General features: G+C 41.7%; 3 protein-coding genes and 1 pseudogene across 7 annotated transcripts; 3 read left to right on the top strand and 1 right to left on the bottom strand.

Moving 5' to 3' along the window:
• On the top strand, positions 1,000 to 49,526 carry SMAP2 (small ArfGAP2). Of its 2 annotated transcripts, none has more exons than XM_018042331.1 (10): positions 1,000 to 1,552; positions 33,709 to 33,842; positions 35,066 to 35,151; positions 36,149 to 36,227; positions 39,663 to 39,749; positions 40,928 to 41,009; positions 42,012 to 42,121; positions 42,894 to 43,059; positions 43,452 to 43,765; positions 47,875 to 48,243. In XM_018042331.1, the coding sequence occupies exons 1-10, from the start codon at positions 1,450 to 1,452 to the stop codon at positions 47,998 to 48,000; spliced, it is 1,287 nt and encodes a 428-aa protein (XP_017897820.1). In that variant the 5' UTR covers positions 1,000 to 1,449; the 3' UTR covers positions 48,001 to 48,243. The 2 variants fall into 2 exon arrangements, with proteins under 2 accessions (XP_017897820.1, XP_017897814.1); XM_018042325.1 differs by having other exon boundaries at positions 1,051 to 1,552; positions 43,449 to 43,765; positions 47,875 to 49,526.
• On the bottom strand, positions 66,597 to 66,873 carry LOC102186549 (annotated as a pseudogene).
• On the top strand, positions 67,650 to 91,827 carry ZFP69B (ZFP69 zinc finger protein B). The gene is given in 8 exon segments (XM_018046483.1): positions 67,650 to 67,773; positions 72,942 to 73,027; positions 83,498 to 83,545; positions 83,547 to 83,625; positions 83,888 to 84,001; positions 90,745 to 91,173; positions 91,176 to 91,265; positions 91,268 to 91,827. Coding segments are annotated over 8 exon segments (1,530 nt in total).
• ZFP69 (ZFP69 zinc finger protein) lies at positions 96,345 to 112,733 on the top strand. 4 transcript variants are annotated; one of them, XM_018042352.1, is made up of 7 exons: positions 96,345 to 96,938; positions 97,901 to 97,977; positions 98,129 to 98,609; positions 99,940 to 100,025; positions 106,958 to 107,084; positions 107,432 to 107,530; positions 111,374 to 112,733. In XM_018042352.1, exons 3-7 carry the CDS (start codon positions 98,483 to 98,485, stop codon positions 112,507 to 112,509), a joined length of 1,575 nt encoding a protein of 524 aa, XP_017897841.1. In that variant the 5' UTR covers positions 96,345 to 96,938; positions 97,901 to 97,977; positions 98,129 to 98,482; the 3' UTR covers positions 112,510 to 112,733. The 4 variants fall into 4 exon arrangements, with proteins under 4 accessions (XP_017897841.1, XP_017897831.1, XP_005678695.2 ...); XM_018042342.1 differs by lacking the exon at positions 97,901 to 97,977 and having other exon boundaries at positions 96,345 to 96,541; positions 96,859 to 96,938; XM_005678638.3 differs by lacking the exon at positions 97,901 to 97,977 and having other exon boundaries at positions 107,435 to 107,530; positions 111,374 to 112,723.

Genomic DNA, 125,631 nt, shown 5'->3' on the forward strand with positions numbered 1-125,631 from the left:
GTGTTTAGGCAAAAAATGTCCAAAGATGTCAATAATCATAAGAGGAGACCTCATGAACAGAGAAACCCAGAATTCAGCAGAAGCAGGCATACCAAGTGAGAGGTGACCAGGGGGAGGTTGTGATTGATGTTCCCTTATTTTGTGTTAGGAGGTTGTTGTTATTCAGTCACGACATTGTGTCTGACTCTTTATGACCCCATGGGCTGCAGCACGCAAGCTTCCCTTTCACCATCTCCAGGAGTTTGCTGAACTCATGTCCATTGAGTTGGTGATGTCATTCAACCATCACATCCTCTGTCACCCACTTCTCCTCCTGCCCTCAATCTTACCCAGCATCAGGATCTTTTCCAATAAGTCGGATCTTCGCATCATGTGACCGAAGTATTGGAGTTTCAGCTTCAACATCAGTCCTTTCAATGAATATTCAGCGTTGATTTCCTTCAGGATTGACTGGTTTGATTTTCTCGCTGTCCAAGGGACACTTAAGTCTTATCCAGCACCACAGTTGGAAAGCATCAATTCTTCGGCTCACAGCCTTTTTTATGGTCCAACTCTCATATACATAATGACTATTGGAAAACCACAGCTTTGGACCTCTGTTAAGAGGTTTAGAAGGTAGGACTCTTCTATTTGGCTGTTGAAGGAAAGAATAAGCTTTGGAGAATTCACAACCCAAAGGTTACATAAGGATGGTAAAATTTTAACTCATAGAGAGGTTTGGGGGATAATGTTGGGATCACTCATAGAGCGCTCAGCACAGTGCCTGGCACGTAGTAAGAGCTCAGTTATTTGTTGTTTCCCTTCACTTTCCTCCACTCCCTCCACCCGCTCTCCGCCTGCTCCATTCATTCTTTTCCAAGGACATGCAGGGGGCGTGCCCAATCCTCCCTCCGCCCCATCCAAGCCCCACCCCTCGCTTCTGCCCGGATTGGTTCTTGAGAAGCGGAGCGGAGGGAAGAGCCCAGTCCGGAGCGGTGGGGGCGGGGCGCATGCGCGGGCTGGGCTGGGTGGAGGAGGAGAGGAAGAGCTGCCGGAAGTAGGCGGCCGAGCTGGTGGCAGAGCAGGCGGCAGCTGCCAGGGAAACCGAGGCGCGGGAGCCGTAGCCCGCTGACAGGCAGGCCCGGGGGTCGTCTCTGCGCCCGGCAAAAGCAGGAGGCCCGAGCGTCCCTGTTGCCTGGGCCGAGGGTCCCTGCCTGGTCCGACAGCCTCGTTGGGACGTGGGCCTTTCCCTAAGCCCGCCAGGGGGCGCCGCCCTGAGGGGGCTGCAGAGTTGGGGGGCAGGCGCGGCTGACTGGAGAAGGGGCGCTGGACTGGGCAAGGGGAGAGGGCTCCCGCGTTCTCAGGAGGTGCCCTGGGCCGGGGACCGGGAGTCCTCACCTCCGGACTGAGGCAGGGGTTTCTGGGGGCTAGGAGGGCGCGTCGCCCTCTGCCCCCGCCGGCACCCTGGCCATGACGGGCAAATCGGTGAAGGACGTGGATCGGTACCAGGCGGTCCTGGCCAACCTGCTGCTGGAGGAGGATAACAAGTTTTGTGCGGACTGCCAGTCTAAAGGTAGCGCATCCTTCCTTGCGGGCGAGGGGTCCAGCCTCCGGGCGACACGGGGGAGGCGACCTGTGTGGGGAGGGGGGAGGTCTCTAGAGCTTAGGGGGCCCCGACCGTCTAAATGGTAACGCGTGCTCCCCTCATTGAGGAGGCTGCTAGGTGTTCTGGGGCGCCGGGATTGGTGTGCGGAGAGGTTGCGAGGGCGAGTGTGTGTGGTTGAGGCTGGGGTGGGGGCGGGGGCGGGGATGGTCGGGGTTGGGGGAAGTGGCATGGTGTGTGCAGGTGAGAATGTCTACATTTCAGGGCTCTGAATGAGTTCTGCGCCGACTGTCAGTGCAGCTCGCAGCCTTCCGCTTGCAAAGCTGGGGGTGAACTGCAGCGGGGCGGGGAGGGGGTGGGGAGGAGAGGGAAGTGAGATGACGGGGAGGAAAACTGCTTAAATGGTTTTTAAAGGTGGTGAGCGTGGCTGCCTGCTATTTGGTTAGCAGTTCCTTCTGTCATTTTACAGCCTTGCTGAGATCTGACAGAGTGCTTAGCTGGCTTTCCTCTTCCAGGATGTGTGGAGGGGGGACCTGGCTTATGCAGTGACACAGTGCGGATTTCTAGACAGCCTAGCCCTGGCTTGTGGAGTGTGCTGGAGGCCTGATGTGTGTGTGGTGGCAGGAACTAGCAGATTGTGGCTGTAGTGCAGGATCGGCTTAATCAGTGCAGAGAAGGAAACAAGGGCTGCATCGAATTTGTTACTTCCATGGCGATCATCCTTCTAAAGATGAAATATGATCATGGCAGAGTCTTTGTTTTCTGTGCCCTCAAAGATTCATGATTTGGTACAGTTGCAAATTGGTGTGCTATCAAAGCTTGCTTATTAGTGAAATATTTGCACTTGAGATTGATAGATTACAAATATTTTGTTTCCTTATTTTCTTTCTGAATTCTTTGGAATATAAATTGGAGTTGGGAAAATTCCTTTTTTGGTTTGGGAGCTATTGCTAATTTACTTTTGTTCATAATGCAGTGAATTCACCTGGATTGTTTGTCCTATAGCATGTTGGGCATATAGTACACAACAAAGATTCAAGTATATTTGTCTTTATCAGTATTGAGAAAGGAATTACGTGCTTAATTGATACTTTTACTTAATTACCTTTTATTTTGCAGAAGTAAGGTTATGTAAGGAGATGGGGGAGAGAGACATTGATTTGGACCCCTGGTAGTATATTTTAGTGCCCTTTACCAATGGGTAAATGGCATGTGCCATTAGGAAAGTAGATTCCCCCGACTTCTTTCCTGAATTTTTGCAGTGGCAAGAATTCATTTTAAAAATACTGTAGAATCAGTTTATGTTGAGTAGGTTAATTTCTTATAGTTGACTCTCATGAGATCTGCTGCTAGCTCTATGGGAAGATTTGGCTTAAAATTTGGGAGTATATCTCTTTGGGTTGACTCAAATTCCCTTGTGTCCTCAGTTGACAGATCTTGAGTTACAGTGAAGCAACCCACTGAGTGAGCACTGCTCCGTTTGGGGAGTCAGATACCATTTTTATAATCGGTACCACCCCTACCCCCCACTTCCCATACCACTCTTGTATTTACTCATATTCCAACAAAACATAGCACATAGAATAGAGGTTGATTCGTCACCTCCAAATTTTCTGTTGCTCTTTATCAACAGAATTACTGGGGATCAGGTAATAAAACATTAGTCGGTTCATTCTTAATGAGAGATGGTAACTGCTGGCCTGTAAACTTTATTAACTGCTTTTGATAGTAGAATCCTGGGTCCTGAAATGATTTATTTTCACAAATTAGCTTTACATTTTGGCTTGGTGGCTTCAGTGACTTGGCCATTCTATTAAAAATGAGATGACAATGTGTCAGTCAGTCATCGTTCAGTTCAGGTCAGCAAGATATTTGTGGCCTCAGTTTTCGCAGTTTATGAGTTAGCTAGCCCCTTCTACTGTTTGAACTCCTCCCATTCATTTTCCCGCTTCTTTTTCCTGACTGTGGTTGTCGTAATGGTCATGTGGACAAATGTCAGATCGTGGAAGGAAGAGACACTTGAATCCGTAGATTAAGTTATCTCTTAGCTCTGGTAAAAAACACATTTAGTGGGAGGAGGAATTTTAAAGCCACAGGCTAAAATGAGGTTTGTACTTGGGTTTTTATCTGTAAGTCTCATATCCTTTCTTACTTGGAAAATTGAGAGCCTGATTGTGTAGGACCTGGTGAGTGATTGCTTACTGATCCGTTAACATAAAATCAGATGATGTAACCCTGAACTGCAGACCTATGAACAGGTATTTTTGTAATGTTTCAAAATAACTCTGGCAGTAATTCTTAAAAAAAAATTCTTATCCTGATTTAAGAATGATATTATAAGATACGTAATTTGAATATCAGAATAGAGAATAAACATGTGTTCTCTTTGTGTAGTATAAGTTTTGTTGGTTCTGGGTTTTTTGTTTTTGTTTTTAACTCTCTTGAGCATAAGACTCACAAGTTACCTCTAAGGCATTGAAATAATTTATGTGGGAATGGAGGCCACTTTGGTACTACCTTTAAAACAAATGCTTCAACTTGCTTTAGGCTGAAAGATGTTTCGTCACCCAAAGCCTTTAACTTACTGTGACCTTTAGGGTAAAATTTTGGGCTGACTGAAGTTGTGGTAGAAAAGAGAACAAACATACTGAAAATTTCAGATATGTTTAACTCCACCTTGTTGAGGCCAGGTCCCATTTTTGGAGGTTTAGTCTGTAGCTCTGCAGTTCCATATTTTGTCTGTATGCCTGGAATAACTCCTAATCAGCCTCTTCAGGGAGTGGTTTAGACTGGACACTATCCTGCTGCTGCTACTGCTGCTAAGTCGCGTTAGTCATGTCCGACTCTGTGTGACCCCATAGATGGTAGCCCACCTGGCTCCGCTGTCCCTGGGATTCTCCAGGCAAGAACAGCTGGAGTGGGTTGCCATTTCCTTCTCCAGTGCATGAAAGTGAAAAGCGAAAGTGAAGTTGCTCAGTCGTGTCTGACTCTTAGTGACCCCATGGACTGCAGCCCACCAGGCTCCTCCGTCCATGGGATTTTCCGGGCAGGAGTACTAGAGTGGGGTGCCATTGCCTTCTTCGGACACTATCCTATTTACCATGAAAGGATCTACCTTTCTGATGTCCTGAATACTTATGTCCATTGTTGGGATGTTCCTTTCTCAGTATCAAGGTTCGTGAGAAAAATGAGAGTTGTTTAATGAGCAAAGAATTAGAACGGAAGAAATTTGATGGTCTTGAGGAATATTTACTTTCAACTGTGAAATACCACATAGAATTCTGGAGTCTGACAAAAAGTTTGTAATATCTTTTTACTGCTCTGTTCTTCTCCTACACTCCATCTCGGAAATGTTTCACTTCAAATCACCTGGCCACTGCCTTTGTTCCAACTCCTAGTACGTGTTCTTAAATTCAGATTTCCTTTTTGAAAAACCACTTTTATGTGGTTCAAAATTCAAAAAGTTCAAAAGGGAATATATTCAGTGAAAAGTTGTTTTCCTGTCCCTGATCCCTTAACCAGCTTTTCCCAGTGCTTCTGGAGGTAATTTATTATGTGACTTTTAAGAGATGATACATACATAGACAATTACATTTAAATATATTCCTTTTCAGTGCTTTTATGCAAATAATAGCATGTTACCCAAAGTCCATGGCACCCTGCGTTCTTTTTCTTCTTTAATATTTACTTATTTGTTTTTTTTTGGCTGTGTCAGGTCTTAGTTGCAGCTCACGGGATCTTTCATTGTGGTGCTTGGGCTGAGTAGTTGCAGTGGGTCCAGTAGTTGGAGCATGCAGGTTTCGTTGCCCTGCAGCATACGGCATCTTTGTTCCCTGACCAGGGATTGAACCTGCATCCCTGCAGTAGCGGCAGATTTTTAATCTCTGGACCATCAGGGAAGTCCCAACCTTTCACTTTTTCAATCAAGTGTACAACATGAAGGGCATGGAGATTCCCTCTCCATGCACAGTAAGGAGTGTCCCCATTCTCTCAGGGTATAAAGTTGAAAGATATGCATGATTTGGAAACATTTGCTCTCATTGAAGTCATCTTAGACAGTGTCCTAGCCCCCGTCCATAGCACCTGTAAGCTCACCTTTCAGGTTCAAAGAATCAGAGCTGTAAACTTTTAAAAATATGTATTTATTTATTTTTGACCTCTTCAGATCTTAGTTGCCCCCAAGGCATGTGGGATCTTAGTTCTCCAACCAGGGATCAAACCCACATCCCCTGCACTGGAAGACAGATTCTTCCAATGGAAGGACTTCCGATGGAAGGACCAGCAAGGAAGTCCCAGGGCTGTAGGCTTCTGTTGGAAAGTAAAAGTCACGTCTGACTCTCTGTGACCCCGTAGACTGTGCCGTCCATGGAATTCTCCAGGCCAGAATACTGGAGTGGGTAGCCTTTCCCTTCTCCAGGGGAATCTTCCCAACCCAGGGATTGAACCTAGGTCTCCCGCGCATTCCGGGTGGATTCTTTACCAGCTGAGCCACAAGGGAAACCCAAGAATACTGGAGTGGGTAGCCTATCCTTTCTCCAGGAGATCTTCCTAACTCAGGAATCGAACTGAGGTCTCCTGCAGTGCAGGCAGATTCTTTATCAACTGACCTATCAGGGAAGCCCTTTGATGTTGGAACATCCAATTAAACTCTATTATTCTGCTTATTTTAGCTTTGGGACCTTTAGCACACCACCTAACTTTCTCAGTTTCACTTTCCTCATTTGAAAAATAAAAATGCCTTGTAAACTAAAGTGTTACACACATGTAAGCACTATTTATCATTACTATTGCTGAACTCATTTATTTCATCTTAATTTTATTCATTCATTCCACTTTCAGACTTTATTCCCTTAAATACCCTAGTTACTGGAAGCCACAGTTAGAATGACTCACTGAATAACTCACTGAATAGAAAACTCACCTAGTTTTTAAGCCAAAACCATTTCCTATATTTGATTCTAACTCTGGTAGATTCATCTCTAGTTTTGCTTTACCTTTTTTTTTTCTGTCAATAGCTAAATCATTGCTTGCTGAATATCATTCCTTAGAACATGAACATTGCTATCATTTTTAAATTATTTTAGTTGTATCTGTGGCACCTTTTAAGAGATTTTTTTCTTAACTGCCGCAGACCTGGACAGTAGAAGGTATTTTCCTTCCATCTCTAGTTAGACACCCTTCTCCAGCCAAGATCAAATAACTCTCAGTCCTTTTACAGCTCATGCACCTTAACTCTGACCATTGTAGTTAGGCTGACAGAGTTTTACTGACAGTAATTAAAGTCCCTGTTAGGTTGTCATTTATTTTATTTTATTTATTTATTTGGTTGCATAGGGTCTTGGTTGAGGCACACCAGATCTTGGCTGTAGTTCACAGGCTTAGGTGCTATGCGGCATGTGGGATCTTAGTTCCCTGACAAGGGATTGAACCTGCATCCCCTGCACTGCAAGGCAGATTCTTAACCGCTGGACCACCAGGGAAGTCCCTAGGTTGTCTTTTAATATCAACTTATTCAACCTGTTCCCTGGGAGACATTTTCCTATTAGTTCTCTCCGTCCTTTAAATTTCATCTGGCAGCAGTGGGATAGAAAGTACAAAATGCCTTGTCTTCTGAGGGTGCAATCCCACACTGCATGTATTCATTCAGGAAATGCTCTTAAGCACCTGCTTTGTGTCAGACACTACCAAGACATGTAGATTAAAAGATAGGGCCTTTGGTCTCAGGGATTTTATAGTCTAATGGGCAAGCAGATGTGTAAACAGATAAATGATGCAATGTAGTAATTATCACTGTAGCATTGTGTACAGGGAGAAATGAAAGCGTTGAAGAAAGCAAGCAAGTCTGCTTAGGAAGTCATGGCTCAGAGAGACAAGAAGGCTATGTCTTAAATGAGAAGCACGATTCTGTCAGGTGAATTTAGGGGACTTTGCATTCCAAGCCGAGGAAGAAGAACGTGCAAAGCCTCCCAAGACGTGCTGTGATGTGTGTGTGAGATTCTTTAGTATATTCTCATTACATGTTGGGGATTGACAAGGGCTAAGGTAGGCAGAGACACGTCAGATTAGCTCTGCAGTTGACTTGCTGTGTGGCACTGAAATTATGAATATGCATTAGACTCTCTGTTATGTAAGAAACCCACAGTACTGGAAGTCCACCTGCTACTCAAATGGAGTTGTAAATATAGCAAACCTGAAATGTTTTCTGATTGCTGAGTAGTAAGGAAGGTCAGAGTATTGTGCCCACTAGATCTCCCGTCATGAGTACATTCATTTATCTTAAAGAAGCCTAGTGGGATGCCAGCCGCAGATGTCATGCTGTTTCTGGAGTTGATGACTTTGGATTTTTGAAGCTGAGCATGCTTTCACACTCAAGCAGTCTAAGAGTATTTTATGCAAGTCCTTGGTTGTTCAGTGCTTGTGTGTGTGTTCAGCTGTGTCTGACTCTTTGAGACCCCATGGACTGTAGCCCTCCAGGCTCCTCTGCCCATGGAATTTTCCAGGCAAGAATACTGGAGTGGGTTACCTTTTGCTTCTCCAGGGGATCTTCGCAACCCAGGGATCGAACCTTTATCTCTTGTGTCTCCTGTATTTGGCAGGCGGATTCTTTACCATGAGCGCCACTTGGGAAGCTGGATGTGTAAACAACAGGCAGCTGCAGCCACATCTCTCAGTATACCTTTCAGCAAATCTATTGCTTTTAAATAAATCAGAAAACAACCTTTCTGCATTTTTCCTCTGATATCGTGGTATGTAGGTGGCAGCTTTCTTGGGCAGAGTTGTCTGTATAACTCTTCACCACATGAGTCATTGTCTGTTTCTGTTCAGGCTAAAAATTCCGTCTTGGAAATAATGTCATGCAGTTGGAGACCACAACACTTGACTCGTTATGTGCATTGTGGCTGGCTTTGTATGTGATACTGGAAGCTACCTGCGCCATAGGGAGGAGATAAAGTGACATTAAATGGACTCAAGCTCAATTCCTCCAAGTGATAGCTCCTGTGAAAAAGATACCCGGCAAGAATCTGCATCAAACACTCATGTGTTTTTCATTTAAGCATACAGTGCTTAACTTTTATTATTGTGTCTGCCTAAATCCTTATCACAGTTATATTTTTGTTTGAGCAATTTGCCAGTTTAAGTAGATCCTAACTTTGAAGGAGTTTTATACTGGCCCCTGGAATGTGACAGTTCAGCATACCACACTGAAAAGGTAGGAACCAAGTCTATGCAGAGTAGAACCCCTTAAAGTTAATTCACTTTTACCAAATTCCTCTATTTTTAAAGAAATATTCCTCTCATAGTTAACTTCTTAAAATTGTAATTTGCCGCAGTTCACTAGAAAGTAAGCTGCATGAGGGCAGGAGTTTTGTGCCTGTTTTGTTCAATATACTATTCCCAGCACCTAGTATGGTCGGGCACAGGTCAGGCTCTCAGTAAATATTTGCTTGAATGATACAAATCCTTTGTTTCTTATTAAAAGAAATCCTTTATAACTTTTCTGAATATTTGTGTAATTCTTAGGAAATCTAAGTTTTTAAAATATATTTAAAAGTCAGGGACCCTTCAGAGAAACAGAAAGCACTATAGGAGATATAAGCAGAGGGAATTTAATATGGACTAGGTTCCATAGGTGATAAAAGGGCCGAGAAGGTCAGTGGGCTGGTGAGACAACCCAGAGATTGGCAACACCTGGGACCTCCTATGCCCTAAGGAAATTAGAAGGTGCTGATGCCAGCAAAGGCCAGAAGCCTGAACCATCTGCAGTGACCAAGACGAGTGGAAAGAAGAGCTGTCTGGTGGCAGGTGGAGTTCGGACCAAGTAAGACAGAGAGTGTTACCCCAGCTTCCCCCCTTCTCCCGCCTCTTTTCCTTATCAGTTCCTCCCATTGATGGAACTTACCAAGAAATTAGTTGGCAGGGAAGCCTGGGAGATGTAGTTCCCCGTGATAGTGTGGAGGAAGGGGAGGATCCAAATTGAGACAGGCAAAGGCACTTGAATCCCCAAGATGCGGTTCTTTCTGCTTGTAAGAGAACAGTTGAGTTATTTTGGACAAAGGATAAGAAGGGTGTTCAGGCCAGTGCTTCTAAAGGAGCTTAACTGTTGCCAAAACAATAATTAGTCCTGGGAAGTAATGTAACAACTCAGTCATTGCCTGTTTAATTAGGATGCATGACTTCTGTGGAATCTGTATTTGACTTTCCCTCTCTGCCAGGAGCAGTTTATCGTTTGGTTGCTTGGAAAATAAGTTCCCACCCTGACTCTGGGAAGCTTTAGGCATAATGTGTATACACTGAGCTTGTCCCATCCACAACTAAAAACTCGGTCGGTAGCACTTAAGATACGCAAAGAGTTTTGAGGATTGCAGCCTTAAAACATGGTACGGATTAGACTTTTCTGATTGTTAAGCTGGAGCCAATTTTCCTTGCGTTGGGTATCTCTCTAAATAGTTTGATTGGTTTGTCTCTTCCCCTGCCTCAACAAGCTTAGATCAGTTAGCACTGGGGGAGAGTGGCGAGATCACCTCTGTGTTGCTGTTGCTCAGCCACCTAGCCGTGTCCGACTCTGCCGCCTCACGGACTGAAGTCTGCCAGGCCTCTGTGTTCCTCAGCGTCTCCCGAAGTTTGCCGAAGTTCGCTGCTGTCTTCTATACTGGACCTGAAAAATATTCTGTCTTGTTCAGAAGGGTGCTGCTGTTCCTTGTAAAGACAAGGCTTCTCAGGTTATTGCTGCCAGTTTCCTTCTTGATGATGAGCTGTTTAATGAGTTATGTGATACAAGTTGAGCACTTTGTAGAAGTGCTTTTTTTGTCAATCGGGTCGCCTGCCTTTGGGCGCCTGCCACATTATTGGAATTGGTGGAACTAGGCCAGCAAGGTTTTTTCAGTGGAGTGTGAGTATGTTTGCTTTTAGGTGGTTATTTTCCTGCAGAAGCTATGGATAAGGACCTCTCATTGAGTAAAGTTACCAGTGGTAAAAACTGCATAGGTTTCATTGTTTTTCTCTTCTTTTCCAAAACTTAGTTTCCTCATAGCAGGTATTACTATAATTCACACATGTGATTGAAGTGTAATTTGGTATTATAAAAAGCATATCTCTTCCCAGAGTACCAGTTCTTCCCAGCCAGTCCCTTTCACCTTAAGAGGTACACCTATGTGTTTTTGAAGCCTCATGTTTAATAATTACAATATTTCACTACTGTATTTGACTCTTCCATTTTCCAAACTTTCTCCTTTCCTACCCCACTCTTCTGGATCCTGTATTTCCCCCACAGGCTTTGTGGATGCTGGTCCATTGATGGCTGAACTGCAGGTTTCTTCCCCGTGGAAAACCCCAGAGATGAGCCAAATCTGCCTTCAGCTGTGGCCACCCATCAGCGTAAGGTCACCCTGGTGGTCGTCTTCAGTTTGTGCATCACTGCCCTGAGCCTCCATGTGCCCTCTTGTGTGGCTGGAACCTGCCCTGGGGTCCCACCTCTGCAGCCTGTTGCTGGGATTTAATTGTTGCTGCTCATTTTCAAATAATGTTAAGTAGCTTTCTGACCATTTTTGTTGACCATAGCCCTCTTTTTCCCATTTGTATATTTCCTATGGGTGTTCTGGTTTGCTTTTTAAATAGCTGTTGGATATGGTTTATTTAGAAAGTACTGGATTTCATAAGTCTACTTGGAAAATGCTTTGTTTATCCTTACTTAATTTCAAGTCAAAACTTTCAAAAAGAACTGTCTTAATCAGAAGCAATGAGAACCGGATCCCTCAGGCTTCAGGTCATTTCTCCTCACCCAAGGAACAAACGTGTAACCTTTTCCATTTTATGATGTACTGAAAATAATAGAGCAAATACAGGAGGAGGAGAGACCTACCAGCTGATAAGCCTGTCCCCGCATAGAGATGTGTGGAAATAGAGTACTTTTTCTTTCCCTCTATTGCAAACAGCCACACTGTCTTTCATGGCAGTTGCTGGTGATGGGAAGTCCATAAATATCCCCATGCCTCTGTCACAGAGCTTACATCTTGAGATGTGGGTTTACATGCTAATCCTGCAGTGTTATTTCCTGAATGCACACACAGTGAATTTTAAATTCTTCCTCTTTTCTTATCTTAGTGGAAGTCCCCTCTGTGTGTGTGTGTGTGTGTGTGTGTGTGTGTAAATTTAGAAATGAGTTCTCTACTGTTTCAAGTCTTGAGTATAAATCCTCTTTTCTTATCTTAGTGGAAGTCCCCTCTGTGTGTGTGTGTGTGTGTGTGTGTAAATTTAGAAATGAGTTCTCTACTGTTTCAAGTCTTGAGTTTAAAATTGTCTTAATATTATTTAGATGGTTTTTGTTCTAGTGCCTTCAAAAAGTAATTACCTACAGAGTTTTCCATCCTGTGCTGTTGATGAAGGGGGCATTGGTGTCTCTTCATGTTGACACTTTACCACTTGGGTTATAACTGACCCAAGGCCTCTGATGAGAAAGAGGAAGGAAACTCCCTATTCTAATCATGATGCTTGTGTTCAAAATAGCTGGAAACAATGGACTTAATGGAGACCATTTGAAATGTGACAGCCGATTTGAAAAAGAAAGAATGAAAAGACTCAGCCTCTTCTGCTGTGTCTAAACCGTTTTTATTGCGAGAATAGCTTTAAGGGACTGGGAACTTTGTCTCGCCCAAGGTAGGTGTCAGGAGATGAGTTAGAGGAACCGTTTCAGACTGAGGGGAATTTTGAGGTCTTTCTGGTGGTGTGAGTGTTGTGTTAACATTCCTAGCTCTCCTGTGAGAGAAAGGAAGCATCATTAAATACAGCATTGGAATCAGGAAGATTCCAGCTCAGCTCCCCTGAGCCTTCTGACTTGGTTTTGAGCCTTGTCTATGAACAGGCATCTGACACAAGTGACTCAAATTAAGGATTGATAGGAACAGATTCCCAGGCCAGTTGTGCTTATTAGGTGAACATCATTAAATGCTATTTCTCTAAAAAAGAAAAACTGTATCTTCTTCTCATTATGAAAGTTATTCATATTTGTGATGGAAATCATTGGAAAGTATGAAAAAGTATAGTAATGTAGAAGATATTTCATATAATCCTTATCACCTATTTATACTTAAGCTTATTCTACTGTAATATAATTTGATATCATTATTGTTTTGCTTAATATTATCATAAGCATTTTTCCTGACATTAAAAACGTTTAAATGCCTTTATTGTACTCCACTGTTTGAATATATCATTACTTAATTCTTGCCCAGTTGTTGGACATTTGGGTCTTAAATTTTCAGGATTATAAAATTTTTTATAATGAGACAGTGTGAATTTTGGTGTTGCTGTTGGACTGATGGGTTATCTATGCGTTCAGAGTTGAGTAGTGATGTGTGCCTTCTAATTTTAAGGAGTTGTCAGAGGGTTTTCCGGTTGAGCCCCTGTGGAGACGGCCTTGCTGTGGGGGCTGTTGTTTTGAACTGCCTCATTGTAGTGGACATATGAGACGGGAGCAGAGAGCTGGGGAGAATCCAGGCTTAACCATAAGGAACAGATTTACAGGACATGATCATAGCAAGATGGGCCAAGTTATATTTTTATATCTGACGTGCACTTTGCACATTTATATACTTGATATGTGGAACTGTTCTGTCGAGCCATTGATCAGCATCTTATGTTGTTCATACAGGCCTCCTTCACTTAAACTCAGTCCAATGGGAAGAAGGATTAGAAGCCCTACTGTGGTGGAAAGGGGATAACAGCCACTGGTTTTTGCTTTTGTTTTACAAGGCTTTCTTTTGACTGTGGGTTCCATAAGGACAGGGACCATGTTCCATGTTTCCCTGTTACCTGATGCTCAGCATCTGCTGCTAGTGTCTGTGCTTCTGGAAACATTGTTTTTGGAGTATAATCTGCAACATTGTGTTAGTTTCAGATGTACCGCAAAATGATTGAGGTACACACGCAGACACTCACACATACGTGTGTGTGTATACACATTCTTTTTCATTATAGGTTATTAAAAGATATTAAATATAGTTCCCTGTGCTAGACAGTAGGTCCTTGTTGTATATCTATCTTATCTATAGTAGTGTGTATATCTTAATTCCAGACTCCTAATTTATCTTCCTACCCACAAAAATTTTGGTTTTGGGTTGAATTACTTTACATTTGTCCCCAGGATCATCTTTTTCTCATCTCTTTCCAATCCGCACTCTCGACTGGGTTGGGTGCAGGATGATGTCGTTTGGTGAATGGGGTAGAGCGTGTTCTGTGGGCATCGTGAACACTATCCTAGTCATGCATGTTCAGGTCATACTCTTTTTCCTGTTTTATTTTTTGAAAGTCACCTTTATCCTCTCAACTCAGATATTTGAAGCTCTGTGACATTGCAGGAAGCCCAGCAGGTGAATTTCCTGGTTGCTTTGTGATCATTGCTTTTGTGTGCCATTTCTTCTGTGTGCTCCTGGCATCTGTGCCACGTTGAAAGCTGGAGCCAGTCACAAAGCTAGCACTCTGTCCTTTCCATAGGAGGTTTTAGTGTGACACGTCACTGGGCGGGGGAGTGTAGCGGGGCGTATGAAACAGGAGGCTGAAACAGTAGCCCTTCAGCCTTTCTTGTGGGATGGGAGTAAATATTTAGACGCTGTTCTCAGGTGCTGTAGAAATTAATCATAACCTTGCCGCACTTTTAGAAGCTCTCTTTGTCCCTGCTGGAACAGGTTTGTCTAATTCGAAGAACCTTGCTTTGGCTCTTTTGAAGCTGTGTTTTTCCTTGAGACCTGCCCTGGGTTCCCCTGTGTAAAGTTCCCTTTGCAGGAACTTTCTATCCACACAGCTGGCATCTTGCCCCATCCCCTTCTGACCTGTACCTCATTATACCCAATTGTGAAACACCTGGCTTGTGAAACCTTGTAGTGAATGTCTTCTTCTGAAAGGGTAGATCTCCACCTTTGCTCTGCTCCCTTAAGGCAGGGCTGTTTCAATGACTAATATTCTGTGTGTCACTGAACTAACTGGCTGTACTTTGATCCCAGGATTCATTTCTGTTCTGCTGTTTGTTTAGGAATGAAAGTCCTCTAGCTTTTGCATGCGGTTGTGATGCGTTTAAACTGGCACTGATTTTCCATCTGCTGGGAAAGCGGCACACCGGTGTGAAAGGGAGAAGTTCACGTCTGTGGTCTTGTGCACGAGTCCATCTGCTGACTCGGAAGGTTTTGTGTAAAGCCTCTCTCTGCCTGTGTGAAAAGCATGAGCTTCCCTTTAAACAACTGAAAAATGAGTTTTGCCTGGCTGCTTGTTCTTCACTCTCCTCCACTTCTGGGCTTCCTCTGAGGAGGAAGACTGTGGGTGAGAAGGGGTGGGAGATGAACCTTCACACACAAGCTCAGGCATTGGGCTTTCCGGGAGCAGAGAGTAAAAAGTATGTGGTAAGAGATGTGAGAGTTGGACTGTGAAGAAAGCTGAGCACTGAAGAATTGATGCTTTTGAACTGTGGTGTTGGAGAAGACTCTCGAGAGTCCCTTGGACTGCAAGGAGATCCAACCAGTGCATTCTGAAGGAGATCAGCCCTGGGATTTCTTTGGAAGGAATGATGCTAAAGCTGAAACTCCAGTACTTTGGCCGCCTCATGAGAAGAGTTGACTCATTGGAAAAGACTCTGATGCTGGGAGGGATTGGGGCAGGAGGAGAAGGGGACGACCGAGGATGAGATGGCTGGATGGCATCACTGACTCGATGGACTTGAGTTTGAGTGAACTCCGGGAGATGGTGATGGACAGGGAGGCCTGGCGTGCTGCGATTCATGGGGTCGCAAAGAGTCGGACACGACTGAGTGACTGAACTGAAGAGAAAAGAGCACTTGAAGAACAGGACATCAATACAGTGACTGTTACTGAGCACTGTCTGTGCATGGCGCATTTCAGGTGGAGAAGGATGATTCTGACTCTGCCCAGCTGGTGGTCTCTTCTGTGAACTTGGGTGAATGACTTGACCTCTCTGGGTCTTAGATTCTCCAGCTGTGCTTGGACTAGATAATCCTTAAAAGTTCTTTCCAGCTTTGAAATTCTGTATCCCAGTGTTTATCTCCTTGTTATGGAGCAAGAGAGGCAGCTTTTCCACAGGATTGGTATATTCTTATATCTCGCATGCTCCATCCTAAATGGCGTAAAATAAAGATGGCTTCTCTAGGGCAGGACTTTTCAACCTGAGCACTATTCATGTTTGGATACTTTGTTAAGAGGTTGTCCTGTGTAGGAGTTTAGGCAGAACCCCTGGCCTCACCTGTTAGATTCCAGTCCCACTTTCTGCCAGTTGTGACAACTAAAAATGTCCCCAGACCCTGACATTGCCACTTGGGGGGAAGTTACTTCATTTGAGAAGTGCTGCTGTGGAGGAAGAGGAGTGGAATGGAGGATGAAGAGCTATCTCATTGGTCAAGAGCTCTATCACCCCTCTTTAGTCGCTTATTCTAAAGCTATGCCTCCCCCAAATGGGCAGGCTCACTTTGCATCTTCAGGATTTTTTTCAGGATATGAATAGATACTGGTTGCTGCAAAGAGGAAGTTAAAGCTTTAACCGGAAGTAACCTAAAGAACGAAATGTCCCCAGAGGGTGAAGACAATAACTTTTGGTGAATCAAGTTAATGTCCATTTCCTGAAGTGAGGTCATGAGCAATAGGAAATTAGCTTAATTATAATGTCAAGTTTTGAAATATCAGGTCCACCTGGCCTTGAAATAATTGCCCAGCTGTCAGCTCAGTGATCCATCTCTATGTGTGTCCTCCCCCCAGCCTGATGAAAGCCATTGAGATAGTGGCTGAAATGTGCTAGCTTTCTTACAAGATCTGGGTTTTATCCTTATTACTTTTCCTACAAAATGTTGGTTTTATTTTATTCTTTTAAAATATTTTAAATTTCTTAACCATTTTTTGAGGTACAATTTACAACATTGTGTAGTTTTAGATCCACAGCAAAGTGATTGTTATACTTGTATATATATGTGTGTGTGTGATTCTTTTCCATTATAGATCATTAAAGATACTGAATATAGTTCCTTGTGCTATACAGTAGGTTCTTGTTTATCTTATTTAGAGTAGTGTGTATTTGTTAATCCTGGGGCTTTCCAGGTGGCTCAGTGATAAAGAATCTGCCTGTTAAGCAGGAGATGCAGGTTCAATCCTTGTGTCAGGAAGATCCCCTAAAGCAGGAAATGGCAATCCACTACAATATTCTTGCCTAGGAAATCCCCTGGACAGAGGAGCCTGGCGGGCTACAGTCCATGGGGTCACAGAAGAGTCAGACACAACTGAGCGGCTGAGCATACACTTTATATTTGTCCCCAGGGCCGTCTTTTTCTCATCCCTTTTCAGTCCACAGTCTTGACTAGGCTGGGTGCAGAATGATGCTGTTTGCTGGTCGGGGTGGAGCGCGCTCTGTGAGCATCCTTGCTGGGATGTTCTGGGATCCCAGAGCCGTGACACTTGAGCCTGTGTCAGGCTCTGTCCCTCAGTCCTGGCAGGCTCTGAGTTCCATTCCAGCTGAGCCTCTGTGGGAGTAATTGGCCACATGGAGCCTTCAAGCCAAACAATTGTTTGTACTGAGATAGTCTCACTGTTTAGCTCCTAATGAAATAATCTCCTTCCTGCCCCCAATGAAAGCAGCTCTTTTTTATTTCCTCCCTCCCCTTTTCAGAGAAGCCTTGCCTCAGCTACCACTCTTCTAGCTTATTCATAAATGCTTTAAGCAGGGTCTTTGTGTAGAGGAAATTAGCTAGAGCCAAAATATCCCGGCTAACCAGGGTACAAGGAACATTAAGGATACCCTTCTTCCTAATTTTCTGTGTAGGATATTTAAATCACCTTTGTGTGGTTCAGTAATAAGGGATTCAAACCTCAGGTCCACATAGGAGAAATACTCATACTAGGTTTTTTAAAAATATGCCAACTTAGGCAGTTGTTACCTAAAGGAGCTGACAAAATAAAAACATATAAAACCCAGCAACAGAAAAACTGTAGATGAGGGCCATAGGAGTTCTGAGAGAGCCAGAATAGGAAGGAAAAAAGCCTTGCTGGAGAAAGTGGATGGAGCAAGATTTTCACAAAATGATGTTTTGCAAGTAATAGCTCACATAGAGTTGTTGGGAGGTATATTAAGTTCATCCAGAAAGTGTAAGTAATCCAGTTTTCCTTACTTGTCAAAACTGAGAACCTCCAAAACGTAAATCCAGGAAAGAGAATCCGCAGGTAGAGATGAAAAGGTGTCCAAGCGACCCCAGCGTGTCCTGCTTCTCTTTCCGTTGTTGTATGCTTCTCCTGGATTATTAATGCTCTCAGCACACTGCTGCCTCTGCTCTAAAGCTCTGGCTGGTACATACACACAGATTATTTCCTTTGATTCTTTGCTCTTAGCCCTGTTAGCACCATTCAGAACTCTGAGTACAAAGAGGGAGCAAAACTGAGAACTTACCACAAAATATATGAAACTGAAAAACAGTCACTGTTTGAAAGTTTAATTGCTGATCCTGCCTCGACTTGTTCCCAGTCCATGTTCAGCTTCATAATCCTGAAGTTGCTCACCTTAGTTTATAAACAGTGTAGATTCTTAAATATCTTGCTTGATTTTTTTTTCCCTCAACATCAGGCCCTCCTCCATGGGAAAGGTGCTATTTAAGGACCCACCACCAGGAATTTTCTCTCTAGAGAACTCAACCCAGAGGATAAAGCCAAACTAGCCTTTTTGTGTTGCTGCTGCTCACTTAAGGCTCTTTTACTCATTTCTTAGAGGATAGAGAAATCCAGGCCTCTTCCTAAGGTTACCGGCATAGTCAGAGACCTGATCCTGCAGGCGGATCTCAAGATTCTCCAGAAAGAGAGGGTCTTCCCACTTGGAGGCCCAGCACTGTGTACCCACAACTTTCCTACTGGCTTCTTGTGGGAGCATTTATTTAAAAAGAACTATGAACATACTGTTTTTGTTTTTTTAAGAAGGTAAAAGTTTTATTTTGTTGGCATAAAATTTGAAAAAAATTTAAACAGCAAAGCATATGCTAAACAAAATAACAGGTTAAAGAGAAATTTAAAAATCAAGAAACAAAAAAAAGTTGCAAAATGAGTTCTCCTAATCTATGCATTTATGGCTAACCCAATAAAAATAGTATTGCTTTTAAGGTTAAAGCATCTGCCTCCAATGCGGGAGACCTGGGTTCGATCCCTGCGTCGGGAAGATCCCCTGGAGAAGGAAATGGCAACCCACTCCAGTATTCTTGCCTGGAGAATCCCATGGACGGAGGAGCCTCGTAGGCTACAGTCCACGGGGTCGCAAAGAGTCGGACACGACTGAGCGACTTCACCTTCACCTTAGCTGGGGATGTTGTTTTGTTTTTACATTCTTTTAAAAACCAATCAAAATTTTTTTGTGACAAATTTTGTTACTTTTATAGGTTTTTAATAACAGCTTATTGCACTACTTGTATTGTTTCAAATGCCTCCACCCAGTCATATCAAGCTTCAATTAATGAACTAAGTGAGGGTCTTTTATTGCAGCCAAAGTACAACAGTTATACTATCTAATTCTAGAGAGTGCAATAAAGTAGGACTACTATGTTCTTAAGCATTACACTGGGCTTCCCAAGTGGCTTAGTCGTTAAGAATCTGCTTGCCAGTGCAGGGGATGCTGATTTGACCCCTGGGTGGAGATGATCCTTTGGAGAAGGAAATACCAACCCATTCCAGTATTCTTGCCTGGGAAATCCTATGGACAGAGGAGCCTGGCAGACTATAGTCCATAGGGTCACAAAGAGTCACACATGACTTAGCAACTAACAACAACAAGCATTATATTAAATCCTATCTTAGAAATTATCATAAGAGCAAATGTAGCATCAATTGAATAACAGCCATTAAGTAAAAAGAGAGAAAACAAGGTGACTTTTGAAGAGAGGAAGCATAGACAGATGTCCTGCTGTGGTTGTGGATATTGAGGACGTGGCTGCTGTGGGATTAAAGCCAGACCTGACCCTGGGTCCCTCAGCCCTTGAGCTTTAACTCCTCCTTGCCTGGGAACCTGATGAAAGAGAGGGCTGCCCTGACCTCTCTGGCCTCTGCTTGCTGATTAGCAAGGCAGAGGAGTCCTGGGTCGGGGGTGGGGTGGGGTGCAAGGTTGGGGGGAAGCTAGAGTTTAACTTCTGCTTTGGCCCGTTTGTGTCTCCACTTCTTTTCTTAGCTCATTGAGCTTTCTCTCAGTCAACGGAGATGCCAGCCAACTTTGTTGAGGATTTTTTTTCTCATGGGACATGATCCATCTTTGATAGAAGGAAGTGTTTCTTTCCAATTCTCTCTCGAGGTCTTTGGCCAGCTTTCTGTAGGAGTTACGCTTCTGGTGTACACTGCTGCTGTTTTCGTACACTTTAGGAAGTTTCTTCTTTTTAAGTTTTTGTGGTTTAAAAAAATTTTTTTGAAAATTTGTTTACTTTTGGCTGTGCTGGGTCTTCACTGCTGCGTGTGGGCTCGTCGCAGCAAGCAGGGGCTACTCTCCAGCTGCGCATGGGCTTCTCACTGAGGCGGCTTCTCTTATTTTGGAGCGCGGGCTCTAGGGTACTGGCCTTAGAAGTTGTGGTACACAGGGTTAGTTGGCTCCCTGGCATGTGGGATCTTCGCAGACCAGGGATCGAACCCGTGTCCCCGGCTGGCATTGGCAGGCTGATTCTTAACCGCTGGACTGCCAGGGCAGTCCAGTTTCTTCTTGATTTCTAAGCAGTAAATTCCCTGCTTGATTACCTTTGAGCGAAGTTTCATTATATATTCTTGCTGTGGTTCAGTCAGTATTTCAAGTTTCAGCAGAAGCTTTTGAATTTCACTTTCAAGTTATGAATATTCAAATTGCAGAGAGGCTCGTTCAGTTTGGAAATTTCTCATTTGACTTATAAGCTCTTTTTCATTTGATTGTCTTCACACAATTTAAAAAATGTTCCTTGCTTTTCTCCTTCAAACCTTTTTAAGGAAATATTTAAGTAACAGCATAATGAGTCTCTTTGAATTGACTTCTGACTCATAGTCTAGGTGGTCTCCATTTTCTGATCCATTTCTTTTCTTTTTCAACTTTTTATTTTATACTGGGGTATAGCCAATTAACAATGTTGTGATAGTTTCAGGTGAGCAGTGAAGGGACTCAGTCATACGTATACACATCTCCATTCTCTCCCAAACTCCCCTCCCATTCAGGTTGCCACATGACACTGAGCAGAGTTCCATGTGCTCTAAGTAGGTCCTTGTTGGTTATCCATTTTAAATATAGGATCCATTCTTATTGTGTAATTCCAAATTACTGTCATCCATAAAATCTCTAAAGAGAGCAGGGAAATTTATCCTATTTGTCACAGATTTTTAGCTGGCTCTTTTTATCATTTACAACCTATTTCATCCATGTATTTGAGTTTTCAAGCCTTTTTTCCCTTCTGTTCCCACACTCTTTGCCTCCATCATGCAGCTTGTTGGGAAAACAATCCTAGGTTTTTCTAGAATGAGTGTTTTCAACCATGCCATCCATTCTTTCCCTCTGAAGTTATGCATTCTTCTGAGATGCTTTTAGGATGTTTTTGCACCAGTCACTAGGGTTTGGAGAGATTTTGATGTATCTTTGAGTGGCCATGTGTCCTTGAAAGCAAGCCACCATTACTCTGTGTAATGAAAGTTTAGGGGGCTCACGTTTAGTTCTTTTTAGAGAAAATCTGTGTCCTCAAGTAAAGAGGTGGACCTGTTTAGATTTTTATTACATTTCGCCATACTCAGTGTTTGTAGTAGCAGAGGACTGGGCTCCAGGGAGGGAAGCATCAACTTGTGTGAGGGTCTTCATCCCGGCAGAAGATGTTTTGGCCAGCTTTTTCCCTCTCCTTAGAATATATCAGCTCTCTACTATGAAAACAACCATAGCATCACATACCGGAACCTCCCAGGGGAACCCCAGGAGACTCGGGCTTTGTCTCAAGTTTTCAGAGAGCACCACTAGCAGTACTGCACAGCTGCTGCTCCAGGACTGGCTGGAAAGAGACCTCTGTGGCGGTTGAAGACCTTCTGGGCAGAATCAGGGACTTACCTTGTCCAGGAAGGAGTCCCACAGTCTGCCTCAAATCAGAAAAAGGTGTCTGTGGGTAGGAGTTACCCTCTCAAATTTTTCTGTGTGCTGGAACTTAGCAACTGGCAGCTTTACACAGTTTTAGGGGAAGTGATGTCTTTGTTGGTGTATAGAAGAGAGAAAAGGAGTAAAAGGCCCAAATCATGGAAGAATTTAAGCCACATTTAGAAGTTTGGAGTTCAGTTAACAGTGGGGGTATAAGTTACATGTCTTTGAATGGGGCAGTGACATCATTAGAACGTACCTTGGCAGAATGTCCTTTTCAAAGCCAAACAAACAACAAAGTTCCAACTTGGACCTGGTGCTTTCCCTTCTGAAGTATTCTGGGAAGTAGAGTTGAGTAATAATGGTACAGGCTGGTTGATTTGGGAGTTTGGAAGTTCTTTAGTACTAGAAATATCACCTGAATGTACGTTACCATCCACTGAGTGTATGTTACCATCCACTAAGCCACAGTAAATCCCTGCCGTCTAATAATAAAATAAGGCAAATAAGCTAAATTTGCTGAAAGTTAACTGCCCTTCCTTCGGTCTTTTCACAGTAGTTTAATGAGTTTCAGAGATGCAGTTACTACCTTTTAGGCCATAGCTTTGTGGCTAACATGAGATGTGTGCAAGTATGTTACTGGACTAGTTCTCAGCAAGGACTGGTTTTCCTAGGCTTTAAGGAAGATAGATAGCCAGTGTGTGAAGAAGCTGAGAAAGTTGCCGCACCCCGCTGTAGACAGGTGCCTTGCTTTAGCTCTGGCCCTTTGACTGCTGTATTGTTTTAGACTTATTCCTCTCTGTAGGCTCTTTTTCGGTTATATTTAACTTTCTGTATCGCCACCCCGCCTCCAGAGCAAAGTCAAGGCCGTTGTTTTGTCTCTAAGCAAGCTCTGCTTAACAACAAGAGAAAGATGAAGAATGTCTTCTCCTTTTTTCTCCCCGCTAGTCCCCAGTCTGCTTCCCTGCTGACTTCCTAGTGTTGCAAGCTTTAATGTCTTTAGAGAAGGACCATTTTAAGTCAGCTACTGAAACGGGTTGAGATGTAGATTGGCTGCTTTTTTCATCAGTGATTGCTCAGCAGTGTTCTGCTTCACTCACCTCCTTTTCCTGGTTACCTGGTAGGAGGATAGTGTTGCTTTGCTTCATTTCCACGGATGGCATAGCAGTTTGTTTGCGTCGTCTGTCCTGTCGTTGACCTCCTGGATTAAGTTGGTTCAACTGGCTTGTATTTTGGTTGAGTGTAGAATAGCTCCTCTCTCTAGAATCTCCAAACCTCTGTCTTTATCTTATATTTATTGTTATTTTACATAAATATGGGAGGAGTATAAAAGCAGCACCAGGAGGTTAAAAATGGTAAGAAGGCAGATTAATGGAACTCAGTATAAAGAAGACCTCACTAATATTCAGTGCCATCCAGCAGTAAAATGGCCTTCCATTCTGGGAGGAACCAGATGGAAGGATCTCAGTAACTAATGAGAAGTTTAGACTCAGTGACTTTTTGTTCCCTTTTTCAAAAAATTATTTATTTATTTATTTGGCTGTTCTGGGCATACTTGTTGCATGTGAGATCTAGTTCCCTAACCAGAAATCAAACCCCGCACCCACCCCCACCCCCACCCCGGTTGGGAGCACAGTCTTAGCCAGTGGACCACCAGGGAAGTCCCTAGACCAAATGACTTCTAATGTTCTTTCCACCTCTGATTTTCTCATTTTTCAATTCCTTGGTATAGTATTTTCCTTTATTCTCTAATCAGTCTCAGAAATCTTTCAATTTGTTTTGTTTCAAACATTTAAAAAGCGTAACTTCTTTTTTCAAAAACATGAATGTGGACAGTGTCTCTTTTTGACAGAAGGAAACGACATTTTTGCAAGATGGACCAGGTGGAAAGGGACTGACTTCTCTTGCAGAACAATCTGAGAGCAGAGGTTGATTGAGTAAGCTCTTGTTTTGGCCTCATGGTTCCTTAAAATGTTTTTGCTTACAGAAGTTCAAAGTAACTGTTTATTGTTATTTTGGCATAGGGAACTAGGTAAATTCTCTTTTGGGTAGATGGAAATAGGCTGGTAAACATACCTCCTAGTAGCCCTATGTAATTTCTCCAAGATGCCACTGGTGTTTATGTGTATTCTTCTTTGTAGTAAATCAGGGGTTGAAGGGATATAATGAATGGAACTGAGATAACTAGCATTCAGTTCAGTTCAGTTGCTCAATTGTGTCTGACTCTTTCTGACCCCATGAACCGCAGCACGCCAGGCCTCCCTGTCCATCACCAACTCCCGGACTCCACCCAAACCCATGTCCATCGAGTCGGTGATGCCATCCAACCATCTCATCCTCTGTCGTCCCCTTCTCCTCCTGCCCTCAATCTTTCCCAGCATCAGGGTCTTTTCAAATGAGTCAGCTCTTCACATCAGGGGGCCAAAGTACTGCAGTTTCAGCTTCAACATCAGCCCTTCCAATGAACACCCAGGACTGATCTCCTTTAGGATGGACTGGTTGGATCTCCTTGCAGTCCAAGGGACTCTGAAGAGTCTTCTCCAACACCACAGTTCAAAAGCATCAATTCTTCAGTGCTCAGCTTTCTTTATAGTCCAATTCTCACATCCATACATGACCACTGGAAAAACCATAGCCTTGATTAGACAGACCTTTGTTGACAAAGTAATGTCTCTGCTTTTCAATATGCTGTCTAGGTTGGTCATAACTTTCCTTCCAAGGAGTAAGCATCTTTTAATTTCATGGCTGCAGTCACCATCTGCAGTGATTTTGGAGCCCAGAAAAATAAAGTCAGCCACTGTTTTCACTGTTTACCCATGTATTTGCTGTGGAGTGATGGGATCGGATGCCATGATCTTCGTTTTCTGAATGTTGAGCTTTAAGCCAACTTTTTCACTCTCCTCTTTCACTTTCATCAAGAGGCTCTTTAGTTCTTCACTTTCTACCATAAGGGTGGTGTCATCTGCATATCTGAAGTTATTGATAATTCTCCTGGCAATCTTGATTACAGCTTGTGCTTCATCCAGCCCAGCGTTTCTTATGATGTCCTCTGCATATAAGTTAAATAAGCAGGGTGACAATATACAGCCTTGACGTACTCTTTTTCCTGTTTGGAACCAGTCTGTTGTTCCATGTCCAGTTCTAACTGTTGCTTCCTGACCTGCATACAGATTTCTCAAGAGGTAGGTCAGGTGGTCTGGTACTCCCATCTTTTACAGAATTTTCCACAGTTAATGGTGATCCACACAGTCAAAGGCTTTGGCATAGTCAATAAAGCAGAAATAGATGTTTTTCTGGAACTCTCTTGCTTTTTCGATGATCCAGCGGATGTTGGCAATTTGATCTCTGGTTCCTCTGCCTTTTCTAAAACCAGCTTGAACATCAGGAAGTTCACGGTTCACGTATTGCTGAAGCCTGGCTTGGAGAATTTTGAGCATTACTTTACTAGCATGTGAGATGAGTGCAATTGTGGGGTATTTTGAGCATTCTTTGGCATTGCCTTTCTTTGGGATTGGAATTGTTCTTAAGACAAATATGGCCTCTTCTTTGCTTTGACTCCAGTTTCACGTTGCAGTTAATGACAGGCCAAGTCCAAGAGAAATTGAGCTCTATTTTTCAGACCAGAACATGTTGATGGAGCTTCTTTCTTATGTGTCTATCACATTTCAATGTCAGTCATAGGTTTCATGAATTGAATTTGATCTCATATTTTTAGATTCATCAAGACATCTTTGTATGTTAGCTCACATTACACTTTCAGAACCACTGAATTTCCAACAGGAAAGGATCAGCCAGTAGAACTGTAGTAGCTGGAGGACCTTTATAGTTCATGGTTTACCCTATGCACTGCACAGGAATCATTTCTCTGCCTCCCTGAGAGTTGATCATCCAGCCTCTTCTTGAACACTTACTCTTATTGGTATCCCACTATTTCCGGATATGCTCCATTTGCTTTCACACAACCTTAATTATGCGTTAGGAAATTCTTCCCCAGAGTGTGCCAGAATCAACTTCTACTCATTGGTACTGGTGCTGCCTTTGGAGCCCCATCGAAGTAACCTAATCCCTTTCCTGTGTAATATCTTGGCCTTGCAGGTGTTTGAAAACTTCTCCCTTCATTTTGCAAAACAGGAAAAAATGGTATGCTTTTTATCTTGCTAATTGGTGACTTCATTTACCAAAGGAAGTACATTTTGCATGTACTGCTTGCAAGCACTGTGCTCGATGTTTGGGATAAACAATGATGAGATGAGGTCGTTGCCTTCCAGAGCTGATAGTCTATTTAGGGCAAGAGAGTCTTATAAGCAACTAACTGTAATAAGATATTCAGTTTGGGAAGAGCAAAGCAGGCAGCCATAACGAAGGTCAAGGTTTATTCCCTTGATGGCCTCGCAGAAAGAGGGGCCATTGGACTCGACTTTGGAGTTTGTCCGGCAGGGAATAAGGGAGACAGCCATTCCAGGCAGGAACTAGGTGTAGTCAGAGAGAAGCATGCGTGAGTCATGACATATTTCAGAATGATGACTTGCGCATCCTGCATGAAGCGCAGGCTCTGAAAGGGCTTTACTGTCATGCTAAGGTGTTTCAGCGTATCCTGCAGACACTAAGGAGTCATGCATGGCTGCGTTATTTTGCTTTTAAAATACCTCTACTGTTTTTTCTCATTGCAAAAGTAATACAAGTTCCTTGCAAATAAGTCAGAGAATATATAAAAAAATAGGAAAACAAATATTTCACAACTCCTCTACCCAGAAATATTAAATAGCTTCTAGTATTTTACATATATTCTTGTAGAGATTTTCTTCTGTACATACATATACATTTATTCACATCCTTAAAAATGGTTTGATTTGTTCTGTGTATACTGTTTAAAATCAGATTTTATCACTCCAGTGTTCTGTTCTTGCCTGGGAAATCGCATGGACAGAGTAGCCTGGCAGGCTATAGTCCATGGCATCACAAAGACTCAGACACAACTTAGCAGCTGAACAACAACACACAATCAGGCAGATTGTGATTTGGGGAAATAGTTCTTAATGGAAATGTGGCATAAAATGGAAAGTGAAGTGACCTAGCAATATGGAATATAGAATTTGGTAAGAAATTATAATTTGTGTATAGAATAATAGCTGCAAATATTCAAACAATAAAGTCCATGGCTAAGGGAAAAAGAAAATCGAATTTTATATAATTAATATAACTTGTATATGTTTCTGTATTAAATAAAGAACTACAAATTTTGCCCCTAATTTTATAGTGATATCATAGTTCTTTTATGTAATCTGTTGATATTTTTTGTTAGAACATGACTATTTTGAAAACATTCTTAATGTATTTCTTTCTGTGTTTGACTTGTTGTTTCCCTGATGAATTCTTACAAGGGGGAAAAGGAGGGAAGGAGGGTTCAAAGGATTTTCTTACTTCTGATTAATTTTTAAACAAATTTTGCCTCCCTGCTCTGTGCTAGCAACTGCTATGTGCTGGGAATGTGACAGTGAACGGCACAGATCTGTCTGCTTTTGTGGCGCTTATAATTCAGTGGAGAAGACATGTTTAGCAATCACACCGATAAATATGTGATAAAGTATGGTACAACTGAGAAAAAAACAAGGGGAAGTGAAAGTCTCTAACCTTTAAAAAGTCCTTATTTCTATAGATATACACCAAAGTATATATAGATATATATAGATGGTATGATATATCTATATATCATATCATATCTATATATCATAGATGGTATGATATTTGGGGTTTGCTTCAAAATATTCCAGGGTTGGGACTTGAGTATGTGGAAGTATAGCTAAAATTAAATTGGCCAGGGGTTGATAATTGCTGAAGCTGCTGGTTATTTACACTCAGCTTGTTTGAAATTTTCCATAATGAAATGTAAAAGCCAGAAGAGAAGATGGAAATGAGAATATCATCTGGTTTAACTTGAGGGACTGAGGAAAAGCTCTTTTGAGGAGGAAACTTTTCAGCTGAGACCTTAATGATATATGGGCGTTGACCAGGCTATGAGGAATGGATGGTGCTTTGGGAAAGAGCTTTTTAGGTAGTGGGAGTGACTTGCACAAAGGCCAGAAGCCCTAAGTAAGGAACATGTTGGTGTTTTGAGGAAATGAAAGAAGGCTGGTGTGACTGGAGCTGAAAAGCTGGGCCAGATCATGTAAGTCCTTGGAGACATGTTACGGATTTTTTACTTTGATCCAAACACCCTAGAAAGCTTTTAAGCAACTGAGTAACAGGGTCACATTTGCTTCTTTAAGAGCTCAATCTGGCATATGGGAAAAGAATCTAAAAAATAGTAGGTATATGTGTATATATATAACAGATTCATTTTACTCTATACCTGAACTGTGGTGTTGGAGAAGACTCTTGAGAGTCCCTTGGACTGCAAGGATATCCAGCCAGTCCATCCTAAAGGAGATCAGTCCTGGGTGTTCATTGGAAGGGCTGATGTTGAAGCTGAAACTCCAGTACTTTGGCCCCCTGATGTGAAGAGCTGACTCATTTGAAAAGACCCTGATGCTGGGAAAGATTGAGGGCAGGAGGAGAAGGGGACAACAGAGGATGAGATGGTTGGATGGCATCACCGACTTGATGGACATGGATTTGGGTAGACTCCGGGAGTTGGTGATGGACAGGGAGGCCTGACGTGCTGCGGTTCATGAGGTCGAAAAGAGTCAGACACGACTGAGTGACTGAACTGAACTGAACTGAAACTAACACAACATTGTAAATAACCACATTAAAAATAAAAAGAGTTCAAGCTGGCTGTTTCACAGAGAATGGTTTTTGGTTTGGTTTGGAGGAGAGAGGAATGTGAAAGTAGAGAGACATTCATTAGGAGGTTATTGCGCTAGTCCAAGCGATCCGGTGGGTTTGAATTAGAGAAACAGTGTTGCACGTGGAGAGGAGACACGCCGATTTGAGAGAGGTTTGGTCTTGGTGATGCTGCAGAGATGGTGGTGGAAGGAGAGAGGTATAAATGAGGTATGAATTTTTGGCTGCTGCATTTGATTGAATGGAGGTGAGATGGGGGTGAATGGATCAAGATGGAGAAGAATGGAGACAGAAGGTTTTGTGGCAAGAGACTGAGAGTTCAGTTTGGAATAGACTATTCAGAAAACTTGCACCAATTTACATTTTCACCTCTATGTTTACGACTATGTGAAAAGTTTATATTTGGGGCCTGATTTGTGTAGCTTTGTGTTTAGACAGATTATTCTTGTGGGAGACTGGAGACCAATTGGTTGTTAGTCCATGAGCTCTTTGAATTAGGGAATCTCATCTTCACTGTCTCTGCCTTTGTATTCCTGGTACCTAGCAGGCAGAGTACTTGGCACATAAAAGGTACTCAGTGAAAAAGGAAAGTCACTTAGTCATGTCCAACTCTTTGCAACCCCATGGACTGTAGCCTGCCAGGCTCTTCTGCACATGGAATTCTCCAGGTAAGAATACTGGAGTGAGTAGCAGTACCCTTCTCCAGGGGATCTGCTCAACCCAGGGATCAAAGCCAGGTTTCCCACATTGCAGGCGGATTCTTTACCATCTACTCAATAAATAATATTAAAAGAATAAATGCTTAACACAACATTGTAAATCAATGATTTTTCAATAGAAACATTTTAAAAGCTCCAACAAGAAAAAAAATCTTATGCCCATTAAAAAAGAGAGAATGAATGCTTATGGGTGAGATAGGAGAAGGTCTAGGTAGAAATGGATAGTTTCTGGGAAAGTTTCCAAGGTAGATTCAACAGGGCTTGAATGGAAGAGGGAAGAGTTTCTCTCCCTTCCTGGACGCTTCCTGTTGAAGAGCTATTCAACAGCTCCAAGGTGCTGGCAGGTCTAATTATGGGTAACCATCGATTTAGCAATTTTTTTTTTTTCACCTCAACATTGATTTTTTGGAACTCTACAAGTTAGAGATTCATGAGCTATAATTATTATAATAGTGACTTCAAGCTATCTGTAAGTCTAGTTCTCTTCTCTCTGCTGATTTCTCAAGCCCAGACAGAACACTTCTGGGCCCAGCAGCTCTTGTGATGAGGGAAATTTTAGCAGCAAGAAAAATTTGCAGCCAAGTATCAGTATTTAACTCAGTTATGCAGAAGGCATCCAGTAGTTGAATGTAAATTGGATTTACTTATATGCTTTCCATTTTACAAATGGAGAAATAAACACTCGAGATACTTGTTAGAAGGTGTGAAAATAGTTAGGGTAAGCCCAGATTTCCCTGATACTGGGCTGGGACTTATTAGAGCCAATTTCTTGACAGATTAGCCAAATCCAAATACTTTCTTTATTTTTACTGATCTCTTATTGCAGAGTGGTTATTTGTTAATTTTAATATTGCTTAATGCTTCCTGAGCCCGCTCATAGGCCCCTGTTGAATATGTTCACTTAACCATGACTTTGTGCTAATCACTACCCAGTTTATGTCACTATCTATCCTCTTTGCTTTCAAAACAGTTCAGAATATTGCCTCTCAGAGTCTCTTTTCAACTTCAAAATGGCATCTTTTGTATATTTTCTCCTTGGTGGCCATGACCAGTGTGTATGGAACAATTGGATTATCTTTGCCTATAATGCCATGTTCCAGTAGGTTGGCCTTGTAGCAGCAATACAGGGTACTGTGTAATCCAGACACGTCAAATAGCTGTCAGGTTCTCGTCTTCCTTCGTGTGTGTAGTGGAGGCATGTGTGGACACAAAGGCAGAGTGGAAGTGTATAACAGAGAAGGGGAACAGGTGGGGGTTTAGGAAATACATTTCAAGGAATATTTGGGGGGAGACTTAGAAAACTGCCTAAAATTTCTTGTTTTCTAGAAGACTTTGAAATTGTATCGAGGGTAAATTTCTTCTTTCTGCTGTTCAGTCAGTTGATTCTGGTTCTGACGTTTTAGGACTGGAACTCACATTCCTGTCTAACAGGAGCATTCTGTGGTCTTGCATAGTGTTGGTATAGACATATGAATGCGTTAACATGCTGTTATCAATGAAAGTAGATGAATGGGAAGTGGGTTCCAGAAATCTCACTCTATACCATGTTCTTATATGTAGCTCTCTTTTGTTAGTATCCCTCCATAGTCTCAGCATGTAAGGTGAATATTACTGTACACATTTTGAAGATGAGGAAACTGAGGCCTAGGAGGTTTCAGTATCTCTCCGAAGGTCGCGCAGCTAATTGTTATTGAAGCTGACCTTCAAACTTCAGTTTTTTCCTGGCTGCAAAGATTATACTTGAAATAACAACACCGTTTCCCCATATTTTCAGCCATATAAGTAACTGTCTCTCTTGTCTTTTCCTTTTCTCTAATTTCGGAATCCTGTATGGAGGATGAAGTTACAGCTTAATAAATCCAGCACCATAAAACTAAAGGAAGCTGAGTGTCTGAGATGGAACCGCCCATATTTCACTGGGAAAAGGTCGTAGGAGGGATGTGGGAGTGGGGCAAAGGAGGCTTTCCTTTGACTTGTCGTGAAAATATTATTGCCTGTGTTTCTATATGGAGGCCTTGTTAGCAGCTTCAGAATATCAGGATTTAGTCCTGTATTGCTCAGAGACCTTATACTCTGGAATGGGATCTGGAGAAATTCCCCAGTTGTGACAGTGGCTTTGATGTTTGGGAATCACCTTCTCTAGACTTAGGGTCAGAAAGCAAATAGTGTAACACTCCACAGCTAACTTTTAATTCGTGTTTTTGGCTTCTGATTTTGTTAGCAAACAGGTGCAATTTAACTATCTTATCATGAGTTCTAGAATCTAGAGCAAAGGGAAAATGGTAAAGAGACATGAACTATTGACTTTTGGTCCCACTTTTAATCATGTATAATTTCGATTTATCTTGAGTTCCTTATAAAAACTATAACCCCAAATAGACCCACAGCACCTTAAGGAATCTCATTTCCATCTATTTAGGTTTTCCATTTTGTGTTTATGTAACTCACCACCATTGAAAGAAGTGTGTGGATCATTTGTGTGCTTGTTAGTTACGTGGCAGATCTACTGTGCAAATCTGGGGATTTGAAGGGACTGAAGGTCTTTTTAGAAGATAAACCTGAGTGTATCAAGATTATTATAGCAGGAAGAGGGTATTGCAATAAAATTTCAGGCAGAGAACGCCACCTGGTGGTTATAAGGAGAACTTGAGCCTTCTGTATTTTCATTTTTTAACCGTAATATCTGATATCTTTATCTAGAAATTACCTTATTTATAATAGCTGCCGATTCAAATTTCTAAAAATAATTTCTTCCATATAACTCTAGCATTCCTCCATTGAAACTTCTGTCAAGGAATCTAGAAAAATGGTACTGAAGAATTTATTTACAGGGCAGCAGTGGAGAAACAGAATTAGAGAATAGACTTATGGACATAGGGAGAGGGGAGGAGAGGCTGAAATGTATGGAGAGAGTAACATGGAAACTTACATCACCATATGTGAAATAGATAGCCAACGAGAATTTGCTCTATGGCTCAGGACACTCAAACAGGGGCTCTGTATCAACCTAGAGGGATGGGATGGGGCGGGAGATTGTAGGGAGGTTCAAAAGAGAGGGAATATATGTAGACCTATGGCTGATTCATGTTGAGGTTTGACAGAAAACAACAAAATTCTGTAAAGCAATTATCCTTCAGTAAAAAGATAAAAAAAAAAAAAACTTCTGTCAAAACCCTCAGACTAACCACACCATTGTCTGTGTCCAGCAGAACCAAAACCTCGTGTCCTTTTTTGTTCCAAATGCGGGTCCTGTTTATCTCTGTAGAAACCCAGTTAGTGTCTTTTCACTTCTTTTTCACAACCTCTAGCTCTTGACATCATGCTTCTTTTATGTGGTGAATTTCTGCCTACTGGAGTAGTGGCAAAAGAAATATTAGTGATTTTTCAGTAAATCTTTGGCAGATGTCATATAAAAGTAAGTTGCTTTTACCCTGTATAAAAATTATGAACAGGAGTTTGAAATTTTTCCAGAGTGGTTATTAGGGTGAGCAAAGTTGGCAGGGGATGGGAGATTATGTAACATCTTATATTAAAATACATGTCTGAGATTTTTTTTTTTTTTTTTGCTATAAGCATCCTTATTATACGGCAATTTTAAATCTAGATAATGCTGTAGGTGGGTAAAGTAGGGACATTAGCCCTAGGGGAAAGGATCCTATTAAGTGAATCTGGATGCATATTTTATAGTCCTGGTGGGGAGGGGAGGATAAACAGAGTTTTAAATTTCAGGCTTACTGCAAGCTGGCATGGTATGTCTGTATCTTTTTCCCTAGTAGGAAAACTGAATCCAGGTCTCACCACCATTAAAAAGTTTCTTGAGAGAGGGCTGTTCATGAAATATATTAAATAGAATGTGACATGACCTGCCACTGTTCTCCTGGGATTTTTAAAAACATAAGTAACAATATTATAATATTTGCAGTTCAACCTTTATGAGACTCTAAAAAAGCTATTGTTCCATACACAGATGCCCACATTATATATTTCTATGAAATGTCCAGAATTGGCAAATCTATAGAAAGAAAATGTAGATTTGTGGTTGCCAGGGGCTGGGATCAGGGGAATTTTAGAGGAAATGGGAAGTGCCTGCTACTAGGCTTGAGAATTCTTCTTGGGGAGGATGAAGACATTCTGGAATTAGATAGTGACGATGATACATAACTGTGTGAATATACTAAAGACCACCATATTGTACACTTAAGAACTTTAAAATTTTTTTTAAAAAAAGCTCATTTTTGGAAAAATTAACAAAACAATGACCCAAAAAAGGTGATTGTGGAATTCCCTGGCAGTCCAGTGGTTAGGACTCAGAGCTTTCCCTGCTAGGCCTGGGGTTCAGTCCCTGTTCAAGGAACTAAAATCCTGCAAGCCTCACAGCGCAGCCAAAAAGATAAAAACAAAATTTTTAAAAATTTAAAAGGTGATCGTGGTAACAATTCTCTCACTGATGTTCTAGCTGAAATGTTAACTGATAACCTAAATAATTCTGGTTTGGGTTGTGAATGTTGTTTTAATTTTTACTTTATTGCCCCCTGATCCTGCCCTCCACAGGGCCACGATGGGCCTCCTGGAACATTGGCGTGTTCATCTGCATTCGATGTGCTGGAATCCACAGGAATCTCGGGGTGCACATATCCAGGGTAAAATCAGTTAACCTTGACCAGTGGACTCAAGAACAGATCCAGGTACTTGCACAACCCAGGAGTGAGTCAGCTGCTCCCATACTTCATGTGAAAGTAGTTCCAGATGAATTTCAGTCAAACTGGGCACAAAGGTGAAGGTAGAGGGAAGTTTAAGTATTCAACACTAACGCCACAATAAAAAATTTTTATCTTTGTATTTAAGATACAAGTTATTCCACTTATATTTTACCTCCTTCAAAACACAAATACTCTATGGACTAGGACCCCATGGATCCATGAAGACATGAAGGAGGATCTTTGTATTATTTTCTAAGGCCCTTATCATTTTCAGATCTAATGTTTGTAATTTTAGATACTCACTTAAAAAAGAAGTCCAACACGTACACTTTTAATGTTTTTTATTGCAGAAATGCATATATGAATCCTGCTTGCTGTTAGGTTGGTGGGCTGACTGTGAGACACTTAAGTTAGTGAGTCCAGCCTGGCTGGAGAGCTTCAGGTTGATATGGCTTCCCTGTTTTCTGTTCTCTTCCTGCATTGAAACTTCTTAAAGTAATTTACAAATATATATATATATATATATATATATATATATATATATAAAATTTGTTTTCGGGAAATCTCCTGGCTCCGAAGAAAACCAGTTGCTAAAGTTGATATTGTAAGTAAGAGGTTATTCTTGACAGAAAATGGCTTTAGAAGTTACTTTAGGTTATCTTTATAGATTCACTGAAGGACTAAAAGATTAGTTATATTTTTCAGTTATATTTGAAGATGTTTAAAAATCTTGGAATTTATCTCTCACAAATGTTAAGGAGTCTTTCAAAAGCCTAATGAGAAACATATTTGTTGGTAATACAGTGGATAGGTTAATTGCTACTATAAACTCAGAATTGTAGTTGTTCGTAATTACTGCCTGCCTGATTAGGCACTGATTATTGCCTGCCAAGTAGACATTTGGATTGGCAGCTCTATGTCTTGGACTTTCAAATGGGATCTTAAATTACTATTGAATCAAATATATCTTGTTAGACAAATCTTTCAATAAAAGGAGACAGAGTGGCAGGAAAGACAGCTGTGGAAGGAAATGGTTGGGAGCAGAGCCGAGAGAATCATGGATTATAAATCAGAATACACAGGTTTAAATCTCGGTTCTGCCACTCCCTAGGTTGGCTCTTCAATTGCAAAATGATGCAGTTGGATAAGAAGTTTTTCCGTTCTTTCCTAATGTGACATTCCTTGTTTCCACATCTTTTTGATTGCAGTGCATGCAAGAGATGGGGAATGGAAAGGCAAACCGACTTTATGAAGCCTACCTGCCTGAGACCTTTCGGCGACCTCAAATAGACCAGTATCCTTTTTGGAGCAGCTTCAAAGGCTGAATGGTTTTATTGGTGGTGGTGGTGTTGGTAGTGTCTTGGGAGAGTTACAGAAGACTCAGGACCCATGATCTGACTGGGCCATCTTTATATGTGGATGAGTTGAAGTCTGTCTGGCTTTTCCTCTTTCCTGCAACCAAGACATATAGAAAGCCCACGTATATACTCTCTAATGTCAGAATGGTGGTGTCACACAGGGGCGACTCATCCAGAAATTAAGACTGCTGTGGTTCACTGTGAATTCTTCCATAGAGTGACATCTCCAATAGTCTTTGAATCTCTGAAACTATTGTTTGATAAAAAGAATAGTTTATTGTGCTATGTTGATTCAGCAAAACTGCCACTGATTTTTAATGCCTTTTTATGCCCTACCTGAAAGAATTAACTTGTTGACCAGTTAATCCACAACTTTCTTCCCCCAGCCCCTCGAATGGAGATGGCACTCAGCTCATAAAACCAAACTCCCTGAAGGCAGTGCTTCTCAAAACATGGCTTGTAGACCATCTTGTTAGAGTTTGATTTTGGTGGGTACAAGGAGAACCTACTAAATGTAGATTTGGAGCCCTGCAGAGGACCCCAGATCAGAATCTGGCAGTGGGGCACGGGAGTCCCGTATATTTTTTTTTAAGGGGCACTCAGATGTCTGTTTCAGTCCTGTTGACTTAAGGACTTTAAAGTAGATAACTGACTGCTTTACCTGTATTCTATCAGTAGAACAGCCACAGGCTTCACTGCTGTCGAAATGAAGAGGGACCCCATTTCTGCTGTAGGAAATGGTGATTCCCTGCAGCAGCCACGAAGGAGGCATTTTAAGGTTTGGGTTAGGGATAGGCCAGAAGAGACAGGAGCCACGTGGGGAAACCAGGCAGAAGGAAGAGGGGGAACAATGCTCACGGGATACAAATGGACTTTTTATGGTCATTCTGTGAGAAAGACTTGCTTGCTTTATCCTTAATAAGCTTCTTGCAGTGCGGTCGAGGGATTTATTCGAGATAAATATGAGAAGAAGAAATACATGGACCGAAGTCTGGACATCAACGCCTTTAGGGTTGGTTGTAAATCTTTCAAGTTTTGTTCATAATAAACAATTTGCTTATTAATCAGGCCTGGGGAGAATCTGAAGAACAGCTACCAAAATACTCTAAGAACATAAAAACAAAAAAGTAGAATAAAGCAAGCTATTGAATCAAGACCCTGAGATATCATGGAGCAAACTTTTGCCTCAGGGATGGACCCTGAGTCCAATCAGTTAATTCTTTACCGTGATCCGAATTTAGATGTCAGTGATTCCCATTTCCAAATTATTTCTTTATATGGATATGTTGGGCATACTAGATCAAATAGAATAGTGTGTGTGTGCATACGTACGTGTGTGTGCATTTTTTTTTCTGTAAATGAAGTCACCAAAATTGATGTAATTATATCAGCAGAGTTTCCTTAAATTTGACCAGCATATATTTCCATTGTGTCAGTTGACTGACTGCCAATGGAACGCTTGTTCTTGAGAGGAGTTTTAGGAGACTCCCAGTTGCCAAATACACTTTGCATCCTAGGCATGTGGTTAGAATCTGAAATACAGTGTACAAGAGGAATACAACATGGTTTCTGGAAGAAGGAAATATGCCTGACTAATGACAGCTAGAGGGGAACCTATAAATATGACTAACTTAAACCTTCAAAAAGCCTTTGACAAGACTAATAAATTTTCTTTGAAATAATCGACTGTTTCTCTAGCTAAGGAAATATGGAGAATATGGGATTCTCCAGTTCTAGCAAAAGACCTATCTACCTAGCATCTGTCCTCTCTCTGTTGTTTATTTTGATGGAAGATGTGCTAGCCAGTGAGATCATTACATTTACACAGGGCTCTAAGCCCTTCCAGATAAAGTCAAACTAATTGGAATTAGCTCGAGACCGATCTTTTGATCTTGTATGAAAAGGGGCACTAACCGGTCGTTGATTTCAACGTGGGCAAGTAAGTGCAGGGTAATACATGTAGTTAGGTAACGATAATTCCTTCTCAGCTTTGTATGAAGGACTCTTACGTCACAGTCATCCAGAAAAGGGATGTGTCGTAACTCTTCCAAGAAAGACTTAACCCAGCGTACATTTATGGCTTGGATGGCATCATCTAGAAGAGTTTGAAACCAAAAGAAACAGACCTTTCCTTTCCTTTGTAGAAAACTGTAGTCTGTCTGCTTAGCTCTGTTCATTGCACAAGAACATATGAAATCAGATGAGGTCAAACAAAAGGTACCTGAGGTAATTCAGAAGGTAGGAGAAGAGGAAAGAGTTGCTGTATGGAAATAGATGGTATTCATTCATAATTATGTTTCTGCTGTACCATACCCATGAAAGCAGCCTGTTTTACTCACTAAATGTTTTCAGTTAGAAAGGAAATGTTTCCTGTGTGCCAAAGAGCTATTTCAAAACCTTTTATTTGATGTATGTAGACTTTTAAAAAATATCTTTGTGAAGATTTATATGCCAAGAATTAATATTTGCTGAGTGAAGGCATTTAATATCAAATCTAAAAGAAACTGGCTTTGTTGAAGAGTATTCTTCTTGAATAGACAGATAAGATGTTTTGAATTTCGAGAAATAAAGTGTTCTGTATTCAAGTATTACACTATGTATGCAACAAGCATCGCTGGGTGTGTTCTTCGTGATTATGATATCACTGTACAGATAATATGGAAGTTAAAGTGGAAAATCCATGCCTGCTCTTCCCTTCGTAATGACTGTCACCCGTGTGTTTCCCCCATTCTTCCCTGTGTAGTTACTTTTTGAAGGCATAATTGTGCCATGGTTGGATAGAATGCCTCCTGCTTTCCTTTAACTCAGCACATCGTGTTTTTACCTGTCACCTGTTTACTTGTTACTTTTCACAACTTGTAATCGTTGCCTCTTGTTCAGTGAGCAGCTAGATCACAGTTTATTTCACTCTTCCCCTCTGTGGCATAAAGGTTCCGTTTCTCTTCAGATACGTTACTCTGGAATGAACTTCCTGGCATATGTCACTTTCTCCATGCTTTGGATTATTTTTCTTAAGGTATATTACAAGATACAATGTTCTCTTGGTCAAAGGGTTTCAGTATTTGTCTCTTCATACGTTTGCCAATATATTTTTTAGAAGTTGTACTGTTCTATACTGTCTTCTCAGCATTGGATGAGTAGAGTAGTTTTACTCCATTCCTACCAATATTAGATAGTACTATTAAGATTTTTTTCTCCTCCCCAAAATGTTTTTTTTTTTTTTGGCCATGCCTCGTGGCTTGAAATCTCATTTCTCCAACCAGAGGTCAAACCTGGACTCTCAGCACTGAATGTTCAGAGTCCTAACCACTGGACTGCCAGGGAATTCCGCCCAAAAGTGCATTTTAAATTTCACTTTTTGATCATGATCAGGGCCGACCGTTTTTCATGTGTATTTGTTGTTCAGTTGCTAAGTGGTGTCCAACTCTTTGTGACCCCATGGACTGCAGCATGCCAGGCCTCCCTGTCCTTCACCCTCTCCCGGAGTTCACCCAGGTTCATGTCCATTGAATTGGTGATGCCATCCAACCATCTCATCCTCTGCCACCCACTTCTCCTTTTGCCTTCAGTCTTTCCCAGCATCAGGGTCTTTTCCAATGAGTTGGCTGTTCGTGTCAGGCGGCCAAAGTATTGGAGCTTGAGCTCCAGCTGTCCTGCATTTTACAAATAAGATTCGTGAGGGCAGGAGAAGGGGGTGACAGAGGATGAGATGGTTGGATGGCATCATTGACTCAATTGGCATGAGTTTGAGCAAACTGTGGGAGATAATGAAGGACAGGATAGCCTGACATGCTGCAGTCCTTGGGGTCACAGAGTCAGACACAACTGAGTAACTAAACAACAGAACCCTCTGGCTAGAAGAGGCAGATGGGGGACTTCAAACTTTATCCATTGTATTTATACAATATCCTTTAATATATAGCAAATTACATTTATGTTCTGTTATTCTTTTGATCCAGGTGATATTCTTTTGATCGCAGCTCTTCTCACTCACATTTTATATATAAGGAAACACTTCATCTTTGGCTCATATTTGTAAGGGAGAGAACCTTTGATTGAAGGCTGTATGTCAAGTAAGATGAACATTTTTCACTGCCGTACCAAGATGAGCAAGTTAAACTTGGGTCCAAAAGGGACAGCAAACTGGTGAAATGTTTTAACCTCTATGGATAACCCGGTCTGCACACTTAACAGTCATACATGGATTAGACAGAACAAGGAGGGAGATACTTAAGAAATTTGAAAGATGCCTCTTTACAGCCTTGAGGCCAGGGTGGAAGAGGCTAGCGCTCATGCCCCACACAGGACCCTCCCACAGTCTGTCAGGCTCCTGCATCAGATTCAGTAGGGATTTGTGTGTCCTTTTGAGACATTTAGGATTCTAATTTGTTGAACTGTTAGTCACCATGGGGTCTGTTCTTTGTCTTGTTTTTTTTAATCATCATAGAAAGAAAAAGATAACAAGTGGAAAAGAGGGAGTGAACCAGCTCCAGAGAAAAAAATGGAACCTGTTGTTTTTGAGAAAGTGAAAATGGTAAGTGGGGGCAGTGTGTGTGCTGTGTGGATGGCTCAGGGTTTGCTGACGTGTGTGGAGGGGAGGGCAGTGGAGGAGAGGAGAGGAGAGGGGAGGGGTGGGGAGGGGGAGGGCTCATTGAGAGCACGTTGCACCATTGCACCTGGGACTAAAGGGCGCCACATTCGGATTAGATCACCCGCTGCTATTTCTGCTGCTTTCCCATTGCCTTGTTGCTGCCCAATCTGCTCTGTCACACTGCCTTTGAGGTCCAGATGGGAGCTTGGGAACGGCACCTGTCCCATCTGAGCAAGAGGCACGTTTCATGGCAGAATGCCAAGGCTCCGTGACACCTTCTGAGCAGATGCTACGTTAGTTCTCTCCTTAGGCCTTCTGTACCTGGTTTTCCTGTTGCTGTTAAGAACAGTCCTGAAGCCAGGCCGTAGTAATTCATTTTAAACCATCCCTTCTTGTGTTCTCGCTCTGTCATAATGAAGTAGGCACCCTTCTTCCCACTGGACACCTGATGGCCGTGGTAGTAGATACTCTAAGATGGGACTTCCCAGGTGGCGCTAGTGGTAAAGAACCTGCCTGCCATTGCAGGAGGTGTAAGAGACACGGGTTCGATCCCTGGGTCACGACTCTTAACATGTTTGGAATCTTGGGAAAGAAGACTTTTTACTGTTTTCCTTCGAGGGTCTTTTAGCATCATTCTGAATCGTATTGTCTGCAGAACACAGTCCGTAGTGATATTGGCAGAGCGAATTAGGTAACCTATAAAATGAGTTCCCTTTTGGTATTAAAGGTTTTCTAATCACTGGGAGAAGTGTTGGCCATTACCTTTTGTACCATCAGACACCTGCCTTTATTCTTTGCTTCTCCTGGGACCAAAAACCGCTGCTTCTGTTGGATACCCTGGTCTGTGGTTGTCTTGGTTTCGGAAAGATCTCTCTCTTTAGAAAGCCAGATAAGTGCAGATGACAGCTTTGTTTTTCACTTTAGGTTTGATTTCTGCACTTTGTCTTCTGATTTGTTTTTTTTTTTTTCACGTAACACTTCCTGAGTTCTGTTCCTTTGGTAACTCTCTTTGAATAACAACATCCATGCCACAAGAATTCCTGTGGCTTTACAGTTGGAGAGGGGAATAGAGGCTTCAAAAACACCTGCTTATTTCTTTCTGTAACATATTTTAACCCTAGCCACAGAAAAAAGAAGATCCACAGCTGCCTCGGAAAACCTCCCCGAAATCCAAAGCTCCTGCGGTGGATCTCTTGGGCCTTGGTAAGAGCTAGACTTTTCCACTCCTGTAATCTCAGCAATGTTGATGAATTCTCTGTGATCCTGGGGAGATAGGTAGAGATGGGGTTGTTCGGTTGGTGGCTTCATCACTAAGGTTGTTCCCTCCTGTTCTTCCTGCTCTTTTACATCTGAGCAGTTGTTCTAAAAGGTGCTGACAGTCTTTAGGGAGACAGTGCTGCACTAGAGGAGTGGTCAGACCCAGTACTGGTTGCGCATGGCCTTGGAAGCCAGAGTCCCAGCTCTGCCACTCTCTATCTTTGTATTTTGGGGAGCTTGCTCAACCTCTCAACATAACTTTCCTCCTATAGTGAGGATGATAAGTCTACATCAGAGATGTTGTTGGAAGGACTAAATGAGATAATGCCTGTAAAGCTCTTAGCTCCTTGCCCACACACACGGAGCATTCAGTAAGTGTTTGGAAGTTTCACTAGACCAGCACCTGTGAGCCTTGCCCCCAGCCCTCTAGTTTTCCAGGTGCATCCTGCTTCTGAGACGGCCCCTTACCTTGTGGTCATTTTCCTCCAAACTTTTGAAACCCTGAGCTAGTGGTTCTGCCCCTTTCAGAAATAGAGCCTTTTCTTACTTTTCATAGTACTGATGGCTGTACTTTGTTTCAGTCCATTCCTGCTGAGTATTGGCTACTTCAGCTTCTCATGTCTGTACTTTTCATTTCTCTCTGAGAATAAATCCTGCACAGCTTTGCCCCTCAAATAGCCAGAAGGGAGCCAGGCATCTCCCTTGCAATGGTGCTAATGTAGCCTTCAAGCCCAAGTTCCTCCTGTCCTCTGCTGAGCTACAGGCTTTTCCAGTGTGTTCTCGGGAATCTTGTGAGATGCCTCCTCATCCAAGCTGTATGGTTCCAGAGCCTAGATTTCAGGGTCTGTGATTGGAGCATGTGGGGCTTCTCTACTTTGTGTCTGGAAGAGAAGAAAGGAATGGGCTTAATAAGCAGGGCTACATTTTAACTTTGGCCTCTCTTTCCAGATGCTCCTGTATCCTGCTCCATTACAAATGGTAAGGCCAGTAATACCCTGGAGAAGGATTTAGATCTTCTGGCCTCTGTTTCATCTCCCTCTTCTTCGGTTTCCAGAAAGGTGAGTCTTATGGGTGACTCAGGAGGAAAGAGCATTCTGTAAAGGGTGCTTTTGATAACTTAATCCTGGAGTCAAGTCATGCATTCTTGGTGAAATTGACTTTGGTTTTCTTGATTCTTCCCTTAACCCTGTCATCTCTGTTACAGCCTATTCATTCCATTTTGTCTCTTGCCCCAAAAGATTGGGCCCTTTATGTGAACTTCTGTTGAAGATGTGTCAGTTTGTAAAGGCTAATCCTATAAGTCAGCTCCTCAGCCTGAGTTATTGCCAGAGAGTTTGTAAATAGGAAAGGCTTAAGACCGTCAGTGACTCCCATTTGTGGAATGCCTGCTGTGTACACCAGGCAGTGCTGGGTGATTTTGTGTATCATTTTGTATATTTCCCTTATGATTTGAAATATTCACCACAATCCTGCAAGATGGGTCTTCCAAATGAGGAAAGAGTTCAGAAAAGTTACATGACTAGCCTCTCGTTACACAACCAGTAAACAGTGGTACTGGGATCTTAGTTCTCTCTGGCTGCATCGTTTGTAGGTCATTTTAATTTGTTAGTTTTTCACCAAATCACATCATTTTGCTAAAGAGCAAAGAATTGTACCAGAGCTTAACTATCAGGTGTTTCCAGATGTTTTTATGGTAAAAGTTTCAGGAAGCTACTAACTCGAGCCACGTTTTCTCATGGCAAATATTAGAAGCACCTGAGAGATGAGGGAGGTCCTTTACAGAGAACCCCAAGAGGACCATTCCAATTCCTCCCTGCCCTTTGTCCTAAGGTTGTAGGTTCCATGCCAACCCCAGGGAGTGCTGGCTCAGTTCCGGAAAACCTGAACCTGTTTCCAGAGCCAGGGAGCAAATCAGAAGAAACAAGCAAGAAGCAGCTGTCTAAAGACTCCATCCTGTCACTGTATGGATCCCAGACGCCTCAGATGCCCACCCAAGGTAGAGTTCACAGGGGTCATGGCAGTGTGCCAGGTAGAAACGGGAGGCCTTCCATGCAGGAATTATTTGTTGTGCCAGGGGCAGTTTCTCTGGAGGCCCTGACATCATACTCCAAACAAGCCTGAGCATGACATTTCTTGTGAAGCCACTGAGTATCAGGAGATCGATATTAATGTAACTCAGAGCCATGCTCTGTGGGGTCTGGCCTCTGTGAAGCCTGACTCGGGGTCTGGATCTGGACCCTAAAGGGGAAGTGCCTGGGTCTGCAGCCCGCTAGAAGCCAGAGGATCTGTCTGAGGAGTCTTAGCTGGAAGGGGCAGCCAGCGAGCGTTGGATTGGCCTTGTGTGCATTCCTCTTTCACGAATCTGTGTGTCTGTTCTCTCGGCAGCAGTGTTCATGGCTCCTGCTCAGATGGCGTATCCCGCTGCCTACCCCAGCTTCCCTGGGGTTGCACCTGCTAATAGCCTAATGGGGAGCATGATGCCCCCACCAGTAGGCATGGTAGCTCAGCCAGGAGCTTCTGGAATGGTTGCCCCAATGGCCATGCCTGCAGGCTATATGGGGGGCATGCAGGCCTCCATGATGGGTGTGCCAAACGGAATGATGACCACCCAGCAGGCTGGCTACATGGCAGGCATGGCAGCTATGCCCCAGACTATGTATGGGGTTCAGCCAGCTCAGCAGCTGCAGTGGAACCTAACTCAGGTAAGCTGCTCCATTTCACTCAGGACAAGAGTTCTGAGCCTTCCTCAAGGCCGTCTCACTTAGTGTCTGTCCCTTATCCTTTGAATCCTTATAGTGTAAATGAGATATCGCCAGAGACATTCTTGAATTTGCTTCATTTATTTATTTGTTTTAACAGAAGGTCTATCTAACCTTAGACTTTCTGAGGTATTTTGGGTTCCTGTAGAATAAGGGTAATTGCCTGATTCTAAAACTCTCTACATATTCATCAAAACAAAACAGCTTGTCCAGATAAACAAGAGGTGCCAATAAAAGCACCCATAAGTAGTGACTTTTGCACCTAATAGAATACCACAAACCTCAAATTACACGGTTATAACACTGAAATCCAGGGCTTCCCTGGTGGCTCAGTGGTAAAGAATTCGCCTGCCAAGGCAAGAGACACAGATGGAATCCCTGGTCCAGGAAGATCCCACATCCCGAGGAGCAGCTGAGCCCACATGCCACAACTGTTGAGCCTGAGCTCTGAAGCCCAGGAACTGCAGCTACTGAGCCTGAGTGCCACAAGTACTGAGGCCTGTGCACTCTGGAGTCTGTGTTCCGCAACAAGAGAAGCCTCAGCAGTGGGAAGCCTGCACGCTGCAACTGGAGTAGTGCCTGCTCACGACTAGAGAAGAGCCCTCACAGCACCAGAGACCCAGCATAGCCGACAATAAACAGCTTTTTAAAAACACCGAAATCAAGCAGAGCCAGCACCACAGAGAGGCCATGTGAAAAGAGGAGAAGGAGCAGGGGGCTAGAGGTGACGGGGCATAGATAAAACACCCCCAAGAAAGAGAAAGCCCTGCCCTGATGAGAGACGTGCTGAGAAGTGTTCTGAGACCTGGTGCAGTATAACTCTGGTTACTTGGAGAATCGAAAGCAAAGGACTTGAAATAGATAGGACTATAGGGGGTAGCTTTGGCAGAGCATTGTTTCTAGGAGAGATGAGGATGACTTAGAATGAGAGGGTGCCCTTAGGAGACCTTTGGTGAAGAAGTAAAAATTGAGAATGACAAAATCAGATCTACTATCCTCCTCTCCACCAAGTAGTCATTTCACTTTACTAACAGAAGAGGGTGCTCTTGAACTAAGAAATTTAATAAGTCTCCCCAGATCCTTTCATCTGTGTGTGTTATTGCTGATTCAGAAAAATAAGGCGCTACAAAGAATCCGCCTGCCAGTGCAGGAGATGCAAGAGATGAGGGGATTATCCCTGGGTGGAGAAGATCCCCTGGAGGAGGAAATGGCAACCTACTCCAGTATTCTTGCTGGGAAAATTCCATGGACAGGGGAGCCTGAGGGGCTGCAGTTCATGGGATCACAAAGAGCCAGACTCGATTGAACAGGCATACACACAAAAAATTAACAGAAAGTAGCAAGTGACATTTATGCAAAACCATTATGAGAAGAAACTAAAAAAATGAAGTCTAAACATTTTGAGGAATGAAAATTCTTTCTCCAAAACCAGTCACGAAATAGAAGAAAACTGTTACGCAATCCTGAACTAAATGTCCTCTAACAAACACTTGCAGGTAAGACAAAACAGCTTGAATCAAAAAGTGAGAAACTTAGAACCCAAATGGACAAATACCTGGAAGTTGTGAAATGAAAGTTTCCTGAACTCAGGAAACAAATTGAGAAACAACACAATTATCTTAAAAATAGACTGAATTACAAGTTAGTCAGAGGAGAATAGATTCAACTGAAAATATATTTGGCATAGAGGAAAGGCGTGAAATAGCTCAGAGAAAGGAAACTAAATATAGAGAGCACTAAAAAGAAACAGAAAGAAAGACCTTAGGCAAAGAAGGTCTAACATAAATATGTGTGTTTGGCGACCCCCAGAGGTGGCACTAGTGCTAAGGAGCCTGTGCCAATGCAGGGCCTCTCATGCCCGGGAAGGTCCCCGGGGGATGGCGTGGCAGCCCACTCCAGTGTTCTCGCCTGAAGACCCCCATGGACAGAGGAGCCTGGCGGACTACCATCCACAGGGCCACTAAGAGTCGGACACGACTGAAGACACTTAGCACACACACAAAGAAGAAAGATAAAATAGTGGAACAGGATTAATATATTTAAAACTTAACATGAGAATGTTTCCTAGAAACAAAGGACTTGAATATAACTTGAAAGAAACTACTGTGTGTGTATCTGGAAGAACTGACTCAGAATGGTCACCTCGAACATATCCCAGTAAACTTTTAGGCTTTGTATGATAAGAAAAAAATCCATGAGTCCATATTTTTTAAAAAATGGGTGTGGGATAGAGGGAGAGAAAGCCTTCTTTGCAGAAGAATGACAACTAATAATTATAGAAAGAACAGGGTATTCACATGTTTGCAAAGAAATACCCTTCAGATTACTTATTAATTACAATGAAAGAACATATGATGGATACAACCTTAGATAAGTGATCAAACGTAAAATTATCAACAGTGGGGCACATTAGCATTATGCATTTCTTGATATCTTATACTAAGAAGGATATAATATCACTTACATAAAATTTTGGGGGCCTTCCCTGGCGGTCCAGTGGTTAAAATTTCACTTTCCAATGCAAGGCGTGTGGGTTTGATCCCTAGTCGGGGAAGCTAAGATTTCACATGCCTCACAGCCAAAAAACCAAAACATAAAAGCAGTATTGTAACAAATTCAATAGACTTTAAAAGTAGTCCACATCAAAAAATATATATATTAGAATTTTTGCCAAAAATATTTAACTTGGATCCAATCGTAAGAATACATGAGATAAATCTAAATTAAAGGATTTTCTCTAAAATAACTGGCCTAGACTCTTCAAATGGTGTTAGGAAAAAATGGTGGGGAAACTCCTTTAGGTTAAAGGAGGCTAAAGAGATGAAAAATGAAATGTAATATATATTAGAATATAGTATTAATGTGAAACATCTTGAGCATGTTCATTGTATTGTGATTCTAGCAAAGTCTTCATTCATATGAGACCTAAGAGTCCGACTTTGTGCGGCCCCATGGACTGTAGCCCGCCAGGCTCCTCTGTCCATGGGATTTCCTAGGCAAGGATATTGGAGTGGATTGCCATTTCCTTGTCCAGGGGATCTTCGTCTCCTGCATTGACAGGCTGGTTTTTTACCACTCTCACCACCTGGGAAGCTTCTTATGAGATGCCTCCTGACTTATTAAGAGGTGAAACGTCACAATATCTGCAATTTTCAATGTCTATCAAAGATTTTTCAAAGCTGATACATATGTATATATCAAAGATAAAATAAAGCAAAAGTGTTACCAATTGTTGAATTTAAGGAAAGATATATGGGTCTCATTACCCTAATCTTTCAACCTTTCTGTAAATTTGAAATTTGCTTTAAAAGTTGGTGGAAGAAAAAAAAGTTAGCCTTTCTCCTAAAGGAAAAGATCTTATACAGAAAATGTACCAGGCTTGGGAAATTTAAGGCATTTTTCTTTGATAAATAGTTTCGTCTGTTCACTGCCAGGAGCCAGTCTTTTAATCAGATTCCTAAAGGGGCTTCAACCCCACCCAGGCCTGATGCCACCAACCCTTTCCTCCCAGCAACTTCCTTTCTCATACAGTGAAGACATGTTGGTCTTTTTTTTTTTTTTTTTGCCTGCCTTTGCTCTTTCTGAAAGTCCAGTTTCCTTTTCATTGTCTTCTTTCTACTCGAGGAGCATGCACAGCACTTCCCCTGACACTCCTTGCTGGAGGAAAGACAGGAGTTCTGGCTGGCTGGGGGCTTCTCTTTATACTCTCAGGGTTGGCTCCAGCCGGTTCACAATAGGCTCCTTTTCAGAATGAGAGTGGAAGGGAAACAGAATAACCTCCTGTGCCGCTTTTATGTCAGCTCACTCCAGAATTCCCCCTTCCCCTCCCTGAGCATTAGTCTCCGACAGCACCTCCCTTCTGCAGAGGCCTCCATCATTGAGGTCTGGTGTCCCCGGAATGATCTGTGCAGGTTCAGGGCAGTTCTGCTCATGACAGAGCTCCCCTTTGTCTCACTCTCCTCTCCCCACAGGCGGAAGGACTTCTTCCCGCCCTTTGCTCTAATTGGCCCCGTGCCCACAGCCTGTCTGAAAGCCTCCTCTCTCCCTTTCAGATGACCCAGCAGATGGCCGGGATGAACTTCTGTGGCACCAACGGCATGCTGAGCTATGGACAGTCCATGAACGGCGGGACCGGACAGGCAGCAAATCAGACGCTCAGCCCTCAGATGTGGAAATAGGCACAGCACACCTGGATGACTACCACTCTCCCCGTCGCCCCCTCTCCATGTGTTTCCTCTTTCCACATCCCCCTCTCCTACTTCTCTGGTTTAGACGTCGGTCACTTAGGACTTGGCATCCTGCCTAGCCCAACCGCATCCCAAACCTGCAGACCTCTCTGTTGCTTTCTGTCGTACCTGTCCCCCAGCTGTCCTGATTCCCTCCCCAGCCTCAGCCCGGGTTCTCTCCTGGCAGCCGCACCTTAGGAACTGTTGGCAGAAGGCACTTAGACTGCAGGATAGATGTGCACACCTTTGAGCACCTTTCCCACAAGCTGAAACTTCCTGTCAGACTCAGAAAGGTCTGTAGGGGTTGTATTTTAGGCAAAGAGGGGAGAGATTAGAGGTCCTTCTGTATGTGTTGATGAGTTATTGGGTTAACCAAAAGGACGTTTTGGCCAACCCAGTATTTCCATAGGTTTAAATTTTGGGGGTGAGAAAGGGGGCATCATGCTCCCCTGATTTATGGAAATTAAGGAAGTACTAAAATCGAATTAAATGCTCCTGAGTCTTAGAGCAGTTTGGCCCCAGCCCTGGGGCGAGGATGAGCAAAATATGACTCTACTTCATGCTGAATTGTTTGCTGGATCTGAGACTTCAGGACTTGCTGCTTCGGTCAGCCTTTCTTAGCACCAAAGACTCTTCAAAGGTCCCACACAAAGACACACACCCTGTTCCCTGACTTCATTCGGTAGGATCTGCCTTTGTGGCTGGAGGACCAGCCCCTCCGGTGGGAATGCAGAGCTTAATGTGTGTACTGCTTGTGTGTGTGCGTGGATTCCACCTCCCACTCTTTCCCCGACTGTGCTGAGTGTTTCTGTTTTTTAGTTTTAGGTTTACAACAGAGAGGAGTTAATTTATCAACAGCCCAAAACTGTTGCCAGTTTTTCTTTAGTTAAAAAAAAATTTACCATCTCATTGGTAGCTCCCTTCCTCCTTTCCCCTCTCCGACCTGCCAGTTGCTGTTTCATATTGGTATGTCCAGGCTGCCCTGCGCCCCCATCTGTCCAGGTGTATGAGGCAGGGTGCCTGGGCAGCCTTCCTCTCAGTCATCGTTCGCCCCACTTGAAAACTAAAACAAGAAAACGTTGCTTAAAAGATTTCACCTGTGGGAACCACAACTCCTGGTTGCCTTTCTCCTGTGTATGTGCAAATTCCTTAATAAATGTTGCAGGGAAGCACCGCTCACTCGCTCTCACTGTGTGTCACTCGTGGAGGAGGGTGAGTTCTGCCAAGCTCTTCTGCTTTCCAGGGGCAATTCCCTCACTTTCTGCATTTTAAAACATGATTACATTTAGAATGGATAAACAAGGTCCTACTATAGCATAGGAAACTATAGCCAGTCTTCTGGGATAAACCAGAATGGAAAAGAATATTTAGAAAAGAATGTAAATATATATATATGTGTGTGTGTGTGTGTGTGTAACTGAGTCACTTTTCTGTACAGCAGAGATTGGCACAACATTGTAAATCAACTGTATTTTAATTAAAAACAGCGTAGGGAGCATACCCAAGGGCCAGGTCAAGATTCAGGCAGTCAGAAAGGTGGCTTTTTTCCAGTGGCATCTAGAGTTGTGAGGGAGTGGACTCTGGATGTCCACACCAGCTGGAGTCCCGGACCATCGGAACTCATCGGAACTAGAAGTACCCCCCACAATAGAAAAACTGAGACCCCGCCCCTTCTCCTTCCTTCGAGTACACCTTTTGAATACTTCCGGGTGTGAGAGGATAGCACAATGGCTCAGAAAGCTCTGAGCCAGGCTGCCAGTGTTCATATCCCTTCTTGCTCTGTGACCTGGCTATTAAAGCCCTGTGTATCAGTGTAAAGCTGATACTAAACCCCTGTGTATCAGTGTAAAATGGGGCTTGTGTAAAATGAAGCGATTCCTGTGGTATGTTTAGCACACAGGGTACTTTGCCCTCAAATATTAGCAAATGCTACGTGCCAGGCCTATGTCAATTCATTCAACAAGTGTTTAAAGAAAGCTTTCAATATGCCCAGCACTATCTTAGGCTCTGGAATAAAACAGTGAATCAAAACTCCCTGATCTCATAGGATAGTGTGGTAGGAGAGATGGACAATAAACAAGTAAATGAATGATTTGATTTCAGGTGGTAATAATACAAGGTAAGACAAGATTAGGGGAGAGGGTGGGTGTGGGACCATTTGGGTGGAGCAGTCAGAAGGAGGCTACATTTCAACTGAGACCTGAAACAGGAGGCAGTTGTGTGGAGATCTGTAAAAAGAGCAGAGCAAAGGTTGACGTCTGCGTTGAAAATGGTTTGGTGGAGGTATTGGTTTGAGAATCATCAGGGTGTGTAAAGCCACGAGACTGGGTGAAGTCGTCTAAGGAGAAAGCATGAAGAGAAGAGGACTGAGCCTTAAGGTCCATCAGCTTTTAGAATTTGAAGAGAGAAGAAAAAACATTTTGAAGAGGAAAAAATGAATCATAGTCCTTGCTCTTAAGACGCTCACAGAATCATGGGGCAACGGACTTAGAATCTCTTAGACATGCTTTACGGGAGCTAGGAAGGTTGGGGAAAACTTCCTAAGGACAGAGCACTTGAGCTGAGTCCCGGGGGCAAGTTAGGAGTTAACCAGCGAGTGGTGTGGAGGTGGGGAGAATAGTCCAGGCAGACTGTACCATGTGATCAAAGAGACCTGCAAGAGCACAGAACATTCCAAGAAGCACAGGCAGTTCCATGTTCCTAAGGTCTGATATTAGTCCAGGTGTCATGAGAGGTGGGACCTGGCTGGCCTTGGATCAGATCACGGGGGGCTTCCTACAGCCCAGGAATGAGTTTAGCCTAAACTGTGGTAAACAGTGGAGTGACACGGTCAGATCTGAGATTCAGGCAGCTCACTCTTGCCTTGCTGACAACGTGTTTGAGAAACAAGACCAGATCTAGGGGACCAGGGCTGAACAAGGGCCAAGTTATTAGGAGGTGGGAAAAATGAAGCCACTCAGAACAGCATCTCATGAGGCACGTGAGGTGCTAACAGGTGCAGCATAAAAACCTGAAATCAGCTTGGGAAAGATTGCGTGTCATGTCAGCTCTTGCACATCTAGAATATAAATATCCAAGTAGAAAGGGCTCTGAAAATTTCCGTGGTAAAGACTTTTTTTTAAAAAAATTAGTTGATTATATTTTTTAAAGCAGTTTTAGGTTCACAACGAAATTGATCAGAAAGTTTAGAGTTCCCATACACCTCTGTCCCTCACTTAGCCTCCTCCACTTCTGACATTCTGCACCAGAGGAGTACATTTGTTACAATGAATCCATAGCAATAGATCACAACATCCAAAATCCATAATTTACATCAAGTTTCATTTTGGTGTTTTGTAATCTGTGGGTCTTAGCAAAGGTACAATGACATGTAGTCATCATTATAGTATACAGAGTGGTTTCACATCTTGAAAATCCTCCGTGCTCTGCCTCTCCATCCCTTGCTCCCCCGTAACTCCTGGAAGCTACTGATTTTTTTCTTCCCCACTGTCTCCATAGTTTGGGCTTTTCCAGAATGTCATATACCTAGAGTCATACAGTTTGTGGCCTTTTTCAGATTGACTGCTTTCACTTAGTAATATGCACTTTTGTCTTTTCATGGCTTAATATCTCATTTCTTTTTAGTGCTGGATAATATTTCAGTGTCTGAATGTACATAATTTATTTTAATCTATTCACTTACTGAAGGACGTCTTGATTGCTTCCAAGTTTCGGCAATTATAAATAAAGTTGCTGTAAACATCTGTGTGCAGGTTTTTGTGTAGACGTAATTTCTAATTCCTTTGAGTAATTACCAAGGAACATGGTTGTTGAATCATATGAGCATATATAAGTGTATATTTAGTTTTGTAAGAAACTGTCAGGTGTCTTCCAAAGTAGCTGAACCATTTGCACTCCTACCAGAGATGAGTGAGTTCCTATTGCTCTACATCCTTGCCAGCATTTGGTGGTGTCAGTGTTTTGGGATTTAGGCCATTCTAATAGGGAGGGATTGGGGGCAGGAGGAGAAGGGGATGACAGAGGATGAGATGGCTGGATGGCATCGCTGACTTGATGGACATGAGTCTGAGTGAACTCCGGGAGTTGGTGATGGACAGGGAGGCCTGGCGTGCTGCGATTCATGGGGTCGTAAAGAGTCGGACACGACTGAGCGACTGGACTGAACTGAATAGGTGTGTAGTGGTAACTCACTGCTGTTTTAATTTATAATTACCTAATAGGTAATGTTGAATATCTTCATATGTTTGTTTGCTATCTGTATACCTTGATTAGATTAAAATTGAGAACTGTTTGTCAAAAGATTCAATCAAGAGAGAAGAAAAGTTTATCTCAGAGGAAGGGAAAATACCTTTCTTTCTGGCTGTACTGGGTCTTCGTTGCTGCGAACAGGCTTTCTCTAGCTGCAGTGAGCTTGGGCTTCTCACCACGGTGGGTTTTCGTTGCGGAGCACAGGCTCTACAGCACGCTAGCTTTGGCTCAGCAGTTGTGGTGCGTGGGCTTAATTGTCCCAAGGCATGTGGAATCCGCCCAGACCAGGGATAGGACCCATGTTCCCTGCATTGGTAGGTGGATTCTTAACCACTACCTCTAGGGAAGTCTCCTGGGGCATATTATAAATAGATAGAGCTAAACATTATATTAGGGTATTCCCAGGTGGCTCAATTGTAAAGAATCCACCTGCCAATGCAGGAGACACAGGAGACGTGGATTCAATCCCTGGGTCTGTAAGATCCCCTGGAGGAGGAAATGGCAACCCACTCCAGCATTCTTGCCTGGAAAATTCCATGGACAGAGGAGCCTGGGGGGCTATAGTCCATGGGGTCTCAAAGAGTCAGACACGACTTAGCGACTAAACGCATAGGGATGCATACACACCTTACATTGGCCACTCCTAAAAACTAGGATGGCAGAAATTCCTATGTATAATGTAGAGAAAGGATTCCAAAACTCAGGGAATTCTGGGACGAATTACCAAACGTGTCATTCCTTTTCCCAACCTAATAAAACACTGAAGGCATTCCCTTTACCCAATGGCTTGAGACATACTTTGTTATAGAAGTACTAGACTCATTAAAACATGACGTAGTGGGTGTTCCCTATAGGCCAAGAATACTAGTGAAGTGTACTTCCTATTTTCAGTGGATTGGGCATTTCCAATAATAGCCTTTAACAGTGGCCCACCTGCAATTTATGATAATCAGAATGGATACCAAGATCTTTGGAGATGATTAATTAATTGAAGCTAGGGACCCAGACAAATGGCAGCTCACTAAAGCCCCACTTGATCTGTATAGCCAGATTTTCTCAGGGTTTGGAGACAGATGTCAATAAGATAGAAATATAGCCTTATATTCTGTTGCTAGACCTAAGTTCACAGCCTATTGAATAATAGAGAGACAGGTATTCTTGAGGATGGAGCTTGTAAAAGCCCTATTAATGTGTAATATCTTCTGGCTTTCCCCCAAGGGACCCACTACCACTTTACCTGGGTAAATACACTAGGGAAACTACACAAACACTCGGGCAACAGTTAGACATTAACTTAACTATCGCTACGTCCTATGCATAGTATTTTTGGACATGTGTCAGAGTGGAAGCATATGGTGATCAGGTAATGATGGCATTTTGACCTAAGTCAGCCTCACCATAGGCCAAGTGGAACCTTAAACCCCTCCTGTAGCAGTTCCTCCAAGTTTCTGAGTGTCTAGTTGGAAAAAGATGCCCTTAGCAACTGATAGATTTCTTACATTGACTTGCTGACCTGCGAAGTAAGGACTGTTGAAGAAATGGTGAACTCTTCCCTACTGAAATAACAAACCAATAACAGTATTACATCTCTGGGGGAGATTTACGAGACCACAGGTCCATTTAACTCGAAGTCTAGCTGGTGCAAAAGATGGATGGGTTTGGGAGAATGACAGTAAATTATGGTAAATTTCTCTGGATTAATACCTCCAAACTGGGTTATCCTCATTACAGGCGCTATTCTGGAAGGCATCTCCTTTTTGAATTTAATCAGGATAATGCTTGACGTGTGACATAGGTCTCTTAACATTATACTTTGGGAGAAGTAATCTATCCTGATAAATGAAAATATCAGACACAATCTGCTTCCATGTGATAGAACAGCAGTGTGTTTACTACCCAATCTGAGGAATGTGCCAACTCTTAGATCTATGCAGTAGTTCAGTGTGTAGAGGCTTTGGTTCTCTCTCCATAGGAGATTGTATTTTCCAAAGATGGCCTCACCAGCATACACCCCATCCCACATGTTCATCTTATCATGTGACATTGGCCTTCTTCCATGGAAGAGGTCTATTTTCTCTTCCTTTGAACATGAATAGATCTTTATAACTGCCTTAACCAACAGAATATGGCAGATACGGCCTCACTTCCTGGGCTAAGGTTATGCAAGGGCTGTATGGCTTCTTTCTGGTTCTCTCTCTCTCTCTCAGGACTCTTGCCCTTCATACCAAGCCAATATATTTTAAGAAAGCTCAGGCCACATGGAGAAGTCACGTGTGGGTTTCTGGTCAACAGCTCTGGCCAGGCCTACGTGACAGTAAATAACCTTCAGATGATCCCAGTTCTTTGCCTTTGCATCTTCCAGTTAGGCTCCCAACATCATGGTGCTGCTCTGTGCCCTGTCTGAATTTCTGACTTAGAGAAACTGTGAGAGACAATAAAAGATTACTGTTGTTTTAAGCAGGAACTAATAGGCAATCTGTCATATAAACCAATCTGTAAGGAATCCTGCCACATCAGTGAATTATCTGAGGCATGTTGGGCTGATCCTTTTAAAGGAAGGAACAAGTTGTTTTTTGTCTGCTGTATTAAAAAAAGAAGTACCGCATGAGATGAGTCCCTTTGGATTTGTGAAGCACATACACCACAGTCAGATGTGTTGACCCAGCTGATTTAGGGGGTGATGTGAAAAGCTGCCTATTTCAAGTAGAGCTCAGAACAACAGATGTTTCTCTTATTCAGGCTACAGGCACTTCCCTCAGCTCTTGCAATTTGGTAGATTAGTAGTAGACCAGAATACTGTATGGACCCTCTTACAAGCCCTAAGTAAAGAACCAATAATGGGACTTCCATAGTGGTCCAGTGGCTAAGATTCTGCATGCCCAAAGCAGGGGCCTGGATTCGATCCCTGGTCAGGGAACTAGATCCCACATACTGCAACTAAGAGTTCACGTGCTGCAACTAAAGATACTGCATGCTGTAACAAAGACCTGGTGCAGCCACATAAATAAATATTAGAAATAAAAAAGAACCACCAAGGAGGCAATTACGGTTTTCAAAACTGAGCTCTCTTTGTCAAGCAGCTCTTCCTACTTGGCCTTGGTGTGGATTGAATGCCAGATCAGGAGATCCCAGGTGTCATGGGCTTCCCTGGTGGCTCAAACGGTAAAGAATCTGCCTGCAGCGTGGGAGACCTGGGTTTGATTCCTGGGTTGGGAAGATCTCCTGGAGGAGGGCATGGCAACCCACTCCAGTATTCTTGCCTGGAGAATCCCCATGGACAGAGGAGCCTGGCGGGCTACAGTCCATGGGGCCTCAAAGAGTCGGTCACAACTCAGCGATTAAACACACACAGCACATGGGATCAGAGCTGCCATAACTGAACCGAGTAATGGTCTGCCTGCATATCCTTGGGAAACCTTCAACGTCAGCATCTTTAGATCTTTTCCTCTTTGGCTGAGTGAAGCCACTGGAGAAGTTTTTCAAATTTGCTGCCCAGAGAGTATAGCCCTGGGTAGAAGCATTCTGGAAAGAAGAGTGGGAGTCTCAAGTTCAGTGTGTAAATGTCCACATAGCCTTGCCCTGTTCCCAGTATTTCCAGCATAGTGCCCACCCCTCAACTCTGCCTGCTGTTCTTCAGTTCAGAGACCCCTCTGTTTTATCTTTTCCTTAAACGACTCCTCCAGTCTCCTGCAGAGATGGTCAAAGGACAGTCACCTGACTGGAGTAGTGTAGAGACACTGAGAATCTGCTTCTAACAGATTCACAACCAATATTCTATGGTTAGCATTGCCTGAACTCCCCATTTTCAGAGGGACCCCTAGACAAGCAGTTTGTTTGCTTTTGGGGATTCTGGAATGTAATTAGGTTGCTTCTTGGCTTTCCCACTGCTCACTAAGGATTCAGCCTTTCAGGACTCATAAGGCTGAAAACACTCATCCATTCATCGTTCAGTTGCCAGAATTTTGTTTTTCTCCTCTCTATTCAATGTATCCTTGGGCTTATGCCTTTGGTTTTAAGTCCTTTTTTCTGCAGTTATGATGGGATTTTTTTTTTTAATGGTATGATGGGATTTTTGTGAGGGAGTGGAGCTAAATACATGTGTTCCATCTGCTCCCTTTAACTAGGACTTAAGACCATATGACAAGGACTAAGAAGGCAGAAAGGGCAGGGGATGAGATCCTTCTTTTGGAAAGGGGTGTCGTTTTCCCAGGGAAGAGAGTTATGGACTGACAGCTTCAAGGAAAAGGACACTTGTAGGATTAGGGTTGTGACTACAGTCCCTGTGAAGTTCAAAGTGCTAAGTACTTTCTTTTTAAGAGAGGTCAAGTTAATTACGATCGTAATTCTGAATTTCCATGACTCTCCTATAAAAGTTATCATAAAACTGTTCAGTCTGGTTTAGGAATCCTGTGAGGGTTTAAGGAAAGCAGGAAGAAGATGGCTTTATTCTGTCCCACTATCTTCCAGGATGGAGAAAGGGCATTAACTTTGAGTGCCCACCCCCTAGCGAAAACAATAGATCCTGGAAGAGTGTTCCAGAGAGGACAAGAGAAGAAAGAAAATCATCTGTTTACTCTCCTGTGTTAGTGAAGGTTGTTCGTTTGAGGAGAAAGAACTCCAGCAAAATCCTGAATTATTTAAGTGGAGTGACAAGTTGATTTATAAACCAAATGAATTCATTGGAAGCAGAAGCTCAATGCTGGGGTGACTGTGATGCTGAAAGACAATTTTTATTTTCAGTTTTTTATTGTGGTTGGTTTAAAATGTGTTGATTTCTTCTCCGTAGCAAATTAACTCAGTAATACAGATTATACATTCTTTTTGATATTCTTTTCCATGATGGTTTATCCCAGAACATTAAATATTTTTCCCTGTAGTACCTTGCTGTCTGTCCTATGTTATAGTTTGCATCTCCTAACCCCAAACTCCCTGTCTGTCCCTCCCCCTCTCCCATATATGAAGGTACACAAATTGTAAATGTGCTTGTATTTATTTTTAATGTGTATTAGGAGGAATAGAATTGGGTTAAATATAGAATGTAGGATATTATTGCTTTGAATGAGGGTAGTGTGCACTGGTAAGGCACTCACGTTACAGGGACTGCATGGAAACACCCTGGTGGTCCAGGGGTTGAGACTCTGCTCTTCCACTGCAGGGGGTGAAGATTTGGTCCCTGGTCCGGGAACTAAGATCCCACATGCCACACAGTGTGGCCAAAACAAAAACAAAAACTACGAAGACCGTATGCCTTGTAGGATCATTGTTCATGCCTTCAGTGACTGTCTGATTTGGGTTCTCTCAGAAACATACTCTGACAAAGGATTGGGCCCAAGTAGTTTATTTGGGAAATACCAATAGGAAATGGGGGAAGGAGGTAGAAAGGAAAGTAGCCAGTAAAAGGTACATTATTAAGCTAGTTACCTCTGTAGGAGTGTTGTGTGCTTAGTTGCTCAGTCGTGTCTGACTCTTTGAGGCCCCATGGACTGCAGCCTGCCAGGCACCTCTGTCCATGGGGATTCTCCAGGCAGGAACACTGGGTTACCATGCCCTCCTCCAGGGGATCTTCCCAACTGAGGGATCGAACCCAGGTCTCCCGCATTGCAGGTGGATTCTTAACCATCTGAGCTTCCAGGGAAGCCCTCTCTGTAGGAGACTGGAGTTTAATCTCACTGAAACTCTGGGAAACTGCATAATAACCTCAGAATCATGCCATCTAGTGTGAGCAGTCTGGGCACTGTCAAATCAACTGATCAGAATCATTGGCTGAAGGCAGGTGGTGGGGGTGCTTGCATCTCTGCTCAGTCGTGTCCAGCTCTTTTCAACCCCATGGACTATAACCTGCCAGGCTCCTCTGTCCATGGGACTTCTCCAGGCAAGAAGTGGGTTGCTGTACCCTCCTCCAGGGGATCTTACCAACCTGGAGACTGAATCCACATCTCCTGTGTCTCCTGCATTGTGGGCATATTCTTTACCCACTGAACCACCTGGGAAGCCTGGTGGTGGGGGTACTGGGAGGGTAATCACTGTTAATTCCCTGCCCAGCTGCAGGGATGCAAATACAGGCAGCTGGCATCGCTGAAGCACACTGGAGAGTCTAAAAGGTATGCATACGACACAAACAGTATCAGCTCCTGCAACTAAACTTACCATTGTAAGTGCCTGGAAGTGTTGATAGTACGGATAATTATGAGAGCTAGCATAGATTCCTCCTGCATTTTTCCCATCATTTGTCTGCTGGAAGTTGACAATTATTTGTGATGGAAAATACTTAGAAAGTTAAATAATTTTAAGTTGAAATTGGGCCTCACTCTGTCATTACTTATAATGTTAATTTCTTTTTGACCCTATCAGAAATCAGGGGTGAAAATGGTAATTCTAAAGAATAAGGCTTGCTGGTGATGGAATGAAACACCAACACTGCAGAGTGGTTTGAATCTTTTTACTTTAACTCCTTGCTTCTTACAGCTGCTTTACTTTATATCTTTTGCACAACAATCTACAGGGCAAGTTGCCAAACACCATAATTCAGCGACTATACAGTGCGCAGGCGCAGGGCGAGATAACCTTTACCTTAACTTATTTACTGCAGCTAAGACTTTGTTTTGGGGAACTTCCTTATCAACTTAGAATCCGTTTTGTCCCTGGGTCTGTTCCTTTTGAGGAATCAGAGAAACATCCTTGTGTGCAAGAAATGTTCTTTTCCCACGGGAACAAACAGAGGATTCCTAGCTGAACATCTCATTGGCAAGAATGTTCAGCCCTGGTTGAGAGTCTCGTTTGCAAGCACTTCCCAACCTTTACTATACCTTGTTCCGAACATTGTAATAGAAATGTGAACAGCAATGGTGATTTGAATAAAATTTACAGATGAAAAAGATTAGTTTTCATTCTAATTCTAAGGAAGGGCAATACCAAAGAATGTTCAAACTATCGTACAATTGTACTCATTTCACATGCTAGTAAGGTTATGTTCAAAGTCCTTCAAGGCAGGCTTCAGTGGTACATCAACCAAGGACTTCCAGATGTACAAGTTGGGTATAGAAAGACAGAGGAACCAGAGATCAAATTGCCAACATTCCTTGGATCACAGAAAAAGCAAAGAAATTCCAGAAAAACACCTACTTCTGCTTCACTGATTATGCTAAAGACTTTGACTGTGTAGAGCACAACAAAGTGTGGAAAATTCTGAAAGAAATGGGAATACCAGACCACCTTACCTACCTCCTGAGAAATCTGTATGCAGGTTAAGAAGCAGCAGTTAGAACTGAATATGGAATAACAGACTAGTTCAAAATTGGGAAAGGAGTACGTCAAGGCTGTATATTGTCACCCTGCTTATTTAACGTCTATGCACGGTACATCATGCAAAGTGCCAGACTAGATGAATCACAAGCTGATTGCCGGGAGAAATATCAATAACCCCAGATATGCAAATAATACCACCAAAATCAATGCAGATGGTGACTGCAGCTACAAAATTAAAAGATGCTTGCTCCTTGGGAAAATAGCTATGACAAACCTAGACAGTGTATTAAAAAGCAGAGACATCACTTTGCCAACAAGGGTTCACATAGTCAAAGCTATGGTTTTTCCAGTAGTCATGTACCGATGGACTTCCCCAATAGCTCAGTTGGTAAAGAATCCACCTGCAATGCAGGAGACCCCGGTTCGATCCCTGGGTCAGGAAGATCCCCTGGAGAAGGGATAGGCTACCCACTCCAGTATTCTTGGGCTTCCCTTGTGGCTCAGCTGGTAAAGAATCCACTTGCAATGTGGGAGACCTGGGTTCAATCCCTGGGTTGGGAAGATTCCCCTGGAGAAGTCAAAGGCTACCCACTCCAGTATTGCGGCCTGGAGAATTCCATGGACTGTATAATGCATGGGGTTGCAAAGAGTCTGACATGGCTGAGCATCTTTCACTTTCGCTTTCATGTAGGGATGTGAGAGTTGGACCATAAAGAAGGCTGAGAACAGAAGAACTGATGCTTTTGAACTGTGGTGCTGGAGAAGAGTTTTGAGAGTCCCTTGGACAGCAAGGAGATCAAACTAGTGAATCCTAAAGGAAGTCAACCCTGAATATTCAGTGGAAGGACTTTTGCTGAAGCTGAAACTTCAATACTTTGGCCGCCTGATGTGAACAGCCGACCCATTGGAAAAGACCTTGATGCTGGGAAAGATAGAAGGCAAGAGGAGAAGGGGGTGACAGAGGATGAGATGGTTGGATGACATTACTGACTCTGCGGACATGAGTTTGAGCAAACTCCAGGACATGGTGAAGGACAGGGAAGCCTGGACTGCTGCTGTCCATGGGGTTGCAAAGAGTTGGACACAGCTGAGCGACTGAACAACAAGCCATCCAATTTGTGGTATTTAATTGTAGCAGCCCAAGCAGACTACTACAGTTCCCTAAATGGCTAACCAGTTGTCTTCACAACACTTAATGAATAATCATAATCAGTTTGCTAATTTGAAATTCCACTTTTATAATATATTAAATTTAAGTAAACTAACATGTCTGTTTGGAGGGTTTTAATTTAATTTTATTAATTTAAGAGTATATTTTGGTGCTGGTTTTATCTTATCTTGATTATCAAGCCTTGTATTATATTGGTAAAACAATTTATACAAGTTATATTGGTAGGTCAAGTCTGACATCATTATTGTTGGAAAATCTTATTGGCCATTCTGGAATACTTACCATTCCTGGTAAACTTTAGAATCATTTAACTTATTAAAAGGAAAAGTTGAGATTTTTATTGGGGAGCATTAAAGTGGAGGAAGCTGACATATTTAGAAAGTTCTATTCCAATCCATGAACATGATGTACATCACTATTCTTTCCATTTAAATCAGTAATTTTTGTGACTTTATTGATAAGGTCCTGCATAATTCTTGTTTATTCTTAGCAATATTTTATTATGAAAACATTCAAACATACAGAAAGCCGAAAGACTTTTACAGTAAGTATCCATGTACCACTACCTAGACTTTACCATTAACGTTTTATTATGTTTTATGCCGTGGTATTGTTGAGTAGCAGGTAGAAGAGCAGACTGCTTGGATTTATCACCTGCAAGCTGTATGATGCAGGACAAGTTACTTAACTTCTCCAAACCTCAGTTTTCTTATCTGCAAATTAGGAATAATAATAGCATTTACCTCAAGAGGTTGTTATGAGGACCACATTGGTTAAAATATATAATACACCTGGAACAAAGCTTCATACTCTGTAAATACTACATGCTAGTGTGTTAGTCTGCTTGGGCTGTTATAACAAAATATCATAGACTGGGTGCCTTAAACAATGGAAATTTATTTCTTCATACTTCTGAAAGCTAGAAGCCCCAGATCAAGGTCTGGCAGGATCACTTTCTGGTGAGGGCTCTCTTCCTGGCTGTACATAGTGACTTCTTGCTAAATCCTCATATTAGCTTTCCTCAGTGCCTGCCTTCAGAGAAAGATTAAGCCCTCTGCTGTCTCTTCTTAAAAGGACACTAATCCTATGGGATCAGGGTCCCACCCTTGTGATCTCATTTAGTGTTAATTACAGAGAGTCCCTGACTTATGATTTTTCAATTTTACAGTGGTGTGAAAGTGATATGCACTCAGTAGAAACTATAATTTGAATTTTTATTTTTTTCCTGAGCTAGCAATAATTGGTTTAATACTCTCCCATGATGCTGTGCAATAGCAGTGAGCCTCAGCTCCCAGACAGTCATAATCACAAGGATAAACAACCAATACACTTACAACCATTCTGTACCTACACAGCCATTCTGTTTTTCACTTTCAGTATAGTATTCAGTAAATTACATGAAATATTTCAATACTTTATTACAAAATAGGCTCTGCGCTAGATGATTTTGGCCAACTCTGGCTGATGCAAGTGTTTTAAGCACATTTAAGGCAGGCTAAGGACATTAGAAAGCATCACTACGAACAAAGCTAGTGGAGGTGATCGAATTCCAGTTGAGCTGTTTCAAATCCTGAAAGATGATGCTGTGAAAGTGCTGCACTCAATATGCCAGCAAATTGGGAAAACTCAGCAGTGGCCACAGGACTGGAAAAGGTCAGTTTTCATTCCACTTCCAAAGAAAGGCAATGCAAAAGAATGCTCAAACTACTGCACAATTGCACTCATCTCACATGCTAGTAAAGTAATGCTCAAAATTCTCCAAGCCAGGCTTCAGCAATACGTGAACCGTGAACTTCCTGATGTTCAAGCTGGTTTTAGAAAAGGCAGAGGAACCAGAGATCAAATTGCCAACGTCCGCTGGATCATGGAAAAAGCAAGAGAGTTCCAGAAAAACATCTATTTCTGCTTTATTGACTATGCCAAAGCCTTTGACCGTGTGGATCACAATAAACTGTGGAAAATTCTGAAAGAGATGGGAATACCAGACCACCTGACCTGCCTCTTGAGAAATCTGTATGCTGGTCAGGAAGCAACAGTTAGAACTGGACATGGAACAACAGACTGGTTCCAAATAGGAAAAGGAGTACGTCAAGGCCGTATATTGTCACCCTGCTTATTTAACTTACATGCAGAGTACGTCATGAGAAACACTGGGCTGGAAGAAGCACAAGCTGGAATCAAGATTGCCGGGAGAAATATCAATAACCTCAGATATGCAGATGACACCACCCTTATGGCAGAAGGTGAGGAGGAACTAAAAAGCCTCTTGATGAAAGTGAAAGAGGAGAGTGAAAAAGTTGGCTTAAAGCTCAACATTCAGAAAACGAAGATCATGGCATCTGGTCCCATCAGTTCATGGCAAATAGATGGGGAAACAGTGGAAATAGTGTCAGACTTTATTTTTTTGGGCTCCAAAATCACTGCATGAAATTAAAAGACGCTTACTCCCTGGAAGAAAAGTTATGACCAACCTAGATAGCATATTCAAAAGCAGAGATATTACTTTGCCAACAAAGGTCCATCTAGTCAAGGCTATGGTTTTTCCAGTGGTCATGTATGGATGTGAGAGTTGGACTGTGAAGAACGCTGAGCGCTGAAGAATTGATGCTTTTGAACTGTGGTGTTGAAGAAGACTCTTGAGAGTCCCTTGGACTGCAAGGAGATCCAACCAGTCCAATCTGAAGGAGATCAACCCTGGGATTTCTTTGGAAGGAATGATGCTAAAGCTGAAACTCCAGTACTTTGGCCACCTCATGCGAAGAGTTGACTCATTGGAAAAGACTCTGATGCTGGGAGGGATTGGGGGCAGGAGGAGAAGGGGACGACAGAGGATGAGATGGCTGGATGGCATCACTGACTCGATGGACGTGAATCTGAGTGAACTCTGGGAGTTGGTGATGGACAGGGAGGCCTGGCATGCTGAGATTCATGGGGTCTGAAGCTAAGCTAGGTGAGGTGTATTAAATGCATTTTTTACTTATGGTATTTTCAATGTACTATGGGTTTATCCAGATGCAACCCCATCATAAGCTTAGGAAGGTCTATACTTTCTTATTCCAAATACAGCTACTCTGGGGGTTAGAGTTTCAACATATGAATTTGTGGGGCCGGCTGGGGAGACAGACATTCAGTTCATAACAGCTAGCAATGACATTGGTTTATTCTGTTTTCTAAATTGTTGCTTTTGTAAGCTATTGATGTAGAAGATAAAATAGCATTAGAGTAAAATCATTTCTCCAGAAAATACATAAAAGACATGAAAAAAAATGGTGTGTGTATGTGTGTGTGTAGGTGAGTCTGTGCACTGAAAATTAGCAATGGTTATTTTACTTGGTGAAATGATAGGTAAGAAATATTTTGTGGTATTTCAGAAATTAACGTTAAGGAAAGCAATTAACGTTAAGGACTTCTTGAATACTAGAACAAAAAACTACCTAATCGTTGTTGTTCAGCCACTAAGTCGTGTCTGACTCTTTTAATGAAACACTGGATTCCATTCCACTTTTCAGTCTTTTCTGAGGTGAAGTCGCTCAGTCGTGTCCGACTCTTTGCGACCCCGTGGACTGTAGCCTACCAGGCTCCTCCGTCCAGGGGATTCTCCAGGCAAGAATACCGGAGTGGGTTGCCATTTCCTTCTCCAGGGGATCTTCCCGACCCAGGGATCGAAACCAGGTCTCCTGCATTGGAGGCAGACGCTTTAACCTCTGAGCCACCAGGGAAGCCCATTCTTTCCTATGTACATATTAAATGAAAGTGGTATGGTCATTTTATACCAATGTTGTTTCTACAAAAAAGAGATACAGATGTTTTCCTTTGCCAAGGGTTTCAAATCTCCCCGCGGAAACGTTCACAAGTCTATGCCCTGCAGAGGAGAGCTGGTTCTATTCCGTAGTCTTCGGACGAGCGAGAAGACAGGCTCTGTGTCATTCCGCAAGAGCGGGCTTGCCTTAGGCTGGGTTCTAGCCCCAGGCTGCAGGCAAACCGGAGTGATGGTATCGCATAACAGAGAGCATCCCCTGAGGCGCCCGTAGGCGGGCTGGCTGCCCCGGAGGACGCTGGGAACCGCGCGCCGAGGCTGCTTGTCGCGCAAGCGCATCGGCCAGGGCTGCGCTACGTGGGAGCATCTTGTCCCTGCGCGGTGACCGGTCCGCGGCAGCCGGAGGGCTAGGGCGTGCGGTTAGAGCAGCTGAGAGGGGTGAGCCAGGGCCCTTGGGTCTGGAAAGCGGACAAGCTAGGAAACGCCGCCTCCGCCCAGCCCGGCGTCATCTGTGGCTCGCGGTGTGCTCCCAGCCTGAGGCAGGCTCACACAAAGGCTGCGAGGGCTGGGCCAGACCGGTCCATCTTTGGAGAAAGGTTTATCATCTCCATTTACAGAGGAGGAAACGGAATCGGTGTGATTACGTGGTTTGCCACAGCCGACAAGTGAAGGAGCTGTATTCAAACCCAGATCCTTTTTGATTACAAATCGCAGACTACTTTAAAAGTGTTGTTCAGTCGCTAAGTCGTGTCTGACTGACTCTCTGCAGCACTCCAGGCTTCCCTGTCCTTCACTATCTCTTGGCGTGTGCTCAAACTGGTGTCCATTGAGTGGACGATGCCATCCAACCATCTCATCCTCTGTCGCCTCCTTCTCCTGCCTTCTATCTTTCCCAGCATCAAAGTCTTTTCCAATGTGTCCAGTCTTCACATTGGATGGCCAAATTATTGGAGCTTCAGTTCAGTCCTTCCAATGAATATTCAGGTTTTATTTCCTTTAGAGTTGACTGATTTGATTTCCAAGGGACTCTCAACAGTCTTCTCCACCACCACAGTCCAAAAGCATCAATTCTTCATTGCTCAGCCTTCTTTATGGTCCAACTCTCACATCTGTACATGACTACTGGAAAAACCATAGCTTTGACTATATGAACCTTTGTTGGCAAAGTGATGTCTCAGCTTTTTAATATGCTGTCTAGGTTGGTCATAGCTTTTCTTCCAAAGAGGAAGCATCTTTTAATTTCATGGCTGCAGTCACCATTTGCAGTGCTTTTGGAGCCCAAGAATATGAATTCTGTCACTGTTTCTACTTTCCCCCCATCTATTTGCCATGAAGTGATGGGACTGGATGCCATGATCTTAGTTTTGTGAATGTCGAGTTTTAAGCCAGCTTTTTCACTCTTTTTTCACCCTCATCAAGAGGCTCTTTAGTTCCTCTTCACTTTCTGCCATTAGGTAGTATAATCTGCATATCTGAAGTTGTTGATATTTCTCCTGGCAGTCTTGATTTCAGCTTGTGGTTCATCCAGCCCGGTATTTCGCATGATGTACTTTGCACATAAGTTAAATAAGCAGGGTGACAATATACAGCCCTGACATACTCCTTTCCCAGTTTTGAAGTGAAGTGAAGTCACTCAGTCTTGTCTGATGCTTTGCGACCCCATGGACTGTAGCCCACCAGGCTCCTCCGTCCATGGGATTCTACAGGCAAGAATACTGGAGTGGGTTGCCATTTCCTTCTCCAGGGGATCTTCCCGACCCAGGGATCGAACCCAGGTCTCCCAGATTGCAGGCAGATGCTTTAACCTCTGAGCCACCAGGGCCCCAGTCCGTTTTCCATGTCCGGTTCTAACTGTTGCCTCTTGACCTGCATACAGGTTTCTCAGGAGGCAGGTAAAGTGCTCTGGTATTCCCATCTCTTTCAGAATTTTCCACAGTTTGTTGTGCTCTACACAGTCAAAGGCTTTAGTGTAGTCAATGAAGCAGAAGTTTTTCTGGAATTCCTTTGCTTTTTCTGTGATCCAGTGGATGTTGGAGAATTTTTTTTTTAATTAATAAGCAAAGTAATTTTGTTACATAAATCAACCCATTTACTATAGGCTAGCAACGTTATCAAATGGTGGTGCTTCTACTGGTCCTTCAATTCCTTCAGTCTTCTGATGGCAGACTTTTCTGTGACAGCAACAGTGGTGTGTAGGTCCAGGCACCACCAGCAATGTTTTCATGCAGGAACCACAGTGCCAAATGCCCACAGCTCGTCTCTTCATCTTGGTTTTGCCACAGAAGGAGCAGGTATTCTTGGCTTGCTGGCTGATTTCAGTTTTCTTCACTGTTTTCCTGAGGGAGGCACCATAACGGGTAGTGTATTTGCCCACGATTCCAACCTTCTTGGTGCATTTCGCCATTTTAACACAACCTAGGTCTGAGCCCAAGACCAGATGTTGGCAATTTGATCTCTGGTTTCTCTGCCTTTTCGAAGTCCAGCTTGTACATCTGGAAGATCTTGGTTCATGAACTGTTGATGCCTAGTTTGAAGGATTTTGAGCATTACTTTGCTAGCTTGTGAAATGAGTGCAGTTGTATGGTAGTTCGAACATTCTTTGGCATTGCCTTTCTTTGGGATCAGAATGAAAACTTACCTTTTCCAGTCTTGTGGCCACTGCTGAGTTTTCCAAATTACTTTAAAGGTAGGACTGCCTAAAATAAAGAATTGGGTTTTATTAATTCCTTTATGCTTCTAGACACCTGCAGTGTTTCGGACCATGTGGGTTGTGTCTATCCATGATCTCCGTGTATCTGTTGTAAAAGAAATTTTCATTGATTGGTGTAAGTTCTGACCATGTGATTGAACTTCCTAGATCTTTTCACTAACATTGATGTTTTCTGCCCATCGCGGTGACTGGGAATAAATACTTGGAGCCTCCAGCTGCTTGCTGAGGAGACAGATGGAGGCAAGGATGGGAGGTGTTCCTTGAGAGCCTAGAGAGTAAAACTGTCCAGACTCTGGATTTTGGTGCTGTTTGTTCCCTGGGTTCCTGAGAGTGGAGGACACCTGTGTGGTTGTAAAGCCTCCTGTCAGAGACTCTGGCAGTTTCCTCATCAGAAAGTGGAGAAGCCCAGTCAGGACTCTGCCCTGTGGGCGGAGCCAGAGTTCCCCCCCGAAAGGAGTACTGAAGTCATCATGCTCCAGTGACTCCTGATCACCTTGCTCACCGAAGCCAGCACCTGGGTGAAGCTGTACCATCCAAAGAAGACCGTGGTGGGGGTGCCCCTGTGGGAGGACATGACTGAGATGTTTACAGAAGGTGAGACTAGACTGCTGGGTGGGAGGGAGGAAGAGCACCATCCTCCAGAGTGGGAAGGAATGTAGACATCAGAGCAGAAGCATCTGTTGGGGAGGCAGTTGGGTAAAAAGCCTCTGGAGTTCTTTATTGCTCCTGGCCTGAGGTTTTCCTAAATAGTAGTGGTTAATTCAGCCCCCAACCAGTATTTTAGTGTCGTGACTGTGTATGTTATTTCAACTTCCCCGTGGGTGTATGAGGCTGGGAGAATTTGCCTGATTTTCCATATTTTACAGTGAGGAAATGTGAATCAAATAAATGACCTGTCCAGGTGCCGGGTATGTAGGCCAGAAGTAGAAGGCTGGAGGGAAAGTACCAGGTGAGACTGGAATATCTTGTACTCAAATAGCAAGGAAGAGCTCAGAGACTAACGGACCTGTGTTTAAAGGGTGCAACAGCCCGGTTCAAACTGGGGACAGTTTAAGTATCCAGATTAATGGTAACACCTTAAATAAGTAAAATTCCACAAATTCATGATGATACTTAAAATAGAGGAAGAAGAGGGGAGAAAACTCATCTGTCAACATTGGAAGTGATTAAGACACTGATTTTCTTACTTTGAAAATATATTATTATGGGAATGAAGGATGCATTGACCTTGCTTTTTACATCCTTTTCAGAAAATACCTTCTAGTAATGAATGTGAAAGGAATGGTGGGATATTTTACTATAAATGAAATAATTGGAAGATTGATGGGGAATAGGATATTCACAAGGTGTCAAAGTGTCACCCCTACAAATGAAATGAAATGAAAGTTGCTCAGTCATATCCAACTCTTTGCGAACCCATGGACTATACAGTCTGTAGAATTCTCCAGGCCGGAATAGTGGAGTGGGTAGCCTTTCCCTTCTCCAGGGAATCTTCCCAAGCCAGGGAAGATCCCAGGTCTCCTGCATTGCAGGCGGACTCTTTACCAGCTGAGCCACAAAGGAAGCCCAAGAATACTGGAGTGGGTAGTCTATCCCTTCTCCAGAGGACCTTCCTGACCCAGGGATCGAACCGGGGTCTCCTGCATTGCAGACAGATTCTTGACCATCTGAGCTATAACCCCCCACAAGTCACTTGCTAAATGTCAGGGAAAGAACATACTTTTCCAGTGGCAATATCTGGTGGTCACTATCTTAACCAAGTGTTCCAGTGATGGGATGACCTGACATTTTATGCCTCTGAGTCATGTAATATAAAGCACATGGTATCACCCATAATATATTCCTCCCTAAAATGTTTCAGTTCAGTTCAGCTCAGTCGCTCAGTCATGTCCGACTCTTTGCGACCCCATGAATTGCAGCACGCCAGGCCTCCCTGTCCATCACCAACTCCCGGAGTTCACTCAAACTCACGTCCATCAAGTCAGTGATGCCATCCAGCCATCCCATCCTCTGTCGTCCCCTTCTCCTCCTGCCTCCAATCCCTTCCAGCATCAGAGTCTTTTCCAGTGAGTCAACTCTTCTCATGAGGTGGCCAAACTATTGGAGTCTCAGCTTTAGCATCATTCCTTCCAAAAAAATCCCAGGGCTAATCTCCTTCAGAATGGACTGGTTGGATCTCCTTGCAGTCGAAGGGACTCTCAAGAGTCTTCTCCAACACCACAGTTCAAAAGCATCAGTTCTTTGGCGCTCAGCTTTCTTCACCATCCAACTCTCACATCCATACATGACCACTGGAAAAACCATAGCCTTGACTAGACGGACCTTTGTTGACAAAGTAATGTCTCTGCTTTTGGATATGCTATCTAGGTTGGTCGTAACTAACTTGATCCAAATTAAAGCCTGAACTTCTGATTTAAAGAAAATATAGGAGATGGAGAAGTAAGATAAACCTAACCATGAGGACACAGTAAGATGATACCAGTGTTTTAAAAGCATGAAAAAAGTAAGAGAGGCTTTGAATAACAGCCATTTTGAGTGTGTGAAACTTGATTGGCTCCTGGTTTGGGAAAAAATATCCAGGATAAAAGACAGTTTGGGAACAGTTGAGGAAATCTGAATATTTACTGAATATTTGGATGGATATTATTAACTCTCTGAACTAAGATAAACGGTATGCAGGAGAAGATTCTTTGAAGTATTCAGGGAAGAGGTATCATGAAAGCATGTGGAATCTTAGTTCCCTCACCAGGGATTGAATTCACACCCCTTGCAGCGGAAAAGTGTGGAGTCCTAACCATTGCACCTCCAAGAAGTCCTATGATATCTGCAACTCTGAAATGGCTCAGAAAAAGTATAGATAAATGAAGTAAATATGGCAAATGTTAGTGATTATTGCAGAGAAGGCAATGGCACCCCACTCCAGTACTCTTGCCTGGAAAATCCCATGGACGGAGGAGCCTGGTAGGCTGCAGTCCATGGGGTCGCTGAGAGCTGGACACGACTGAGCAACTTCACTTTGACTTTTCACTTTCATGCATTGGAGAAGGAAATGGCAACACACTCCAGTGTTCTTGCCTGGAGAATCCCAGGGACGGGGGAGCCTGGTGGGCTGCTGTCTCTGGGGTCGCATAGAGTCGAACACGACTGAAGCGACTTACCAGCAGCAGCAGCAGCAGTGATTATTGAATGTAGGTGGAAGGTATATGGGTGTTCAGTATTCATGATAAAAAGTTAAGGGAAAAATACAAGGACAATAATTCATGTGCTTTTTAAAACATTTCTCCAACCAAGATGGGTTTATTCAGAATCAGCAGAGAATTGCAATTTGTGGTCTGCAACTACGTGAACCATGTACAAGTCCCCAGTGATAAGGATAGGAGAATACTTTTATAGAGAAAAAGGAAGTTTGAAGAGCTATAGTTAAAAACAGTCCATAGCTTTTCGCTGGCTGAATGCTTGCCATGAAAGAAGAGGAGTCTCTTCTTCCTGTTGGACTCTGCTATCATTGCAGAGTATGAGAGCTCCCTCTTCTGGTCTCCCAATTTTATTTAATTGAGTGAGTGAAAGTCACTCAGTCGTGTCCAACTCTTTGTAACCCGGTGGACTATACAGTCCATGGAATTCTCTAGGCCAGAATACTAGAGTGGGTAGCCTTTCCCTTCTCCAGGGGATCTTCCCAACCCAGGGATCAAACCCAGGTCTCCTGCATTGCAGGCAAATTCTTTACCAGCTGAGCCACTAGGGAAGCCTTTTTAAAATTGAGGTTTCTGTTAATTTCTACATTTCCTCCTTTTGACCAAGACCTTTCTCTGGAAACGTGGTTAGTCAAGAGTCAGGTTTTCTAGTTTCATCAACCCTTTTGTCCCTCAATGTCAGGAGAGTTCTTTCTGGGAATAGTGCCTTACATCAGACGGAAAGTGTACAAATTGGAAACCTATTAACGTCAATTTGAGTAAAACGAAGGGGTAGGAGGGAGAACTCTCAGGCATTTTTTTTATCTGAAGTGCTTATGTTATCAAGATCATAGACACTGGAGATTATCTGAAGCATTATGTCATCATCACAGCTTTAGTGACGAACTTCCAGCAGTCCTGGTCTGGACATGTTGGGAAAGCTGTCTCATCTGTCTCTCGTGATAGTCTGCTTCAGTTCTAGGAAATATTTACTTTTAGGTCACCAGATCCGCATTTCTAGTTAGTGTGTGGTGCTTTTTTTAGGTGTGTCATGTGACTCCAGGAGTCTATTCCCTGGAGCGTGGCAGCACGAGGATTGGTTAGCAATACCCTTTAGGAGCCTTTCTAGGGCTATTACAGAGAGTTTGGGGAGGTGTCTTTCCTACTGGATGAAATCTCCATTCTAAGGTGTGATGCTTAAGATCTTCATCTTTCAAGGGAGCACTGCTAGTGTTGGAGGATCTCCTGTAGAGACGAGGGTCAGAAGTGGGTCTCCAGGGGGACGGGGGTACTGGCAGCAGCAATCCTGGAAAGTGCCCCTTGGCGTGAGCCCTCTTGGAGGTCGCCGTTAGCCCTGCTATCTCATGTGCTTTAATTACAAGTTATTTTGTTTTGCTTTTTTCATTTGCTTGCATCTTGTGGGATCTTAGTTAACCTGACCAGGGATTTAACCCTGTAACCTCAGCAGTGAAAGTGCAGAGTCCTGACCACCGAACTACCAGGGGATTCCCTAGTTCATACATTTTCTAAAAAGATTATTTATTTATGGCTGTGCTGGGTCTTTGTTGCTACACACAGGTGTTCTCCAGGTGCAGTGAGTGGAGGCTACCTGCTCTCTAGATGGGGTGTGCAGGCTTCTCATTGTAGTGACTTCTCTTGTTGCAGAGCCCAAATTCTAGGCGCTTCAGCAGTTTCAGCTCGCAGGCTGCAGAGCATGGGCTCATTAGTTGTGGCATATGGCTTAGCTGCTCTGTGGCATGTGGAATCATCCCAGATCAGGGATCAAACTCATGTCCCTTGCATTGGAAGGCGGATTCTTACCACTGAGCCACCACGGAAGCCCCATATTTTTAACATGTCAAATTCAGCCAGTATTTCTTGAATTCTAGTAGCCTGGCAGGGTGTTATACTTAACTAGAAGATGGGAAAAAGTGAACCAGATAAAGTTTCTACACATATACTCATACTAATACTCAACTGAAGGATATAATTATAAAAATAAATATAATAGGAGGCAGCCTGAGATACCAGATTAGAGAGAAAAACCAAGCTTTGGGGGAATACAGGGGAGAGGAAGTATTTTTCTTATTAAGGGGATCTGATAAAACTTCACTTGGACTGATCCAGGATACCTCGGTGTTTCACTGTGTAGGCCTTGGGGGAAAGTTCTGAGCTGGGTGCTATTAATATCTAGGTGTGTTCAAAGAGTGGATTATGTGGTAGGTGTGTCCTGTGTTTAGAGGCAAGAAATGCTTGGAGAAATAGCTTTGGACTGTTTGTGGAGGATCTTGAAGTCTGTGATATGATAAAGTGTTTGGATTTTTCTTTCTCGTAGTGAGGAACGTTTGAGGATTTTTGAGGTAGGTCTGTGCTTCTGGACCAGCACTGGTCATTGGGAAACATTAATCCTGTAATCAATGTACAGCAGATCCTCCCATGAGGAGGCTCCAATCTGCTCTTGAGTGGCTCTCAATGTCCCTCTTTGTGAATGTATTGAGAGAGGGGCTGTGTTCAGCAGGTCTGCAGGAAGTTTTTCCATTTAGGGGGATTTGGAGAGGTATAAACTTCATAGCTCTTTTCCTTTCCCAGCTTGGCTATCTCAGGATGCTGATGAGACCCAGGGAGAAAGTTTTAAGGATGAAGTGACCTCTGGGTCCCTGACAGCAGAATCCCAGGTGGGTCGGAGTTTCCTGTCACTTTCATGAAATTGTTTCTTAGATTTTAAGAGCCCTGTACTTTGATTCTCTTTAGCTTGACTTTTTGGATTGGATTTTCTTAGCCTGTTTGAAATCAGCCTGCCTAGATTTATTTTACAGGTAATTTCCCCACCAGTAGTAACCCTCCTGAAGAACCCTCTTGTTTCTAGCAAACCTCTAGCCATTTATGCAACAACAAATTAAAAAATCATGTTTTTTTTTTCTTTTGTGTGTGTGTGTGTGTGTGTGTGTGTATGTATGTGGGAAAAGTACATAAAGTAATTCTTTTTTTGGCCATGCCAGAAAGATTGCAAGATCTCAGTTCCCTGACCAGGGATTGAACCCAGGGCCATAGCAGTGAAAGCCCAGAATCCTAACCACTAGGCTACCAAGGAGCTCCCTGTAATTCTTGCTCTTAAAATTCACAAGATGTCATCCAGGGGAAAGAAAAGCATTGTAAAACATTTTAAGCAACATTTTAAAGTGAACAGAGTGAGGTTCTGATATTCTTGGAGATGCAAGCACTTCCTTAAAGACCTTTGAGAGAGGATCTTTGGTCATGTCCAGGAGCAGAATTGTAGATGAAGAGAAGTGAGTAGAGAAGCTGCTGACAGGTCACAAAGGGTGCAAATGAAATAGGCCGAGCAGAAAAGGAAGGAAAGCTTCCAAGAGTCACACATTAGCTCATTAGAAAGCCAATGGTACTGGCAGCAGGCAAAGTTCAGTACAACCAAACCCCAGAAGCACAGGGAAACTCAAGAGAGTTAGAGAATTAGAAAACCAATGTAGAAGGGGATATTAGAGAACAGGAGACTTTTAAAGTGAAGAGGTCTTAGCTTCCAAAATCACATGGTATAGGGTTTAGTCTCATGTCTTTGGGGCTTTCCTGATGGCTCAGACCAATGTAGGAGAATCCTCCTGCCAATAGAGGAGACACGGGTTCGATCAGTAGGTTGGGAAGATCCCCTAGAGAAGGAAATGGCCACCCACTCCAGTATTCTTGCCTGGAGAATTCCAGAGACAGAGGAGCCTGGTGGGCTACAATTCATGGGGTCACAAAGAATCAGACACGACTGAGTGACTAACACCAAGTCTTTAACTTTGCTCAAATTCAGTTTTCTCATTGGTTAAATGTGGATCCTAGTGTTGGCCTCATAGGGCTGAAATATATTCCAGAATTATTTACAATCCATAAAAAGCATTAAAAGAGTCTGTATACTTAAGGGATTTGTTATTATTTCAGCCTTCTGGCTTCTGAGTTCTCTTCCCATTTGGTAATATTTTAAAAACTCTCATATGGTTACTTGTGTAGGTTGTTCATGGCAGGCCCTCGTACTTCCCAATACAGTGTCTGCTTTGGTCAAGGGATCTTCCTCAAAGGCACAATTCATGCTCCCTCCAAAAATGTGCTATTCTTGCATACTTTTCTTACTAACAGAAATCCCTAGCTAAGGGTCTTATTCATGTAGAAATGTTCTCATTTATAACCGGTTCTTTCAGCCCAACCAGGGTCCCTGTCCTGTCTTGTGGCCTTAGCCTCCTTTTGGACTCTCCCCTTTCTCAAATATTCCTGATTTTTATTGTCCTTAAATTACTATATACTGTTTTAGAACCTTCTTTAATACAGTTCTTGAGTATTTTGCCTTCAGCCAAACTGCGAGTTGAAAGAGACAACTTACACACTCCTGGCATTGTTTTGTAACCTCCATCAGAGAATCAGCCAAATGGTTTTCAAAAGACTGTCCATAGGAGCTGACGAAGGCTGAATGACAAGGAGATCTTCTAGCTTTTCCCACATCAGAGATGGTGTTGGTCTTCTTTACAGACCGGGACCTGGTGGACCGGAGTCGATGAAAAGAAAGAGAAAAAGAGAGAGAGAGCAGTATCTCTTGGGTTACGTGGAAAACCAATAAAGCCCATACACAGGACTTGTACCGCTCACAAAGGCACAGGGTGTCCTCTCAAGGAGGTCTTGAAAGCCTGGGCAAGAAAGTGAGCTCTGTAGGTTTCCATGCTCTGATGAGAATGAAGACAGAAAGAAGAACACGGGGGACCCAGGTCTCTAGTGGAGCAAGGGTATTTTATTAGCAGAAATGCAGGCTTATATATCTTTAGTAAAATGATTACTCAGCTATTACAAAGAATGAAATTTCATCCATTGTAACAAAATGGATAGTCTAATACATACAAGGTTGCTGATGCTGAAAAGAGTCACTGAAGGGAGTTACTGAAAGGAATCCAAGCAGGTACCCTTTCCCATTATCTCAGTCCTGAGAACTGCGTGCAGCTCTACTCGTTCCTGGAATAGGAACTGATAAGGAACAGAGAATCCTTGAGAAATGGCACACAAAGGAAGAAAAGTGCAACATATTGGATTCCTTAAAGTTGAACATCCCCTGATAATTCCCCCTTTTTTATTTTTTCATAATTGGGGGTAACTGTAGGTACTTTAGTGAAAAAGGTCTTGCCCAAATGAGTTTGTTTAGTTTGAACAATTTTGGTTGAAAGGCATTGGTATAATATGCATATAACCATTAGGACAATTATTAGTATTACAATTCCAGATACAATACTATGTATAATGCGTTGCAACCATCTTCAAGGGTCTAGCCCAGATAATTGATCAGCTAGCTGTTCAGCTAAGCCTTCCAGATTGCTGGAAGAGGGTAGACTCTTAGAGAAGGCTTTAAAGACTCTTTTTGGTAATAATTGTACATTTAAGGAAGCATTATCATGTAAGTATTGCAAATGAAATTTGATTTGTTTCCAATTGTAGGCACTATAGTTGAACCGAAGAGGATTAATACAAAATTGAGTAGAATTTCAATCACATTTTAGTATAGCTTGTTTTTGTAAATCTATTAACTGATCTCCAACTCATTGGAGGGCTATTTTTATTTCCTGTATTTCACCTTGAACTTCCTCATTTATCTGAGCCTGAGTGGTTCACATAGTATGAGCATCCTTAGTCCAATTTTGGATAAAATTATGTGCTTGAATTGAGGTTTGTAAAGCAATGCTGGCAACAGCAGCAGCAGTGTAAATGGCTATTAATCCCCAAATGCCAAGAATTAGCCATCCAATGAATCGTTTAGATCATTGGAGTAATTTAGTAAATAACTGGGAAGCAAGTCCAGCCATGGGACCTTCCTCTCAGGGTCGCTGGAGATCTGTTGGCAACCATAGGTTACGTCAAGATCAAAGAATCAGAAGGGATTCATTTTTTGTAGACATGGAGGAGTTAAGACAAGTATATAGTTTGCAATTTATACAAGTTATAGAACGTCAAGTCTTATTAAATTGTAAGTTTCTTACAGCTACAACAAAAGGAAGGGGAACACAAGCTTGTATGAAATATGTATGATTATAATGAAAGGAATAATGACTAGAACCATGACTAGTCTCTGTGAAATATCCAGTCCAAGTTACAAGTTCTTCGGTGTTTGTGGCAAATTTCCAAATGTCTCATTGTTCAGGTCCAATCTGTTTACTGAGGACGATTTGAGGGCGAGGAGGTGCCATCCCACCGCTGCCACCAAGAAGTCATTTGTCACGGTAATGTTTCATCGTAGTATTGGTAGTCTTCCATGTTACTTGAGTAGTATAATCACATACAGTACTATTAATATCATCTGAACAGTCAGATAACCATATACCATGGGGTCCCCAATCGACAATGGTGTGATTGGCTACAAACATTAACTTTCCTGATTTGGTTTGACATCTGTCCCAATGAACAGGAGTATATTTAAAGTTTTTATAAGTAAACCATTTACATAATGTTTTTTGTCCTTTCCCTAGAGTTTCAGTAGTGTTGACATGGTTCTTATAAAGGAAAGGGCAGTAAATAATCCAAGCAATGTCCGATAGTCCTTTTTTGGAGGCAGGACGAAAGCCCAAGTTTGTTGGCTAACGTTTATGTATAATTCTGTTGGGCCCATGTATAAAGGAAAGACTTCATAACTTAGAGAAATATTAATTAGTCTCTCTTCTTCCTCAGGGCGTGAGGGCCCCTCCAGGCTCTAAGGAGGAGGCATATGTACTGAGTCATTAGTGGATACGATTGGTCTTATGGCTGTCCATGTTATAACCTGCAATAAAATGGGGGTTAGGTATATAAGCCCAATAAGTGTAATTAATCAAGTCAGCCTGAGCGGGGGAAGCAAAAGCAAGCAAAGCAAAGCATAGCGACAAAAATATTTTCTGGATTCCAAGGCATTCCCTGTTGTGAAGCCAGATTTTCAGCTTGATTAGTAAGGGTTTTTATCTGTCCCCAAGTAGGGAGATCATGAGGTAGGTGACATTGAATGCGGCATATTTTGGAAATCTGTAAAGCCACCATGGCTTGTACTGGAACCTCCTCTTCCCGGGGATTTCGCCTTTTCCACTCTATCTTGAATGTCGGTGGTTCCCCGGGGGTGGATCTTCCAAAGAAGGAGCCAACTGACTTCGTTGGATCCATCTGGAGAAATATAAGCATACATCTTTCTCTGTAATATTAATTTTCCAGGTTTTCGTTGTTTAGTTAACCCATCTTGATAGCAAATGGGCAGAGGAAGGGAGGTATCCTTCAATGCCTCAAAATGTTTTTCTGCTTTTGTCAAAATATCTCCTTGCGGTAAGTTTAAAAAATTTAAAACAAATAAAGCTGTATTAACAGTAGTTACAGGTTTAGAGAATAGCTTATGTTGGAATCTAGTAAAGTCTGTTTTAGATAAGGAAGATAGTAGTGTGTTCCTGTGTATTCTCCCTTTAAATTTTTTTTATTTGTAGTGTCAGTGTGTGATGTGTTTGTTTGACTATACCTTGTGTGTGTGGATTATAAGGAATATTTGTAACATGTTTATTAGAAAATGATTGTAAAAATTGTTTGAAGTGTTTAGAAATAGAGGCAGGGCCATTGTCTGTTTTTATAGAACTAGAAGTTTCTATTATAGTAAAACAAGTTAATAGATGAGTTATAATGTGTTGTATAGTTTCACCTTGAAGAGGTGTGGCCCAGATAAGGGAAGAGTTTGTGTTGATACAGATATGTAAGAAAGAAGATGGAGAGAGTTCAGGGCAATGAGTCACATCCATTGGTCATAATTCAGTGGGTTTTAATCTTCGAAGACTGCTGTCTTGTGTAATGGGTCAAAGATGTAAGGGTTTACAAGTAAAGCAATTATTAATAAAGTTTTTAGCTTGGTGGTATGGAATTTTCTATATTTTGTGTAAGGAGCCAGTATTATTGTGTAATAAAGCATGTTGTTCTTTGGGAGTAGCAAAAGAAACAAATTTATTAGCTTGTTCATTACCATGAGTCACAGGGCCGGAAAGGCAGGGATGTGTTTGAATATGAGTAATATAAATTGGAGAAGTGCATTTTCTAATAATAGATTGTAGTTTGAAAAAAAGTTGTTGAATAACAGGTTGATTGGAGTTTATAGTGGAGGTTTTTATATTTTTTAATACAAAAACTGAATATAAGGAATCAGAGACTATATTTATGGGGTAAGGATGTAAGTAAATAACTTGAATGAGAGCATATAATTTGTTTTGTTGAGCAGAATGAAATTTAGTATAAAAATTTAGTATATTTTTTAAGAGACAGAATGAGGCTTGGCGTTTTTGGTCCCATCTATATAGAAAACATCAGCTTGAGGTATAGGTTGTGAGCTGACGATGTGGGAGATAATAAATTTAGTATTTTTGAAGAAATTCTAGAGCTTGTTAGAAGGATAAGGAAATGAAATTTCTCCAAAATATTCCAGAAGGGCTATTTGGAAATCAATAGAAGTTTGCAATATGATCTAGAATTGAGATTTATTAATAGGTATAACAATTTTATGAGGATTGGAGCCAATTAATGGCTTTTTATTTCTTTCATTGATAACAAAGCGATTAAATCAAGATAGGGTATAAGTGATTTTGTACCTCTAAAATGGGTATAGATCCATTTTATTGGGTGTTTTAGTTGGGCAAGAAGTCCTGTGGGGGAATGAAGAGAGGGAAGTATAAATAATTTTAGAGGTAAATCAAGTCTAATACATGTAAGGAATTGCTTTTGCAATTTATTTGATATTAAATAGAGTTTTTCTTGTGTCTCTTGTGAAAATGAACAAGGGCTATTTAAATTGGGATCTCCTTTCAAAGTATTAAATAAATTAGTTGATAATTAGCAATGTCTAAAGAAGATCTAACCCAATTTATATCATCTAAAAGTTTTTGAAAATTATTTAAGGTTGATAATTTATCAGTACGAATCTGTGTTAGTTGAGGAGTAAGGTGTTGTCTATTAATAATAAACCCTAAGTAATGGTGAGGTATAGAGGCTTAGATTTTTTTAGGGGTAATAATTAGTCCAGAGTCTTTTAAGCATTGTTGAGTTATATTAAACATGTGTTGAGTTTCTAAAACAGATGGAGACGAAAATAATATATCATCTATATAATGAGTAACAAGAAGGTCAGGAAATTGTTTTCTTATAGGTTTCAGGGCTTTGGCTACATAATATTGACATATGGTAGGAGAAGTCATCATTTCTTGAGGTAATATAGTCCATTGGTATCATTTATGGGGCCTGGTGTGATTAGGATAAGGAAGAGAGAAAGCAAATTTCTCTTGGTTTAGAGGGTGTGCTGCTGCTGCTGCTGCTGCTAAGTCACTTCAGTCATGTCCGACTCTGTGTGACCCCATAGACAGCAGCCCTCAAGGCTTGCCCGTCCCTGGGATTCTCCAGGCAAGAACACTGGAGTGGGTTGCCATTTCCTCCTCCAGTGCATGAAAGTGAAAAGTGAAACTGAAGTCGCTCAATCGTGTCCGACTCTTAGCGACCCCATGGACTGCAGCCCACCAGGCTCCTCTGTCCATGGGATTTTCCAGGCAAGAGTACTGGAATGGGGTGCCATTGCCTTCTCCGCTAGTGGGTGTAAAGCTATAGTAAAAAAGCAATTTTGTAAATCTATAATAATAATATGCCAATTTTGAGGAATAGTAGTAGGTGATGGGATTCCTGGTTGTAATGCACCCATAGGTTTCATAGATGTATTAACTTTTTAAAGGTCTGTTAAGAGATGCCAATTGCCAGATTTCTTTTTTATAACAAAAATGGGAGAGTTCCAAGGGGAAGAAGATTTCTCAATATGTTTTAATTCTAATTGTATAAGTTCTTTAGCAGCCTGTAATTTCTCTTTTGTAATTTCTCTTTTGGACTGCTCTGTCCAAATAGGTTCGTCATAATTTCAAGTTATTTTAATAATTGTTTTGTTAAATGAGTAGTGGCCCCTAGGAAAAATGTGGAATGTATATTTGAGTTTGTCATAGTATAAGTAAATACCTTTCTATTAGACTAAGGGGTGTATCTATCACATAAGGTTGTAATGTTGTACGCTGGCCTTCTGGTCTATCACAAGGATAAATTTGAATGTTTTGATAGACTTCTTGTATTTTGGCTTGAAAAATTTCTGTAATTTGGTAAGAAATTTTCTGTATAAGCCAAGATTTAGGCCGTAAGTACTTGGAAATAATAGTGGATTCAGTATCGACGAGATTAGAAAATGTTTTACTATTAATTTTGATATTTATATTTGGTTGGGCATATTCAGATATCAATGATGTCCATAAGGATTGTTTTTGATCTGTATTTCTTAATTTATTTGTCTGTGTATCATTAGAGGAGTTAATAGGAATATAAGGTAAAAGAAGTAATTGGGCAATTTTGTCTCTTTTTTTGAATTGTCATAGTATCTGAGATGACATGATAATTTGAATTTCTCTCTTATAATCTGAATCAATTATTTCAGGGTGAACAGTAATTTTCTTAGAAGTTAAGCTAGATCGGCCGAGTAAAAGGCCGAAGGTTTGTGGAGGTAGGGGTCTAAAAAGTCCAGTAGGTGTTATAGAAGGGATTGTTTGAGGGAAAAGATGGAGTTTGTCCCTGTTTTCTGTTGAAGGGGACCTAGAGAGTCCCCTGTTTGAAGTTTTTCAAAATAAGTTTTCTCTCAATATCACATTTAGATTGATAGTCTTTGGCCTAGTGTATCTCTTTATGGCAGCAAGGGTAGATTTTTGGAAAATTTTTTAATTTTTTATTAATTTTAATTCTTAGGGCAATCTTTTTTTAAATGGGTCTTATCTCCATATGCGAAATATCCTTCATTTCCCTTTTAAAAAGCAGCAGCCATTGTTTCAGCTAACATTTGTATTTTCTGTCTCAGACCCTAAATTACGGCAAGCCTCCAAATAATCAATAACAGTCCTGGTCTCACGTATTGGAGTGATAGCCCTTTGACGTTTTTGATTTGCATTTTCATATGCAAGCACGTTTTTCTAGTTGTATTTTGGTTTCTTCTCCAGTTACACTGTGGGAAATAACAGTTTCTAGTCTAGCTAGAAAATCAGCCTAGGCTTTATTAGGCCCTTGTAATATCTTAGTGTAGCTATGTTTAGTTTCTCTTTGAGGAGTAATTCGATCTCAAGCTTCAAGGGTAACTTCTTTTAATTGTTTGATGAGCCCCCAAGATGATAGCTTACGGTGAATGATTCTGTCAGATTAGTAGTCTCTGAAGGAGAGTTAATTCTGGGACCAAAGACAGGTTTCAGTCATTGAGAGCTTTGTGTAAAGTGGCAGATAAGAGAAAGCTTCTGATATAGATATCAGAAGGGGGTAGAAAGAGTATGTGTCTCAGTAGTTTAAGTGGGACCTTATACATTTCTCAACTAGTTGTTGAGAATAGGTAAAAAGAATACCCCAATGTTGTAAGAGTTCTATTAGGCTCTTTCCCAAGACATATATCCAGAGTTAACTTTGGCACAAGATTAGCCAGGGAGAACAGGTTCCAGATAGTGTCTCTCGGCAAGATATAGTGTTGCTGTGCAATCAAGGGTACAAGTCTTGAGATACAAGTTCCCGGGCAAGATTTGTTACAATTATAATCATTAACATAGAGCCTAAGAAAAGCATTTCCATGAGTAAGACATTGTGCTGTGTAATCATTAGTTCTGGAGCTAAAGAAATGTCAGTTCTCCGGCAAGATACGTTGTTGTACAAGGCTTAAGGAAAGCATGAGTGAGAATGTTTGCTTCCTCTTTATAGGGACTTGGACTGTCTGCGTAAGCTTTAACTCTTTCATTTTCTCCTGCTTTTAGGAAAATATGGTTGTCGGGGAAAGGGGTGGAGAAATCATTCCGTAACTTTTTCCTACTGGAAAGGGGTGTAGGCCCTAAATTGTTGAAGCAATGTATTTTCTTTATCCTCATACTGAGGATCTTTGATCCAGGGGCCCCAAGTAATAGTTGGAAGAGCCTGTGGCAATCATAGGATCTTGAATAATCATTTGTAACTTAAATGCCTCAAACCTCTTAGATGTAAAATTCGTTATATAGTTACAGATATAAAAGGCAAACAGCAAGAATAAGATGACTACAATTGTTACAATCAAGATAGTTTTCCACCATTTGGAGATAAGCCTCTATTTGCTGATGTGAAACCGAAAATCTTTGAACTTTAAATAAATAATGAAGTAAAGTAGAAAAATGGTGGGGCTTTCCAGCTGTTTGTCCCGTAATGCCGCACTTACCCGACCTCAGTAGGTCCCAGTTACTCCATCCTGAATACTGTGAATTCCAGGTCCCTGTTCAGGCGCCACTTGTTGGTCCTTACAGACGAGGACCTAGTGGACTGGAGTCGACCAAGAGAAAGACAGAAAAAGAGAGAGAGAGCAGCATCTCTCAGGTTATGTGGAAAACCAGTAAAGCCCATACACAGGACTTGTACCATTCACAAAGGCACATGGCATCCTCTCAAGGAGGTCTTGAAAGCCTGGGTGAGAAAGTGAGCTCTGTAGGTTTCCACGCTCTGACGAGAATGAGACAGAAAGGACACAGGGCATCCAGGTCTCTAGTGGAGCAAGGGTATTTTATTAGCAGAAATGCAGGCTTATATATCTTTAGTAAAATGATTACTCAGCTATTACAAAGAATGAAATTTCATCCATTGTAACAAAATGGATAGTCTAATACATACAAGGTCGCTGACGCTGAAAAGAGTCACTGAAGGGAGTTACTGAAAGGAATCCAAGCAGGTACCCTTTCCCATGATCTCAGTCCTGAGAACTGCATGTGGCTCTACTCGTTCCTGGAATAGGAACTGATAAGGAACAGAGAATCCTTGAGAAATGGCACACAAAGGAAGAAAAGTGCAACATATTGGATTCCTTAAAGTTGAACTTCCCCTGACAAGATGGGTTCCCACATGTGGCAGGCTTTCTCATACAGATTGATATAGACCTATCTGGCCTGAGGAGAATCTCTGCGGAGGGCTGTTTTACCACCTCTGTGATAGATTTGCTGAAAAAAAAAAAAAAAAAAAGAGGGTCCGGGAAAACTTGGCTACAATCTCTTAGCATATAGAGAAAGTTAGAACAACTTCCTGATTCAGGCTAAAAAGAAATATATTTGATGTTCTAGGAACCATTGTCCTTCAAGGACATAATTGTGGACTTCACCCAGGAGGAGTTGGGGGCATCTGGCCACTGCTCACCAGAATCTGTACCTGGAAGCGATGCTGGAGAACTATGGAAACCTGGTCTCAGTGGGTAAGGGTGGATTCCCTTTGTAACTAGAACCTGCCTATTGGAATAAGAATCTTTATTTCTAACTGAACTGCTCTGCTTGGGCTTTGGGTTCTGTGTTAGAAATTTCTAGTTCCGTTTGAACAGCAAGTCAGAATTGCTGTGGTTTTTTTCTGCCCTGGTCTTTCTACTCTACTCTGCAGAAGGTCTGACTAACAAAGGACAGTCTGTAAATTCTTGGGATACCTCTCTGACCTCAGCACATGCAGTTTTTTCTTCTTGTGAGCAGGATACCAGCTTTCCAAACCTGGTGTGATTTCCCAGTTAGAGAAAGGAGAAGAGCCATGGCTGATGAAGAGAGAGGTTTCAGGAGGTCCAAGTCCAGGTAAGAGCAAGGCAGGTGGAGCCCTTATGTTTAAGGAGAAGCCCTTAAAGTCTCCTCCAGGCTGTGGGGAAGGCTGCAGTCACCTGGGTGAGACCCACAAAAAACTCTATTACCACTCTGTCCCTCCTTTCCTACACGTGCCTCTTCTCGTTAGTTTCTCTGGAGTCAGAGGAAAAGAGATGCCTTTCTCTTCAGGATTAACTGCCTTTACCATTTCTTCTGACCTGACTTTTATGGTTTTCTTGCTTTCTCCAGCATTCTAAACCTTGCCCTGATCATAGTTTCTTTCTCTTGTACATTCAGATATCCATGGATCGCTCCTCATTTAAAACAGCGCTCAAAATAAATAAATAAATAAATAAAAATAAAAATATAACAGCGCTCTTGGTACTTCCCTGGTAATCCAGTGGTTAAGACTCTGTGAAGACTTTGTGTTTCCACTGCAGGGAGCATGGGTTCAATCCTTGTCAGGGAACTAGGATCCCTCATGTTGCAATGCAGCCAAAAAAATCAACCAACCAACCAAACAAACAAAAGAAATACAACAAAAGACAAACACCCCCCAAAAAATCAGCACCCTTCACCAAGTTCTTAAGTCATTTTATCATGACTTTCTCTGATGATTCCATTAAAATGTTTTTCCTATATTCTATGACTATCCCTTCAATTTTGATTCTTGTTTTAACTTGCGTAATTTAACTTTTATTTCAGATAATACATGACTCCTTGAGAAATCACCACAGAATTCCTTCTTAGCAAATCCAATGACTTTTAATAGTCTTCTTTGACTTCTAAGAAAAGTAAAAATGACTCTGTTTTCCAAGCTGGTTTCTATGAGTCCGGTACCTACTTTAACCCCATATTACAAATGAGATAAAGAAGGCGCTTCGGTTAAGAAATCTGTCCATGATCGTTTAGCCACTATTAGGTGGAGTCAGTGTTTGAATTCTAATCATTCTGCTTCCACGGTTTGAGTTCTTACGGTGCTTTCCTACAGGGCAACATTAGGTTATGTAGACCTCACCACCTTTGTGGTACTGTTTTCTTCCATCAGCTACTTTAATAATATTTGTCTTTTCTGTCTCTTTTATTGCTCTTCAGTGCTTCTCATCAATCTCCTTCTTAATGCAGGTGTATCACTTATGCCTTTGTTAGGTTAGGCTACCTACTGTAGCATATAGACTCTAAAGTTTGGCTCAAACTGAATAGGGCTTTCTTGCTCATATATTGATCTGGGGGAGTTGGTTAGTTCAGTGGACAGTTCTTTACCACTTTGCATTCAGGGACAGAGATTCCTTCCACATGGTAGTTCTGTCATTCTTGAGGGCCTCCTCATCATCTCAGTTTGGCCAGAAGTAGAGGAAAAGCACAAGGAGGGCATGGCAACCCACTCCAGTATTCTTGCCTGGAGAATCCCCATGGGCAGAGGAGCCTGGTGGGCTACAGTCCATGGGGTTGCAAAGAGTCAGACCCGACTGAGTGACTAAGTACAGCACAGCACAGCACAGAGGAAAATCACAGAGGGGTTCATTTGGGCCAAACTGGAATGGCTTACATCACTTTTCACTCTCATTCACTTAATGGGGGAGACCTGTTACTTCACGCAAATTCAGGGAAGATTGGGAAGTATAGTACAGTTATGTGTCCAAAAATAAGGAGAAGATGTTTCAGTGAACAGCTAACAGTCTCTGCCACAATCCCTGAGGAGCCTCTCTCTTTTACACTGCTGTCCTGTTTCTGCACAAACTGGAGTAAAAATCCAGGAAACTCCCTCATCTGATTTATAAAAATCACATCTGAAAATGCTGTGTCATGTGTCATATGGATAGAATATATATTCTCTGTCTTTTAAGATTTTACAGTATGGATAATATTTTGTCACAAATTAAGAAACCATTTTTCACCTCCTATATAGACAATAATTATGAAGATAGATAAAAATCCAGTGAAAGGCACCCATATTCACCAATAGCACATATACCCATAACCTAATAATTTCTTTTTAGTAAATCCTATGAAACACTGACAGAAGTATACACAAATTTATATATAAAAAATAAAGGGAAAAAATGGAGACTACCTAAATATTTTTCAGTAGAGAAAAGTCAAAGAAATATGTCTATAAGTGGAATATGGGCTTCCCTCATAGCTCAGTTGGTAAAGAATCTGCCTGCAATGCAGGAGACCCTCATTCAATTCCTGAGTCGGGAAGATCCGCTGGAGAAGGGATAGGCCACCCACTCCAGTACTCTTGGACTTCCCTTGTGACTCAGCTGGTAAAGAATCCACCTGCAATGCCAGAGACCTGGGTTTGATCCCTGGGTTGGGAAGATCCCCTGGAAAAGGGAAAGGCTACCCATTCCAATATTCAGGCCTGGAGAATTCTATGGACTGTATAGTCCATGGGGTTGCAAAGAGTTGGACATGACTGAGCGACTTTCACTATTTCACTAAGTGGAATGCAGTTGTTATAAAGAATAATATAAATCTAAATGTACAGACATGGGGGGGTACATAAGATATAGTTGAGTTAAAAAACATGCAGAATTATATTTATGACCATATATACACAAATGCACATATTTACATGTATATATTATTGATAAATGTCTAAATAGATTCATTCCATAATCCTAAGAGAATAAAGGAAATGGAGATGAAATTGACAGAGGTTACCCTTGAACGGTGGTGGTAAGGAGATACCCCTCGTCCAAGGTAAGGAGCAGCGGCTGTGCTTTGCTGGGCAGCCGTGAAGAGATACCCCACGCCCAAGGTAAGAGAAACCCAAGTAAGATGGTAGGTGTTACAAGAAGTCATCAGAGGGCAGACACACTGAAATCATACTCACAGAAAACTAGTCAATCTAATCACACTAGGACCACAGCCTTGTCTAACTCAATGAAACCAAGCCATGCCCGCGGGGCAACCCAAGACGGGCGGGTCATGGTGGAGAGGTCTGACAGAATGTGGTTCACTGGAGAAAGGAATGGAAAACATTCTTGCCTTGAGAACCCCATGAACAGCATGAAAAAGCAAAATGACAGGATACCAAAAGAGGAACTCCCCACGTCATTAGGTGCCCAATATGCTACTGGAGATCAGTGGAGAAGTAACTCCAGAAAGAATGAAGGAATGGAGCCAAAACAAAAACAATACCCAGTTGTGGATGTGACTGGTGATAGAAGCAAGGTCCTATGCTGTAAAGAGCAATATTGCATAGGAACCTGGAATGTCAGGTCCATGAATCAAGGCAAATTGGAAGTGGTCAAACAAGAGATGGCAAGGGTGAACGTCGACATTCTAGGAATCAGCGAACTAAAATGGACTGGAATGGGTGAATTTAACTCAGATGACCATTACATCTACTACTGCGGGCAGGAATCCCTCAGAAGAAATGAAGTAGCCATCATGGTCAACAAAAGAGTCTGAAATGCAGTACTTGGATGCAATCTCAAAAATGACAGAATGATCTCTGTTTGTCTCCAAAGCAAACCATTCAATATCACAGTTATCCAAGTCTATGCCCCAACCAGTAATGCTGAAGAAGCTGAAGTTGAATGGTTCTATGAAGACCTACAAGACCTTTTAGAACTAACACCCAAAAGAGATGTCCTTTTCATTATAGGGGACTGGAATGCAAAAGTAGGAAGTCAAGAAACACCTGGAGTAACAGGCAAATTTGGCCTTGGAATGCAGAATGAAGCAGGGCAAAGACTAATAGAGTTTTGCCAAGAAAATGCACTGGTCATAGCAAACACCCTCTTCCAACAACACAAGAGAAGACTCTACACGTGGACATCACCAGATGGTCAACACCAAAATCAGATTGATTATATTCTTTGCAGCCAAAGATGGAGAAGCTCTACACAGTCAACAAGAACAAGACCAGGACCTGACTGTGGCTCAGATCATGAACCCCTTATTACCAAATTCAGACTCAAACTGAAGAAAGTAGGGAAAACCGCTAGACCATTCAGATATGACCTAAATCAAATCCCTTATGATTATACAGTGGAAGTGAGAAATAGATTTAAGGGCCTAGATCTGATAGATAGAGTGCCTGATGAACTATGGAATGAGGTTCGTGACATTGTACAGAGACAGGGATCAAGACCATCCCCATGGAAAAGAAATGCAAAAAAGCAAAATGGCTGTCTGGGGAGGCCTTACAAATAGCTGTGAAAAGAAGAGAGGCAAAAAGCAAAGGAGAAGAGGAAAGATGTAAGCATCTGAATGCAGAGTTCCAAAGAATAGCAAGAAGAGATAAGAAAGCCTTCTTCAGCGATCAATGCAAAGAAATCGAGGAAAACAACAGAATGGGAAAGACTAGAGATCTCTTCAAGAAAATTAGAGATACCAAGGGAACATTTCATGCAAAGATGGGCTTGATAAAGGACAGAAATGGTATGGACCTAACAGAAGCAGAAGATATTAAGAAGAGGTGGCAAGAATACACGGAAGAACTGTACAAAAAAGATCTTCACGACCCAGATAATCATGATGATGTGATCACTAATCTAGAGCCAGACATCTTGGAATGTGAAGTCAAGTGGGCCTTAGAAAGCATCACTACGACCAAAGCTAGTGGAGGTGATGGAATTCCAGTTGAGCTGTTTCAAATCCTAAAAGATGATGCTGTGAAAGTGCTGCACTCAATATGCCAACAAATTTGGAGAACTCAGCAGTGGCCACAGGACTGGAAAAGGTCAGTTTTCATTCCAATCCCAAAGAAAGGCAATGCCAAAGAATGCTCAAACTACTGCACAATTGCACTCATCTCACACGCTAGTAAAGTAATGCTCAAAATTCTCCAAACCAGGCTTCAGCAATATGTGAACTGTGAACTCCCTGATGTTCAAGCTGGTTTTAGAAAAGGCAGAGGAACCAGAGATCAAATTGCCAACATCTGCTGGATCGTGGAAAAAGCAAGAGAGTTCCAGAAAAACATCTATTTCTGCTTTATTGACTATGCCAAAGCCTTTGACTGTGTGGATCACAAGAAACTGTGGAAAATTCTGAAAGAAATGGGAATACCAGACCACCTAACCTGCCTCTTGAGAAATCTGTATGCTGGTCAGGAAGCAACAGTTAGAACTGGACATGGAACAACAGACTGGTTCCAAATAGGCTGTACGTCAAGGCTGTATATTGTCACCCTGCTTATTTAACTTATATGCAGAGTACATCATGAGAAACGCTGGACTGGAAGAAACACAAGCTGGAATCAAGATTGCCGGGAGAAATATCAATAACCTCAGATATGCAGATGACACCACCCTTATGGCAGAAAGTGAAGAGGAGAGTGAAAAAGTTGGCTTAAAGCTCAACATTCAGAAAATGAAGATCATGGTATCTGGTCCCATCACTTCATGGCAAATATATGGGGAAACAGTGGAAACAGTGCCAGACTTTATTTTTGGGGGCTCCAAAATCACTGTAGATGGTGACTGCAGCCATGAAATTAAAAGACGCTTACTCCTTGGAACAAAAGTTATGACCAACCTAGTAGCATATTGAAAAGCAGAGACATTACTTTGCCGACTAAGGTCCAATCAAGGCTATGGTTTTTCCTGTGGTCATGTATGGATGTGAGAGTTGGACTGTGAAGAACGCTGAGCGCTGAAGAATTGATGCTTTTGAACTGTGGTATTGGAGAAGACTCTTGAGAGTCCCTTGGACTGCAAGGAGATCCAACCAGTCCATTCTGAAGGAGATCAGCCCTGGGATTTCTTTGGAAGGAAAGATGCTAAAGCTGAAACTCCAGTACTTTGGCCACCTCATGCGAAGAGTTGACTCATTGGAAGAGACTCTGATGCTGGGAGGGATTGGGGGCAGGAGGAGAAGGGGACGACCAAGGATGAGATGGCTGGATGACATCACGGACTCGATGGACATGAGTCTGAGTGAACTCTGGGAGATGGTGATGGACAGGGAGGCCTGGCGTGCTGTGAGTCATGGGGTCGCAGAGAGTCGGACACGACTGAGCGAGTGAACTGAACTGAACCCTTTTTTAGTGAATGTATTTCTATATTATTTAATGTTTTATTTGAGCATGTGAAATGTATGAGGTACTTAAATTTTTTAAGTAAAATAAAATTTTGTCATAGAAATAGGAGGTTGAGATATTGTGTTAAAATTCTTATCTTCCTATCTTATCTCTTGATATTTGCCCTTATAGTGATGTTTTCTTCTTAGTCCATTTCCTCTTGCAGTTCTCATGGATGAACTCCTCTCAGTTTTCAAAGTCACTTTCACATACATTTTTTTTTTAAGCCTTTCATTTTGTATAGCTCCTCAGAGCTCCATTTATTTACTTGGCTGTGTCAATTCTTAGTTGCAGCATGCAAAATCTTTGTTGCATCATGAGGGATCTTTTGTTCCGATGCATAGACTCTCTAGTTGTAGCACACACTCTCCAATTGTGGGCTCAGTTGCCTGGTGGTATATGGAATCTTAGTTCTCCAACCAGGTATCAAACCCATATGCCCTACACTGCAAGGCAGATTCTTAACCACTTGATCACCAGGGAAGTCCTATCTCATATTCTTTTAACAGCTTCTTTGTTTTGACCACTTTGTTATTTTCATATTAGCTCTGTAGGTGGCAGGATCCTATTTGAAGACTATGCAGCCTTCCTGTACCTAGTATACATTATTTTTCCCTCCTCTTTGCACTGTGGCCATTTATTTTTGAAGTGCAGTGAACATGGGTCATTTATATTTTTGGATTTCTTTCAGACTTGGAGGATTTTCTTTCAGAAACCAAACAGACAACTTTAAAGAATGACATTTCATGGGAAGAATTACACCATGCCCTGATGATGGAAAGGTTCATGAGAGGAAGCACCTTGATTTCCACATTGGGAAGAATCTCCAAATGTCACAAGTTAGAAAACCACCAGGAGAACCAAGGAATGGGTGAGAGACAAATCCCCTTGATCCACAAGAAAAGGCTCACTCAGGAGAGAGGCCAAGAATCTAACAAATTTGAGAAAAATATTAATATGAGCTCAAAAGTTATAGGACTAGTAGGCCCTCCGGAAAAAAGACACCATAGATAGGACATATCTGGCAAGAAAAGTAGATGCAATTTAGATTTGATTAATCATTCAAGGAATTATACAAGAATGAAAATCTTTGAATGTAATATATGTGAAAAAATCTTCAAACACTTCATTCACCTTACAGAACAATGAGAATTCATGCTGGAGAGAAACATTTCAGATGTAAAGAATGTGGAAAAGCCTTTAGCCAAAGCTCATCCCTTATTCCACATCAGAGAATCATATTGGTGAGAAACCCTATGAGTGCAAGGAATGTGGGAAAACCTTCAGACATCCATGATCTCTTACTCAACATGTCAGAATTCATACTGGGGAGAAACCCTATGAATGTGGTGTATGTGAGAAAGCATTTAGCCAAAGCATTGGACTGATCCAGCATCTGAGAACTCATGTCAGAGAGAAACCTTTTACATGCAAAGAATATGGAAAAGCATTTTTCCAGATTAGACACCTCAGGCAACATGAGATTATTCATACTGGTGTGAAACCCTATGTTTGTAGTGTATGCGGTAACAGCCACAGCATATACCTAACTCAACACCAGAGAACTCATACTGGGGAAAGACCATATAAATGTAGGGAATGTGGAAAAGCCTTTAGCCAGAGAATACATCTTTCTATCCATCAGAGAGTCTATACTGGAGTGAAAACTTATGAATGCAGTCATTGCAGGCATGATTCATCCTTTGCTAAACATCAGAGAATTCATACTGGAGAAAAACCATATGATTGTAATGAATGTGGAAAAGCCTTCAGCTATAGTTCATCACTTATTTGACACTGCAAAACACACTTAAATACCTTCAGCAATGATGTGTGAAATATGTTCAACATCAAAGAATACCCCAATTGGAGCAAAAGCCTCTAAATTTGGATTTTCTGACTTTCAGATTTTAAGAACGAATCATTTTTTTAAATGGTTTGACCCAATGTTACAATTACTAATTTTGCTGTGTTAAAAAAACAAACTATCTATTATCAGCATTGCTTCAGAAAAGAAAGGGCATTTTATTATTTTAAAATATAGGAAGACTATAATTATAGAGAATAGTCTTTTACATTAAATTAGTTTTATGAAAATCTCCCAAATTTGTCTTTTTAAAAAAAAAATCTTTATTTTGCTTTACAGTACTGTATTGGTTTTGCCATACATTGACATGAATCAGCCACGGGTGTACATGAGTTCCCAATCCTGAACCCCTCTCCCACCTCCCACCCCATATCATCTCTCTGGATCATCCCCATGCACCAGCCCCAAGTATCCTGTATCCTGTATTGAACATAGACTGGCGATTTGTTTCTTACCTGATAGTATACATGTTTCAATGCCATTCTCTCAAATCATCCCACCCTCTCCCTCTCCCAGAGTCTAAAAGTCCGTTCTATACATCTGTGTCTCTTTTGCTATCTTGCATAGAGGGTTATCATTACCATCTTTCTAAATTCCATATATATGTGTTAGTATTGGTGTTTTTCTTTCTGGCTTACTTCACTCTGTATAATAGGCTCAAGTTTCATCCACCTCATTAGACCTGATTCAAATGTATTCTTTTTAATGGCTGAGTAATGCTCCATTGTGTATATGTACTACAGCTTTCTTATCCATTCATCTGCTGATGGACATCTAGGTTGTTTCCATGTCCTGGCTATTATAAACAGTGCTGCGATGAACATTGGGGTACAAGTGTCTCTTTCAATTCTGGTTTCCTCGGTGTGTATGCCCAGCAGTGGGATTGCTGGGTTATAAGGCAGTTCTATTTGCAATTTTCCAAACTTGTCTTTATTTTTCTCATTTCCCTGTGGCCAGTGAAATCATCATGACAAGCCAGTGATCTGTGATTGACTTTGAGAGTCACGGATTTAAATATCCCTTTAATGAATCAGAATAAAATATAACCTTTTACTGTAGCCCTTTATCTGGCTAGAAGAGGTAAAAATAAAACTGTCAATTGTCTCATTCTAGAAATAATGTTAAAGAGAGTTTTCTAGACTTAATAGGTAACCAGTTAAACATGAGGTACTTATATTTTTTGGTTTCCTAGAGAAAAATTGGCAAATGTTTTCTGTAAAGGGCCACATAATAAACATGTTAGGTGTTGTAGGCCATATGACCTCTGTCAGAACTACTCAACTCTATCATTTTAGTGCAGAAGCATCCAGAGACAACATATGGGTATCTCATCCATGGCACTGCTAATGTGTTGGGATGCTTTGTTGTAGGTGGCTGTCCTGCTTTGTAGGATGTTTAACAGCATCCCTGGCCACTGGATGCCAGTAGTTCCCCCTTCCACTGTGACAATCAGAAATTTCCCCAGACCTGAGAAGGGCAAGATAATTCCTAGTTGGGAATCACTGACATGAATGAATTTGTATAACTCTGCTCCAATCAACTTTATTTAAAAGAAAAGTATTGGTTTGCATTTAGCCTGAGGATTGTAATTTGCCCATTCCACTATGTAAAATGAATATATGTATAATGATTAAAACTGACACTAGACTACCATTTAATGTCATATTTGTATGTTCACATATCTGTGCCAAAAGTCTTGTTTCCTTATCAACCCCTTTGGTATTTTGTTGCAAAAAGGTTTTTTAAAATCACAATTGTAATGCTGTTGTGGAAGCCTAGGAATTATTTATAGAGATATTTATGTAGACTTTAGTTCAGAATGATGCTTTTTTAAAAATTATTCATCCACAGGTGCTTTGGGATGTATCTCTAAAAGATAACCACCACTCTTTTAAGACTTAACTGCAATGCCATTATTACACCTAAGAAAATTAGACCATAATTCCTAATACATATTGATGTCTTTTGAAGATTGCTGGATGCTATTTTAATTCTTTTACTTTCCAATTGCCAAATGTATGGCATTAAATTTAAAAATGTGTTGTCTTTTGAGCGAGAAAGTATTTGAAACAGCCCTTAGAAAAACACCTTTAGGGGCCCACCAAAGAGGACCAGGGAGACGGCGACTGCAGGGGTCCCAGTATGAGAGGCAGGGAAGTATGAGGGGGAAGTGGAGGAGTTGATTCATAGTACTTCACTGTCTTTATAAATACTGCATCCTTTCAAACATCAGTGGAGATTGGTCAAGTTCAGCTTCTTCCTCTTAAATGGCAGTTCAGAACAGACAGTTTAACTGCCTGAACATTGTGTGATCAAAAGTAAAGCTGTTAATCCAGAATATATTCCATTATCTCTAGATATTTTATATTAGTATATTTACCTGAAAAAAAACTGGCTTCTAACTCTTAAGTCCTGATGACTTTGACGGCAGGACAGAGTGAGGGTGCTCTCTGTGCCTTATACATGTTTTTCCGTGTTTCTGTGGTCTTAGATTTCCCAAGAATTTGGGTTTTTTGATTGCTTCCTTTAGTGAAAAGCATGGCCATCACTTTCCTCTATCTACAATCTGTGTCTCAGTGATCCTTAGTGGTCTTCTGGCTTAAAATAACATCTCTGTTGGTATTTTATGGTTGTATCAACTGCCAAATTCATGTCTCCAGCCAGGACCTCCATTCTGAACTCTAGCCTATTCCTGCCATTGGGCCTTTACACTAGCTGTTCCTTCAGACTTCCTACCCTTCCTCACTTTTGCTCAAATGTTCCCTTTTCACTGAAGCCTGTTCTGACCATGCTGCTTAATATTACAAACTTTTCCTTGCCCCCTGCCTTCTATATTCCCAAATTCCCTTAATTTGTTCTTTTCCTTCTTTGTCCATATCACATATTACACAGGTGAAGGTGAAGTCGCTCAGTTGTGTCCGACTTTTTGCGACCCCGTGGACTGTAACCTACCAGGCTTCTCCGTCCATGGGATTCTCCAGGCAAGAATACTGGAGTGGATTGCCATTTCCTTCTCCAACATATTACATGACATACTAGATAATGATAATTTACACATTTATTATGCTTATTATTTACTCATATTTTCCCTTAGGAGTATGTAAGCTCCGTGAGAGCAGGGATCTGTTTTGTTTACTGGTGCATCACAAGTGCCTGGCATACAGTAGGGACTCAGTAAATACTTGCTGAATTGTTTTGATTTGAACTGAATTGAACTGGGTATCTATGAGGACAATAGAGAAAGGCAATTCCTATACTTTCTCACCTAGCTTTTATAGGTGAGGAAATCTTTTTTTTCCTTTTTTTTTAACACACATTTTTAAAAAAAAATATTTATTTTTATTCGTTTGTTTGGCTGGCCAGGTCTTAGTTGCGGCACACGGGATATTTAGTTGTGCAATGCAAACTCTTGAGTTGTGCCATGTGGGATCTAGGTCCCTGACCAGGGATCAAACCTGGGCCCCCTGCATTGAGAGGGCAGAGTCTCCGCCACTGGACCACCAGGAAAGCCCCTCCTTCTTTTCTTTACAAATACATCAGAATTTATAAGCTTTTAAGAATGGTGAATCATAACAGATATACTTTTAAGACAGCAGGTTATTTTTTAAGTTAATTTGTTTAAAATGCAATTAACTAGGGCTGATTAACTATGTGAGTTTTTCTTTATTTTGTAAACATGAGTTTACATTACCACCTTTCCTCATCCCAAAAGAGACTACAGTTTATCCCCTGGAGAAGGACGAGTTGCACCAGAGGCAGTACCTGAAAGAGGTCAGGAAGTAACTCAAAATACAGGAAATAATCTTTTCAGTGATGACTAGATTAAAAGTCATGAACAAGTCATAGCAGACGGTAAAGGCCCTGCTCATTGAAATTATTCCTTAGATATTCGTCTTAACTATCTACAGTCTGCCAGAGGGCAGAAGGTTTCCTGTTTGTCTCCACCCTGAATTCCCCTCAGGGGACACCATTCGTGAGGTCTGCAGTGGCTGATGGCTTGATGGTGGGCAATTCACTGCGATGGCAGACAACATTACCTTTCTACATTATTATTATTATCTATTTAGTTTTCCTAGAATTAAGATCCAAGAAAGCAGGGACTGAGTTTTGATAACCGGTATTTCCCTAGAGCCTGTAACAATGTGTGAACAGACCTAGGGATTCAGAAGATAGTTGAATAAATGAATGAAGGTCAGAGAAAGGGCTTTCGCACGGGAAGAGCTGGGCCGGTTACCTAGTCTCTTGGGACCGCTGTCAGGAAACGGGGGCGGTCCGCCTGGGTGCCCGCTGTCCAGGGTCTGGCAGTCGTGGTGGCGGCGTGCCCAGGCGCGCTCCGCGGAATTTGGGTTCCGGATTTTCGGGAGCGCCTGCCTCCCGGGAGAGGACGGGCTCTCGCTGCTCCCGATGGGCGGAGCCGGCGGCGGGGCGTGCCGAGCCGCCGGAAGACTCGAGGGCACCGGGTTGAGAGCACTGCGGCTGCGCCGGGGGCAGCAGCCGGGACCCGCCAAGGCCTGGGCGAAGGCGATCAGGGGCGCCGGCAACGGCGCTTCGCTACTGCGGAGGAGGCGGGGCGCCGGTGGGACTCGCCACTGCCTCCGGGCTGGCATCAAAACAGCGGCCGGCGAGCGGTAGCCTAGCCCAGGTCTGTTGGAAGCCGGTTCAGGGTTCCCTGGGCCTTGCGGGTCCCCAAAGCCCAGCTCCCGGGGGTGTGGCTGGAAAAGGACACGTTGGGGGGGGCTGTGGATTTATCTGGTGCCTTAGCACCCGCCCTAGGCCGCCTCTCAGGAATTTAGAAAAGAACCCTGGTCCCGTCTGGAGGCCGATAGTCCTTTGGGCTTCAGAAGGAAGCCTGCGTGAATGTTCGGCGTTTCTTAAAGAAGTCATTGTGTTGGGTGTCGATGGGGTCTGTCTATAAAAGGCTGGGAAAGAAAAAAATCTCTTACCGGTCCTTCTCTAAAGAGACACCCTCTGGAGCTGAAAGCCTCAAGAACCGGCTCCGCCCCCCATCTCTGGTCGTACCAGCGTCCACGGCCTCTCTGGTGAGTAGGAAGATACACTGTCTGTGTCTGCAGTTTCTTAGATCCGAGAGAGGCATGTCTGGAAGTAGTGAGAAGGGGCATACTCTAAATGAAGCTTCTCTGTCGCTAACCATTTCGGGAATAAGATTGGAAAGTTTCTCCACTTGGGTAACAAACGATTTTACTTTTCATATATTTGGGGACAGGATATTTTTCATATGCTCCAATACAGCTCGTTTCTTTGCATCAGTCACAGCTGAAAACAAGAAGCCAAACACCCTGCCCCACAAACTTCAAAAAGTTGGGCCAGCTCCCTTTTCAGGGAGCTAGAACTAGGATTGTTCTTGAGGCCCTAATACACTGTACTTAGTCGCTGTAGAGGCACCTGTTCAGATGCCAAGGGCTTTCACGAACAGTTAGGCAGTTTCCAAAATTTCCTGCCAGGAGCAGTTCTGCAATAGTTCTCATTATATTCGAAGTACTATATTTGAGATTCTTGAAACTTTAAATTCAGATCTATAATTGTTTAAAAAATAACTTTAAAAAGTAGTGTTGTGGTTGCGCATTAAAGCAAAAGGTTTATAATAATGTCTGTTAAGGTACTGTATTCCCAACATTGTTACAACCCTAAGAAGTACACTTCTTATATGCATTTTCTAGATGATGAAATGGAAACACAGAGAACTGAAGTGTCTTAGAGCTTTTAAGTGCCCGTGTCAGGATTCTAACCCAGACTGTCTGCCCTCTAAACTCCCAAGTCTGTCTGTGTCCAAGCAGAAGATGTATGCAGCTTGTTGTTGTTGTTCAGTTGCCAAGTCGTGTCCGACTCTTTGTGACCCCATGGACTGCAGCATGTCAAGCCTCTCTGTCCCTCACCATCTCCCAGAGTTTGCCCAAGTTCATGTCCACTGAATCAGTGAGGTCATCCAACTGTCTCATCCTCTGTCGCCCTCTTCTTCTACCTTCAATCTTTGCCACATCAGGGTCTTTTCCAGTGAGTCGGCTGTTCGCATCAGGTGGCCAAAGTATTGGAGCTTCCAAAGAGGAAAGTCAAGGCAAGGTCTGCGCATGTTTGTGTATCTTTGGTATTTGTGTGTATTTGTGCTGTTTGTGAAAGTGTGTATGGAACTAGAAATTAGAGCTGCATGTAAAGCATAGATTATACTTATTTTCACATTGATACTAAATCTTTGTTTTTGCATCTTTTTCAGTTTTAAGTATGTTTCTGCAAGGTCTGGAGTTCTATCTGTATGATCAGTTTTCTGGATCCCTCCTCCCTGCCTTTTGCTCCTCTAGAAGAATATGAAGAGGCATATACTCAGACCTACTCAACCAGCCACCCTGCAAGCAGGCAGGGCTTAATTTTAGAGAGGAAATCAGTTTCTCAGAGCTGTGAAAGCCACATCAGCCTCTAGGAGCCCCTAGGTTCTGGTGCCGCAGGCAAACGCAAGAATCCTGAGGGCAGGAGTCTGTGGTCACAGGAGGACCACGCCACTGTGAGGCATCTCAGCAGAGGCTCTGGCCGCTTCCTCACCAGAAGTGGACAAGGTCAGTCAGGAGGCATCATGCTGCAGCAGCTCCTGATCACCCTGCCCACCGAGGCCAGCACGTGGGTGAAGCTGCACCATCCAGAGAAGGCCAAGGAGGGGGCGCCCCTGTGGGAGGATGTGACCAAGATGTTTGAAGGAGGAGGTGAGAGTAGGCTGATGGATGGGGGGATGGAGGAGGAAGAAGGGTTCTCAATCTGCTTGGGGAAAATAGGTACAAACATCATTGAAGTGGTCTCTGGGGGAGAAAATTGGGAGAGAGTAGGTCCTTGGGGCTTGTGCTTGTGGCTTTGGGGAAGGAGATAGCTGTGCGAGAAAATGTTGGGCTCTTAAGCACTGGGTCCCTGTGACGTGTGCTCCGTGCTGCTCCCATCTCCTGTCCTCGAATAAACACAGGACAAGAAGACAGAATTCAGGGTGCTCCCCACCAGCAGCTGTATAAGTGTGACTTACAGACATCAGAGTCAAACGTTTCTACCCCCTTAAGCCCTCCAGTGGTTTTCCTTTATTAGTCTTAGTCTAGTCCCAAACCAATGCTTTTTCTTTCTTTTCTTCTCCCACTAGGAAGGAATGACATGCTTGGTTACTCTCACTTTACCTTGAACTGTTCTGAGTTCAGTGGGAAGCATGTCCAAGGTTACACAGTATTTGCTGGCGGGTCAGGATAGATGGATGGACAGAAGAATTAGCATAGCTCATGGGGTCTCTTAGTTCATCTTTAACACTTCAAAAGTCAGACAGGGACTTTGTTAAGCATCTTGATGGATGGAAAAATGAATAATGATCTCTAATGCTAATTAGTAATTGATAGAGATAGACACATACCCAGATGGAAAGAAGAGAAAGTAGCCTAAATACATTTTATGGTAAAATTCTTTTGGAAGACAAGAGACAGGAAAATTCTTCTGATTGTATTTATCAGAGAAATTTTCACAAAGCAGATAGCACTGAATTGAGCCTTAAAAGATGTCTATTGTTTTTATGGAAGAATTAGGAAAAAATACAAAAGTGGGGACCTTGAGGAGTGGTTCAGAGAATGGAGACTATTCTAGTCTAACTGAGGGTTAAGAATGTGGTCAGTGCGTGTGTCCCACAGATAAAGGGTGGTGGTTAGAGGAAGCTAATGCTGGGAAGATACGCTTCAGGCAGATTGTAGAGTGCCATGAAGTCTGTGGGAAGTGTTTGGATTTTTCTTGCTTGGAAGTAGGGAACTTTTGAGGATTTCTGAACAGAGGAGTGGCCTGGTAGGTCAGTGCTTTTGGACCAGCATTGACCATTGGGAAACATTAATACCCCAATCAACGCATTGGAGGTCCTCCTCATTAAGGAGACTCCCATCTGCTCTTGGGTCGCTCTGAATGTCTTTCTTTGTGAGTGTATTCAGAGAAGGGCTGTTTTCAGCAGAACTGCAGGCAGTTTTTCTATTTAATGGGGTAAGGTAAGATGCAAACTTTCTGGCTCTTTTCCTTCCTCAGCTCTGCTATCTCAGGATGCTGATGAGACCCAGGGAGAAAGTTTAAAGGATGAATTGATCCCCAGGACCCCAAAAGCAGACTCCCAGGTGGGTTGGAGTTTCCTGTCACTTTCTTGACATGCTTTTTAGTTTTTAAGATTATAATTTGCCCTTTTCTGGGGAGTTGGGTATATTGTGGCTAATGAATTTAACCAGGGAACTCAGTGCAAGTTAGTCTTGCACAGAAAACGGGTCCACAGTGGTCCGCAGTTTCCCTCCTCTTAGAAAGCGTTTCTTCGGACTCCATGGCGGTCCAGTGGTTACGACTCTGCACTTCCTCTGCAGGGGGTGCAGGTTCGATCCCTGGTTGGGGCACTAAGATTCCACATGCCATGTGGCCAAAAAACATATTTTTTTAAAAATGTTTCTTTCCAGCCAACATCTAATACGAATTTTTGTAGAGAAAGCAAAATGAATGATTTAATTCTAACCCATAAAAACCAACAGGTACCATTTGAGATCTAAGATAAACCTCAGTTTTTATGAGGATTTTATATTAAAAAACGGGTGACATCTATCACTTCATGAGGTGGCCCACAGAATAGTGGCATGAGCAGAGGTCAAATAACAGCTAAAGACCTGAGCAGAGAAGAAACGGTCAGGCCATGGAGCACACACATTAGACAGGCTGGGCAGTTACAACAGGGTATAGAAACATGTCCTCACCACCTGGTAGAAGCACAGGTGAAACAGAGAAGGAAAATGTAGAGTAAACGTGAAAGGAAGACTTATTAAAGGGAGACATCATCTGAGGACAGAAGAGTTTTGAGTGAGAACTTGGGTTCTGAAATTAGATGGTACAGAATTTGAACTTGTCTCTGGTATTTACTTGCTCCGTGAGTTTTTTTTTTTTTTTTTTTTTTTTAGGTTTTTTATGATGCCATTTTCTTTAGCTAATTCAGGTGCTAACATCTTTTAGGATTGAAATGCATTCCAGGGCTATTTCCAGTAATATGGAAGAAATAGTAATATTCTAATTATTTGGAGAGTTACCTTATCTCTGCATTCCACTTTTCTTTAATTCTCACCTCCTGACAGTTAAAAATACTGGTGGGATTCTTAGCACTGGGACAAGATTAAATTTCTTAAAATTGAGGTATAATTTATATATAGGAAAAACACTTAAGAAAGTATATGGTTCTGTTTTGACATTTATACACCATGTAACCAAGTTGAGCATTTCTGCCTCTCAGAATGTTCACTTGTGCCCCTTTCCAGTCAAAACTCTGTTTGGCCCCAGTAGAGAGAGAGTACATGGGATTTCTGCATTATTTCTTACAACTGCATCTAAATCTATGATTAAAATCATCTAATAAATCTATAATCTCAAAATAAAAACTTTAGGAAAGAATCTGTACGTGGCAGTGGTTAGGTATCATGCTCTACAAATGTCAGGTTAAGTTGATTGATAGGTGTTCAGATCTACATCCTTGATAAATTTTTGTCTACTTGTTCCATCACTTAGTGAGAGGAGTATTAAAATCTCTAATTATTGTGGTTTTGTTCATATCTCCCTTCAGTTCTGTCAAGTCAAATTCTGTTATCAGGCACATATACACGTAGGATTATTGTCTTCTTAATGAGCCGACCATTTATCATTAGGAAATGTCTCATCATATTTTTTTTCCTAAGCCCACTTTGTCTGATTTAATGTAACTTCTCCAGTGTTTTTAATTATTGTTGGTATGGTATAGCTTTTTTCATTCTTTTAACTTAATTTGTGCCTTTATATTTAAAGTGTGCCTTCTTAGATACAGCTGGGCCTTGCATGCTTAGTCTGGTAACAGTTACATAATCATTGATATGGAGCTTCCCAGGTGGCTCAGTGGGTAAGAAATCCACCTATAGGATTTCCCTGGTGGCCCAGTAGCTAAGACTCTGTGCTTCCAATGCAGGAGGCCTGGGTTTGATCCCTGGTCAGGGAACTAGATCCCAGATGCCACAATTAAAGATCTTGCATGCTACAACAAAGACCCGGTGCAGCCCCCCCAAAACCAAAACAATCTGGCTGCAATACAGGACACGCAGGAAATATGGGTTCAGTGTGCTGGGTAGGGAAGATCCCTTTGAGGAGGGCATGGCAACTCACTCCAGTATTCTTGCCTGAAGAATCCCGAGGAAAAGAGGAGCCTGGTGGGCTACAGTCCATAGAGTCACAAAGAGTAGGACGCAGCTGAAGGGACTGAGCGCACAGGCAACCACTGATATGCCTGGAATTTAAGTGTATATTCTTGTCCTTTGTTTGCTGTTTGTCAAACCTATTCTTTCATTTCTTTGTTCTTCCTCTCCTGCCTTCTTTTGGATTGTGCAATTTTTTAGTATTCTATTTTATGTCCTCTAATGACTTTTTAAGCTCTACTTTGATTTGTTTTTAGTGGTTGTCCTGGCCATTACAATATGCGTTTTAAACGTGTCACAGTTGGATTACTATTATACTGTTTCACAAAGAATATGAAAATCATATTTTCCTATTTACTCTTCCCATTCTTTGTGTGTTGTCATCATGCTTTTCACTTTACATGTTATATACCCCATAATACATGTCCTTATTTTTGCTTTTAACAGTAAACTGTCTCATAAGAGATTAAGAGAAAGAAAAAAAATGAGCCTTTCATATTTGCCCACCTATTTACCAGTGCAGGCTTTCCTGATGGCTCAGACAGTAAAGGATCCGCCTACAATGCAAGAGACCTGGGTTTGATCCCTGGGGTAGGAAGATCCCCTGGAGAAGGAAGTGTCAACCCACTCCAGTACTCTTGCCTAGAGAATTCCAAGGACAGAGGAGCCTGGTAGGCTCTAGTCCATAGGGGTCACAAAGAGTCAGACACAACTAAGTGACTTTCTTTCACTTTACCAGTTGGAGCACTTTTCAGTCCTTCGTTTAGGTTCTCAGTTTCTGACATCATCTCCCTTCAGCCTAAAGAACATCATTTAGCATTTCCTGTAGTGTGGGTCTTCAGATGACGAATTCTCACAGCTTTGGCGATCTAGAAGTGTCTTTATATGGTCTTCCTATTAGAGGATCTTTTACTGGATATAGAATTCTAGGGTGGCTGTTTTTTTCTTTTAAGCACTTTAAGGATGTTCCATTGTCTTTTGGGTTATATTGGTTCAGATAAAAAGTGAGCTATTTTTCTTATTCTTTCTCCAGATGTGACATGTCTTTTTGTTTATTTTATACGAACTTTTCTGGTTTTCCTGTTCTTCTTTCCTGCTTTCTTTTCACTACTTTTATAATCTTCCCTTTTATCTTTGCTCTTCAGCAGTTTTAATGATGTACATAGACATGGTATTTGAATTTTTTTTTTTTTTTTTGTGGAGGATTTTGCTGCCTTTTGCATTTATGGGTTGATTTTTTTTAATCCAACTTGGAAATTTTTCAGCCTTTATTTCTTCAAATATTCTTTTCTTCTCATTCTTCTTCTGAGATTTTAATTACATGTATATTAGACCATGTAATACTATCTCCCCCTCCCCCGCTTTTTTTTCTTTTTCTCTTTTGGTGCATCCATTTGAATACTATCTATTGACCTGTGTTAAGTTTCATTGATCTTGTCTTCACTAGGGTCCATCTGATGTTAAGCCCATCCAGTGGATTTTTCAGATATTGTATTTTTCAGTTGTAGAATTGTCTTTTAGTTCTTTTTTGGCATTTCTGTCTCTCCTCAATTACCCTGGCATTTTGACCTATTACATCCATATTTTATTGTAAACTCTTCAATGTATATTTTAATAATTGCTTTAAATTTCTTGTCTGCTTCTCCCAGTGACTTGGTGACCTAGGTCTTTGCTTCTTATGTTTTTATTTCTTGATTATAGGTCAGATTTTCCTCCTTCACTTGCCTAATAATTTTTTATTATGGTTCAAATATTATGTATAAAAGAACAGTGGAGGATGAAATATGCATAGATAGATCCATTTCCCCATCAGCCTGGAAGGACATTGGTATTGAGAATAACTACAATGGCTTCCAGTTTTTTAATGAAACCTCAGATGTGTGGCATCCTGGCCAAGCATCTGCAATTTCATATTGTTAGAGCAGTCATTGTATTGCTGGGAGTTGCAACTTTCTACAAGTTTGCTTTGGTGAACCAAGAAAGACAGAATAAAGGACAGAAGTGGCAAGGACCTAACATAAGCAGGAAAGATTAAGAAGAGATGGCAAGAATATACAGAAGAACTGTACAAAAAAGATTTAATGACCCAGATCATCGTGTTGGTGTGGTCACTCACCTAGAGCCATACATCTTGGAGAGTGAAGTCAAGGCAGCCTTAGGAAGCATTACTACAAACAAAGCTAGTGGAGATGATAGAATTCCAGTTGAACTGTTTCAAATCCTAAAAGATGATGCTATTAAAGTGCTGCACTCAATATGCCAGCAAATTTGGAAAACTCAGCAATGGCCACAGGACTGGAAAAGTCAAGTTTTCATTCCAGTCCCAAAGAAAGGCCATGCCAAAGAATGTTCAAACTACTGTACAGTTGCGCTCATTTCACATGCTAGCAAGGTAATGCTCAAAATATGTTAATCTAGGCTTCAACAATATGTGAACTAAGAACTTCCAGATGTTCAAGCTGGATTTAGAAAAGGCAGAGGAACCCCGAGATCAAATTGCTAACATTTGTTGGATCATAGAAAAAGCAAGGGAGTTAAAAAAAAAAATCCATTTCTGCTTCATTGACTATGCTAAAGCCTTTGACTTTCTGGATCACAACAAACTGGAAAATTCTGAGAGAGATGGGAATACCAGACCACTTTACTTGTCTCCTGAAAAACCTGTATGCAGATCAAGAAGGAACAGTTAGAACTGGACATAGAACAATGGACTGGTTCAAAATTGGGAAAGGAGTATGTCAAGGCTGTATATTGTCACCCTGCTTATTTCACTTCTATCCAGAGTACATCATGTGAGATGCTGGGCTGGATGAATCACAAGCTGAAATCAAGATTGCCAGGAGAAATATCAACAACCTCAGATATGCAGATGATACCAGCGTAATGGCAGAAAGTGAAGAGGAACTAAAGAGCCTCTTGATGAAGGTGAAAGAGGAGAGTGAAAAAGCTGGCTTAAAACTCAACATTCGAAAAACTAACATCAGGGCATCCACTTCCATCACTTCATGGCAAATAGATGGGGGGAAAATGGAAACAGTGGCAGGTTTTATTTTCTCCTGCTCCAAAGCAGGGCTCCAAAATCACTGTGAATGGTGACTGCAGCCATGAAATTAAAAGATGCTTGCTCCTTGGAAGAAAAATTGTGACAAACCTAGACAGCATATTAAAAAGCAGAGATATCACTTTACTGACAAAGGTCCATTTAGTCAAGGCTATGGTTTTTCCAGTTGTTGTGTATAGATGTGAGAGTTGGACCATAAAGAAGGCTGAACCCCAAAGATGCTTTCAGACTGTGGTGCTGGAGAAGACTCTTGAGAGTCCCTTGGACAGCAAGGAGATCAAACCAGTCAATCCTAAAGGAAATCAACCCTGAATATTCATTAGAAGGACTGATGCTGAAGCTGAAGCTCCAGTACTTTGGCTGTCTGAGGCAAAGAGCCGGTTTATAGAAAAGACCCTGATGCTGGAAAAGATTGAGGGCAGGAGGAGAAGAGGGCAACAGAGAATGAAATAGTTGGATGGTATCACTGACTCAATGGACATGAGTTTGAGCAAACTCTGGGATAGAGTGAAGGACAGGGAAGCCTGGTGTGCTGCAGTCCATGGGGCAGCAGAGTCGGACATGACTTAGCGACTTAACAACAACAGACAACAAGAACGCAGGCATATGCAGATTCTGCAGAAAGTATGGTTCTATGACAAATTTTAAGGTAATGAGAAAGGCTGGTCTCTTTCAGAGTGCAAAGTGATTTCAGGATATAAAAAATTTCTTTGTGTTGAGTTGCATGAAATTCATCGCTGACCTGTGTTTGTTAACTGTGAAGCATGAATATCTGGGCTATGGAATAGTTTCTCTTGATAATTAATAAATGTATATAGATAGATAGATAGATAGATAGATATAGTCTGTTTGTTTTGTCTGTTCTGTTTATTTGCAGAAAACTCTAAGCCTTTTCCTCTTGACTGGTGGTTAAGGTGAGGGACTGATTATTCATATTTTTCCTAGAGCTCTAGCTGAGCTCTGGCTGAGATGCACTTTAGTTTGATTGAATTCACTGTTTTTCTTTTTTTGGTTGCATTGCATGTGGGATCTTAGCTCCTCAACCAGGGCCTGAACCCATACCCCCTGCAGTGGAAGGTATGGACCTTCCACCACCAGGGTCCTTGATTGAGTTCACTTCTGATTAACCCAACTACTAGCACCCCATGCCATCAGTGCTGAAGGGCTGATCCTTTATTATCTGTTCAGTATTTGAGCTAAGGAAGAGCTTGATCACAGTTCCAAACCGTTTTGTTCATCTTGCATTAAACTCCAGCAGGGCCCCAGAATTTCAGCCCTGGAGGAATACATTGGTCTTTGTGACAGTAAGTACTGAAAGCCTCTCTCCCTGTCCCTTGGGCCCTCTGGTCTCATCTGCTTCCACTTGCCCGCCTCCAGCAATGCTGGCCACTCTCCTGCTCCTCAGACAAGCCAAGGATATGCACTCCTCAGGTTCTTTGTTCCTGCTTGGAATGCTCTCCCCTCAGATTTCCGTGTGGTTCTTTCCTACTGAGTTCATGTCTCTGAATATCACCCTTTTAGGAAGACTTACCCTAACACCCTACACGAAAGACCTTCCCCATCCTCACCGTGGCTCTCCCTGGTGCCATTATCCTGCTTCATTTTGTTTTTTTTCTAAGACACGTATAATAACCATCTGTCCTTTCATATATTGTTTATGATAGTCTCCAGGGAATTACCAAACAGATCCAGAGGAGACTCCCAGTAAAACTAATTTAGAATCTCTCAGAAGACTGTCAGAACATATTGGATCTTGATGGAGGTGGTCTCAGGCTGAAAAGGAATATATTGGATATTCTAGGAACTGTTGACCTTCAAGGATGTATCTGTGGACTTCACCCAGGAGGAGTGGGGGCAGCTGGCACCTGCTCACCGGAATCTGTACCGGGAGGTGATGCTGGAGAACTATGGGAATCTGGTCTCAGTGGGTAAGGACAGGCTGCACATACATCCAGAATCCTGCCTATTAATAGGATTAATATTTAATTTAGTATTAATAATTCCTAAATTATTAAATGCGGTAGATTCCCTGGAGCCTGGCCTTGGGTTCTGTGTTGGAGATGGATGTTGCATACCTTTGAATATCAAGCCAGAACGTATCTGAATCTCTTCCCTTCGGGGAACACTTTACTTCATAGAGCGAGAATAGGAAAACATGCTGTGGTGCCCCTTTCCATCTTCAGAGACCCTAAATACCTGAGGATTGAAACTACATCCCAGGGATGGTTCTTTGACCTCAGCATAAATATTCATACCCTTTTTTTCACTCCATAAGCAGGTTGTCAGCTTTCCAAACCTAGTGTGATTTCCCAGTTGGAGAAAGGAGAAGAGCCATGGATGACAGAGAAAGAAGGCCCAGGAGATCCCAGTTCAGGTGAGCCAAGGCAGATGGTGCCTTTTAATATGTAGTCCAGAGTGCCCAGCATCTTCCCAGGTTGCAGAAAGGCCGAGCGGGTGGACAGGCGTGCTCTGAAGTAGATTTCATCCCTCTGTCTGCAGTCCTTTTCTTCATCTGACCTAGCAGAAGTCTCTGGAGTTGGAGGGAAGATAAGTCTTCTCTTCATTAAGGTTTTCCTTCTTTCTTCAATATCCTAAAGTCTACCAATTGAAAGGTCCTTTCCCCATGCTCTGAAATGTGCGTAGTAGTCTCTTCTCACAGAAAGCAGATCTCTTTTCTGGACTCTCACTGCATTCTCCAGATCTTTAATCTTCTCTCTTGCATCCTATTTCCACTTTTCATCAACTCTCATTTTACAATCTTAACTTATATTCTCACTCTCCTTTGAACTAAAGTATCCTTATTTATTGTAACAAATGTTTTATGGAAAAGCCTGCAAGAGAAATGACCATGGGATTCCTTCTCATCAAATCCAGTGATCTTTAACAATCTTCTTAAACTTCGCTTTTATTGTGAAATATTTTAGACATTCAGAAAGGCACAGAGAACATTACAATAAATTGCTATTAAATACTTTCTACCTAGATTAAGAAATAAAACAGAGTTTAAACCCCAGTACTCCCATCCTTGCTTGTGAAATAACTAACTCTTCTAACTTGAAACGTTGTCTTTCCTATATGTGTCTTCATATTTGTATTATATGTGTATATTCCCAAGCAATATATAACATTTTTTAAATTTATTTTTAATTGAAAGATAATTGTGTTTATAATATTGTGTTCATTTCTGCCATATATCAACATATATCAGCCATAGGTATACATATGTCCCCTCCCTCTTGAACTTCCTTCCAACCTCCCACCCCATCCCACCTTTCTAGGTTGTCACGGAGACCTGGTTTGAGTTCTCTGAGTAGCAAATTCCTACTGGCCATGTGTTTTACATATAGTGGTGTATATGTTTCCATGCTTCTCTCTCCATTCATCCCACCCTCTCCTTCCCCCGACTCACTTATTTCCATAAGTCTGTTCTCTATGTCTGCATCTCCATTGCTGCCCTGAACATAGGTTCATCAGCACCTCTTTCTAGATTCCGTATATATGTGTTAATATACAATTTTTTTTTCTCTTTCTGACTTCCTTCAGTTTGTATAATAGGCTGTAGGTTCATCTACCTCATTAGCACTGACTCACGTTCCTTTTTATGGCTGAGTAATATTCTATTGTATATATGTACTACACCTTCTTTATCCATTCATCTGTCAGTGGACATCTAGGTTGCTTCCATGTCCTAGCTATAATAAATACTGCATCAGTGAACATTGGGGTACATGTGTCTTTTTCACTTATGGTTTTCTCAGGATATATGCCCAGTGGTGGGATTGTTGGATCATATGGTAGTTTTATTCCTAGTTTTTTAAGGAATCTCTATACTGTCTTGCACAGTGGTCATTTCAGTTTGTATTCCCACCAACAGTGCAAGAGGTTCCCTTTTCTCCACAACCTCTCCAGAATTTATTGCTTGTAAATTTTTTGATGATAGCCATTCTGACCAGTGTGAGGTGATATATCATTGTAGTTTTGATTTGCATTTCTGTAGTAATGAGTGATATCGAGCATCTTTTCATGTGTTTACTAGCCATCTGTATGCCTTCTTTGGAGAAATGTCTATTTAGGTGTTTTGCCCACTTTTTGATTGGGTTGTTTTGTTTTTCTGGTATTGAATTGCGTGAGCTGCTTGTATATTTTGGAAATTAATCCTTTGTCAGTTTTTTCATTTGATATCATTTTCTCCCATTCTGAGGGTTGTCTTTTCACCTTGTTTATAATTTCCTTTACTATGCAAAAATTTTTCAGTTTAATTAGATCCCACTTGTTTATTTTTCTTTTTATTTCCAGTTCTCTAGGAGGTGGATCATAGAGGATCTTGTTGTGACTTATAGCATGTAAATTACTACTTCTAATACTGTTTTGCATATTCTTATTCTTTAAAAAAAATGGTATATGTACTGCTTCCACTTGCTTTTCTCATTCAACACTGTTGATATTTATCCATATTATTCATATCATTCATTTCCATTGAGTTAATAAAGCACAATTTATCCATTTTCCTGTTGATAGAAATTTAGAGGTTTCTAAATTTGGGGGTTACAGAGATACTGCAATAAAACTTTGTATATGTAACTTCTTGTGTAAGTATTTCTCTGAGATATTTGATAGAAGCAGACTTGTTGGGTCATAGAGCAGATATACCTTTATGTTTCAGGAAATTTTTCTTCAAAGTAGTTGCACCAGTTGGTACTCCCATCTGAGAGTTTTGAGAGGTTCCAGAACTCAGCATCTTTGTCAACACTTGGTGTTGTCAAACTTTCACATTTTTATATATTCAGTGGTTGAATACAATGTCTTGTTTTTTTCATTTTCATGATTACTAATAAGAGGGACAATGTTTTTCATGTTTGTTAGCCATCCTTCCAGGATTTCTTTTCTGCATGGCAGTCAGACACTTTACTGTCTGAGCCACCAGGGAAGCCTTTCTGTAAGTTACCTGTTTATATCCTTTGCAAATCTTTCTATTATTTTTTCCTTATTGATTTATAGAAAAAATATATATTATTTTATATCTTTAAAATTTTATTTTCCATGTTTAGGTTTAAATCTGTATATATTTTATATATAATGTGAGGTGAGGCTCTAGTTGAACTTTTTACATGTGGATAATAAGCCCAAGAACCATTTATTGAATAGTTTAGGCTACTTGGTCACCTGCCAAGTTTCTTTATATGCCTGAGTCTATTTCTGAGCTCTATCTGTTCTGTTCCTTTTTTCTGTCTGTAATGTCAGATGTCTTAATTACTGTATTTCATAGTGAGATTTAATATCTTGTTCTTCAAAATTGTCCTGGCTATTGTTAGCCCCTTGCTTTTCCATATGAATTATATTTACATGCACACAAATTCTCTGGTGGTATTTTGATTGGAATATATTGAATCTGTAGATCAATTTAGGGGGGAATTAATGTTATGATATTTAGTCCTATTGTCCAGGAACATGGTATATTGTTCCACTTATTGATATTTTCTAATTTTTTAAAATAAATTTTCAGGATTTTCCCCCATAAAAGTCTTATATACATTACACATCTTTTGTCAGATTCATCCTGAAGGACATACATTTTATTGCTATTCTGTTTTTTTATTTTTTAGCCACACTGCATATCTTTTGGGATTTTAGCTCCTTGATGAAGCACTGAAGCTTTGAAGCATTGCCCCTCACCCTCAGCTGTGAAAGCTTGCAGTCCTAATCACTGGACTGCCAGGGAATTCCCTCAAACCTATTTTCTGAACTAGCTGGAGTAGGAAGAGGGAAATCTTTTTATCTTTCTGAGAATGTTTTCCAAAAATAGTTATCAGTTAAAAAGACACTGTTAAGACATAGCCCTGAAATATCATTTTTTAGTATTAATAGAAAGAAGAAGATTAAAATGTTCAAATTTTTACTCTGTATATAAAATCACACGTTGACCTTGTTCATTGTGTCTTAATTTCCCATTACCTCTCCAGGCTACATAACCATATTTAAATACACTCAGAATTTAATGGAACTTCCGTGGTACTCCAGTGGTTAAGACTGCATGCTCCCAGTGCAGGGGGCACAGGTTGGATCTCTGGTCAGGCCTCATGCAAAAAATAAATATACTCAAAATTTCATGTACTTCATATGTATTGTTATCTAAATCTGTATTCCATACTCAGGATAATGATTGACTTTTAAAAGCATAATGAATATGAGTTATTTGCATTTTATCCATTTCTTTCAGACTTGGAGAGTAAAACAGAAACCAGTGCATCAAATGCAAAATACAACATTTTACAAAAACAGTTATATCATGGCATGATGATGGAAAGGTTAATGAGAGATGATGTCATTTATTCCACATTGAAGAAAGTCTCAAAATATGATGACGAGTTAGAAAAGCACCAGGATCACCATGGAAGAAATGTGAGACAAACCATTATGATCCATAAGAAGAGAAGCCAAGAAACTTACAAATTTGGCAAAAATATTGTTAGTTCAAATGTTGTTATAGAACAGAGGCTCCGTAAGTGTGACACACCTAGAAAGAGAAACAAATGCAAATCAGATTTGATTAATCATCCAACAAGTTATGTAAGAGTAAAAACCTATGAATGTAATATATGTGAAAAGGCCTTCAAACAACCCATTCACCTTACTGAACACATGAGAATTCATACTGGTGAGAAACCTTTCAGATGTAAGGAATGTGGTAGGGCCTTCAGTCAAAGTGCGTCCCTTACCACACACCAGAGAATCCATACTGGTGAGAAGCCCTTTGAATGTGAAGAATGTGGCAAAGCCTTCAGACATCGCTCATCTCTTAATCAGCATCATAGAACCCACACTGGGGAGAAACCCTTCATATGTGATAAATGTCAGAAAGCTTTCAGCCAGAACATTAGCTTGATCCAGCATTTGAGAACTCACTCTGGAGAGAAACCCTTTACGTGCAATGAATGTGGGAAAACCTTTAGACAGATTAGACACCTGAGTGAACATATAAGAATTCATACTGGGGAGAAGCCCTATGCATGCACTGCATGTTGTAAAACCTTTAGTCATAGAGCTTATCTGACGCATCACCAGAGAATCCATACTGGGGAGCGACCCTACAAATGTAAAGAATGTGGGAAAGCCTTTAGGCAGAGGATACACCTGAGCAACCATAAAACTGTTCATACAGGAGTGAAAGCATATGAATGCAACCGCTGTGGAAAAGCGTACAGGCATGATTCATCCTTTAAGAAACATCAGAGGCATCACACAGGAGAAAAACCTTATGAATGTAATGAATGTGGAAAAGCCTTCAGCTATAATTCATCACTTACTCGACACCATGAAATACACAAGAGAAATGTCTTCCAAAATCATATCTGAAAACAGATTATGTACCATGAGAACAAAAGCTAAGTCTAAACCAGTAGCTCTGTGCTTTGAATTTTAGGACTCTAGATTTGAGAAATTGACATAATGATGCCAACTTCTAGTTTTGCTCATTGTGTAAATAAACACTACATTGATAACTACTATTTACTAATACCTCCACACAAAGTTACTTAATCGAGAATAAAAGATGGCCCTTCAAATTAAATTCAACAATATAGAAAATTTTGTACATCATTATTTTTATAATTTCATGGTAGATTAATAAATTATTTTTCTTGGGCATTCACAGATACAGACCAGCATTTGGAAACTACTGTTTAAAACATCACCACCACCCCTAATTTTTTAATTAAAATTTTATTTTTTTTAATGGGGAAACTCTTCACATGGTATAAATTTCAAAAGGTGTGGTCAGTTTTGTAAGTGAAAAGCCTTCTTTCTCCATCCTCCACACAAAATTCTACCTACAGGCAACCATTTTTTATAACTCACATTTTGTACACCCTTCTAGAGAGCTTTCTGTTTAAATCCAAGAGAATACAAGCATACATTTTTTTACTTTTAAGCATAAATGGCAGCTCCCTAGACAAATGCATATTACTTTTATTACTTCACTGTGTATCATGGAGGTTATTCCATATCAGTAAACAAAGTGCCTACTTGTTCTTTTTTAAACAGCTGTATAGTATCCCATGGTTTGAATGTATTTTATTTAGCCATTTCATTGTAGATGACCTTTTGAATTTCCAGTCTTTTATTTATATAATTTTGCAGTGAATACTCTTACACATGTTTTTGTTTCTTACATGTAAGAAGATGCAGAGGGTTAATTCCTAGAATGGGAATTTCTGTGCTAAAGGGTATGTGCATTTGTATGATGGATACTGCCAAACTGACTTTCAGAGAGGTTGGACTAATTTATTTTCCTACTAGCAAGATTAGAAGCCATGTGGGAGCCATATCTGGTACTGAAGCGTATCCAGCAGCCTTATAATCCATTAAAGAAGTATCAGTTTATCTCAATAACATAGCCTAGAAGTACAGTCTAAGCTCATCCCCCAGAAAAGCAGTACTTGCATCCCTGGAGTCAGCATTAGCTGGATCTTATCAAATAGCAGTCAAACCAACCAGTCTTTGTTGGAGAAGAAAACATCTCTCCACCAACTGCTCCAGTCCCTAACTTCTGAGGCTGTAACTGGTGAAGTATAGTCACTTAAGAGACTAATCCACCTGCCTTAGGAAGTATAATCCTGGCTTCAACACCTCTGTTTGGAAATGGACAATTCAGTCAGGATACTTAAGATGGCAGGCTATACCACAAAGGATCAACTGACCATACATAGCATTTTATGGCTATGTTAGTGAGTTTCAGTTCACTTGTGGAAGGAGACAGAAATAAGATAGGACATGACTTTCTAATTAATAAACATTAATGAGAGCATTAGTTAATTTGTTGACATTGCCTATTACATTGCGAAAGCTGAGTGCTAATGAAAGGACCACAGAGAATTTGTAGATGTTCACTTTTCATTTTGGCAGTTTTATTATTTAAAGTTTTAGTGATTCTGTAGAGTGTTGATGGATTTCCCATCTCCATCACCACAGCCACTAATCAGTTATAAACCAAAGCCTGGCACTCATTACATCTAGTCTACCTTATAGCTTCACCTTCCATTTACTTTTCTCTTTCCCATATGGGCTCTAGTAGTTGAGAATCTTTTAAGTTGCAAGTAATAAATCAACAGAGGCTAGTTAAGTCTTCAGTTCAGTTCAGTTCAGGTGCTCAGTCGTGTCTGACTCTTTGCGACCGCATGAATCGCAGCATGCCAGGCCTCCCTGTCCATCACCATCTCCCGGAGTTCACTCAGATTCACTCCCATCGAGTCAGTGATGCCATCCAGCCACCTCATCCTCTGTCGTCCCCTTCTCCTCCTGCCCCCAATCCCTCCCAGCATCAGAGTCTTTTCCAATGAGTCAACTCTTCGCATGAGGTGGCCAAAGTACTGGAGCTTCCAGCTTTAGCATCAGTCCTTCCAACGAAATCCCAGAGCTGATCTCCTTCAGAATGGACTGGTTGGGTCTCCTTGCAGTCCAAGGGACTCTCAAGAGTCTTCTCCAACACCACAGTTCAAAAGCATCAATTCTTCAGCACTCAGCCTTCAAGTCCAACTCTCACATCCATACATGACTACTGGAAAAACCATAGCCTTGACTAGACGGACCTTTGTTGGCAAAGTAATGTCTCTGCTTTTGAATATGCTATCTAGGTTGGTCATAACTTTTCTTCCAAGGAGTAAGCATCTTTTAATTTCATGGCTGCAGTCACCATCTGCAGTGATTTTGGAGCCCCCCAAAGTAAAGTCAGCCACTGTTTCCACTGTTTCTCCATCTATTTCCCATGAAGTGATGGGACCAAATGCCATGATCTTCGTTTTCTGAATGTTGAGCTTTAAGCCAACTTTTTCACTCTCCTCTTTCACTTTCATCAAGAGGTTTTTTGGTTCTTCACTTTCTGCCATAAGGGTGGTGCCATCTGCATATCTGAGGTTATTGATATTTCTCCTAGCAATCTTGATTCCAGCTTGTGCTTCTTCCGGTCCAGTGTTTCTCATGATGTACTCTGAGTATAAGTTAGATAAGCAGGGTGACAGTATACAGCTTTGACATACTCCTTTTCCTATTTGGAACCAGTCTGTTGTTCCATGTCCAGTTCTAACTGTTGCTTCCTGACCTGCATACAGATTTCTCAAGAGGCAGGTCAGGTGGTCTGGCATTCCCATCTCTTTCATAATTTTCCACAGTTTATTGTGATCCACACAGTCAAAGGCTTTGGCATAGTCAATAAAGCAGAAATAGATGTTTTTTCTGGAACTCTCTTGCTTTTTCCATGATCCAGTGGATGTTGGCAATTTGATCTCTGGTTCCTCTGCCTTTTCTAAAACCACCTTGAACATCAGGGAGTTCACGGTTCACGTATTGCTGAAGCCTGGCTTGTAGAATTTTGAGCATTACTTTACTAGCCTGTGAAAGTGAAAGTGAAGTCGCTTAGTCGTGTCCGACTCTTTGCGACCCCATGGACTGTAGCCTACCAGGCTCCTCCCTTCCATGGGATTCTCCAGGCAAGAAGACGGAAGTGGGTTGCCATCTCCTTCTCCAGGGGGTCTTCCTGACCCAGGGATCGAACTCAGGTCTCCAGCATTCCAGGCAGATGCTTTAACCTCTGAGCCACCACTAGCATGTGAGATGAGTGCAACTGTGCGGTAGTTTGAGCATTCTTTGGCATTGCCTTTCTTTGGGATTGGAATGAAAACTGACCTTTTCCAGTCCTGTGGCCACTGCTGAGTTTTTCAAATTTGCTGCATCTTGAGTGCAGCACTTTCACAGCATCATCATTCAGGATTTGAAATAGCTCAACTGGAATTTCATCACCTCCACTAGCTTTGTTCATAGTGACGCTTTCTAAGGCCCACTTGACTTCACATTCCAGGATGTTTGGCTCTAGATGAGTGATCACACCATCGTGATTATCTTGGTCATGAAGATCTTTTTTGTACAGTTCTTCCGTGTATTCTTGCCATCTCTTCTTAATATCTTCTGCTTCTGTTAGGTCCATACCATTTCTGTCCTTTATCAAGCCCATCTTTGCATGAAATGTTCCCTGGTATCTCTAATTTTCTTGAAGAGATCTCTAGTCTTTCCCATTCTGTTGTTTTCCTCGATTTCTTTGCATTGATCGCTGAAGAAGGCTTTCTTATCTCTTCTTGCTATTCTTTGGAACTCTGCATTCAGATGCTTTTATCTTTCCTCTTCTCCGTTGCTTTTCGCTTCTCTTCTTTTCACAGCTATTTGTAAGGCCTCCCCAGACAGCCGTTTTGCTTTTTTGCATTTCTTTTCCATGGGGATGGTCTTGATCCCTGTCTCTGTACAATGTCACGAACCTCATTCCATAGTTCATCAGGCACTCTATCTATCAGATCTAGGCCCTTAAATCTATTTCTCACTTCCACTGTATAATCATAAGGGATTTGATTTAGGTCATACCTGAATGGTCTAGTGGTTTTCCCTACTTTCTTCAATTTAAGTCTGAATTTGGTAATAAGGGGTTCTTGATCTGAGCCACAGTCAGCTCGTGGTCTTGTTTTTGTTGACTGTGTAGAGCTTCTCCATCTTTGGCTGCAAAGAATATAATCAATCTGCTTTTGGTGTTGACCATCTGGTTATGTCCATATGTAGAGTCTTCTCTTGTGTTGTTAGTAGAAGGATATTGGGGTATCATGGTATTCAGGGCAGTGATACATTATAACAGTGGTCTGAGACCAAGATCTGAAATGCTTTGGAAAACCCAGGCAGTTTTCTGTCTGTCTCTGATCTTTGCTTCTTGTGTCTTCTTCATTCTTCAGCTCCCCCCCACCCCACCCCCAACACCTCATTGCAAATCACGGTTATCATCAACTTTAGATTTTACATATATTCCCTTTTCATTACCCAGAGAGAAACTGTCTTGTCTTAATTTTTATCTCAAAATCCTGAGGAAGGTCTTGTATTGACCCAGCTAGGTCCGCTGCCTACCCTAAACTAATTAATTGTAAGCAGAGATCTCAGCTTCTGTGGGAACCACGTGGAGGGTGTGATGGTGAATGGGAGAGGAGGGCTGGAGGGGCAGGAGAGCAGAAGAAAAGAGTTACTGTTCGTAGAGTTCCAGATCCTACTCACTCTTCAATGCTAGCTCATCAGATCAGAACTTAAGAGCTGGAAAGGGTCTAGGAATTCACCTAATTGAAACTTCTCCCTTTATAGATGAAGAAGTGAAGAATCCTCTTCTTTAATTACTCACATCTTTTTACCTGAGTCATATTTTTTATCATTTTTTCCTGTAAATTTGTTAACTTGGTTCTCCAAACACTTGCCCTTAATGGCTGACCATAGCTGCACTTCATCATTCTAAGAATTTTACTTCTTAGATTTGCTATTGCCCCAAGGAGATCTTTCATAAATTATGCTTCAGAACCTACCCACTGGTTTTGCCTTTTATCACAGCCTATTCATTCATTCAATCTGTCCCCCAGGCACTTCTCCTTCTGTTGGTCTTGTGAACGTTCTTCCCCAGAGTTGTGTCCTTAGGCACATTCTCTTCTCAAGTTAGACATTTTGTCTGATTGATTTTGTTACCATCCCAACACCTCTTACATCTACATCTATATTTTACAAATCTCTCCTGAACCCAGATCATTATCTTCAACATCCCACCAAATATCTCTCCTTGGATATTTCACAGTAAACCTCAAAGTCTTCATGTCCAAAACTCCCAGCTTTGGGGATAAAATCTGTATTCCTTAATCCAGGAAGTGGTATCACCACTCATTCAATTCTCCAGTTTAAGCTTCTCCTTCTCATCCATTGCCCACCCCGCCCCCGCCTTCCCCCAGTCAGTCACCAGGTCCTATACATTCTGTTTAGGACCTCATCAGTTTATACCCTCTGTTCTATCTCCATTGTCAGTGCTTTAGTCAGGCTCTTAGCATTTCCTAATTGCTTAGATTCCCAACTATTTTTTCTGTATCTAATCTGGACTCATCTATCTTCCCCACTGCTGCTAAAGTAGTCATTCTAAAATATATAACTAATCAAATTGTTGCTAGAAATCCTTCAGTGGTTTCTCATAAAAAGTAAAGGTCCATTTCCTTAATAGAATACTTGGTATAGGGCATTGCCTAGTTTTCTAGCAGTTGGCCCCAAATTTCTCCCCGAGCATGTGTCTCTCCAGACAAAACATCATATGGTCCTCTAAATTCTATGCTCTTTTATGGTTCCTGTTCATCAGTTATGCTATTTTTACCTCCTTCCGCCTAACTTCTTTGTTTAGTTAGCTCCTACTTATCCTCCCAGATTTCGTTTGTGCACATCTTCAGAGAATACTGTGGAGCTTTATACCAAGGTCACAGGTGTGACGCTTATACCTCCTTTACTAGAAAAACATCCTACTTTTCTTAAACAACCATGAACTGTCCTTTATATTATCTTTCTGTAGGTTGGTGAAAATAACCAATAATTTCTAAATTATTTCTAAAAACATTTCCTTTCTTATAGGGAACATCTCAGGATGGCACCAAACATATTCATTAATAGTTCAGAATATCTTTAGTTTATCTGTAAAAGGAAGCCAATGTTTAGTAATTAATGTTTCAGTATCTTATTTTATTTGGGAGTGACCCAGCTATTCAATAAACTTCCAACACTTAATTTAGCACAACCCTAGAAATTCAAGTTACCAAAATCTGGAGAGACTAAAACAAAATTATTTTTAATAGAGTTTACCTAAAAACTCTTATCTCACATTTTCTTTCCTTAAAAGTTTATTCACATTGAGTTACTTCCCTTATGGACAAATTTGCAACAGATATAATAAGCTCTTTAGTTTATATTAAACTTAGGTACAATAAAAATATTATGCTTAATGTTGATTATTCTTAAGATATGTCTATGTTAATTAGATCAACAAACATTAAATACCAGGTATTAATTTAATATTGACTATTCCTCATTCACATGAACCTGGAATTCCTTTAGCTTAATTTCTCTTTTATTTAGAATTGTTTGATTTATAGGTGCTTACTTTCTTTAGGCCAATTAAATTAGAGCTCATTTACGAATTAACCTCAGCAATATTATCCAAAGACTAAGACATACACTGAGGCATAAATCCAGAGAGACAGATCTGATATCATAGTTTTTCGCTTCAGATTTGAAATGTCTCTTTGTTCCTTTTTTCCCTTGACTTGAAGTTCTACCAATTTACCAAAGGCTGAAGTCTCAGAAAATGTGGGCTGTGTATCTCAAGGACATGATAAGAGTTAACTTCAAGCTTTTCCTAGGCATATTTCTGTCTTTTTCTAATTGTACATGCTAGGAAAACTGGTTTTATAATTTCAGAAAGATTTCACTTTAACCAGTTTTCTCTGGAGTCTAAAGAATATCATGGTCATACTGTTTTTTTCCCTTCTGTGGTCATGGTCTAATAGCTAATTTAAATTAGAGTACTCAAATTGGCTCTGTTAACAAGGGCAGACTGACTGATAAAATGTTGTCCTAGCAAGGACTGTCCCTCTGGGGAGGTGGGGTCTTAGTTTGATCAGAAGAATCTGGAGGAGTAGGGGAACTTGCAGGAGTAGGGAAAGCTTGGTTCCCCCCAACACCGCCCCACCCCCAGAAGGAGGAGAAGTTAGAAGGGGATTCTTTAGAATGTTAAGAGAGTTTTTTGATCCCTCAGGCTAGGAGAAAGTCCTAGACCAAAGGGAACTTCAGAATCCCTTCCTTGTCTGCAACGATAAAGATCAAATGTGGACGGGAAAAGCTGAGTTGGGGTCATCTAGGAGATCTGATGGAGAAGGAGACAGAGACGGATGGGGATGGGGGGTGGGCATGGGGATAAGGCGGCAACAAAAAGACATGTGGCATGTGTACCTCAGAACAAGGTTCTGATTAAGGGTCATAAAGATTTGAACATAAGGAACTTCTGAGTGAGTCCTTTTTCCCTGCTTTCAGCAAAAGAGATCTAGTTGGAGGATGGAGGTATAATTTAGTGTGCCATTAAGAGATCAGTTTTCTTGGTCCTCCAATTTGTGTTGAGGTCAGTCTAGATTTTCAAATTTTTCCAGTTCCTGAGAATGTAGCCAAAGGTGAGTCTGAGGGAGGCTCCTGGACATACTAGTACCCATTTTTAGCCTATATGCTGTAGAATGGGGATACTGAGAGTCACTAGTTGACTCAAAGGCATCCCTTTTGGCCCAGTGAGCCCTCCATTCAACTAGTGGCACAAAATGGCTGACCATCCCAACAGTTGCATCCAACAGTGAGAGGTGACCCCTAAGTGTAAACCATGAGGCTAAGGCACCAACCATGTGACTCAGGCATGGAAAGACAAAAAAGAGAGAGATTCCCAAGACCAATGGATAACTCTCCAATTGGTGATTTCCTGAAACATGGAAGGCACTCTTGGGATGGTTCAGAGGCAATACCTAAGCTCCTGTAAATCAATCTGGACTGAAAGAAAAGTGAAAATAACAGGGAAGACAGGGTGAGGAATCTGTCTTTTAGTCCTACCGGGAAGGTGGTGGCCAAGGAAGTGGGCTCAGTGTTTTGCTTGAACCAACATATGCCTCATGGTGCATGGAAGTTGTCTTGCTGAGGGTGGATGCCTTGTAGCCTGGTCTGTTCCATGACCACTTTATCCTGTCACAGGAGTCTTCAAGCAGCAGGTGCAGTGATGTCTTTTAAGTGCCTGACCCATGCCAGCACATTATCAATTGGCCTAATCCTCAGCCTAAGGAAGAAAGAAGAAAGGAGAGCTCTCATCCACTTGGGTGACAGCTACTGGGGTGCAATGGGCTATGGGGACTTTGGAACATGCCAGAGGGTAACCCTAGCCAGAGTTTCTCAATTGCTTCCATAGCCATTTGCCTGTTTGCAGAGGGTTTGAGGAGAAAGGAACAAGCAAGTGGTGGGGGAAAAATCCCCAAGAGTCCCTGTATGAGAGGTGCTTTCATACTTTCAGGTAAAGATTTTCATGAGTCCAATTCTTGAATCTTCTCATACCTAGAGAAACATTTAATACCACAGACCAATGTCTGATTCTAGTTCTGGCTAGCCCCTCTTCTAAGCCACTTGGCAGCCTTTCTACTTCTATTAATCTTCAGGCCATGTATCTTCAAACTTCTTGGTAAATTTGTTTCTTCTAAAATATGACAAATAAATCTCCAGATAATAGCAGAACAAGAATATGACCTGGCCAACACTCAGACAATGCTTGAACAAGCTGCCTTGTCATTCTGTGGGCTCTCATCTCCCTCTGTAAATGCACCCTGTCAGAGAGCAGGCACTGGAACCCAGGACCCCACGATGCCTCTGTTAAGCCTGAAGAATCTAGGGATGGTCATCATCCCTTTCCCAGTGACCTGTGTCCCCATGACCTGAGATGGGGTAGGTAGTCAGTTCATCATAAGCAGGCCAAATATTTGGCCCATAAATAAAAAGCGATGGGACTATGGAGCCCTTTATCAAGGTCACAGGTATGGAGACTTATATCAAGGTCACAGGACAAAAATTTCCAGAATTAACCAAGTCCCATAACAGTTGTTGCCATGAGCCTCCTGATCTACACTGGCCAGTTCCTGGACCCCCTATGAGGTAAAATACCCACCCTATTACTCATCCTATAGCATCCTAACCAGTCACCCAAGGCCACGCTTCGAGGAGGAGTTTTCTCTCTCTGGAGGCTATAAAAACTGTCTACTAGCCTGCAAAAGGGGTCAGCTTTCCCTTGAGCTGACCCATTGTTCTAACAGTATCTCCTGCTCTAATAAACTCTTTTCTCCTTTCATTCTGCAAGTACTACCCCAAATTTATGAAATTTTGGATGAGCACTTGAGTCCTTGACTGAATTTATTAACAAAGATCTAGATCTGATCCTATTGGGTTTTGTACTAGAAGGGATTTTAATTTTATAAAATTACTCTGGAATCACTGTGGAAGACCACGGCTCAACATGACACGATAGCCAGGGCTATACCACTTCAGCTTGCTTCACACTGTTGTTGGCTACATTTCCTTCTTTTCTTACCTTTGGTACCATGGTTCTGCACTTTTGCTTTGTTTTTTGGTCATGCCACACTGCATGTGGGACCTAGTTCCCTGACCAAGGATTGAAACCACACCCCGTGCATTGGAAGCATAAGTCTTAACCATGAGGTGGTTTAGTCGCTAAGTCATGTCCGACTCTTTCCACCCCATGGACTGTAGCCCATCAGGCTCCTCTGTCCATGGGATTTTCCAGGCAAGAATACTGGAGTGGATTGCCATTTGCTTCCCCAGGGGATCTTTCCAACCGAGGAATTGAACCCAGGTCTCCTGCATTGCAGGCAGATTCTTTACCGACTGAGTTGTGAGGGAAGTCCTTAACCACTAGACCAGCAGGGAAGTCCTGGGTTTGTACCTTAAAAAAAAAAAAAAAAGCATCTAATCCTTACCTCAGGCTCTGTTTGTTTTGTTTTTGGCAACTCTGGTTAAGACAAGTATATAGACCCCCCCTTTGATTAATCAGGGCCAATTGGACAATTTCTGGACTTATATTTGAGATATTAGGGAATGGACTGTTTTCCTCAGTGGACAGAAACCTGAAACTGGCCTTGGAAGCGGCCCTGGAAGCTACTGACAGTGGAAGAGGAGGAAGACTGCATATAAATGAAACACAGAGGAAACAGATCCAAAAACTGGAGAGCAAAAACTCAGTTCTGATCATACTGTTTGAGACCTGGATCAAGCCTCACTTGAGGCTAGAGCTCCTGGGTTTATCAAACTGATAAATGAATAAACCCTAGTTGAGTCAAGGGTTCAAATGTCCTACATCTGAGGCTGCCTGTTTTAGCAGAAGTGTGGCCCTGTCTTACGTTCTTAACCCAGGTCCCCTAACTTTCTAGCTTTCAGTTCAGTTCGGTTGCTCAGTTGTGTCTGACTCTTTGCGACACCATGGACTGCAGCATGCCAGGCCTCCCTGTCCATCACCAACTCCCAGAACTTACTCAAACTCATGTCCATTGAGTTGGTGATGCCATCCAACCATCTCATTCTCTGTCGTCCCCTTCTCCTCCCGCCTTCAATCTTTTCCAGCATCAGGATCTTTTCAAATGAGTCAGTTCTTTGCATCAGGTGGCCAAAGCATTGGAGTTTCAGCTTCAACATCAGCCCTTCCAGTGAATATTCAGGACTGATTTCCTTTAGGATGGACTGGCTGGATTTCCTTGCAGTCCAAGGGACTCTCAAGAGTCTTCTCCAACACCACAGTTCAGAAGCATCAATTCTTCGGTGCTCAGCTTTCTTTAGAGTCCAACTCTCACATCCATACATGACTACTGGAAAAACCATAACTTTGACTACAGGGACTTTTGCTGGCAAAGTAATAATGTCTCTGCTTTTTAATATGCTATCTAGGCTGGTCATAACTTTCCTTCCAGGGAATAAGCGTCTTCTAATTTCATGGCTGTAATCACTATCTGCAGTGATTTTGGAGCCCCCCAAAATAAAGTCAGCCGCTGTTTCCACTGTTTCCCTGTCTATTTGCCATGAAGTGATGGGACCAGATGCCATGATCTTAGTTTTCTGAATGTTGAGCTTTAAGCCAACTTTTTCACTCTCTTTCACTTTCATCAAGAGGCTCTTTAGTTCCTCTTCACTTTCTGCCATAAGGGTGGTGTCATCTGCACATCTGAGGTTATTGATATTTCTCCTGGAAATTTTGATTCTAGCTTGTGCTTCATCCAGCCCAGCATTTCTCATGATGTACTCTGCATAGAAGTTAAATAACCAGGGTGACAATACTCCTTTTTCTATTTGGAACCAGTCTGTTTTTCCATGTCCAGTTCTAACTGTTGCTTCTTGACCTGCATACAGATTTCACAAGAGGCAGGTCAGGTGGTCTGGTATTCCCATCTCTTTCAGAATTTTCCATTTCTGCATTATTTACTATGCCTTTGACTGTGTGGATCACAATCAAAGTGGAAAATTCCTAGCTTTAGGGCTACCTTTTCTGGCTTTCTCCAACTAAGCAATGCTCTTTTCAATTACAAGAAACTGGTGTTTTGCTAAAGAGAAGCTGATCCTAACACAGGGAAGAAGAGATTCTCAAATACAGAATATTATCAGTGGGTTTCTTTTAAGCATGTAACAATTATATCAATAATTGTTCTAGCACTTGTGACAAACAAAAACTTGAGTAAGATAAATTCCTTGTCCTTGTATTCTGATGCTCAAGAAGAGCACTATCCAAGAGCGATGTAATGTGAGTCAAAATGAAAATGCAAATCATATAAGGAATTTAAAATTTTCTAGCAACCAAACTAATATAATGAAAGGCAGTAAATAAAATGAATTTTTAAATATATTTAATTTGATATAACATATCCAAATATTATAATTCAACATGTAGTCGAAATAAAAGTTATGTTTTGGTTTTTTTTACTAAATCTACAAATACAGTGTTTTATAGTTACAGCACATCTCATTTTGGTCTAGCTACATTGCAAATGCTTAAGAGCCCCATGTGCCTAGAGGCTAATGTATTGGACAGTAGAGTTCTAGAGAACACTCATACAGATAAACATTTAAATGAAAGAATGTAATCAGTGTGATTTAGAGGTACAAATTCTATGCTCTGAAAGAGTAAGGAAGGTAAGACAGAAAGAGGAAACATGATTTGTGTCTAATAGTATTTCCCAGATTACAGACATCCCTGGAGGTAGAAGATCTAAATCAATGATTTTCGTATACAGATGGACATTAATCAAGGACCTTAAATAGAGGCAAATGGTAAAGAATCTGCCTGCCAATGTAGGAGACTCAAGAGACACGGGTTCAATCCCTGGGTCAGGAAAATCCCATGGAGTAGGAAATGGCAACCCACTCCAGTATTCTTATCTGGAAAATTCCTTGGACAGAGGAGCCCTGCAGATTGCAATCCATGAGGTCACAGAGTCAGATACCACTGAGTGCGCGCGCGCGCGCGCGCACACACACGCACACACACACACACACACACCTTAAAAACCTAGGCTTCCTATGATAGCCTTTTGGGGGAAGGGTAATATTTTCTGAAATTTGAGATTGAAAGCTTTGGGGAACATTATCCAGCTAACTTGGACATATCTTTTCCCCATGGTGTGATCATTTCTCAGTCCCTTTTGCTTGATTCCACCCAGCAGTACTGCCTCCTCAAACTTTATGGGAAGATAATAGGTCCATATGTGAAAGAGTGGAGGAGAGGCTTTCACAGCATTGGGAATTACATCTTGGTGAAGGAAAGTTACATTTGGGAGGAGGCAGAACCCTCCAGCCTCAATAAGCAATGCCCACTCATATTTCACTTGATTAAGAAGATTTTCCTCAACTTTCCCATTTCCAAGAACAAGGATGTTTTCCTATACAGACACAAAATCACACTCAGGATGTTGGTAATTGGTTGAGTTATCTAATTATCTAATATATGTCACATTTAACTTCTTCAACAGACCCAAAATGTCCTTTGTAGTTTTCTTTATTATTTAACATTTAAAAAATTTTTAAATA

This window comes from Capra hircus, chromosome 3, assembly GCF_001704415.2.
Source record: "Capra hircus breed San Clemente chromosome 3, ASM170441v1, whole genome shotgun sequence".
Taxonomy (NCBI): Eukaryota; Metazoa; Chordata; class Mammalia; order Artiodactyla; family Bovidae; genus Capra; species Capra hircus.

What these genes read in the sequence shown, in the direction of transcription:
- SMAP2 (XM_018042325.1), top strand. Translation starts at nt 1,450, where the DNA reads ATGACGGGCAAATCGGTGAAGGACGTGGATCGGTACCAGGCGGTCCTG. An exon ending in GGACTCAAGAACAGATCCAG is followed by an intron (nt 33,843 to 35,065) that starts GTACTTGCACAA and finishes TTTTGATTGCAG; the next exon opens with TGCATGCAAGAGATGGGGAA. An exon ending in CGGCGACCTCAAATAGACCA is followed by an intron (nt 35,152 to 36,148) that starts GTATCCTTTTTG and finishes AGCTTCTTGCAG; the next exon opens with TGCGGTCGAGGGATTTATTC.
- ZFP69 (XM_018042352.1), top strand. Translation starts at nt 98,483, where the DNA reads ATGCTGCAGCAGCTCCTGATCACCCTGCCCACCGAGGCCAGCACGTGG. An exon ending in CAAGATGTTTGAAGGAGGAG is followed by an intron (nt 98,610 to 99,939) that starts GTGAGAGTAGGC and finishes TTCCTTCCTCAG; the next exon opens with CTCTGCTATCTCAGGATGCT. An exon ending in TGGGAATCTGGTCTCAGTGG is followed by an intron (nt 107,085 to 107,431) that starts GTAAGGACAGGC and finishes TCACTCCATAAG; the next exon opens with CAGGTTGTCAGCTTTCCAAA.